The following is a 121,896-nucleotide window of genomic DNA, read 5'->3' as shown; positions in this document are numbered from 1 at the left end:
AAATGGTGCAGAAGTTGAAAAGGGCTCTCTGAAATGACAGACTGAATAGGAGAGGCAGAGGAATGCACTTAACCTTGTTTTCTGCTTCTCCTCCTCACTTGGGTACTAATGAAGTCCTAAGCTTATGAACACTGTCTCTCCCCACCCCAGTTTATGTATGGCACCTTGTTCTTGTGCCCAATTCTCTACTAAAAAGTTTTTCTCAGGAAGATGAGTATGTGTATGAGTGTGACCATCTGAACTGAGGTGCTTTGTGCGGTGAAAAATGGTGAAGAGGATCCAAGCCCCACAAAAACATTGAACCCTGAATCCAAGCCCTCAGCTCTGCTGAGAGTTTATTTGTACACAGTTTCTTTGTACTGGGGATTGGTGGCAGAAGCCATAAATCCTAAAGTCTAGTGGAAAACTGTGAAATGCTCAAGGTTAAAGCTAGACATTTGTTAACGTAGTGATACTAGATAAGGAAATTGTTTTAAACATTCTGTACTAACAAAGCCTGTAATACAAAGCCACACTAGGAAAAGGTGGGTTTGCTAATTTGACTTCTTTTTTTCACTTCCTCTGAGAACTGACCCAGGTTACCCGCCTAACCCTGGCAAGGCTCTCAGTGGTGCAGGTCTTTTGCATTACAATGTGAACAGAGCTGGAAAGATGACCAAATTTGCATTTTCTTATAAAAATATATGTAAATTACAACTATCATTATCTAACAGTATCCCAGCTGACAACAAAAGGGGATTGTGATGAAAACTTCTAAAAAATGAATGAAATTTGGTCCGTTTTCTCTTCACAGTTGGTTCAGCTTAGAGGATGAAAAAGAGAAAGAAGCCAGCCCCAGAGGGTTGAAAGCTAGCCATGCCCAGGCACTACTACTTCAGTAGTTTTCCAGCACTCTTTGCAAAGCTCAGGTCAGTGGTTTTCTCTCTCTGTGGTGGTGAAACAGGTTTTTTTGTGTATGGTTTTGATTTTAACCCCCCAAAATTATAAACACAGCACGATGAAGCAGAAATCTCTACCCCGGCACACCCTCTCATTGGGGAGGGTAAACAAACAGCTTTTCTCATTCAGTATTTTCATCTGTCATTCCTCACATTCAAACTCCACCCATTGTGCCAATCACCCCCAAAAGCATCAGCAAGTCTTCCAGCACACGTATAAAACCAGGACAGGTCCGGGCACCCCTCACATGGTGTGCTACACATTGCCAAGCACTTAATTTTATTGAAGCAGAAAAGTGTTAACAGGTGTCAGAAACCACAATGTCAAGTAAAAACTTCCATGGACTGAAGGACCAGGCTGAAGGTGCAGCAAAAGATGCTGGTAAGAAAGACTAAATGACCTTGTGTATTGCTGTTGGGGATATAGCAACTGCCTTTGCTTACAGAAACCAGAATCTGAAGTTACACTGCTAACTTCATCAGTGCTTCATCACCAGGAAAAGGCTTCCCCTTTTCTTTCTGTTCCTTGAGACCAAGTTTGGGCCATCCTCTGAAGAAGACCCCAAGCTGCCCACAGCTCCCAGCATGGGCAATCACCTCCACCCACCTAAAGCTGCCTCAGGACTGCTGAGCATTGGCCAACCTCTATTGTTCCCCAAACAGATCTTTAAACCTAGTGTTTTTAGAAGAGTGAAGCTTGGTTGGGTACTAATAATCTTTTTTATCTGCTTACTTACATTGCTCAGGGTGGTCTTTTCTCATGTTCTGCAGAGGTTTTCAAGTCTCTCTTTTTAAGACGTTGACTGTCAAAGCCTTCTAGTAATGTGTGTTGATTGCATTGGGCTATTTGTAGTAAGTATGTTTCTGTTGTATTCTTCTCCAGCAGTAACCACCAGACTGTACAGGGCTTAAAAAAATAAATCTGTGCACACATTTCTATCACAGCTCTTGGCACCTTGCACTGGAAACCAATTTTTCAATGTAAGGTATAAAATACTTAAATGGAAAATATCAGTATGTGTACAATATGTTAGCATTTTATAGTACCAGTGTTTGTGAGGACCTCATTCCTAGCAGGCTATAATTTATATCAGTCCTGGTTTCTGGTCCCCCAAACACTTTGTTATATAGCTGAAATATGTGAGCAACCTCATGTATTTCTTCAGAGTTACAGTAAGTCTCCATATACCCAGGAACAGATGTGTCATAGATCCAGAGACATGGTAGTGTACCTTTTGAAAAACAAAATTGTCCTTTTGCTGCATCTTGAATATGTTTATGCCACTGAGGGGTCACTTATTCTAGGAAAAGGACTGGAGGACTATCACTGTTTCATAAACTGTTGGTCTCTCACAATGGCATGGCATCTCACTTTTTCAGTGCTTTGTATTCTTCCATTTACATGTCTGTAAAATCTCCCTGTTCCTGTCCTGCTGTGTTTAATGCATTTGCTTCCATTTTGGAAAAGGCACTACTTCCAAATGGCCTGTTTGCTAGGTGGCCAAACTTCTCCAGTCAGAACAAGATAGAAAAAAAATCAATAAAAGCAGGAGTTGTGTAAAATAAGCAACTTTCAGGTGAATGTCATCCAAATTCACTGCTTCTTTATCTCATTTTTGTTTTATCTTATCTGTCATCGATTTGCTCAGGTGACTGTAGGTGCTAGGTGCACTCTAATCTCATAGCAAGCTGCTCTGCCAACACGCTTCGTTCCCAGGGTGCCTGTGAGAAAAGCACACAGCCTCAGTGTGCTCTCTACCATCTCCTGCCAGGGGCATACCCTTCTGTGGATGTGCAGAAAAGCCTGTCGACTTTGGGAATTCCTATAAGCATAAATAAGAACATCTCAAATGAAATTTTTTGTCCTTAATTACAGCAAACACACTGGGAAAGGCTACTCAGGATGCAGTCAACCAGATTACAGAAGCAAGCCAGAAAGGTAGGAGCAATGTCATTCAAATAATGGTGTGATGAAGCAGCTCAACACAAGTGAGCTGCTGACAGTGCTCATTCTCTACACTTAGATCTGTTCCATCTTTGTCCCATCATTCAGCTCAGTACCCAAAATTCCCAACATCTTGTGGGAAGAGGGTTGTTTTCAGAGAGCTTTAGAAGACTATAGGGAAGGTTTGCCTTTGCTCGAGTTAGAGAAAGCTATGTTTTGTCTTTGACTCTGAGAGTAATGTAAATACCTTGGAACTAAAGGAGAGAAGCTTGGCAGAATCTGGTTGGAGGTGTTAAAATATTGTTTTGTTACTTTGACCTATTGTATGCCTTAATTACACGCGTGCCAGTGGAAAATGACCAATTGAGATGTGACACGTGCAGACAAATTGCAGACTATCCTACATATATCATGCCAAACCTAACTGTAATTACCTGTGGAGAACTCTTTTTTCTTTTTAAGATTTATTTCTATATTTTCATAATGAGTAACTTTCACACTTTCCATCATAAACATTTAGCCACGTTGCAGTTTTCAAGCTTTTTGTTTATCTTTTCCCTCTCTTGCAGCTATTGACAAGGCTTCCAAGGCAGCACAAGATGGGGTAGAAAAAGCAACCGGACAAGCTGCTGAAGCAATGTCTGGCTTTGGAAAAAAGTGTGGATTTAAGAAATGATGTTAATTTAAACACACGGTATTGCATGTAGAAATCTCTCTTTGGTCTGCAAGCCCGCACTTCTCTGTAAAGTTGTCTGAGATCTGGGCAATTTCTCTTTCCTTCCAAATACAAAGTTTTAAGGCAAAGGTCATCTTTCATAGTGGACAAAAATAAAACTTATAGCTCATCTTGTAACATCTGTGAACAATCTTCAAAATGGCTCTTAAGGCTTCAGCAATGCTATTGCCCTACTCTTACAACAGCACAATGATTATTGCCTTGTTTTCTAAGTGTATTTACAAAACCAGATAAAGTGTTCATACTCCAAGACACTAGAACATTCATGTGATGAAACTGAGTTTCCTTCCTGTAATCAAAAGTTAAGGTGAGCTTATATTTCTTGTCAGTTGTTCATTTGTTCCCACTTGCTGTATTTTTGGATTAATATAAATAAAAGGTATTGTAAGATTTCCACCACCCAGGAATATATCATCTTGTTATATGCTCTCATTATTTTATTACACTTTCAGGGAAGGTTCACATCATGTCTTGCAAATCTCTGTTGCTCTTTGATTCAAAGCCCAGTGAGGTCAGTGATCCAGGTAAGGGAGCTGAGGAGTGAATGATTTTGCAGGTTGGTAGAGAGTCATTTAAGAACCAACAGCCTGGCAATGCAGAAGGGCCCTGTGGTCTCTGCAAGTGAATATAGGAGTTCATATCTCTGTTACCAGTCTAGATATCTTGTTATTCACAACACCCCACCCCACCCCTAAATCTCCTGGGGACGCAAATTGGGTACTGTCCTATAGCATGCATGCAGCACTACCACTAAAACTGACTGGTAGCCCTGAAGTGAGAGACAGCAGTGTGGGGTGCTCAGCTCAACTCTTTAATCAGGCCTGAGCTGTGATTTCTGCACGGGACTTGGAGGAAGCCCTGGACATGTTGCACAGTGGTCACCTGCTCACAATGGTGGTGAGTGGCTCTCCACAATGGAGCCAGCACAAGAGAGGCAAGTGGGCAATCTCCCTGCCCAGGAGATGGAAATGTTTACTTTAGATTGCTGCTCACTGGGCAATGGGAGGCTGCTGCAGTCAGACAGAGTGACCACTTAGTGCTGCCTCTGTCAACAGAAGGCACTAATACCCACTTATTCACTGTAAGTGCTCTTACTTGGCCTCTGGGTGCTGCTTCTTTTATTTTTTCCTTTTCTTTTCCCCTCCTGGTTTGGAGTCTTACTAGCCTTGTTTCAGTAAAATCTGGGCCTCACAAAAGAAAGCCGAGGCATGACGAAAAGTGTCTGGCTGTAATGAAACAGGGCAATTCAGGCCAGTTTGAGATACCACTGTCTCACACCTGTTGAGCAAGAGCTGTGACTGACCGGGGTTTCTTGGAAGCCAATCTTTGCAAATGCAGTCCAAGGTGAGACTGACTCAATGCCGAACTCAAGGACCACCCTTGTCTGCAGTTTGCATGAGGACTACCTGGACCGAAAAGCCTTTAGAATGCCCTATTAGTAATAGACCATCTGTGAGTAAACATAGTCCAGGGCTTTGCACAGTGTCCCTATGTAATGTCCACTGTTATTTGAACCTTTAAAAGCCTAAATGTTTACCCAGATACAAGCTCACAGAAAAAGCATTAGACTATTGCACTCTGAGTTACTGGGCAACTGTCAATAGTACTTAATTATTTAGTGCTTTCCATGGTTACCTCCCTGATGGTGAAATCTTCAAAGAATGAGCTTTTTAGGCTGGCATTTCAGACACCAGTGCTTTTTTTGTGGGTGACAGTGGACTATATGCCACTCTCCAGCATGCCTTTTTTTTTTCCCTGAAAAGCACTTCTTAGTTCACAGCTCATACTGCAGATTGAAAAAAAAGAAAAGAGAGAGAGAGAGAACAATTGTGGGGGTTTGCCAGTAAGACCTTTTATCTTTCTACATGTCTGATGCTATTTCTGCTCCTTTGTGCGTGGAGAATGCAACCTTGAATCCTGGTGTGTGGTCCTTATTCCAATCACAGGTGAAATCTTCAGTGTAACAACACTGATTGTCACTGCCTGCTGCTCTGCCTCAGTGTTGGCAGCACTGACAAGGTAGGGATTGGGTTACCTTGCAGGAGGGACAGCTGGAGCTCATCCACTGAGTCAAGAGAAGTGCCTTTCTCCAGCCCAGGATCAGCCAGAGGCAGCTCTTGAGTCCTGGTCCGTAGCGCAGGGACACCTTACTGCCTTAGAACTGATCCCAGGAGCCTGCTCAGAGTATTTCACATCCCTTTTGTCCCAAGGGTTGGTGCTGTGCCATAGGCATCCACGAGTCTGAGTCATTTTACTGGCAAGCATTTCTAGGTCTAAACTTCAGTGCTTTCCTCCACACAAAAGGTCACTGCCTTAGTCACAGTACTCTTTGGCCTTCAAGTATTTGGGACTCTCTCTTCCTTGTGCATCACACAAGGAGTCATGTCCCAACCCAGGGCTGTGCCTGCCCATCCCACCTTGAGGCTCCAGATGTTGTGTAAAAGTGAAACAGGCATCCTTAAAGCTCTTACCAGCTCATGTGCCATCAGGCCTAGACATGTGAAAGTTATCCAACATCTGAGTCCTCAAATTTCCTAAAATTTGCTCTGGGTGTGCCTGCAGCTGCCTGAGACAAGAAATGCTGAAAAGGGATTCAGGTGCTAGTCTGGACAGGATGGGCTGCCCAGCAAAATCACCACCTGCCCTGTGCCCCACTGCAACACTGCAGAGACCATCTTGGTGGGGGGCAAGGAGCTGCCTTATCTTCCCTTCACAACTCAGCAAGACAGGGGCACAGGGGCACAGATTTTACTAGGCTACTTGAAACCCACCTTCAGCCCCTCCCTTTGCCCAAGAAAACATGACTCTTCATCTCAGGTGAATGCTTGGATTAATGGTCTAATTGTTATTGGGGACCCAAGCTTTCTGAAACCTATCTTTGCAGCTGCAGTCTCCTGTCATGTGGCAAAATGCAAAGGTGATTTTCTAGTAAAACCTCACTGCCTCTCCCAGACCCTGATGCCCTTTACCAGGTTCCTATGCAGCTTCAAGCCCCAGCAGGGTGGTGGCCCAGCTGCAGGCTGGGTTCCTCATACCTTGTCCCACATGGGCCAACAGCCCCAAAGGAAATTTGTCTGAGCCTTTTTCCCTTTCCTCACAAGCCTTGCCTTAATAGATGCTGCTCCTTCTTTGTGGCAGCCCCTCAGCCACTGCCAGCACTAAGGCACTGAACACACACACACACACACGAGATGCTTGTTCAGTTTCTCTTTTATTTTCAGATAGGAAATTGTCAGGAATTTCAAGCAAAGAAACTCTTCTTATGCATAGCTCCTTCTTTCCATTTAATAGCATCTCTGATGTTTTTCACTTCCTTTACAGCTCCCAGACCTAGCCAAGACATCTGCAAGCACCCTTTGAGAATTTCTAGCTCTCACAGTTAATTTTAAAAGCCAGGAGATTCTGTAAAAGTTGCACAGCAGAGAGCACAACTGTTGAGCACAGCAGGCTGACTGCTGCTTGTGCAGAGGCATGCTGTGGTAAACATTAACTGAGCCCTGGTAAAGAAATCCCTTCTTACTGCTTCCTTGCTGCAAGCAGCCCCCACAGGGCCCACAGCCCTCTGCTCCCTCTGCCACAGCTTCCTCCTATCCTGCTCTCACACCTCACTGTTTCAGTTCCTGGGTCTAATTTAGGCAGCATTTATGACATATTCTCTCCTTTGTCCTTTAGGACTAACCCTCTGGCTTTTTACTTCTTTTCCCAAATGCCCTTCTTGCAGTCATTTAGGTTGTCCTGTCCTGCTGTGGCACAGCTTATGACCCTGACCCAAATCCTGCCAGCCCAATTTGGTACTCCAGGCCCAGCCCTGTAGGGCTGACAGAGGTGGGGACTGCTGCAGCAGGCTGTCCTAGAGCAGGCACATCACCCTGCAGAGGCAAGATATGGATGGGACATAGACGGGACACAAACAGGACATAGATGGCTGGTAGGTGCCAGGAAGGAGCCACAGACAAGGTGGTGCTGGGGCTCATGGAGTCTGAGCATAGGAATTTTTCACTATTTCATGAGGAGACCCTGAATAAACTGCTCACAGTGAGATGGGGAAACAGGTCTGTGAAAAGAAACTCGCCTTACAAAATGTAAGGTCATAAAACCTAGAGATGATTAAGTTGTTGCTGGGCTTAATGCTGTTCTCTGTGTAACACAGGTACATGCTGAGGGTGATGCTGCTGTGAAGGCTACGTGCTTTGCCTACGTTATGCAATTTTACCATGATCCAAAACCCCTCCTCAGCCTCTCTTCTTCCTGAAGAGCAGCACCACCAGCAACAACAAGACAGGTGTCTTGTGGAGCCTCAGCAAGCCATGCCACACTCTGCATGATTTCCCTCATACTTTGAAGCAACCACAACTTCTGGGTTAACAGTGTTGGAGGGTGTATACTGCCCGCTCCTTGGAGTCTCCAATTATGAACAGATCTATTGTCCCTGAAGTTGTCTAGCTCCTTTTTTGGAGCTGCCAGCACCATCTGCTCCCAGAGCCCATGACAGCAGTGGGTTAGCCAGAACTTGCTGCCCACAAGACAGCATAGATTGACCCTTTACTTGAAACACTGCAAGATTTGGCAAATAAGGGCCCTAGCTGCAGGAAGGGCTGGGGCAGAGTAGCATTTCCTCATAATTAGCTGAACCTGGGCTAGGGCTGCCCATTTGTGGCCAGGAAGGAGCTGGGGAGGCTGTAAATGGGCTGCATGAGGGGCCCTGAGGGAGTCTTCTGGCTGCTGACATGGTGGACAGGTAGGAATGGGGCATACAAGGTGGCTGTGTGTTTTGAGGAAGGAGGTGTGTTAGAGGCACACCATGTTGGTAATCTGATTACTGTTGATGTGGTTGCTGTGGCTTTCCTTCCAGTGCTGTGGTTTTTAGTCTCCCAGCTGGTACTGCAGCTGGTAGGGGGATGCAGCCCTGTGTCAGGGACTGAGGTAGCTCCTAGTGCTGGCAGGTGGTAGTGTTTGGCCAGACTTGGGTGTGAGTGTGGTGCACAGCCTGAGCCCATGGCAAAGGATGCTGGGTTGTGTCTTTGCTCTCAAGCTCACTGTGTTTGCCTGTGCTGGTCGATGGCTGAGCTTAGGGAGTCTATGTGTTTGTACCTTGGCATCTTTAAGCCATGGTCTTGGCAAGCTGTCCTGGCATTACTTGCCCTGGGCAGCTGTCCTGGCCTTTGGGCTGTAAGATGAGTCCTATGGAGGAGGCAGGATCTGAGAGTCTGCTCTTGTCAGCCCCTAAATTGCACTAACAAGCAAAGCTCCTTAGAATGTGTTGGTGTACTGGCGTAGCCAAAGGTGTCAAAGAGAGGACAAGTAGTGGCAGTGGCACAGAGGGGCAGCTGGTATTTTGGAACAAGGCAGTTCTAGGCACCTGCACTGCCTGTGCTTAGGTGAATTTAGGAAATGCAGCTACTGAGATAGCTGCTGCTGCTGCAACAGCAGCATGCATGTAATGCAATGATGGATGTCAGCAGCTATGAGTGCACTGCAACGTCAGTTTTTATGTACGTGATAGAAATGCCTGCAGAGAACTACACCTCAACACTGGACTTTTGTGGGTTTAGTCTATATATAGCAATAAAAGGGTTCTTTTAATAATGGAAAACTGTGGTGTGTTTTGATGCTCTGTGTTTTTATTCTTGTGAGGCAAACATCACCTTCACCTGTTTGTAGAGAGCATTGCAACGGCACGTACTCTCTTCGGTGTCACAACTTGATGTATACTTGCAGTGCGTCAGTGTAATATAATTAGAACTGCTTCTGTAATTTTATTTCTTAACTCATGTTCATTGGGAAGTCGAGACATCCCTGCTGGTGCTGTACCAATCTGCTCTTGTGGAAGCTGCTCATGAACTAGTGATGATGTGGGCTTTTTTTAAAAAGGGGTTTGTCTGCAGTACTGGAGTGCAGGAAAGAAGGAACCACTCTCTATTTTGTGACTAAGACAGGGTGAGGAGAGGCATTACTAGTCTGTTGTGACAGTGTAAACAGTCACCTCTCCTAGTTCTAAGCCTATTGCTGACTCTTGAGTCTTGCTGTATTCACATATCTGTCCCTGTCAGTAACTGGAGCAGCAGCAGAGCAGGACTAGGAAGTTGCTGTTTCCTGTGAGCAAGGCCAGCTATGGGTAATTGCGGATGTCACAGGGAACAATGGGTACATTTTACCACTTGGTTGCCATGCAATGAATGTCCATGTGCTGCTCTGAGTTATCTGAAATATTTTGGTTTGGTTCTGAACTTCGTCAACGCCCCTTGGCTTGGTGTCAAGGAAGACTTCAGTATATAATCAAAATTGTTACTTTTCTTCCTGTGGTGGTTATTTATTTTTTTGTTTTGGTTTGGGTTGTTTGTGTTTTTTTAGGGGGGGGCTTGTTTGGGGGTTTTTTCCTTGTTTTGTTTTGTTCTTGTGTGTTTATTTGTTTTTTTCTGTGTGAGCAAGTTCTGGCACAATATTATTTCCTGTATGGTGAGCAATCCTTCCCTGTTGTCAACATAAAATGAAGTGAAGCCCCTCCCTGCTTCCACAAAACCCTCCATATCATATTTAATTGACATAAAGTAGGACTTTGTGGTCAGTAAGAAACTTCAGTGGTTGAAAAGAAAATAGAACTTTTGCTATAATATGCTGGAAGGGACATTGTAGAGGAACTGCTGTTCGTGAAGCAGCATGCCTGGGATCGACAGGCATTTCTAGGGCCTGCTGTGGTGGCAGCTGTAGGTAGATCAGTCTGAATGAACTCTTTGTTCTGACATAGGTTACACACACGTGTGTACACACACACCCCCCTTCTCAGGAACAATTATTTGACCGAGCTCTTCTCCACTGTGTGAAGGAATGCAAAAGTGTTTCTGCTAGAAAGCAAGTAATCCCAGGAGAAAAATAAGCCTTGTTCTTTGGGGTGAGAGCTGCTCCTGGATGGCATATAGGTGTCCAGTGAGAAACCTGTATAATGTGGGAATAGAACTTTTGCTATAATATGCTGGAAGGGACATTGTAGAGGAACTGCTAGTCTCCAAACTGGTGACACATGGGTTTGATGGGTGGACCACTAGATGGATAAGGAACTGGCTTGATGGCTGCACCCAAAGAGTGGCTGTCAATGGCTCCATGTCCCAGTGGAGGCCAGTGACAAGCGGAGTCCCTCAGGGATCAGTCCTGGGACCTGTCTTATTCAACATCTTTGTGGGTGACATGGACAGTGGCATTGAGTGCACCCTCAGCAAGTTTGCTGATGACACCAAGCTGTGTGGTGCAGCAGACAGGCTGGAGGGAAGGGAGGCCATCCAGAGGGACCTTGACAGGCTGGAGAGGTGGGCACAAGCCAACCTCATGAAGTTCAATAAGAGCAAGTGCAGGGTCCTGCATCTGGGTCGAGGCAATCCCAGGCACAAATACAGGCTGGGCAGTGACTGGCTGGAAAGTAGCCCTGAGGAGAGAGACTTGGGGGTGCTGGTGGACAAAAAGCTCAACATGAGCTCTCAATGTGCACTTGCAGCCCGCAAAGCCAATCAGATCCTGGGCTGCATCAGGAGAAGTGTGGCTAGCAGGTCGAGGGAGGTGATCCTCCCCCTCTACTCAGCCCTGGTGAGACCCCATCTGGAGTACTGTGTCCAGTTCTGGAGCCCCTATTACAAGAGGGATGTGGAGGTGCTGGAACATGTCCAGAGAAGGGCCACAAGGATGATCAGAGGGCTGGAGCACCTCTCCTATGAGGACAGACTGAAGGAGTTGGGGCTGTTCAGTCTGCAGAAGAGAAGGCTCCGAGGTGACCTCATTGTGGCCTTCCAGTATCTGAAGGGGGCCTACAGGAAGGCTGGGGAAGGACTTCTCAGGATCTCGGGTAGTGACAGGACTAGGGGGAATGGAATGAAGCTGGAGGTGGGGAGATTCAGGCTAGATGTGAGGAGGAGGTTCTTCACCATGAGAGTGGTGAAACCCTGGAATGGGTTGTCCAGGGAGGTGGTCGAGGCCCCGTCCCTGGAGGTGTTTAAGAGCAGGCTGGATGAGGCTCTGTCCAGCCTGCTCTAGTGTGGGGTGTCCCTGCCCATGGCAGGGGGGTTGGAACTAGATGATCCTTGTGGTCCCTTCCAACCCTGAATGAAACTATGAAACTATGAATAGCATGCTTGGCAGCCTGCCTCCCACCATGGCACATGTGGTCCCACCCTACCAGCCCAGGAACTAAGGTGGGAGCTCAGCTTTTTGTTGTTTGAGGTGGTATGAGCCTGGTGCTGCAGCTTAGTACTGCCTGGCTCCTAGTACAGGCAGGCAGAGGCTGCTGGGCTATACCCCACCAGCTCTTGCCTGATACCCGAGGCCCTGGAAGCCGTGCTGGGTCGTGCAACTGTTTGCTGTGGGGACTCTCCCGAAACAGACATTGGAAACAAGTGGTTAAAATATTAATTATGACACATGATGAAGTTACTAGCTGTGTCTAACATAATAAAGATTTCATCAGATACTTCAAAAGGCAGGGATAGCTCCTCCCATTTCTTTTTATAACCATGAATTTTAAGTCCCACTGGGGAGAAAAAAAAAATGTGGGTGAGCATGGTCTGAAAGTGGATACTTTTCTATGTAAGGTTTGGAAATGCTGAAGTTGATTTAAGCAATTCTCCAGCTGGATGTTTTGTGACGCAATGTTTTTCTGCCCAGTTCACAACGGGCTGTGCATGCCTCTATCTCCCCCGTGGCACTGGCTCGGGAGCCTTTGGTCCGGACAGCTGTGGCATGTGTGCTGTTTACCAACTCCTCGATACGGAAAAACAAAGCTTTCATTCCTGGACTACGGAAAACTTCTGCTGATTAATCCACACCCTCTCTCTGGGGAGGAAAGCATAATAAACACTAATGTCTCTTCACCCTTTTATGCCATATGTATTAATCACCTGACAAGGGCTCATGGCTTCTCCCTGCATTTGCCCTCTAACTACTGGGAGGAGTCCTGCTTTGTCTATAAAAAGCTGCACTTTGCTGAACATTGTAACAGAACCAAATTTAGGGATTCACTCACCCATTCTCTGTGGCAAGAGAGGACTGAACACAGCCATGCTTGGGATTGGGAAGAAGCTTGTCGAGGAAGCCACACAACAAGCTGAAAGTGCTGCACAAGTGGCAGGTAAATACACATTGCTGCTTTCTCTCTTCTTGCTGTGCCTTGGCTGTTGAAGTATGTGCACCATTCCCAGCTGGGAGCAAATCTGTCTCTTAGGCATGAACTCTATAGATGCTGTCCTCAACAGTGTGGTCAGTATGTGCCATAATCTCCAAACTCTCTAACTATAGTAAAGGAAGGACCAATATTAGCTACTTGTTTCCCACAGCTTCTCCTACTCTCACTTTTACTGTGTGGGTGTACAGATGATGCACTGAAGAAAGGTGAGGGGCAGAAGGAGGCTGCTTACTTAGGACTTTGTTTCCTAACATGAACAGCCATGGTATATATCAGTTTTGTAGCAGTGCAGTGGATTAGGTCCCTGAAGCTCTGAGGTCTTTGATCTGCTCAGTGCTGCACAAATACATGTGGTTAAGTCAGCTCTGCTCTGCTGCCAGTGTTACATTCCTGACAGTATCACAGCTGCTCATCCCAAGTGCAGGGTCTCTGGGAACCTGAACCAAGCTTAGCCCTGCAGAGAGGCTTGCTGAATTGATCCCAAATTTAAATGAAGTGCTGCTTAAATGAGCCATTATTAGTGAAGCTTTAACATACAGATCTATGCTGGTCTGATTCCTGAGATGTTTGTGCTTAATATAACACATGAGCAGTGGAGGCTGTTTCATACTCCTTAACATGACATCAATGTAAACTCTCGAGACTAGATCTTTTGTCTGAGACTTCAACTGCACTACAACTTGCTGGTTATGTGCTAAATAAAGCACTTACTTGCTGTCTGTTGTTGGTTCAGTTTGCTAGGGAGTTGAAAGATGTGCAATACCACACTCACTGCCCCTTTTTCCAAAGAGTTTGGGTTTATGCTTAAATCTGCTATTTTTAAACTGAAGCATGAAATAAAAACATCAGGAAGTGGGCAGCTGGTCAGTAACCAATTTTTGCTCTCAAATTGATGTTTCTTTTGCTGTACAGCATCCCTCAAAATGCAGGTTTTGTGGAGGTATTTTTATTTTCTTAACTCTTACTAACACTGGGAAAATACCTGTTTACTGTGCTGGAAGACTGATATGGATGCTTTAGAAGTCACCTTGAAGGAGTTGAGTGGTAATCTCAACGTTCAGCTGAGTGTTTAAGTTCTCCTAAGTGTTTAGGAGTCAAGAAACTCTAACAGCACAGGTTTTTAAATAGTAGTAGCAGTACTTTCCCTTCTGCCTCAAGCACTTGAAGCTAAAAGAGTTCTTCAGATACCAGTAGTTTAAAGCCCTGTGCCTGAAACCTGCACACATCTTCCCAGTGTTGTGTGCTGCAGCAAGGCTCTTCCAGCTGGAGTTAGATCCTGAAACTACAATGGAAGATTCCAGGCACAGTCTGACTTTGGCCACTTCTGTGCCATCAGCGCAGCGCTTAATGACAGGCAGTAAATACACAGCATGTGATGCTGAGGTCATATCACTGTCAGTACTACACCAGTTTCTGGGAATATTATAGAATTAGCCTCTAAATTGCTATTTAAATCAAAATAAAGGGGTATTTTACATCTTAAAGGGGAAAAAACAAACAAACACAACCCACAACACCAAAAAATCAGAACCTAATGTTTGTCCAACTGGTGGTTCTACAACTCTTAATTACCTGTTTCTGAACTACTACTGTTGTGCCTCCACATGCTTAGAAGGTGTAGCCCCTTGAGCCATTGATAAGTGCAGAGGGGTACAGCTGAGCTTTGCAAGTATGTAAAATTAGCATCTACCCTCTGGTTCCTGAAAGGACCCATTAGTTCAGCTGTGACCTAAGATACTATGAGAAGCACTTTCCTTAGCTGCACCTTGTGAACAGGGAGTATCTTGTGTAAAATTAGGATGTCTCTTACACAATAGAAAGTGTCCTGCAAATGCAAGGTGAAAGAGATCACAGGTTCATCTGAAGGCTGTTTGCACCAAACTTCTTTGACTGCTGTGAGCAAGACTTCTGTGACCATATCTACTGAAGGCTGATCATCAATATTTATCACTAATTTCTAGGCTGCAGTTCCTCTGCTTTAAGACAGTGTCATCTTTCTCTTTGTATCAGTCTCCTCTGTTGAATACTTCAGTGCCTTTAAAACTAGTCTAGCCTCTTAGAGAATAAATTATTATCTTGCTACAATTACTAAACTAATCACTAGATTTTGCTGTGCTGTTCTTGTAGCTTGTTGCTTCAGACAGCAAGCGTTGAGCTTTATGCAGGCGGTGAGAGAATTTTCAACTAAACTACCCAGGCCTGCTCTCAGCAGAACTGAGCCATGCTCAGTAAAAGGAAGATTTCATTGCACTTAATTCTCTGCTAGGGTTTGTTTCCTTGCACTGTAGGTGATGCATGTGGCAACATGCATAAATTTCATCAGTACAGAGATAATGCAGGGAATTAAAACCAGAGTCCCAATTGCATCTGTTCTACTAGATCAATGTGCCCATCCTTATGCAATAGTTTTTCATCTTCTAGCTCTGAAATATTTAAGGAACCCTTCTAAATTGCAATTACTGAACTTAGCAAAGGGTGAAAACTGCTTCATTGATGCCTCTTTTTCTTCTAATTCCAGCAAACACAGTGGGACAGACTGTGCAGCAAGCAGTGGAACAGGCTAAGGATGCTGGTCAGAAAGGTACAGTAACATTTCTACTTATTTCCACTGTTTCACTAGTGAAATCTCATGCAGGTCCCTCAACCCTGCCGTTCTCCTTGTCCCACTACTGGTGGGAAAGGGGGAGGTATTGCAGTGATGCTACAGTTACCTCTGTTTTGTGTTTTAAAAGCTTTGGATGAAGTCTACAAAGTTGCTGAAACCAGTGAGAAAGCTGTAAAAAATGTAGCAAATCAAGCAACTTCGTGGGGCAAAAGCTTTGGACAATGAAGATAAAAATGTACCACCACTGAAAGTTTTGTTAACAAGTTTATACTATGTGTACCTTTCAATAAAGAGAATACTTACACACTACTTGGCTTGTATGTATTCATTAAGAATCCTTCAGTTGCACATATGAAAAAACCCCACCATGCTTGCTGTGTGATTTATCCACTGTAGAAAGGCTGGAATACTCCAGAGAGGACAGCTAAAGCTGTGAGGTGTTAATACTAATACTTTCTCTGCAAGGTAAGGAATGCCTCAGAGGGGATGCAGAGTAAAGTCTCCCACATTTGGTCACTGAGCAAAAGTCCTGATTGTGTGTGTGTGTGTCACAAGCTGAGCACCTGCCAGCCATTTCAAGACAAGGTAAGCACCTATGGGTACTCATACTTCTCGTCTCATCTGTGAAATTGCAACTAGCTAGTGTGTTGGTGGAGGCTGTAGTTACCATGTACGCAACCACTGTATAACAGCACTGTGACACTCGACCTAATGCTAGAAGCAGAACAATCCATCACTGCCAGCAGAGCGCTTAGCTGGCCACAAACTGATTAACACCACCTGAGCTGGATCACTGGTACAACTTCAACAGCTCTGCACAGCAAAGCATAGATAAAAGCAGCACATATTATGGCAGTGGAGTCATCTATGACATTTGCAAGGCTCCTGTGAAATGCACAGGTGGACAGTTATCAAGCAGGCACTGAATGAATGAGAACTGACCAAGTCTAGGCTGTTTAAAAACAAAGCTAACAAATCTACACCCAAAATAATAAACACCCCATGTGCATATGGGTTTGACATCTGATACTATACTTACCAGTTACTCACTGTCATTCAGAGGGCTCTTATGCAGAAGCTTGACACCACAGCAAGAGTTGTCATTGTTCCAACACTTCCTCTTGATGATGAGAGTTGCTGATGATGAAACGGGTGTAGTTCTGAGTTCTTTGCTGGGATAAAAATTGTGGTGTTCTGCTTACCCCTCTGCATGAGAGGTATTTTGCATTTAGTTGTTTGCAGGTGGTGTGTAACCCTGAATGCTTTGTTATCCTTATGAAATTCACATGCAGCTTCAGAGTACTCACTGAGATGCTAGTCAACACAAGTTATCTACATCATCAGCACATATACTGCATGAGAGATTCCAAACATCTGCTAGGGTAAAGATGTGTTTTACTCTAGGTAGTAGATCTGGTTCAGAGCAATTTCAAATCTCTGTTCCAGTCTAACTTGGCTGCCTGCCAAACACCCTAGCAAGTTCCTTTCTGAATGTCTAGTAGTGTGTATGTGAATACAAGCAGTGACAGTGTTAGCTGGAAGATAAAATTTGTAACTGTAGTATGTATATGTAAGGAGGGGTGCATTCCATCAAGAAGTTCTGTCAAACACCTAGTTGAAGCTGCAGTTAAACCCCAATGCCTCCTTCAACTGTGGCTAGGAAAAGGCTACTTTGCACCCCAGCCTCAAAACCCTGATTAACTCATGGCAACTTTGTAAAACTTTACCATTGTTTTTCCCTCTGTTGGTGCAAAGATTTGAGAGGTGTGTGCTACAAAATGTGCTAGGGAATAATCAGTTTTAGGATTTTTGTTGACAGCCTGCTCACATCAGGACTGAGCTCAGCAATGCTCACCACCAGCATAGCCTTAATGTACAAGACCAGCTCAGGGAAGGCTATCATGAGAAGTCTGGATTCACTGATATTGTTTGGTGGTTGTGTTTAGCTATAAGCAAACAACAAATCACCTGATGTGCTATAATCTTAAGTCAGGCTCCAAGCATCAATCTTTTCAGGAATCTCAACTCTTTGATTGAAAGCACTCCAAGTTCTTCATATACCAGCTTTTGAATATGCTCAGATTCATGTGTCCTGGACCTCTAACACTGCTAACAAAAGGCCAGTGACCCTTGCAATCAAGTTGGCTGAGGAGAAGTTCAACTTCTAGAGCTCATCAGTGGGTTTGGTAAAATTATGCCAGGTGCTAGGTCTACTTTCTTTCAGAATATCCTGAGGAGTGTTAATGTGTGGGTGTGTAAGAATATAACGATAATGAACTGTGTATTGTGCAGCTTTTGGCTTTTTCTTCAAAGTGGGTAGGAGATAGTGTAGACAGTTCACTTGGTATCTTCTAACTCTAAATGTTCCAACACTGGAAAGGTCCCATTTTCAAATTTTGCACAGCTAAACTATAGATACTTTAGTAGCTGGAGACAAGAAAGTGAAGGGAGGAAAAGAACAGCTACTACATTTTGAAGAACTTTGTTGCTAGGTAAAGCAACTCCACTTTAAAGATTATTCTTCTTTTCAACAATGCATCTATTTGAGTTTTTTTTACTCTCTGAGTATTGGTGGAAGTAATTTGTCAGAATTGGGTTGTTAGTCTTAATTTAATTTTACTGTCTAATAAATGTTTGTATAAAAACAGTATACATGATCCAAGATGCAGCTCTTGGTTTAGAGATCCACATCTTGTTCACAGTAATTCTTTCATGCTCAAAGGGTTCTCTTTGCCAGTATACACTACACTTAGGTAACCCTTGATATTAGCATATATGATGGAGCAAGCCACTAATTAAATGCATCACACAGACTTATTGCTCCATGCTAACTACTGCAGTAAGTCTTTCTATGAATTTGAGAGGACACAGTGAAGACCTGGAATGCTTTACCACGTGTATCCAACTTCAAAGTCTTGCTGACAGTAAAGTTCAAGAGATAGTGATCTGTATTAGTGAGCCCCTTAGGATAGCTGAGAGACAGTATCTTATCGGTAGGCGTGTAATGAATAAACAAGTGTGCTGTGAAGATCCACAGATCGACTGTAATTATAGAAAGCTATTGCATGAAATAGAAAACAGTAATACACCAGGGTAGCAGATCTGGGAAGGTCAACTTTTTTAATAACTGCTCTTTCCTCCAGGTTATGTCATGCAGTTACAAAGTCATTAGAAAAAAAAGCATGAGTTTCTGGGAGGAACTAGTTGTCTTTTAAAAAAACCCAACATTTGTATTCATTACATAAATAACATCTGGCACTTAGAGGGCACTTCATGGGACAAAAGCCTTACACTTCAAAAACTGTGCTTGATCCGTTATTATGTTGAGGTCCATTTTGTTATACTCTACTATCTTCAATTCTTTCAAGACTTCCTGATGGCCAAAAAAAACAAATCAAAACAAACAACAAAGGCTCTGTGTGTGTGTGTGTAAGACAGTGGGTTAAGTTTACAGCAGCATTCTAGCTCCTCTGTAGTTTGGCCAATGATTTCTGGGTTTAGTTTGACTTTAGTTGTTCATGGAGGCAGTATCTAATTTTAACTGAAAAGGAATTCCAAAAATTTAAGTATGAATGCTTACCAAATTCAGAACTTTTTTTTAAGAAAAAAAAAAAAAATAGAATAGTTATGTAGATGCTTGATTAAAAACATAACTGGAGTTGCTCAAAAGTTTCAGCTTATAAAAATATTAGTCTGTCACCTCTACATACTTCATGGTGATAGGCTAGCTTGAACAAGCAATAAAAGGCAGTCCTGTAACAGCAGCACAGTTAAAGAAAAATAATAACAAAAACAACAAAGGTTGCCTGAAGAGAAGCAGGCATGAAGCTCTGCTACAAATAAAAATTAGACTCCTATCAAAGTTAAACCCTGCTGGAGGCCCATTCTTCCTTTGACAATGCCACAGCATTGATCATATAAGGCCTTACTGAAAGTGCCAAAGCCAAAATTACATCATTAAAGAAAAGTGCATGAAGTAATAATGAGCAAAGTGCTCATCTAGTACAGTATCTGATCTGAAGTCTGAGAGGTGGCTCAGGTGGCAAGACCACTCTCTCATACATAAAATGTACCATTTTGTTTTGTAGGCAAAATACCCAGAATGCCCCCCACAAGTGCAGATGAACTGTTACCTTCAGATGCATACTTTGTGTACAATTTCCTAATCCATGGATTTTTATTGTAAAAAAGACTAGCTTGGATTGAAACTAATTGAGAATAGAATCCACTATAATGTCAGAAGAAAAGAAAATTTTTGTGGTTACATGTAAACTTGTGATAAGCTTTCTCAAGAAGAGGGTACATTAACAGCGAGGGGTGGGATACAGTAAGGAGCGGTAATGGCCTCTTTATGTAAAAGTCAGGCCAGCCTCATTGTACACTTTGAAGACTTTCTCAATTGCATTGACGTAGGCAGCCGTTCTCAGATCCAGACCCAGGTTGTACTTCATGGCAGTACGCATGATTTGCTGAAACAGAAAAGGTTACATGTGATTTCTGAACGTTCTTCCACAGTAACCAAACTAGAGTTTGCTTGGAGGATGCACATTAGCAGCATAAAGAACCCAAAGATTGGTCTCAGACCTATGATCCTTTGTGGACCAATTGTAAAATGTCTTGGCTGTCCTTACAACAGAGACCTGAAAGGGAAATCTTTCCTAGATTACTCCTTTGCCCCTCTTCAGGTCTTGGATCTGTATGTACCTCAGACACAGGGAGAAACAAAGTGTTTCATGTAGTCTTTACCCACTAATTAAATATACTGCACAGAGGGATTAGTCTAAAACTGATGGTGATGAAGTAAAGCACTCTTAGGTATGTGTCTCAGATTAGCCAGGTACAAGAGGACAGCTAAAAAGTTTTTAATTATTACAGATTCTACTAGAAAATATTTCCTGATTTCATGTGTTAGCCTCTCCTATTTACCACACCCAGTTAAAGTTGGCCATCCCAGCAAAAGAAGAAATACCTCATGCTCTCAGTGACTTCCACTATCAGGAACTGTTTATCTACTGTACAACCCAACAGAAAATGTTGCAAGCCATGTAAGTTCCTGTTCCCAGAGGTGCTATTTACTAATGCAATATTTACCCGGGCAGAACGTTCCATCGTATAAGCCAGCCCAGAGTGGACAATGTCTTTCTCAGAAGCACCCTGAAACAACAGAGAACAAAATCATGGTTTAAGCCAAAAAAACAAAAAAGTACTAATCATGTATTAGGGACAATGACATGTTGGATTCTTGTAATTAGTGAAGCTTGCTTACTCATTTTCTTCTAATGACTGGTGCATGAATCTAAGCTGCCTTTACTGTGTTACTTGAAGAGCTAATACTGGTCAGTTCTGAGACCTCAGATGTAAGCACTGAAGTCTTTTATACACCTAGCTTCCAAATGCCTGAATATTTGTATTGATGTTATATAAGGCTGTTGTTTTCAGCCTTCAGAACACAAAGTAAATGTTAAACCTAAACACTCCCAAGGGTCAGTAACCTATAGAAGCTATTTCCAAGTGTTTTGAAGATAGATTTTAGGAAAGGTATGAATCCAAAATTCATGTACTCAATGTTTTATCAGCCCTGAGCAACTCCAGAAAACACTGTTCTGATAAATAATAGAAGATAGCCTGGATCAAGATGACTGAGTATCAGCTTCAGTGTTCCATTATCCTGATTACTATCATTTACTAATGATTTGAGACCTGGCTTCACAAAATATGTTCTTTCCCTCAAATACTAGTTTGGACTGGATGTGGAAATTACTAGGCCAGGGTCTACAGCTTGTGTTTAAGCCATGATAGCGATCGCTTTAAGCCACAGAACTATCACTTAGCCTAACTTTTAGGAAAACTGGATCATGCTGAAGTCTTGTTCTATTATCTGATGGTGGTCCAAGTTTGCCTACACTTCTGATTTCTTTCTGAGGAAGCACGGTTTAATGTTTCCATACATCCTGTGGCACAGTATTACACAATCATCTGCTGCACTAGGAACCATCTCCTGTTCTTCATTCTGTGCCTCACTGCTGGTTTTGTCTGAACACATTCTCATTCTTTCACCACTACTCCAGTGAACAGTCTATTCTTATCCATCACTCATTTTCACATCGCTCCTTCTATAGATATCGGCACCACAAAACTAGTTCAGGCCAATAGCACCTTGGTTAGTTCACTGTTCCATTTATGAGAAGCTTCTATAGCTGTAATTGCTCTTGTAATCTGTCTCTGGATTTTTTCCACATCTACAATGTTTGGAGATACAGAGACCTAATCTGCATGAAGTATTCAGAAGGCAGACACACTCTGGTTTGATATTGTGGTATCATTAGTCTTATTCTTCTCCTTTCAGAACAATTTCTGTCAGTGAATTTGCTTTTTGATTGCTGTAGATTTCTAAGCTTATATTTTGTCATTGTCTCCAGATTTTCCTTTTGAAAGCAAATGGATGAGCTCACAACCCATCATTTTATATAAAAATTTCTCCACACATTGGATCATTGATGTTACCTGACATTTCTTTGCCTGCTAATTCACTCTTAGATGAACATTTTACAGTTTTTCACCCAGCTCTTGCCTGATTTATCCTGGAGTTAGGAAAACAACTATCAAACTGTCTGTAGTAGCTTTTTAACAATACTGCAGATATTTTGTGTAGGCTCAAGTAAAAGGAAAACAAAATAGCTCTGGGCCCCTCAGTTTAGGAAAGATGTTGGCTTGCTGGACCATGTCTAGAGAAGGGCAACAAAGCTGGGGGTGGTTTTGGAACACAAGCCTTTTGAGGAGAGGCTGAGGGAGCTGGGGTTGATTAGCCTGCAGAAGAGGAGGCTCAGGGGAGACCTTATTGCTGTCTACAACTACTTGAAGGAGGATTGTACACAGGCAGGGGCTGGTCTCTTCTCCCAGGCAACAAGCACCAGAACAAGGGGACACAGTCTCAAGCTGTGCCAGGGGAGGTTCAGGCTGGATGTTAGAAAGAAATTCTTCATAGAGAGAGTGATTGCCCATTGGCCACCCCTCCCAATGGGCTGGGAGATGGTGGAGTCACCATCATTGGAGGTGTTTAGGAGGAGACTTCATGGGGTGCTTGGTTGCATGGTTTAGTTGACTAGATGGTGTTGGATGATGGGTTGGACGCAATGATCTTGAAGATCTCTTCCAACCTGGTCTATTCTATTCTCTTCTGGTATTCCTAAGCAGTTCAGATAATGCCTTACTTGGCCAAAACCGCCATGACAGCCAAAATGGTAAAATTTAGCTAGTAGTTGTAATGCAAGGATACAGCTACAGTAACAGCAGCAACTACTTACCGATATCCTATCTTGAAATTCTGCTGTAGGCACAACTGGAATAGTTCCACCGTGTTTCCCAAATTTTCTCTCCAAGCTTTCTTGGACAGACACTAGAAAGAAAGAAATGTAGAGGCAAGGTAACTGACAAGGAAAGGAAGAGTCTCCCTAACAAAGGAGCTGACTCCTGGACTTTCAGGAGTCAATGGCATGAAATACAAGCTACAAGGACTGGGGGCAAACAGAGTCATACTATTGTTTTCTAAGAAAAGGAAAACGTGGGGTTTTCTATTTTTATAAGTGAACACCTCTAATATTAGTAGTAATAATGTTGTAATACAGTCATATAGTAAGCAGATGTAGATTTACTGATCCCACTTTTTTGTAGCAGCAATCTGGATTAACTTTTCTAATTTGATAGATTGCTTAAACTTAAGGAAATACTTTTTCTAATGCTATCGTTTACCTCCTATTGCACTTTGGTTGTATAATACTGGCTAAGAAAAAAACTCGTGGAATTTCAGGGTTTTCCCTAGGACATGTCCCTAGGACATGTGAATTGATATTTATTCCATCTTTATTCCTGAACTTAAATTAGTATGGTTTCCTAAACAACATTAGAGTGTTGAAAATTACAATCTTGAAGCTAAGAAAGAGAATCAAATTAGTCACCCACTCGAATTTTGAATAGTTCTCATGTACCAAATGCATAGCTTGGTAGTGATAAATATTTTACATAAGTAGTTTCACAAAACTGAGCAAAGCCTTTGACACTGTCCCACACAACATCCTACTCTCCAGGCTGGTGCAGTATGAGTTTGATGGATGCCATTCAGTGGGTAAAGAACTGTCTTCATGGCCACACCCAAAGGGTGGCTGTGAATGGGTCCATGTTCAAGTGGAGGCCAGTGACAAGTGAAGTCCCTCAGGGATTAGCAAGGGGACCAATCTTGTTTAACATCTTTGTTGGCAACATGGACAGTGGCATTGACTGCACCCTCAGCAGGTTTGCTGACGACACCAAGCTGTATGCTGTGCAGACATGCTGGAGGGAAGGGAGGCCATCCAGAGGGACCTTGGCAGGCTGGAGAGGTGGGCCCATGACAACCTCATGAGGTTCAACAAGACCAAGTGCAAAGGTCGGGGCAATCCCAAGCACCAGTATAGGCTGAGAAAGGACTGGCTTGAGAGCAGCCCTGAAGAAAAGAACCTGGGGGTGGTGGTGGGTGAGAAGCTCAACAAGAGCCACCAGTGTGCACTTGCAGCACAGAAAGCCAACCAGAGCCTGGGCTGCATCAAGAGAAGCATAGCCAGCAGGTCGAGGGATCTGATTCTCTCTCTGTACTCTGTGCTGGTGAGACCCCACCCAGAGTACTGCATCCAGTTCTGGAGCCCCTGTTACAAGAAGGGTCTGGAGGTGCTGGAACTTGTGCAGAGGAGGGCCACAAGGATGATTAGAGGGCTGGAGCACCTCTCCTATGAGGACAGACTGAGGGAGTTGGGGCTATTCGGTCTGGAGAAGCAAAGGCTCTCAGGACACCTAACTGTGGCCTTTCACTATCTTTAGGGGGCCTACAAGAAAGCTGGTGAGGGACTTTTTAGGGTGTCAGGTAATGATAGGACTAGGGGGAATGGAAAAAAATAGAAATGGGTAGGTTCAGATTGCATGTTAGGAAGAAGTTCTTCACATGAGGGTGGTGAGGCACTGGAATAGGTTGCCAAGGGAGATGGTAGAAGCCCCATCCCTGGAGGTTTTTAAGGCCAGGCTGGATATGGCTCTGGGAAACCTGATCTAGTGTGAGGTGTCCCTGCCCATGGCAGGTGGATTGGGACTAGATGATCCTTGAGGTCCCTTCCAACTATAACAATTCTATGATTCTAAAAGAACTGAAAAAAGTGTGCATTCAACTTAATTCATTAGAGTTTGAAGTCAGTTAATTGATCCAATCTTTCCTGCTCTTCAGTATGCAGCAATAATAAATTTGTGGGAAACTGTGGTAAAATTAAAATAGTTCTGTATTAATTTATCCCATATTTGGTGTTTGCTAGTCCAATCTATTAATTAAACAGTGAGTGAACGCAGAATTTAGCACTTACTGAGCAAGTGGTAGTTTGAATCCCTTTCATATTTGAAAGTCAGGCGGCCATAACTGACATGGTTCAAGTTTTTCAGCCATTCAAAATAGGATACTGTTACACCACCAGCATTCAGGTACAGATCCTGCACAGAAATAAGAAATGTCTTGATTTGTGACCATGTGAAAAAGACAGCTCTACTGTATTAAGAAAAGTAGGCAGTATTATTATGTGCAAAGTACTTGTTTAAACTGCAGTGCAGAAAACAATCCAGTTGTCACTCTTACATTACAACACTTATCCTCTTCTTCAGTCCAGAGACTACTTTTATTGATTTAAAATGTTTAACTTCAGAACACAAATTTTCAGTCAAGGTAATTGGGTGTTCTTAGTAAGTAGAGACTCAACGTTAGCCACTCTTTCTGCTAGTATCACTTGGTCAAGACTCTCTTTCTCTGGGAAAAGATTATCATTATACCTGGATATCTCTTATTCTTTCAAATGACCACTATAGGCAATATCTACTGTATACAACTGATAATACACAGTTCTGTCAGTGCATCACCCAGACACACAATGTTACAAACAAACTGGCCAGTGTTTTTACTCTGCCTTTTTTGCTTAGCGGACTGTTCAGTTGATCAAATGTCAGCTAATACTCCAAAATGCAAACCAATAGATTTAAGAACAAATTGTGGATTGTTCTCTCTTCTGAATATGTAGCCTTCACATAATAGTTATCTGTGGTCATTTACAGTTGCAGTGAGGTCTTTAATTACTACCAATCTTAAGCAACATTGACACCCAGTTCCTAGACATCAGTTGTTTAAAACCACACTAAGAGAATGAATGGCTATTAATAAAAATCTTCAATAAATAAAGTCTTGCTATAATTCACAGAAATATTACCCTTGAAATGAAAACCAAAGGTCATAATAGAACCTTACAGGGATAACCATGATGTTCCGCTCCAAGAAGATTTTGTCAGCTTCAGGAGTTGTGGGCCCGTTGGCACCTTCAGCAATAATCTGAAAAGAACCACAGCAGAGTAACTCAAAGGCATGTGTTCAGGTTTGTGTATGCCAATTACTGAATACCAGCATTTAAACAGCACTTCTCTACTTTTCATTTACATTCAAACTCTCTACTGTACCTTTGCTTTTACTTTGTGAGCATTTGCCTTTGTCAACTGCTTCTCACTGGCAGCAGGGATGAGAATGTCACAGTCTGTTTCCAGAATACTGCCCTCAAGTGTCTGCGCTTTAGGGAAGCCCATGATTGTCCCGTGTTGCTGTTGTGAGAAAATAAACCAGGGTGGTTTTAGTGTGTGTACTCAAATGATTTCTTCTTTCAACTTATGAAAAAGAAAGAGAGAAGCAACAGTTCTAGAAAGACAGTAAATAAGGTAATCCTTATCCTTACCTAAACCAGGCATATAAAATCTTGAATAACAGTTTAAGTTTCCATGACTGAGGCATAATTGCTCTTTAGCCAAAGACACTAATAACCATGCAGATTCTGGAGCATTTAAAAAATTTAAACAAAACCAACCCTTCTCAACTCTTAAAATATCCAGCAAATGCAATAGTTTTCAAACTTAAATGACCCATTTAAGTTTTCAAACTTAAATGCATGCTACACACAGGATAAGTTGCATCACATCAGATTCAGAATTACTATTTTAAAATTCAATATGACAATTATAGTTTGTGACAGAATTTTTTTCTCTCTTTTGAGAGGGTGCTAAAGACATTCAAACACTCCCTGTGTAGAGGATGACATCAAATATGCCTCTTAGAAACTCCTATTTTGTGCCTGCGAACTGTCCCCTCAAGTCTGCTTCACTTGCAAACTGAAAAAAAAGACTACATCCACTTGCCATTATAAACTACATATTTGAGTCTCACTGCCAGACAAGCATTAATTTTTTTCCAGAAACATCCAACAGGTAAGAGGTAGCAAAAATGCACTTTGAAGTCTTAGATGCTTGTGGTTCTCAGGAACCCTTCAGGAACCTCCTTGCCCTTGCTCCTTGAGGCATCCCTTCTAGTTTAATCATAAGAAAGGCAAAACAATAATGAACTTAAATTCTGACTCCGAAGTAATTAGCCTGTACACATGTAATCCCTTGCCATTTTTCTGAGAGTCAGGTCAAAGAGTCAAAAAAACAGTACCACCCACACTCATACTGGGGATAAGATGAAAACCAGAGGGGTCAACATTCCTAAGCTGTTTTGTAAATACTAATTGCAGTATGATTTAAATATCACCTATTAACACCAGTCTACAGCCATCCTATATATGACAAAAGTTAAAGTCTTTCTGCTTAGCTGAGTTTCATACCAATTTGTAGTCTTCTAGTTCCTTTGGGTCAATCCCATCAGGATTCCAGATAGAACCATTAAACTCTCCAACAGCAACACATTTTGCTCCAAAACGATGCAAGTATCTCATAGAATGCAAGCCCACATTACCAAAGCCCTGTAAGTGGAAAAAGAAAAGTAAAAGTAGTTAACTTTTTCAGCTAAAAAGATGATTGCTACTAAGACTTGTATCACTTGGAATAGTTTTAAATAATTCTTTGTCTATTGGAATATTTAGGCATTAGATGATTTGTATAGGAAATAAGGAGGAAACCTACATGTGTTCTATTCTGGCCATGTTTTCAGTCTAAGTCATGCTTTAGTGCCTGCTGGTTAGCCCTCTGCCAGGCATGAAAATGCCAAAGTAGAGGGAGATGAGCGTGCTGCTGGATCCATGCAGGGTAAAGAGGTTTGTTTCAGCCTACTGGTTAACTAGAGTGGAATAAGAACATAATGTCCAATTCCTCTCTCTTTAAATTTCTTTATTGAGAAACAATGCAACAAATTTTGTGTAGGCAGAAAATGTCACAGCTCATTGAGAAGTGGGCAATGCCTTAGTTTAAAGAGTTCCTGTAACAGTATTTAATTTCGTTCTTTGCAATCTACCTTTCTAAAGACTGGAGACTTGGCTTTGTGCCTGTAGAGTGCAATCAAAAGTTCAGTTTTTAAAAAACAGTCCAAAATAAAGGGCACCTTGAGCAGCGTTTCTAATGTTTGAGAGTAAAGGTTAACTTGAAAGTCGTAAAACCCTAACAGGATTTATTGCTACAGCCTTTTTTCAAAGCAGCTCTGCTAGAACTTATTTTACTACCTTTTTCTTGCAGTAGAAGGAAAAATGTTACCTGAACAGCAAACGTTTTATCCCCAAATCCAGGTGTCATTCCTAATATACTCATATATGATGCTTCATTGATGAAATTTTCAATTCCATGGAACACACCACGACCAGTTGCAGATATACGTCCATGGATGCCACCCTGGCTGATGGGCTTACCAGTTACACATGCATGTGCATTAATATCCTGTAAAACAAAGAGTTATGAGTTATGGAATTAGTCAAAGAACAGTTGGAAAAACAGTTCTGTACACTTCAGTGATAAGGGAAAACAAAGCCCCATCCCTGGAGGTTTTAAGGCTGCATGCAGCTCTGAGCAACCTGATCTAGTGTGAGTTGTCCCTGCCCATGGCAGGGGGTTTGGAACTAGATGATCCTTGAGGCCCCTTCCAACCCTAACAATTCTGTGATTCTATAAGGGTCAGAACATGATACAATTTATAGATATTTAGTTTGTGAAGACTGATTCCTTCCTCACTTTGTGTGCACACACAGAAGCGCTCTAATAGATGCATAATGCAATACTGGATATGATCTGTGACTTTTTCTTGCATTTAAGTGTACATGTTAACTTCAGCTTGTGGTTAGTTAATTATGGTGACATCTGTGTTGCACTGTTGGCAATGAGCAGAACTTTGACAAATGAAAAATTAATTCCTATTACATGGGTAATTTCTTTCTATTTTAATCTTTTAAAGGGCTCAGACATATCCTTGGACTAGTTTGTAACCATCTTTAAACAATGTTTAGAGTTCCTTTATACCAAATGCAGTAGTTTTGAAATACTAGTAGAAGCTCAACACCTTCCTGTATTCAGAATACAGTACAAAGGTCTTAAGGGAAAAAGTACTTACTACTTTTATTCAGAAAAGCAACATACACAATCAAGCCTCTATCCTTAATTTGGGGGCACCAAAATTAAGTTTTCCATATGATAGACAGCTAGCCCAGTTATGGACTATTTAAAAACAGAATTTATTCTTTTTATTGAAAATAATAACTTGAGAGAACTTCTTTCAAACTAGACAGTGTGGGCCTCTCTCTTCTGTCACCACTAGTTCACATGCTCCCACACCCTGGGAGTACAGTCACACAGTGGCTTGGCCTGCAGCACAAGCGAAAGAGTAGGGATGAAAGGAAAGCCGTTGGAATGAATCTGCCAGCAGCCGGATGGGTTTCCATTCCTCTAGCCACATAATCGCTGGAAGGCTCCCTCCTCCCTATCACTTGTGCCAAATGCATTTGCATGCCTGTGGCATGAATGCAAGATGCTTGGTGAGAGGAAGGAAAGGGAGCAGACAAGATTAAGTGGAGGCAGAATGGTAGATGACTAGAGCCATTACAGGCATTGATAGTGAGTTAACATATAAAGCCAAAGAGAACTCCTCTTTGTAAACAATAAAAGCAATGCTGGACTTGCCACAGAATTCTTAATTCAGCTTCCCAAGGTACAGCTGCACTGTTGTCATTAAGGCGTACACTCCCTCTGCTGGCGTAAGAGATCTGTGGTGGCTTTTCACTAGGAACAACCTGGCCTGGTGTTTTGATATGTTGTTAGGTTTTCATTCTGTTTCAGACTGTATGTTTGTCTTCATACATTTGCAAAGGAGGAAGTATGCTTTGTAAATACAGCCTCCCATCATGCACAAGAAGGCATTTATTAAACCTTTCAAATGTTTCAAAAGTCAGCCAGATGTGTCAGGAAGTGCAGAAGAATTGAAAGGATTAATTTAATCAAAAACTTTAGCCATATATAATTCAGTGATCCAACAAACTTAAGATGGATTTTCTGGAACAGTTAACATGGTAGTTATTAAAGTCTTGCATGGTTTGTCAGAAAACAGAACATGAGGTGAAAGCAAGTCCAGGTGTTCTTAAAGTCACATATATAAACTGCAGTCAATGTCAAAGTCCTAAAAACTCTGGGTTTAAGTCAGTTGAACAAATGTTTAACACATCTCTTGGTCCGAAAAGAAAGGCCATGGTTTTTTCCCCAAAATGCTTGTAAAATGGCTCATGGCTAGCATTAAAGACACCTATGAACTATTAACTGGCAAGGTTCATACTATAGTTTTGCTAATTTCTTAACCCTTTCCCATGCTGCAATAATATTCTCCTTGCCTCTCCAGCTTCCTGGCTCTGTGTGGTAGGTTATAGGCAACTTCACTATCTATCTTGTTATTTGACTTTTCATTTCCACTTCAAGATCCCTGAGGACATCTGTGCTCCACAGACTGACTCATCAGATCTGTATATTTCTCTCGCTGAAGAGCTACCTTTCCACTCAAGTGCATAGCTTCCATCTGTTTTCTGGATTATGGTTAGTTTCATTTTTATTCAGTGGTCATTCTCTGCTCTCAGTTCCCTTCCCTCCTTCCCCCATGGTGACTTTAATACATTTAGTATTCCTTAATCACCCTTTTTTTCTTTTGATCCTGGTGTCTCAACCAGACAGTCATCTGAAACATCTTCCTCTACAAGCTCTTCCTCTACAAGTTTTGATAGATTATTCCACTTTCACAGCCTTGTCAGAGCTCTCATCTTCCTTTTCTGTACCTAGTGAATCTCCATAATAGCTCCTCAGTTCTACTGTGGTTACTGTTCTCTCTTATGTGAACAAACAACCCAACAAAACTAAGGAAACAATCTGATTTAATTTTATTTCAGACAGCACAAGACAAGTATTCTGCCTAGTGACTGTCTCAGGAAAGCTAAGCACATCTTGAGCAGACATGCCAGGGAGAAATACGTGTTGGATGGCTCTAATGTCTCATTACTGGGGGTGTACTGCTGTATTCCTGAGGAACTCTTGGAAAGGACTGCTGAAAGTGAAAAGAAAGAGTCTTTTCAATTCAAAAGGAGCTGGGATAGGCAAACATGCAATAGCTTAGCATATTAATACACTAATAGGAAGCTATGGCAAGAGTTCTTAGCAAAGTATGACTTGCTGGAGTAGCTGAAGCATGTTAAAGAGAAGCTAGTAAGTTTTGGTGAGCCTTAAGAAATAAGTTGATTACAATACGTTTTTTCTTTCATACAACCTGTCAAAAGTACACAACAGAAATGTTTGGTCATCAGGCATGCTTCTGGCACAGTCAAAACAGATAAATAACCCCAGTGACATAAGGACAAAGGTCAAATTAAGGGCTATAAACTAACATTTTAACTTTTTTTTTAATTCTTGCATTCTGGGCAATAAATTCTATCAGTGTCCTTTTGCTTTACATTCTGGAGAATCATCTGAAGTCTACAATGATTACTTGTTACTTTTAGGGGACCACTGAAAACTTTAATACTTTTACAGGTGATACCAATAGTGCAAACTTAATTTACATGGTCTCTTAAATGTACAAATCCATGAGTATTTATTTAATAACACTTAGAAACTGTAAATTCAGTAGTCCGAAACAGAAAGATTTCAGTACTGTCAACTGTTATGAACTTACTGTTTAACAACTTAAAATTAGTAACTACAGTACTAATGAAAAACAGAGAGAAATGGTAGAAATAGAAACCAATTTTAGACTAAGTAACAGTTATAGTTAGCATCGTGTCAGACAAACTTAACTAAGCCTTGCATAAAAACATTAGCCTTAAAGCTATTTTTAACTTAACTGTATCCTAAAAGCTTCAAAACAGTTAAGTTGTCACAGTCTGAAAGAATATGTTTAAAGCCACATAATTAAATAGAATTGAAAGACTGAGCAGAATGGTAATAAATTTCCAGATAAAAGGGTTTCTGGAAAGACTAAAAAAGCTTCAACTGCAAGGTCTCCCCTCCAAACTTACGTAGTGTCCTATGGTACTGGCATAGGTGTCAGCAATCCAGGACATCTCCCTCTCCCCTGTGCTCATATCAGGAGCAGGCACATCAACACCAGGTCCTGTTGGCGATAGTGAAAACAGATTTTAACATAGTTACATTCAACCATTATTCCCCTGGGAACTGTGCAGGCCTTGGCAAAGAAGAACTGCTTTCCTGTTTAATTCTCAGTTTATTATGCAAGTAAAAGATTCTTCTGGATTCAGATCATTTTTATATGTTGTATCAGGCATTTGTACAATACTGTCAAAGCCTCCAACCTTTCACACAAGACATTCAGTAAATGGAAAGGTCAAGTTGTCAGTAAAAAGATTAGGATGATGCATCAAAAGTTAGTTTGGGTGGCTTAAAATGTTTTTATTTATATTTACCATCATTGCTGTAACAACAGGAAAGGTACTAGCTAGTATAGTATATTTCAATATACCCTGAAATTAATTGTGGCCTTTTGCATTAGAATTGCCTTTTTGTTCCTATGTGAATCTAAAAATTGAAGATAGGCTGCTTCTAGTCATGGTAGCACAAGCATTTAATTTTACCACTCACTTTAAGAATGAGACATTACATCTTTCACCTACCTGTTGTAATTAAAACAAATTCTGCCTTTTTTTTCTAGCTAAATAAAAATAGCATTTTCCCAATCTATTTAAGATCAGAGGGACTTGCTCAACAAGACTTTTAGGCACAACCCTGCCTCCACCAATTTTTTTTTCCTAAGTACTTCTAAAATATTTGTGAAAGCTGCATAGCACCAACCATAGAACCAAAATGGAAGACAAATTGAATCAAACCATTTAAATTGTTGCTGAAGTAATAATCGCTATAGCTGCCATGGTGTATAGTACTACCCTAGTCACATGTAACACCAGTTAAGTGTGTTTACACAGAAGCTAAATTTAGATGAGAAACATTCTGGCTGGAAGAGCAAATGACCAAACACTCTAGCTGAAGAGCAAGAAAATGCAAATAAATGGATATACATTCCCAGGGTAGTTAGACAGGAATACACCACAGACCTTTAACTAGTTAACATGTCGTATTATTCACTTTAAGAATTTCCTCCAGGGAAAGATCCTCTATTTAGTCACAAGCCAGCTTTCTCCAGGAGACATCCAGATAGCAACTCTAGACAGCAAGCTTTCAGAACAACTTGAGGCTGAGAGTCTGAATGAAACACCCACTGACATGACAGAAGTTCAGGCTCTGTTACAACAGGCACCTATGCTTCTTGCCTATGCTTCTCTTGCAGCCTGTGGTTGCCATGAGTAAAACCATAAACTTTTTTTCATTGGGGTGGATCTTCTATTTCCTTCCTCTGTTTCCTCAGTTATCTGCCAAAAGCCTCAACTGAGACTACAGGAAAAAGTAACAGTGAAGAGTTTGATATTAGATACTAAAATTGCAAAAATTTGGTCACAGTTTTACAATCACTAAGAGAAATCTGATTAATTTTGGATCCTGTAAGCTCAGCCTTTGTGCCTTTTCATGTCAGAGCAGCCACCAGAAAAATGTTTAGAGGCTGTTCCCTTTGAAATGCACTAAGAGGCAATGACTCAGTTCTTTGTACCTCTTTGCAGGAAGTTCTATACACAAATCATTTACAGCTCTCAAAAATACAGTTATTTAAGGATACTATCTAGTGGATGATGCTAATGGACAATAAATAAGATTCCTATATTTTAATTCTAAAATTGCACAACGTACCAATAAAGCCCTTTTTTGCCAGCTCCATGGTAAACCTTCTTGTGATTTTTTCCAATTCATTGTCCTATAAAGAAAATGCAATAAATATCACAAGAAATCATTAGTGTTTATAACTATTTGCTCCAACTTAAACCCAAGCATAAAGAAACATTCTTTTCCTCTAGAAGAAAGGATGATTCATATATTTATATAATTCATATGCCACTCCCTAACAGACCCTTGGTATTCAGGCAGCACAAGGAAACATTAGGCTTTCTTTCTGTACATTCTGACCCATCATGAGTTGAATGTAGCACAGGAAGAACCACCTGTGCTTGTAGCAGGGATTTCCAGAAAACAAATCTGATATCTTATGCAAAAGATTTATAACCAGTAACAGCAATAGCTGCTGGCCTGCTGGTTGTGTAATCAACACAGTTGAATGACTTCACACCAATCCTTACAGGAGTTTCAAGCTTCGAATATCTGTTTTGTATCCTAGTATTCCTTTCTGCACAAGTTACTTTAATTAGGGCAAGAAGACAAGCCTGCAGTAAACCTTTTATAAGCCAAGTTAGTTGTTATTCACACCACAACACTCCATAGAAAGGTTTAATAGAGCATAAAACTATTTTGTCAAAATAGACAAGAACATTAACTTTTTTGTTAAGAGTAATTTAGATTAAGCCTTTATTAACAGTATCAACTTTTTTAACGTTGAGGTTCCAAATTATTTGTATTTTCTTGACTGTAAGAAGTAATAAATTAAATATCTGAAGTATTCTACCTCTGAAACACATCTTTTAAAAATTCTTTTCCTACCTATTGCATGCAGAAGCTAAATTCAGCCTTCACAGAGGCCAAAGTGGCAGGAAGTTTTAAGTGGTCAATAATGCCCTTAGAAGAGCTTTTTTTTAACTGGCTGGCTTCAGTACTGCAGATAACTGAATTTTTATCTAGGATTAAGCTTACTGTGTAGTTCTTGGGATTGATCTTGACACCAGCCTTTGCCCCACCAAATGGTACATCTATAAGAATGCAAAGGAAAATAATTTTACTTTTTCAACAACAAAGGCAGAACACATCAGTAATATGTGTGAGCAATTGTATCTTTGATTTTAGCAGTGAATTTGGTTTAGCCACACTTAGGGCTTCACAAGCATAAGCTATAATCTTATCTAGGGGGGATATCTTTCAAGGGCAGCTTGAAAATAGTCTTTGAAACTCAGAAGTTTACAATTGAAATTTTTTATTCTTCAAGCTCTTGTATGTGGCACTTGTAGAAACAATACATTTTATACTTTATATTTTACTGGTTTGGCTTGAAAATTTTGCTTTGGAAGACTCAAGTGAAGGATCTCTATATATATTAATAAAGTATTTTGTTTTCTTACACATGTGCAGATTCTCTCCCTTACAATTAAGGAGTCAGGCAGAGGATCCACCTCTTAGGAGTCAGGTATGAATTATACTTCTTTGTAACACAGAAAGGAATTTTATCCTTCACCCTCTACAGCTCCCCTGCCTGAATTCTTTACAGCCTCCACCTGCTCCCTCTAAAATTAATCCCCCCCACCCCTAATCCAAGTTTGTCATTCTCAAATGAAAATGCAACTTTATTCAAGTATCTACAGTAACAACTGAAGGAATATGTATTATTATTTTGGTCACTATATGGTTTCCCCATCTTGTTACATACACTAGTCAGACGTCATTGTCTAAAACAATTTAATCTGAAGGTGTTCAGGAGGAGACTTGACAGGGTGCTTGGTTGCATGGTTTAGTTGATTAGGTGGTGTTGGATGATAGGTTGGACACGATGATCTTGAAGGTCTCTTCCAACCTGGTTTATTCTATTCTATTCTGATCCTTTAGGCACTTTTTTTCCTGTAAATTACATCAGTATTGATTGAAACTAAAGAATGTATCCTTGCTTGGAAAATTATCACTTACCAACAACAGCACATTTGTATGTCATTAGAGATGCTAAGGCTTTTACTTCATCCACACTAACATCCAAACTATAACGAATACCTGCAAAAGACACAAGGAAAAAACAACAGGAATTCACTTAAATTCACAGGTATTTATAAATTGGGAAAGTTAATTCTACACCAGCTATCTACAACATACAAGCATGTGACTTATTTGTTTCAAGATTTAAAGAATGGCTCCCAATTCTCCTACTTAGATATTTATCTTAACAGAAATTCAAGGCTTCAGTAATTCTCCATTGAGCAGTTTACCAGTAGCATTCAAGCCTGTGACAAAAGTGACTATTCCTTGGGAAGCAGAGCCAAGCTGACAGGTATTATAAGTATAGTTTTCAAGAGGCTGATAAAGCTCATCAGCATTCATAGAATGGTAGGCATTGGAAGGGACTTCTGAAGATCAAGTCTAACTCCCCTTCCAAAGCAGGATCACCAAAGACAGGTGACACAGGAATGTACCCAGACAGGTCTTGAAAGTCTCTAGAGAAGGAGACTCCATGACCTCTCTGGGCAGCCTGCTCCACTGCTTCAGCACCTTTATAGCAAGGAAGTTTTTCCTCATGTTGAGATGGTATCCATTGCCACTTGTCCTATCCTAGGACACCACTGGAAAGAGCATAGTACCTCCTTCTTGGAGATTCCCTATAAGATACATATGATTCCACAGAAGATCTTTAGCTTTGGTTTTTCATTCATTGCATATATGAGATGAACATAACTTCTTAATACAGATTATAATAAAAAACCTTTTCCTAGAGCTCCTGTTAAATTATGAGCCTTGCAACATGTTAGCTTTGGTCCAACAAACCCTTATGTGGTTTTAGGGCTCTGACTGCTAGGCATGGCCACATAACAGACAGCAGCAAGCCACTCCACTAATTCAAATTTGTTCAAAACATTTTGATAGAGTAACTCCACCTCAGAAAGCTTCTGTGACCAGGCATCTGCATGGAAGCCAGCCCACACCTGCATTCCCTGTTCTGAGTCAATTCAGCAGAAGTGCAAGCATGTGCTGACACACAGTTCAGATGCAAATTTAAACTATTGTGGTCTGAAAACAGCTGGGGTGTAAAATGAGTGATTCCAGCCTTCAAGGCAGTTCAAAACCAAGTGCAAAATTATTACAATTAGACTAAAAAAGAATAAAAAAAAGTTCAACATATTATCAAAACAGTTGCAAAGTATAAAATATTTAACCAAATTGACAGGGCTGCATCACTAAGCATTCAACAGAGGTGTGAAGAATTTATTACCCCCATCTCTAATCCCCAAATCCTTGGCTGTAGAGACTGTGCTAAATTGCATGGTAGCTTGTAGCGGGCACAGAATGTCCTTTAGATGCTAGGACAAGGCACCACAAATTTCCTATTATGTAAACAGAAGACCGTGTTCAGGTCCTCAGGAGTGAAAAAAGGCCAGCATACATTATCTAAACTAAAACACTGTGCTGCTATGAAAGCCATTCCTGAATGCTCTGGAAACAATCCCAGTTTCAAAGGAACCAAGGGCCGCTCAAATAAAGCCGGGGGCCAAGTGCAGCCTGCTAATGGGAGCTCAATCAGTAAAAGAAAGTGCCATGTCTCTGCAGAGCAGAATTTAAACTGTATGTGTATTGGGGGGAGGCAGTCTGCAAAAGCAAAATAACTGGTTTCTGACTTAGGTTGTTTCCAAAGAACACTCTCAGAGGAAAGTAATATTCACAGTTTAAGTGGCCATCAGAGCCCAAAAGACTAGTCAAAGTTAAAATGTACATGGGTGTTTTAATGTCTTACTCTGATACTCAAGAGGCATGGTTATCCTTCTGTTAAGACCTGAGCAAGAACATCACATCCAGCACTAACTGTCCTGCCTGGGGACATTGTTCCCTCTTGCTTTAGCAGGTACAGGTCTCATTTGAGCATTGCTCAAGCCAGCTAAGTCCCAAGCCACAATCTATCCTGGGCAGAAATGAACTCTGCCCCTCCACCTCCCGCTGAACTACATCACTGTGTATTTATTCAACCCATGCATTTATTCAAACTTCAAGCTGCATACACAAAGCAGTTTTGCTATAACTGTACTCCTTCAGGCACACAAGACTTTGTTTATTGATATGTGGAAAGCAGCAGGGGGACTACATAGTTAGGGATAGTTACTGTGTACAGTTCTAACAAGGGAGCAAAATACAAAAGGAGAAAGCGGCCTCTTCTGCACATCATATGGAAATAGGTGACAGGGTGAACAAGCAGCTGTTTAACTAGAGGACTCAAATGTATGCAGAACAGTTTTACATATTCAGTTTCCTTGTATTCTGTGGTGGTTTAGGCTGGGTGCTGGCCCGGATGCCACTGCACAGACCACACCTGGGAGGTCCCAAGGGGTGGGCCTAGCCCAGGGGGTGGTTACAGGAAACCAGGTATTCCATTTTCCATAACGCCCTGCTCCCCTATAATAGATCAGCGCGGGGTCTTCACTTCCTCTTTCACCCCCCGCTGCTGCCTAGGTAAAATGGCGTGAGCTGCCTCCCTTGGGCTTGCCCAGGCCCAAGGCTGGGTTGGGGGGGGAGGAAAGAGCCCTGGGGGGGAGTTCGGGTGTACCCCCCAGGTGGGGATGGGATGTTTCTGGGTCTGTTTTGGGGTTTTCTCTTACCACTGTGCTTCTGGCTTTTTGTACACACTCACTGTTTTCTATTTAAACTTTCCATCACATTTGTCTGAGTCTTTATTTCTGCCTGTGGTGGGAGGGGGGTTTGCCCCAACCCGTTACATATTCAAATAGAATAAACCAGGTTGGAAGAGACCTTTAAGATCATCATGTCCAACCCATCATCCAACACCATCTAGTCAAATAAACCATGCAACCAATCACCCTATCAGGTCTCCTCCTAAACACCTCCAATGATGGCAATTCCACCACCTCCCTGGGCAGCCCATTCCAATGGGCAATCACTCTCTCTGTGAAAAATTTCTTCCTAACATCCAGTCTAAACCTCCCCTGGTGCAGCTTGAGACTCTGTCCGCTTGTTCTGGTGCTGGTTGCCTGGGAGAAGAGACCAACCCCCACTTGGCTATAACCTCCCTTCAGGTAGTTGTAGACAGCAATAAGGTCTCCCCTGAGCCTCCTCTTCTCCGGGCTAAGCAACCCTAGCTCACTCAGCCTCTCCTCGCAGGGCTTGTGTTCCAAACTCCTCACCAGCTTTGTTGCCCTTTTCTGAACATGTTCCAGCAAGTCAGCATCTTTCTTAAACTGAGGCGCTCAGAACTGGACACAGTACTCAAGGTGTGGCTTAACCAGCGCTGAGTACAGGGGCACAATGACTTCCCTGCTCTTGCTGGCCACACTGCTCCTGATACAGGCCAGGATGCCATTGGCCCTCTTGGCTGCCTGGGCACACTGCAGGCAAATGTTCAGCCTAGGGTTTACAGTCGAGGGTTTCAAGAAAACTTTACAGTAATAACTATTAAACTTTCATACTCAGGGAAACAGGGAGCAAGCCCCAGGACTAACAATCTACTGAAAGGCTTTCAACTGAGATGCCTATTTGTCACCAATGTACATACATTACAATAAGGAAAACTTTTGAGGTTGAAACTGTCTTTTTGTGGACAACTCCATATTTTTATCAAGATTTACCTTCTTTTTATCCTTTTAAACAGCTTTAATTGAAATGGCTTCTGTGATGGATTTATTTTCCTAAGTGGGGGACTAGTCAATTCTGAGTTGTGCTGACTTCGCTAGATACTTTGCTCCAGTTTATCTGCTAATGGCTTTTGTTACCTGTGGATTCCAGGTTCCCTGACCAATGTGACAACTTTTCCCTTCTGTGGCATGGGTGGATAACACCTAAGATGTGATAGTATTTCATTCCTTTTCAAAATTTGGCCAGCTACTGTTTTTCAGGAACTGCAATTACTCCACATGAGGCCCCTCGCTTGACAGGGAAGTTATTTCTGCTAAGCTGTTAGGACTGATGAGAAGCAGGCATCTGAGAATACTGTACATCTGCAAGAGGATGCACAAAGATAAAAGATTTAATTTCTCTTCTATTGGGATATCAGTGAAATTTAGTTTGACAGCTTCCTAATTTGGCAGGAAGAGAGTATTATCATGCATTTTTATGGTTCTTTTGGCAGTGTTACTATGCATTCAATAGCCTGGCTCTAAAAATGGATCATACACACAGAAAAATATACTGAGGGTTTTTTTTTAAAGATTCTTAATACAGAAGCAGATGAAAGTCACTGCTACACAACAAGATTGTAATTTTTATAAACCCTGGCAAATCCCATGCAGTAAGTCTCTGGAAAGTTGTGACTTTTACAGCAATCTAGCTGCAGAAAATAGTTTGAAGAAAGCCTCAAGTTACAGTATGACTCACTGCCATGGAAAATACTTTTCACTGGAAAACATGAATTCCTGTTCCAGTTGAGAATTCTCCTTCCTTGCCACACCCCAAGAAGTTAAACAGCATGCTAAGAGAGACTTTGTTTTATTATGCACAAGACCTTCTAGATGAGGAAATGTTTTCCTTTTAATGTTGTTTTAGAGAAGGCTTTATCATCACCAAATTTAGAGTGTATATGCTTTTAAAACTTCTTTTTTATAATCTGTATTTTGGAGACATTATACTTCACCTAGCTAACTCTTGCACTGAGATAAATAATTGTTTTGGTAAAATTTGATTATTTAATCTTAGCTTTTTAGATAAATGCTGTGGATTAATTTGCACTTTTCCAAAGTGGAGGTACCAAAGCACTGGAAATGTTTAAGTAGTAATTACTAGTAAGACTGTATTTTGGATTCTATAATAATAGCAGTCAGCCACCATTTTCAACAGCAAGTTTGTAGCAAGAAGTATACAGGCATGTAAGAAAGATCTTGACTTCAAAAACTAGCTATATATCCTACTAGTTTTTTGGTTGTACAGGTTTTGGTATGTTCTGTAATGTTCACTGTGTTTAGAACCACCAACTTTTCAAGGATAATTAGTGGTATACCTAAAAATCAACATTTAGGGAAGTTAGTGTAATTAGTTCCTGATCTTCTAGCACAGTGATCTTAAATGGTAGTGTCTACATATGCCCTTCACCACTAATGAACATGAAGTATTCAAAGTCTCAAAACTAACATTGGCATAGTAACACTTCAGACCAAAACTCTTGATAAACTACTTTTCCTGCACTACCTATCTTCCAAATCTTTGCAAGTCTCTCAGGTTCCTCAGAACCTGGAACAGATTTGCATCTCAGCCTAGATTATTAATATCTAACTGAGGCTTTTGTCCTGCTTTGACTTCAGTGTTTTCTTCTAGTTGTGAACATCTTTTGAACTTTGAAACTAATTTGGGTCCTTCAGAGATTACAGTTCTTGTTAAGATGGTGAATTTGCTCACCTCTGCTTTAAAATGCTTGCTCATCAGAACAAGCACTTCAGGGCAGCAGATAGACTACACTAGCCAGACAGGATTCAGCAAAACAGATTTCAAGTTCTCCTTTGAATGTTTTTAGGACTGGCTACAAATACCCCAATTAGCAACACTGGACTCTGCAGTGGCTCTATGGGTTAACAGCTTGCTTGATCCTGTCCAAAGGCTGACATTATAACCAGAGTCTAAAGAAGCTTCAGAAAAGCTGTTCAAACTGTTTAGCAACCCCCCACCCCCAAACAAAGCCCATAAATCAGCTCCAGCAATTATTTAAACCTAGATTATGTATAACCTTTTCATTTAAGCAAAGAATGATAACCAAACCACTGAGGCTGTGCATACAATTATTATCAAAAACTACATAATTATTGACACCTAACACAGTAGGAACAGATCTTCCAAGCAGACTTTTTCAGGGTAAGTACATTTTTCTAAATCCAGGAAAACAATCCAGTGTTCCCTAGAAGGAAATTACTCAGCCTTATTTAACCATTTGAACAGTGTGGTAAACAGCACAATGACAAATTTATACTTAATGAAGATGAAGAAATTCCAGACAAATATAACAAAGCAAGATGAGTAATTCAGTGCTAGAAAACAGGAATATTGTCCACCAACCAGTAAGAAGAACTACTTAGTCCTAAATTCAATTCACTAACTGCCAAGGCAGGCGATAAAAACATTTATTTTTTTCCCCATGTAGCATTAGCCAGCTACAACCTGCAGAAGGAAAGACATTCTCCTGTGGATAAATCCCACCGTTCTGATTTAGCTACAAGTGACCATAAGGTATTCAAAATACTTCAGTATGCCACTTCTTGCATATATTTAATGAGTTGTACTTGTACTTGAAATATACTTATTTCATTCCATTGCAGACATAAGCCAAAAATATTCTCTAACAGAAAAATAACGTGCAGTGCATTAGTAAGACCTTGTGTTTTACATGCACATATCATCTGAATTTATGCACTTCGGATATGGCTATGAGGTAAGAGTCTCACCTACCCAACTACCTCACCTTTACCTAAAGGATTAGGTTTCTCATTGTAAACTGCACTCAACACTGTAGTAGTAAGGGCTGATGCAGAGAGATGTAGTAACAGTGTTTCTATGTAAATAGATATTAATACCACACTCATGGGTGTACAGAGTGTGGAAATAACACAAGAGTTGGCCTTGGCTAGTCCAAGTACCACGGCAGCCACAAAACAATATGCCACTACAGTGATGACATGAAGCAGGGAAATTCCATGCTCTTCTAAGAGATTATTTCCTTAGAAAATGGACTTGTTACAATTCATCAACAAAGATTACCTCCTAGGATGACCCAGAGAACAGGAGGGAAACTATCACACAGGAGATTCCCCTCCTCACCCCCTCCAACACGTTTATCCAGAAAGCCCAATGCTGAGAGAGGTATGATGTCTCTATAAATAGGCAAGGAGCTAACAGTAGCAAGGGAAAATAACTATGATCAAGGACAAAGCCAGTTACTGCACAAATGGTACAAGCTGATTATATTAAAAAGCTGAGACTGAAAAGATTCATAGCCAGGAGAGCAAGCTATAGCCTTCTGTACAAGAGTAGCAGAGGTAAAAAGACAAAACTGATCTGGGTCACTGAGAATTGCAACCAGTTTATTAAAGACAGCAAAAGGACAGGATGTCCATTCCTTAGTTCTTTTCTCCCCAGTTTGCAATTTAAATATAAACCCGCTGTTGTACTAATTGTCAGGTTAGGTAAGCTACAATAAGAGGAGAGAAACCTGTGAAATTAAAGCACTCTTAAAATCTTTAGCTCTAACACTGCACATATTGTTATCACATATTGCTTTTTTTCCCTGTAAAACTCTCATATTCATTTGAAGCCAGCGTAGTTGCCATGGTTTATTTCAGGTTCTATGTTATAGTTTCATTTGTTGCATGGTCTCTTAGGGTTCACTTCCATGTCTTACCCTCCAGGACCCCTGGCCAAAGGTAAAACTTTTATCCACGCATGACTTAAAAGAGCAAACCCAGGATAAACAGAGCTTTGTTGAAGTGAAGATACCTCATATAAGGACTTCTTACTTCCCCATTTACAAAGGGAAATAAACAATACCACAATAGCAAAGACAGTATGTCGGGTTGTGCTGATCCAATTCTTACATGTAAAGCTTTTTTTTCTGAAAGTAACTTTACCATTATGATGTATGTATATATTTTAGACAACATGTATACAACAGAGACTATTTGGTGACTGGGCATGGAGATATGCAGTTGGAAAAGTGTGGCAAGGGTAGCATTAATAAATGTCACCTTCTGCAGCAAGAAACTCAGTGGCGTGAACTTGTGAGACAAGTGACAAGGACAAATCCTGAGATAGGCAGAGCAAAAACAGCCAAACCCAAAAGACAGTAAAGTTCTGTAATGCAAAATAGCCCTTTCTACTATCCAACCAAGGCAGCATCACCCAGGAAATCACAGTAATTCACCTCTAAATCAACTGAGTAAATAAAGTAAGAATCATCTATGTTTATATACAGATACAGAACTTGAAGTAATCTTCATGTAACAGAATTTCTCAAATTTCCTATGTAAGTGAAAATTAGACTAAATCTTGTCTGAACTAAAGATGGTTTCAAAACCCTTCTGAACTAGGGATGCAGCTGAGACTTGGTTGAGGCAGTTTGGGTGAGCATAAGCAGAAGGTAAGGCTGCTTTCCAGCTGATTAATTTGATTTCATTGATAATCGACCTGTTGCACAATCTGTTAAAATGAAAAGGCTTTAAAAAGTTTTAAACCACTTAATAGCTTTATCCTTGCAGTAAATGTTGCCTAACAAAGACGGAATAATTTCCATACTACTAAGCAGGTAGGAAGTCAGGAAACTTGTTCCATTTTCTGAAACTGACCTACTAATCAGCAACCACATGAAATAGCAGCTTAACCAGTGTTTACTAGAACCTGATAAAATAATTTCCAAAGATCCAGTATTTTAAATAGGATCTGCCAGAGTACTTTTCAGTAAAGCCGTCTGTATTCAGCCATCTCACTTCCTGTACCCTCTTTGGTTCATTTTAGTTCTTCAGGCAGCTGTTAGTGCAGTGAACAAAAGCAGCTGTGGCTTCCTGTTAGTGCTGGCCACTAGCGTGCAAATCACTGCATAAGCAAAGGAAAGAAGGAAAGAGTGATCTGACCAACAGTATTACTTCAGCTACCACACAGCATCAGTCCATCAGTATAAATACTAAATTTGGATCATAAGCAATTCCAACTCACAAGAAAATCACCTCTCTACATGTTCTCAGTGGGACGAGGAGGCATTTAACTAAATTTTCCTTTCTGGCTAAGAGCTACACTGCAGAAAAGTCTTTAAAACCTGAACTTGTGTCTTTGGCATACTGTCAGACCTACCACTTAAATAGGTATATTCATGATAATTCTGTAAAGATTCCTAAAGCACAGAAGAAGCACACCACAAGGATCCCTACCTTTTCTGAGCTGCAAAGGATTGCAACCTTCCAAGTAGAGTGATGGATTAATTTCTACACAATTAAATAGTCAAGTGCCACAAGATGCAACAAGAAATGTTATTTCTGGGTTCTCTCAATGAGGTGGAAAAACCACCATAAGTTTTAAACTGAAAAGAAAGCATGTTTCAGTACCTAGTGCTATATTTTCCTGAAAAGCACTTTTCTTGACCCAAAGAAGAATCAGCAGCACTACCCTGTAGTGATAACTGTCCATCACAATCAAGCTGACTTGTGTTTTTACACCTATTTTGGGAGGAGATAGAGAACCCAAGCCATTAAATAACTTCCTGTTCCTATTAATTGTGATTTAGATACTTAGGGTATTAAGAGCATCACACTTCTTGACAGTCAAGTTTGTCACCAAGGCGTAAGTTTGCCTATGCAAACAATGTGTGACTGATCTTAAATTTGTCCTCACTCAGCCCAACCCATGTGGTCTGCCATTGCCAGACTATACCAGGCCAGTCATTCATCCAGTCAGAAGCCTTATTTTCAAAGCAGGCCTCTTCTGGCATTCACTCCACCGAGTTATTTCTAATTGCAGCAATGGAAGAGCCAGTAGAGAAGGCAGCACAGAAGGACTACTGGTCAAGGAACTGCCACATGCCTACCAGCAAGTATCATCTGCATTATGTATCAGATTTAAACCTGCTTCATAAAGATCAACCTCACGTTATGAAATTTGACACTTTCCAGATTTGGGATGGACTACTAAGCAGGGGTCGTAGTTTCATCCCAGAGGAGAACAAGCCAGAAAATAAATTGAAATTGATGTCTGTGTCAGAAGAAATATACTCTACCTGTTATAATGTTAAGCTACAAACATTTAGTAGAAACAGAAGGTGCAGATAGTTCAAATGTTTATTTAGTTCTGAATTACTCTGTTGGGTTATTAGACTGTCTCCAGGTTTAGAACATTTAAATCAAGATTGTAAAAATCGATTTACAGTACAAATTCATTAGTTCATGGTTAAGCATATAAATGACCTTCTAAACAACAGGTTATATAGAGGTAACATACATTCATTAATGAAGTGTTTTGATAGGGATGTACAAAGGAAATGAGGAAATTAAAGGCCTTCAAAAAACCTAAAAACATGTTACCCTGCATTCCATACTTGAATCTTAATGTACATTTCGATCAGTTGTCTAATGTGTGTACAGAACAATACTTAATAGTCCCTAAACAGCACCCCTTATCCTTCAGTTTATGTAAACCTCAGAAATACAAGAGATAAACATCTTAAATGTAATACTTCTTAAAAGAATGACAGAAATGATAAAGCGTGCCTACTTGCTAGCAGTATCTAGTCATCAGCAAACACTTTACCCTTCTTAGTATCAATATACATCTTCATTTTATCAAACTTTACTTTTCAGTAACTGCGAAAGTAAAGTTCACAATTCTGTATCTGAACAGATCTGAAAACAGTGTTCCTCCTACTGCTCTGCAAGCTTCACCCCTTCTTTTAAAATGTGGCTTTATGTCCCTTGCTCTTTCTTGCTAGTGTGAATTACTTGCACCAGACTCAGGGCATTATGTAGGATACTCACCTCAGCAATTTCTTCTATTCCATACAAAAAAAAAAGTGGTGTTTTTTTTCCTGTGGAATCTATGGGGATTCTAGTTTAAAAAACACTTCTAGACAAAAGCTCAAGTTGGTGCATACCAGGTGGATTAAATGTACCATAAATGCATAAATCTTTATCACTCCTTTTCTCTTCAATTTAAGCAAGAATGTTCTACTTCCTCTCACCATTTTTTACACAGCAGGTTTCAAGCACTTGATCTACACTTATCACATGTCCCATTTAAATTTACTGTAAAGCCAGAGATGTCATCTGATAGTGAGCAAGTTCCTAGAGAGCATTAGAAGGTGAAATCCATTTATAAGTACACTAAAAAGAGTAGAAAGGAAATATTATTTGCAATTCCTTCCCTAAACCTACAGAGTGTGGGGAGGGAGGAAGAAAAGGACAAACTACTGAGACTTAGTATTTCCCTTAGCTGTCATTTCCAACTGTCTTGCGGTTGTAACTTTTCCTAAATGCTCTAGTGTTTGCTCTAGTGACAATGCAGATATGCATAATAAATGCTACTGCCAATCAAGTATTGAGGATTTAGAAACGTAAGCATTGGAACAGGAGGTATCCGATCACTTGGTGGTTTTTTGTTCATATACAGAGTATTTTATAATTTTTTGTTGTCAGTACCTTAATTCCCTTTGTTCTGAGCAATACTAATGTCAAATACTAGAAGTTATCTATATATTAAATACTATCTTGTTACTTCATTTGCCACTGAATCGTATTTTGTCATGCAAACAGGGATCTTACAGATAACACAGGCTGTACAGAACAGGATTTTTTATAAGCAGCAGCAAAAAGTAACTTAATCAGAGAAGTTACAGAACAGCAGGTAATCAAGTGTTATAAAAGAAATTATGGTAACAGCAGAGAAACAGTAGCTCCACAAACGGTAAGATTCAGCCACACCCAACTTCAGCTACAACCGAGTCTGATCCCCATGAAGTCTTCTTCCAAGTCATCACCACCTAAACTAGCCTCTTTTGAGTAAGAATTAAGCATGTCACAGGACACTCACTACGTAATTTGATTTTTGAAAGTTAGAAACTACAGTAACAGGAACTGAATACTTGTGCTACAAAGAGAAGAATCCCCATGGCACGCATTCACATTAGCTGAACTGATTATCAAGAAGACCCTTCCCACTATTCTTGAAGACAGAGATCTTCACTGATAAGAAAATACAGAGAAAACTTTGCTTTCTGCAACCATTATTTACCATAAAACTGTTCTACACTGAAGAAAATTAAATGTATCTACAGACCGTAGGAACTCTGGTTTGGGAAACAGTCCCGAGTCTCCAATACTTAACTTTCCACAGAGTTCCTGAATAAATTACACTGAATGACATCTGGTTTTGTTTTTCAAGGAAATGCCATCTATCCCGAACTAAAAGGGAGTCTGATTCCTCTGAGATCTAAGTGGATCCCACGTGAGCTGAGCTTTGCTCAGTTCCAGCAGGATTCACCCTCCCGGGTCCCTTTGCACAGGTATGCCTTTGGTCTCACCTATGCCAATACAGCTTTCCCTCTAAAACTCACTTTCTGGCTCTTGTTGTGTATCCAGCTGCTAACTGAGAAAAGTTGTTTTTCTCTACTGACGTTTTCTGGGGGAACATTTGAGTCTCATGAACACAGCAGGCAGCGTGTTAAAGGACTGCTTCTCCAGCTCTCAGTTCACGAACAGAGACTTCAGGCGTGAAGTTTCCACGTTTTCCAATACACACTACTGAGTATTGACTCACACCGACTAATTGCACGGACTGCCCTCATACCCTCTGCCTTGCCTGACACCAGACCAGTGGTGTCTACGGCGAAGGTCGTGAGACCTCACACCCTGGTCACTCCTGGGGAGCCTGGGTGGCAGATCGCTGAAGGGCTGTGTGGGAACCGCCCTGCCCCTGCCGTCCCTTCGGGTATCAGATACTGCAGGTGACAGAAGGAGGCTGATGCCTGTCCTCACCGCAACGGCCATTACCGGTCCCTGTCCAGTGGGACAGCGGGGAGCCAAGTGTCGCGCCTCCAGTACCTCGGGGCGCGGGAAGCGGCCGCCCCGCGGGAACAGAATGACGGCCGGGCAGGGCGAGGGAAGGGCAGGGCAGGGCAGCGCCACTGCGAGCCCGACAGCCCGGTCCTCCGCAGGCCCAGGCACTGGGAGGGAGGGTGTGTGGGGGGACGGCGGGTCTCACCTCCCTTGCAGGGGGTGCGATGCTGGCTGTGCTGGGCCCGGTAGCCCTCGATCACCTCCCACTCGCCGTTGTCACGCTTGATAGGGAAGGAGACGCTGAGCACATGGTTGCAAGGCTTGATGATGCGGAGGATGCCACGGACGCGGTGGCGCCGCTCGTCCATGCTCTCGCGGGTGCGCAGCCCCTCCACCAGCTTGTCCTCCACAATGCTGGCGCCGCGGTCGAAGAACCCCTCCACCATCTTGAAAAAGTTGGGGTCGTCCTCTTTCTTCGCCGCTTCGCAGTAGTGTCGCCGCGGGCACCGGCCTCTGCCCCATGCCGCCACTACTGCGCCTCCGGCTGCCGCTGCCGGCCCGCCCGGCTCCGCGCCCGCCAACACCGATCCGGCGGCCAGGCGGGACGCCAGTAACTCCCCCAAGTAGCGGTACATGGCGGCGGCCGCCGGCGCTTCCGCTGCACGAGCAGAGGGGTAACGGAACGGGCCCGGGCGCGGCTCTGCTTCCAGAACAGGCGCGGGGCGCCACCGCCGCCTTTAAACGGCCCCGAAGGTGGAGGGACAAGGGGGGGGGGGGGGGGGAGGGGAGGGGGCGCGGAGAGGGCAGGAACACGCCGCGCCTCCCCACTGCGCCTGCGCCCCTTCCTCTCCGGCCCGCCCCCGGTGGGATTCGCGGAGGGGAAGGGGGCGCGGCGGCCGGGAGTCTCGCTATGGGCAGGACTGAGGGGGCGTGTCGAACATGCGCGCTGAGGCACTGAGACTCCCAGCCGGCGCCTCCCTACAAAGTCGGAACTGCTGGAAGGGCTGCCTGTGTGGCTCTGCGCCTGCAGTCTGAGGGCAGAGGCGGGCGCTGGCGGCCGCTCCCTCACGGGCTTCGGTAGGTTGTCAGCGGGTAGGGACGGCCCAGCGCGTAGTGGGCCGATCCGTCCCACTGCTGCTTCCCGCCCCCACCGTTTCCCTTGCGTTTCTTCTGGGCGTGCTGCGGGTCCCTCTGGGCGTGTGGCTCGCGCGTACCGTTGGAGGCCTCCTGTTGTGCTGGGTGGCCGTTAACGGCCGCTGTGGCGGGGCCTGCTGGGGTTTGGCTCCCATGATGAGGCGTTCCTCGTCTTGCGTTCTTCACCGCCGTTGCCGGTGAAGGACCCGGGGCAAGTAGCCTTCGTTAAAGTACAAGTGTGGGCCTCTAGTCGGCTTCTAATGCCTTTGCCGTGCTCCGAGCAGGAACAGGAGTGCTCTAGGCGAGGGAGGCGTGACCTGGCACAGTTGGGTGAAAAGCACGGTCTTCTTTCACGCGTGGACAAATAGAAGGGGACTTCCACACAGTGCAGGGTACAAAAATTCTTCAGGGAAAACACAGTTTGTGTGAAGACCCCTTTTGAAGGAAGCCTGTTGGGGAAGAAAAACATCTTACCCGTACGTGTTTAAGTGACTGCCTTGTCAAGATGGGACTTAGCTTCAAGCTGCTTGTACAGCTGCCATATCTATGTGGGGGTTATGTTACTATCATACTGCCTTTTACTGGGTCTTGGTTCATTAAAGGCAGTTGGGTTTTATGTAACTCAGACTTTTTAGTACTTCTCTAAGGACATTGCTTTAAACTGCACAAGATCTGCTTTCAGAATGTGGAAGGTGGCACGTTCGTCATTTTAGAAGAACTAAAGGATTTCTCCCTTGGATGGGCTGCTAATTGGAAAATAGAGGTGTTTTGAGATTAATGCCCTTAGAACAGGAATAACCAGGCAGTGTCTTTATGGGGTTCTTTAATCATTATAGACATCCAAGGGCTGTGCTGCAAGACTTGGTGGGAAAGTGGTTTAACTGTTGTGCGTATTTGTCAGTAGGCACCTTAGTCACAGACTCTTAATGCATATAAACTTTGCAATCAAATGATAGTCAAATTTTGTCCTGATTTAATGTTTCTCTAATCTGAGATTCCTGAGAAACAGCATAACAGCTACTAATAAAGTTGGTTCTGGTCTGTAATGGGGATGATTTATAATTTTATGGAACAAAGGTGCTCGAAAATAAGTGATATGAAGAAAAGGCAAGAAAAGAGCTTATTCTTTAGGCTAGTTTCTTTGGATGTTCCCACAGGGCTTTAGAAACAAACCTACTGCTAAGGTTTTCTGTCCATATTGTACGTGCCTCCTAGACAAATTCTGTTATGGTTGTCACATTTAATTCACAGAATTCACAATATCTTCTCTCTAGTTGTGTCAGCTTTGAGCTACCATGTGATTTCTGTTACCTGCAAGTTTTCATTGGCTAAAGCTTAGCCTCTGTACAAGTCTTTATTTTTTGCAAATGTGTAGGAAAGAATGTGATGGAAGGTGTTGTGGCACTCAGTCCTTATCAGTGAAGTATGTTCACCTTTGTCTTGTTCATTAGAATACCATTTCACAGACACAAAGGTTAAATAAAAAATGATTAGCTAGTTTGCTCAAGTGTGTGGACTTAGCTCAAAATAAGGTTAACATGCTTAGTTCCTGTCCTGCCTTCAGCTGTGGCATCTCTGATTTATGAGCTTTACTCAATTATCAGATGTATGCAATGGTTATGTTTTCAGTGCACATTTGGGAGTGCAGTTGAGACTGAGTCCAGGACATGACAGTGTGAGAACAGAGTGGATCTCTCCATGGCTGTAGTCATGCAATAGTATTTGGAGTTGACAGCAGCACCATAACTGCCCTCTTTCCTAAATGAGGCTGAATTTCAGCAAAATACTCAATGAGGGGTTTTGGTATGCTAAGTAACTAAATAAGTATGTTAAATGTCTTATTTTTTAATTATTGTAGAAGAAAAGATAACTAGGGACCTTTGTAGACTGTAATAAATGAAATGGTCTGTGCATTTATTTGACAGGAACTTCGATAACCTCAGCAGGTCCCTAACATATTTTTATTCACCAAGCCCTGTCTGCAGGCAAGAGTAACTGCACTGCCTGAGGATATTCAAGAAGAGTAAGTAGTCATCATGCACCCCAGTCTAGTATTCTTGTATGATAAGCCTTTTAAGCAAAACCTGTTTTTTTGGATGAAATTGAAGTTCTTTTGCTTTTGAATGAGTTCTAGCAGGTATGAAAGTGATCCAAGGACTTGAACACCTCTGCTATGAGGATAGGCTGAGAGAGCTGGGGTGCTCAGCCTAGAGACAACTCCAGGGGTACCTTATAGCGGCTGCCTTATACCTAAAGGGATCCTGCAGGAAGGCTGGAGAGGGACTTTTCATGAGGGCATCTAGCAATAGGACAAGGGGGAATGGTTTTAAGCTGAGGGAGAGAAGGCTTAGACTAGATCCTATGAAAGTGTTCTTCAGTGTGGGGTGGTGGGAGTCTGGAATAGGTTGCCCAAGGAGGCTGTGGGTGCTCCACTCTGGGTGGGGGTGTTCAGGGTCAGGTTGGAAGAGACCTTAAGCAGCTGAGTCTTGCTGGGAGGTGTACCTGCTCATGGTGGGAAGGTTGCAGTGGATGATCTCACTTCTGACCTAAGCCATTCTGTGATTCTGTTAAAGTGGTAATTGCAGTAATGAAAAATTAACTACATTGTCTTTGTTCTTGTGTAGCATGCAGAAGATTCACCTTTGAGTAGCATCAATGAAAAACTCCTGGACAGATTCAAAGGTAATTCTTGTCTTAGTTAGTGGACTAGAAGGTGCACTAACTTTGTTAGTTTCATGTTGAATGTTGGTCTTAGGCCTGCATCTGAAGAGAGCTATTCACAGAGGAAACTACCTGTGTGGTAGGAACTGTCTGTATACTTCATGGACTCTGCTACAAGGTTCTGTTTGATGTGCATACATGATGCATTGGTGTAAGTTCTATTTAAAATCTGTCAAGTACAGATGGAGACAAGTTGATTTTTTCTAAGATGCTTCTATTATATGTAATATAATAGAAGCACTGCATCGTGCCTTCCTGAAGCAGTCCATAGTTTTTGGGTGTACATTACTGATTTCATAGCAAAGGGAGTCCAATTTGTTTTGTGTCAAATCTTTTAAGTTCAATTGAAGTGATACTACATAAGAATCCTGTTCTTTCTGCTTTTATCCATTATATTATCCAAAGTATTAGCTATTTGAGAATAAGTAGGTAACTAGGATAATCTTTTGCCTATGTCTAACATCATTAATAGTGGTGTCATAAATGGAAAATACATGTTTATTGAAATTAGAAAATCAGTTAGGTTCAGCTTAGGCACTGGAGTTTCTCAGTAGTTTGCATCCCAGTCTCCCTACGAGCTCGCTAAAGTATGTAAGAGTGATCAGAGAAGCTGGGAGAGATCCTCACAAGGCTTTGAATAACTCTGGCCTTTTTCTGTCTAAGGACTTTTGAATCCATGGTAACCCTGGGGTTGCCTCCAGTTCAGAGGCTCCAGAGTCTCAACATGCATTAGATAAAACGCTTAAGAGAAAAGCTGATCCATACAATGGGTTGAAAAAGAATTACTTTCTGTGGTAAACAAATTCTCTTCTGGGAAAAGAAACAGATTTTGAAGTACCTTGCAATGGAATTGATTGTGTCTGTAACTTTTATTTTAAGCTGTCAAACATATCATAAAGCATTTGTCATTTAACTGCCCTTGCTTAAAGAATTGATTCAAATGCAGTCCTAGCCATTCCAGAAATAATGTGGCAGTGGTAAAACTGAGGTTCTAGGCTAGTAGGGTAATTGAGATTACCATGGAAGTCAAAGCAAGTTCTTACTACCCTTTGAATTGCCCATGTGAGCAATAGCACTTTTTCCTCATTTCACCAGGAGTTGCAAAAAAATGCTTATTTAAGAAAATAAGCTTGTTATACTCTATTCTTTTATTGTTGACCTTGGTAGTGTAACTAAATAGCTGAGAGCTGCAACTGTTGTATTATCCTGAACTGGTGCTGAAGGAAAATTGTGTTAACAGATTTGTGGATGGATGATTGAATAATAGTTACTGTGAGAATGGGAGGGTATGAATCTGTGTTGAATACTAACTCATGTTTTCCTGGGAAATCCTGTGTTTAAGTAAAGAGTATGCAAGTAGGCAGCAAGTATGTAGGACTCCACAGTAATACTTCAGAATAATGGAGGAAATGCTGATAAAGCATGTGGTCCTTTAAAAACATGTATTTTTTGAAATACACTGCAGACTAAAGAATCTGAGGAATTACTAACATAATCTGACCCTAAATTTAATTCCAAACTTGTGAATGCTGTCATGCTCTATTTACCAGTTAGATCTGAATTGAAGTGCCATTTTTGTTAGTTACATTCTTCCCTTCTTATAGCAAGCCAAGATATGATTCAGCAGGGATGAAATGAGAAGTGTGCCACTACTGTCTGGCTTTACAGTGTTCCTAGAGGCTGGCTTTGTAAGGTGCTATTACAGGCAGCACCTGAATTAGGTGAATCCCAGATGACTTTAATTTGTGACCTATCTAAACATTTTTACAAAATCAACACTTGACTAGTGTTGGACATCTCTTTACAAACAACTGGAGACTAAAACTGACAAAAAGGCATTTCAATGGCAGCATAAGGTATTGATACTTTGATGTTGGTTTAGAGACAAAGGGAAAGCCAGCTGAATTTAGAAGTCTGATAAAGACCTTTTAACCCTTAACTGATGTCTGTGAGAATTTTTCTTTCCTTTATAAATAGCTTCAGCTATGTTCAGCCATACCAAAGCTGAAGAGGAGACTGTCAGGTTTTCTTTTTGATCCCTTTTCTTTGATACAAAGGAACCTGCATTTGGTGGGTTTCCAGGTAGGCTGCAGGAGTCAGATTTGCACATGCTGTGAATCTGATGTTCTTTTTGTGTTGTTGCAGAGTTGAAGAGTTAACATAGGTCATATTGTTTTGAGATGAAGACTTCAAAACTTTGAGTACTTTGTGTTATTAGTTGAGATGCTTAGGTACCTGTCATCTGACTATTTAACATGATTTTTACTGACTTTGCTTTACATTTAATGCTTTGCATTAATGTAAGTATTTTCATGATTGCTCAGTTGAAGTATAAGATGATAACATTTTGCTCACATACAAGTAGTAACTTTTTTACTGATCTGTAGCACTTTAGGGAGTGAAACTCTTAAGTCTGCAAGAAAATTAGGAAGTTGGTAGGTTTAGCCTGGTAGGGACTTTATTTAGGAAATGCTTATATAAAGTGAAAGTTGTTTTCTGTACTTCAGGTATTGCTACAAAAAGAATCCACAGCTGAGCAAAATAACGATTACATTTATTATTTAAGCAATCCTAAGGTCTTTCACTTTGCCAGACCTTCTGCCACAAGATACTGGGTTTGTTCTACAATTCTGGCAATAGAATTATTTTTTACAGAATGTAAATCTGACAGGAGTTCCTAATTCTCTGAAATGTACTTAAAGACCCCAGTAAGTGGACTTATCTACCAACATTTCAGTGGATCTGTCAGAGGGTAGTTTCCTGACCTCTTAAAATGTTCATATTTCTGCTGCAGAAGTCAGTGAATAAATTGTGATAACTACCTCATGAGTAAATACAGTTTTGATTGCCATGAAAAGTGGTGCTGCTTATGTTTATCAGCTTTAAAGACCGTCTGTCTCCATCTGTTTATATTGTTGCTGTGCATGATGACTGAGGTTGCCAACTGGTTACTTCAGCTCTGTGACAGCAAAGATATAAAAAGCTTTCATGTATACAGGAGATATGGTACTCATCTCTTTAGGCAGTCTCCAGATTGGCAAAAAAAACCCATTTGTGCAGTGGTTTTGGTACTGTTATTGTTGTATTACTAATAGACATTGCCAGATAGAATAATTGAGAAATATAAAATCTGATTTTTATAGCACTTAGTTCCTGTAATGCCCCTTGTGGTTTTCAGGTGGATAGGACAAAACAGCTTTCTCTTGAGACATGGATCTGATCTGAAGCTTAATGAAGTTGGTAGCAAGTTAATTTAACTTCAGTGAGCTTTCAGTCAACATGGCCCTCCATGAAGTGGTAGAAGCCTTTGCAGGTCAATGTCAAGACTTTTCTGTTCTCAGTTCTTGTATCAGTGCAAACCTACCAAAGCATCTGTTTTGTCTTTGGAGTAGTCTTTACCTTTTGCTTTTTGCTTTGTGTTTTGTTTTGGTGTGGACTTTATTGGCTTGGGTTTTTTTGTGTTTGTGGGTGGTTTTGGTTTGGGGTTTTTTTGTGTTTTTTTTTGTTTGTTTGTTTTAATTTCTAACTTAAAATACAAAAGAGGGAATAATACAGTTACCAGACCAATATTTGAGATTCTCATCAGGTAAATGTTTGGCATCAGCTGATATAAAAACTTAATTATGGTAAGTGACAGGTGTATACAAAGCATAAAAACTGTCACAGATGCACTGAGCATGTGAGCTTTGTTCCCTTAAATAGGGTTAGGAGGGAACTAATTTAGTACTTCAGTTTATTTCCTGCAAATTGTATGTTTGTGTTATTTTGTTGTGGGGTTGGTTTGGTTTTTAAGAGAATTGATCTGTTTTAGTCAACACAGAAAACAGCTACTAGCAGAAAGTGTAGTTTGCTAGATGTGAACCAAGACTTGTTTGAAAATAACATTTACATTTGAAACTCGGGTTTTGCAACTGTTAGTGGCCTTGACTGTCTGGCTTATCCTAAGATCTTAAGAGCCTGGAATTTGCAGCCTCATAGTCTGCCCACCATCATGTCTTGCTTTAATACTCAACTGGCAATCAGAAGTTGTTGACATAAACCAAGTGCATATTGTTTAAATAACAAACATTAAAACCCTTGTGAACTAGAGAATATTAGTCTCCTGCAGTGCTTTTGTTTGTATTTCTGTTAACAAAATCAGATTTATCCTCTTTCCCTTTGTAGCACTGGTTATAGAAGTAAATACTGATAAAACATGTTTGACTGCTTATTCCTTCTTGAAAGATGCTGGTGGATAAAGGCCATATCCAAAGGAATTAAAAATGATTTCTCAAGTTTGGTACAATTAAATCAGCATTGTTTATTGAAAAAGTCCGTGAATACATTGGCTGGTATTTGCCAACACACTATGAATTAAGAAACTTTGAGCACATTTGAACAGTTTTAGGGAATGCTGTATTTAAGAAGTTCAGCATTGTCTAGTCATCTTGGACTGTCTTCTAGTTAAATGACTTGGTTTATTAATAATGTCCTTCTATGGAAATGCTGGAGTTAATTAAAATCACATATGTAGGTGCCCCTATGGCAATTAAGTGTATAGCCATACAGTGCCACACAAAGCTGCACAAACAATCTATAAAATCATAGAATGGCTTGGTTTGGAAGGGATCTCCAAAGGTCATGTAGTCCAATCCCTCTGCAGTCAGCAGGGACATCCACCATTAGATAAGGTTGCCTGGAGCCCTGTCAAGCCTGACCCTGAATATCTCCAAGGATGGGGCCTCAACTACCTACTTGGGCAACCTCTTCCAGTATCCTGGAATATCCTCTGGAGACATTGATGCTGTCATTATTACTTGGTGCTGTGGTTGGGAGCACTGGACACTTAAAGGAGCAAGGTTGGAGAGGGTCCAGTGGTGTTGAGAGGTGTGAGGAGCAACCAAGGGATACTGGCTGCTGATAATAGCTTGCAATTGCTGCCATAAACCTTCAGCACTGCTATGGAATCTGATTTAGATAAGCCATTTTGTTTTAGTTAACAAGACAAACTTCTTGTGCTGTTTAAGGTTTTCTTGATTATTTATTGTGTATTCTTGTCAATCCTGGCAAGATAATCCTTAGTTTCTGTTCTACTTTATCTTGTTTGGAAGTCAGCAGGTTGAAGGTAATATCATTTTGAAATACCTGTCAAGCCTTTGTATGTGATTGGTAACAATTTTCTCATTTTAGAATGATTGTTATTGCTGTCATCTGACTCAATTATCATAGTGAAATTTGCAAAAGCTTATCTTCATTTCTTTTGTTTCATTTTACCATTTGTTCAGATAAGCTAGTGGTTTTGTCTTCAATTCAGTGAAGGAAAGCTGTCAATCTAATCTATGCTTTCAGATTGTTCAGTTAGCGTTAGAGATCATCTTTCTTGAATGGTATGTATGCTATATGTTCATCTGAAGTCTACATGAGCACTGTCAGTTAAATAAATGTAACATTGGGCTATGTAAGCAGAAATTATCATCTTCCTAATAGGACAAATATAGTTCATCAAGGTAATAGAGGAGAAGGAAGGGAAAGGAAGCCAGTCTCCTTCACTGTTCTGTGTAATTCATGCCTCACCTGCCAGGGAACTCAGAGTGCAAGTCCATTAATGTTATTTAGTTTTAGGTTTAATTTATTCTTGTTTATTACATGGCTAATTCCATGAAGGTTATTTTAAGTCAAAGAAATTAATGGGCCTGTTAACTAAAAGGAAAAAACACCACCTTTGGGTAGGCATTGTACTCCCATCCCCCTTTTTTTCCCAGAGTATGAGTCTTAAAGTCAAATCAGAATATAGTACATTGCCTCAGGACTTAAATTTCAAAGTAATCCATTTTAAAATTACAGTTTATGGTACAAAATCTACCCACACAACTAATTTAAATAAGAGAAGACCTCCTTCAAACAGTATGAGGTTCAAGAATTAAAAAAAAGTAATGCCACTTGCCCTGTGTTCATGCCAATTCTGAATCACTTGAATATTTTATGGTGGTTTAAGTCAGCACCTGGGACCTCAAGTAAAGAATAGAAACATTTGACTGTGGACAACAATACATTTTATATTACAGGAAGAGAAAAATCAGCTACAGAAATGGGATAGCCAGAGATCTATATTATAACAATGAATGTTAATCTCAATAGGTAAATGAGAAGGTGAGATAAAAGGATAGTTTTGTGACTTAGCAAAAAGGCAAAGGATTATGCTTTGGGGAATGGTAGTGGGAAGGATTCACTCTAAGTTCTCTACTTGTTTCCAGCTTACTGTGTGAGCTGAAGTAAGTTTAATCTTTCCTAGCCTCAGTTTCAAGAAAAACAGGTAAATATTTATTCCCTGCTTATTAAAGGTATGGGGAGGGCAAATACATGAAGTATCACTTGGAACTGAGCTGGATATGCAAGCTTAAATGGGCCTCATATCTGAATGAATACAAGTCAGAAATTTCAGAGCATGGACAGTATTTATTCTCAGTGAGAATCTCATGGAATTTGCTTTACTAATAGACTGATAGTTTCCTGTCAAATTTGGGTTTTCACAAGAAATACCAAGAAGTCTTAATTGTCTTGTAAGTGATAAGCAAAATACTTCTTGTCATGTATGTTTATCCTATATCAGAGCATATTGAATTTACTTTCTTGTAAAGAACAGAAAGAGTGAGCTTGAATGGAACTACAATTTGTTTACTTTATATTGAAAGTAATGAAAAAAGCTACACAGGATTTTTTTATTCTGTTGGGTTAAAAGAATCCATAAAATTTAGAGAAATAAACAAGTTCTCTAGGAAAAATAAATATTGCTGCCTCCATAAGGTGCTTTAATGCACTGACTTGTATAAAAGGATACGTGTCAAATGCATTGCATGTGTTATTTCTATACCATGTGCTTAACATCTGAAAAAATAAGTCTTAAGCAAGTCTTCATTCAGTCACCTGGATGATGATGGGTGAAGAGAAGGTAAAATAACTTGACCTGTGGTTATAGTTGGTTACAAAACTCTCTGAAATGCTAAGTAAGGTGAAATTGCTCAGTGAAGGAAATTGATAGTGGAATTAGTTCTTTGGGTATGTGCCAGCATTGATAAGATTGTGCCTTTTTGCTGAAAATGTCAAATCAGCTTCTCTCAAGCAATGGAATTCTTTGAGCTTTGTCTACACTGGGTGGGGTTTTTTCCTCTTTTTCTTCTCCCATCTTAGGTCATAAAAGAATATAAAATCTGGAGATGAGATGGGCTAAGAAGACTTCATCAGATCTTTAACTGTATGGACTGCTGATTTTAACAGTTCGGAGCAGAGAAATTGCAGTTTAGTTACTTCCCAGTCTTCCAGTGTACAGCAGTGTAACCCCAGGTATCAGAGCTCTGACTTATCAGGCACGAGACTTGTGTTCTTACAGCAGAGTAATCAAGGAAGATCAAACTCCTTATTGATTCAATGCCTGGAAAGCACTACTCATTCTAAAGATTAACTTCTAATAGTACTGCTCTTGATGTTTGGTTCTTGACCTGCGAAGTCATTGATTTCCTTCACTGTATAATGAGATTAGACTACTCTTGAATGGTCATGAGTACTGCTAGTAGTATGAAGCATGGTGGCAAATTTCTGTTGTGGAGTCTGGAACTAGACTGCATTCTAACATACTGTGGTAAACCCTAGATAAGTTAAATGAGGACAGCTTTGGTCCTTGATTAACTGTACACGAGAGGCTGAATACTTCAAAACCTGTTCTTTGAAAGTAATATTTAATTACCTCTTTCTAAAATACAAATGCTGTCTGCAAGAGTGAGATGGGCTTTTTAATAAGTTTAAGTCAAGGCATGTTTTATGGTCTTATTTTATGATGCTGCTTTCTTAAGAGGGTGGGCTCTGAGAAAAAATTATGCATAACACCAGCATTCTGTACAGCAGTACAGAACAGATGATGTGACATTGCTTAGTGGAGGAGAATGGTGTTGATAGAGAGCCCCTTTCCATTTTTACATGCACAGTGAAAATCTGAGATGCCCACTAAACAATGTCATTTCCATAGTATTTGGAAATGGTATCTGCATAGAATAGCTTTCAGGATCAGGGCTTCAGTCTTAAATTACCAAGATCTAAGATATAAGTACTTGTATCCTAAACACAGGATTTCCCAAGTTTAAGACGTAGGCATAGGTGAAGGGACGTGACAGCTGTTTGCCATTTAGGATTAGAACTTCTGTGAGAGCTGGTAGAGTAAAATACCTTTGTTTACCAAACAGAGAGGAACATTAAGTAGTTTCATTGTTTATCAAACAGTTAACTGTGTGATCATATCTTGAGGTTCTTAATTTTTTTTATACATTATGATGTTACCTTTTCTGAACTGCTTTTTTTTAATGAGGAGTACCTTTTACGTGGACCCTGCTTCGGCTGTTTTTCTTCCCAGATTAATCAAATCAAATATTTTACTTGGGTTTTTTTTGAGATTAAAGCCTTGCACTCATACAGCACTGCTTCCCCCCCCCCAATGTGGTCTGCCTGTTCAGTTTTCTGCACAGCTTTTCTGTTGGCAGCTGCATTTTATAATATATTGTGCAATATATTGTGTTGAGAAGTCTTCAGTGTTAATATTTTGGCTATCACTTGTCACAGGTGTATTTAATGAAAGAATACTGTCTTTATTTTGGGGAAGACCCCTTCAATTATTTTCTTAACCTGATTTCTGTACCATAAACTGCATCCTCATTTGTTGCTTTTTAGATTTGTGCTGACACATGCGGCAGCTTGGCAGTTTGTTTTTATGTATTTTTATCTGATTTTTTTTCTTCTGCTCCAGTGTTTTCCAATAGTCAACATGAAATGTTGCAATATTCCATTCTAATATTTGTCATGAACTCTTGGCTCCTCAACTGCCATTAATTTGTATTATGTTAGTTTTAGTTGCAAGATAAAGTGTAAATATCAGTATAACTCTTTATTAAAGTCAGGTAACTCAACATTACCTAAGATAAAACAAACTGTACTGCTTTTTAAATTCCTTTCTCTCTGGTCAGTTGTAAAGGTTACTAATATCTGGAGAATGGTAACAGGTCATATGTTCAATAGGTTTTGTTTCTGCTTTATTTGCTCATTTTCAAGTCAAAGTAAGCTCATATAAAGGGGTCTTAGTGTGACACTTATGGGAAGGACAGAACCAGTGCATACTAACTCATTACTTGTTACATGCTCAATTATTTCTATTTCATGTACATCCTGAGCAAGTAAAATCTGGAGTTGCTCAAATCATTAGCTGAATACATAGAATAACTTGATATGGTATCGATAACAACTTCCTTGGGGAACTGAGGATATACAGAGTAATGATATTTTTAACCTCTAATTTCCCTCTTTTAGGGCTTTATAAAAGGTAGAATTAACCTGTGTGCACATGAAGCTGAAGAACCACACAAGTTATGTAGCTGTAACTGTCTTTCTGTAAAAGCATTTCAGCTGACAAAGAATAAGGGCAAATTACCTAAAATTAGTCAGAGCTACTTTAGCCCCACACTCATTTATTCATTTGGGCATTAAACAGAACTCTTCTTTACTAAGACATTTCTAGCATTGACTCTGCTGTTTCTGTTCCATGTTATAACTTCCAACCAATGTTTTAAAACATTTTCTGCAGTCTACTGTAACTTCAGCGTTGTATAGCAGCTCACATGGTTGTGTGGATTAAAAATGACACTAGTAGCCATATTGGCTTTGTGTTCACTATAAGTTGTGTTGTTTCTGTCCTAGTAAACATTGAGCACAGAACTTCCAACACTTTTCAGACAAAAAAGTATTTGCAAATAGAATCACAGTCCCAGCACACAGTGTTAAGTACATAAGTGAATATTTGTTAAATCCAGTAGTCCCTCTATCTACTGAATTACACTCAGAGGCAATTTTTACTTCAGCTTTGAGCAGCTTCTGTATTGAAGCCAAATGGGGAAGTAGATTAACTTCTTTAGTTTCCATCCTTAACACTTTATACTTCAGGAAGTTTAGAAGTTACATGACTCAATTTAATTGATTTCCTCATATTTTTTTTGGTAGTGTTTTTTTGTCAACAGTGTTTGGTGGTAAGATTGATCATGCAGAGTAGCAGCTTCTCTCTGAAGAAAGGTACTTTCTGCCAAGTGGGTTGCTAGTGTGTGTGTGAGCATGTTAAGTCTCTGTATACTTCCCTGGACAGCACTTGATAGAAGAGTTAAGGTGGGCAGAATATTCCCATGTATTAAAATGGTGAGGGGAAAATAATTGGTGTTGAGAACTATTCGGATCAGCAATGAGTTAGGCAGATAGGGCTGTTCACAACCCCTTAGCATTATATACCTTAGAAGTGAGGACTATGTAGTACTGCAGGTAATAAACTCTTTGTAAAAGCCATTAATTAAAGGAAATTGAGTGAAAGTACACAGCAATAGTCATGTTACTGTGGTACAGAAAATCAAAGTGTTTCCTTTAACCTAAGTGGTGAAAAAGATTATGTATCTTTATTGAGAACATAAGTGCAGTAAGGTTTTTATCAGTGGTTATGCTGCTGTATGCTAGTGCTCTGCACTGTGACTTAAAAATCATCTTGGATCTCCCTCTGCTGTTTAACACCATACCTTGGGTGTTTTTTTATTTTGCTCGAGGTGTTTTCAGACAGCTGAATTACCATGGGAAAGGATTGATGTATATACAGGCCATACAAATTTAATTTAATTATGAGGATTGTAGGATAGTAATTGATCTACTGGTTGTATTGAATAACTTGTCTAAGTGCACTGCTGCTGTCCCTTTGAAATAAGGGCATCTGCATCTAGAAGGCACCTTTGGCTCAATCAGCTGTGTTGATAGTTATTCAGTGTCACCTGTTCTCTGTTAAAGCTTAACCAGTTTGCTAAACTAATGTCTATCTAAACCATTGAAATGTAAAGGTAAAGCTTATTTCCTTTGTGTCCTATCTTATTTTTTTGTTAGGTAAATGCTAAAGGACACTTAAACTTGCTTTGTTTCCAAAAGTTTTGTTGTAATTTTCACTAACATAAAATGCTCTGAAATATTTAAGTTGACTTTTCTTCAGTGCTCTAGTGAAGTAACAGCTTTTTTTTAGCCGTGATGGATGTGAAAGAGCGTTTTCTTGACTGATGTTCATACAGTTCATTAAAGCTGGTAGGTCTGTTTCCTCTGTAGCCACAACAAGTGAGTGTGCAGAGATCATCTGTGATCTTCCTAGTACATTGTTGTACAAAGCCAACTTAGACCAAGCCTGAAAAACTCTTAAACCTCTCAACTTCCATACAGAAGAGCATATGTTTTTCAGTTGTTAAGGCTGAAGCAAGTTCTTGGGAGTGTGTATTGGGTGCAGTAGGAAGATCCTGAAATATCTTTGTTTTCAAGAACAGCACTGTTACGTAGTTAATCTGTCAAGGGGTTTAGTGAAAATGCAATACTCATTATGAACTTTCCTTTTGAGATGTCAGACTTGCATAGGTTTTGTGTGAAGCCAGCTTTGACTTTTCTAAGGCATTAGTATCAAGATCAGCTATTTAATATATTGGTTCGCCAATTACTTCAAACGTCACAAAGATGCACTAATACCACGTAGAGAGTGTAGCTGCATACTACAGAAACATAATATGCAGAATGTGGCACAGGGTGGGGAAAAAATAGATGAGGGCTCATGCCATAGGTTCAAGCTTTTAAAAAGATACTTATTGTTGTTTCTGTTTACAGGAAAGTTAAGTATTTGCTCTTCCGGCGAGGTTTTACATGAACAGCGAGCAAGTAAATGAAGTCCTGCTTCAGCCTAAAAGATCTAAAGAGATCTTGTGGCCTTGTATGCCATCTGGCTTCTGGAGCGGATTCTGTGGTTTCTAGTTTTGCACTGCTTTGGAACACATCCTGTTCTAGCAATGCCTTCTATGCTCGTCTTTGGGTGCATGGGTGGCTGGTATGGTGGGGTTTGTTTGGGTTTTTATGCTAACATTTAACTTCATTTTCTTGTAGTGAGGCTGACAAATGTCAGAGGAAGTATGGATATGTCTACTGCAGACGTATCCACTTGTAGTTGAGGGTGAAAGGCATTTTAATAACACTAATAGATGATTGATTTATCCCACCTTAGTAGATGTATGAATGATACCTTTTCAAAACCATCTCCCACAGTATGAAAGCACAGGCAGTCTTATCTACAGCTGTTGTCCAGAACACTGATATCTTATTTTTGCCTCTGAATGTACAGTCAGTATATATTTTTTTTTAATTGGTTTTCAATTACCTTTTTGTAAAGGTTAGAAAAATAGTGATTTTATTTTAAATATTTCTTCCTGCAATCTGTGGAAGCCACAAAATTTGGGGAGTAAATTCTTTTCTAACTGCAATTGAGAATCAGCCTTTGATTAAGGCTGTCTGTATGCTATAACCACTTTCTCAGTGATGTGTGTAACTTTTCTGGAAGATGGATTCCAATAACTTTCATGTGAAATATCAGCTCCCATGATTTGACCCTAAATAAGAATATTTTTTGAGACATCCACTGAATTCATGGAGGAAGATGGACTTGATTAATAGTATAATGCTGGTTGCACAATAGCAGAGTGTTGTTCTGGTATCTGTTACTAAGTCAAGCTGAAAGTTGTTTGCTCCTGTGGAAAAAGATTTTAGAAGTCCATTAGATGAAAGCTCAGTGAATTGTTGCTCAGTTTAGAACAAAGTTCTATTTTCCTGATTGGTCAAAAAAAGTCAGTTTAAGAAGAAAACAAAAGCTGATGCTAGGCTGTTTGGAGGACTTTTTAAAATCTTCTGGTCCTGATAAATCAGATTTACAAGCAGTTATTCTGATGGAGATAGGGCTATTGTGATCATGGTTCGTTGACCAGTTGCTGTATTGTTTGATCAGCCTCAGTTTATCAGAAAATTTAGGTCATAAAACATGTTTTCATAGATGATACCTGTAGATAATTGTCTGCTGACCTATCTAAGTTTCTGAAAAAAAGAGCCATGGCTATGTCACTCTAATATTACAAAGTTCTGAATATGATATCTGGAGGAACATTTTTTGACAGAAGGTGTACTAGTGTAGTTGTTTAAATAGTTCTCAAAAGTAAGAGTTTGGGGAATGAGTGCTCTTGGACAAAACGAACAGTATTTTTGTGTATCTTTGACCTTTTACCTTTATCTTCCTTTCCTACACAAAGGGTCACTGTTCTTCAGAACTTTTAACTCCTTTTGTTTGTAACAGCCACTGTATGTTCATATCTCCTTAATTGTGTTTTACGTATTTCAAAACAAAAATCAATAAATAGCGTTTACTTAAAGGGAGATCTTGCAAGGCACGGAGAGTGAAAGATTTGTGAAATTAAACACAAAGCCCTTCATTCCAGTTTTCAAAGACAATGAAGACCATCTCAGTGACAACTGAAAACATTTTATCAGCATTCAGGTTTTCACATCATTTGGTCCCAAACATATGATCCTTTCAAAGGAAAATGTTGGATACAGTTGCTGAGTAGATTCTTCAGTATGATCCAAGACTTGTATTTATGGAATAAATATCCTTATTTCAGATCCAAGCAAGTATTTTGCTTTTAAAAAGCAGCTTTAGAAAGTTGCAGGCAAGTAAGGTACACATTTCATGTTAGCAATGCCATTTGATTACTTGCCTTTGTAAAATAGTTCAGTAATCCTTATGAACAACTTACCATCTGTAGCCTTTTATTTAGTATTTTGATTTAACTTAAGTGTCAGATGGTTTGGAACGTCTCAAAACATTGATTCTGGTTTACATGATCAATCTTCCTGCTAGACTGTAGGAGTAGAACGGTTTCTGTTGCAATACCTGGATAATAAGTGTTTAATATTAAAAAAAAAGTGGTTTGTAACTGTGTGTGCTGGGTAATCTTTGAGGTCTCTTCCTACTGGATGTATTCTGTGGTTCTGTGAAAGACAGGGTAAAAAGCTTGGATACATGTTTTATGGCTTTATATTGCTGAATACAACTTTTATGTATTTGTAAACCAGCTGTATCTGTCTTGAGCCCAAGTGGTATTTTTTTAGCCCTCTGGTAACAGCTTGTGACAAGAACTAAATACTGAAGGGATTTGTTTGGCTGCTATTCAATATAAATTTTAAGTACTAAAAGTATTTCATCTGTGGTCAGTAATAATTATATTCAGATAGCAGTAGAGGTTACATACTGGTTATTGTGTAACCTGCTATCCAAAAAATAGTTTGTTTTTCATAAATTTACATATTGACAGCAGGATTCTTGCAATGCACTGGTTGACATCTGCTGCTGTGTGTGGTGTTTCAGAAACATCCTTTTGTGTGAGCCAGGTAACAATCTGAAGTAAAATGATATTTGGGTAAACAGGGTGGTTATAGATAGGACTACAGCTTTTTCCTGAACCTTGTATTAAAATTTAGATAAAAGATATTTACTGATTGTTAGCATCACTAAGCAAAGGGATAATTAAGGTAAGACCTGCAATTTCCTACCCTATTTCTCTGGCTGCCCATATGTACATGTGTTCTCCCATGTGTATTCTCTTGACTTTTTGTTAGGTCCCACAAGCCTCGTCTAAAGCATTCAGGTTAAATCTCCTTGAACTGCCATTCATTTACAGGTATAGTATTGTAGTATCAGTCAGGGTTGGGAGGGACCACAAGGATCATCTAGTTCCAACCACCCTGCCATGGGCAGGGACACCCCACACTAGATCAGGCTGGACAGAGCCTCATCCAGCCTGATCTTAAACACCTCCAGGGACGGGGCCTCGACCACCTCCCTGGACAACCCATTCCAGGGCTTCACGACTCTCATGGTGAAGAACTTCCTCCTCACATCTAGCCTGAATCTCCCCACCTCCAGCTTCATTCCATTCCCCCTAGTCCTATCACTACCTGAGATCCTGAGAAGTCCTTCCCCAGCCTTCCTGTAGGCCCCCTTCAGATACTGGAAGGCCACAATTAGGTCACCTGGGAGCCTTCTCTTCTGCAGACTGAACAGCCCCAACTCCTTCAGTCTGTCCTCATAGGAGAGGTGCTCCAGCCCTCTGATCATCCTTGTGGCCCTTCTCTGGGCACATTCCAGCACCTCCACATCCCTCTTGTAATAGGGGCTCCAGAACTGGATGCAGTACTCCAGGTGGGGTCTCGCCAGAGCTGAGCAGAGGGGGAGGATCGCCTCCCTTGTCCTGCTGGCCCCCTGTAAGCCCATGTGATACATCCATCACTCTGTAGCATATAAAGTCACCTCAGCTCCTAGTTGTTTATCTTGATTTCTTCTGCCTGTTTTTATTGTTAATTGATTTCCTCTTAAGGAGCTTGGTTCAAAAAAATATATATTTCTTACTGATTTGGTGGATAGGTGCTGTTAGTATATTGATTCACCCGCAATGCCAGCATGAGTTGTTGGCATAAAGATCATCTTTATTTTCTTGCACAAGTTGCAAGCAAACATGTAATGTGTTCATCACTTCATCCCAGAGTTGTTTCAGATTGGAAGTCTGTGAAACTTAATACACTGCTTGCAGTTTCTTCAGTTTTTCACGGTGGTTGTACAGCTACAGTATCTGGCTTTTAAAACAACAAAGATGATTTGAGCACTCTAAGTACCAAAAGAGTTTTCTGTGGTACAATCAGAATTCTACATTCAGAGGCTGATTTTCATTTTTTTGGCAAGTGTCTTAGCAGATCTTTCTCATTTGCCATATTATGGAATGAAGTAATGTAAAAAAACATGAAAGTAAATACTCTGAAAATAGCTATTAATAACTCAGTTTCTTTTGTTGTAATGTCAGTAAGCTAGTCCTTTAAAATTTTTTTTTATACTGTAAGTGTTCAAATCAAGCCTGCAAATGAGGGAAGGGAAAGCTCAGTGTAAGTGAAAATTTAGAATATAAAGAGTATGCTGTTCCATATGTTTACAGGACCAGTTTTTCAGCAAGTAAACAACAATGGAATTGACTTTCTATATTGTTGGAATTGTTACTTACTACTTACAGGTTAAGATGTCCGTCATCAGTCTGTACTGAACCAAGTTATGTGTAAGAATGTACTGACTAAAAAACATACTACCCAAAGTGAACTTTGAAGTGTTGGGTGTATAAGAATTCTGGAGGGGATAAGGAGTTAGGCTTTTGCATTATATACCATTAATCCTTTCTTCTCATACATTACTGTTTGATATTTCTGTAATTTTATTTATGGATTTAAGCTGTAGTGAGTAATAGATAAAAAGAAACTGTTACCCACAGGTGCAGTTACTTTGCTTTACTTTCAGCATATAAGGCTTAAGTAAAGACTTGATGAAACAATATCTAGATGTAGGAATGTAGGCATCTGGGTACCATTCATATTCAGGAGTCATAGGAAACTGAAGCTGTTGTCACCTGTTTTAAATTACCTTGGCCTAATGATGAAGTGATTATCATGGTGAATAATTATTATTAATAGTGAAATACAGAGCAGAAGTAACTAATACCTCCAAGGTATTTTAAGGACATGTTGTGTGATGCTACATACATTCCTAGAATATTTAACTAATTAAAAATCCCTAAATCAGTTACTTGAGTTAACTTTAAAGTTATTTTTAATTGTCATACATGGAGCTAATCACTAGAGATTAACAAACTGTTAGTCACACAATTGTTTATTTGAAAAAAAAAATCTTTAAAAATGCAATTTCTTACTCTCTAGGTCAGGGAAAGGAAGTGTATGTGTTGTGTATTTCTCGTAATAGGAACATTAAACTTCAGTTGCAGCATCTTGCAAATTTTCAACTTGCTGATGTAGCTAGTGGTTTATAACAGATCATTGACCCATCAATCAGACTCTGACCATTTCAGAGATAAAAAGCTAGGCTTTCATTGGCTGTTATGAATAGAGCAGCTTTCCACAAATGAATAAATGGTGTAATAATTAACTAGTATAAGGGGTCTGTGCATTCAGGTTTTAGTTACATCTTTGAGCTTTATCTCCTGTTGTCTTTGGTGTAGTTAACCCCCTGTCTATCCACAGATGATTTAACTGCAGTATAAAAATAGATCTGTTCAGTGGCTGTGCTATTTTGCTAGTGTGATTCATGAGGGGGAAAAGTTTTTTAAGATGTGCAGTTAGAGTTGTTCTTTCAGAACAAAACAGGGCACAGATCTTCACTAATAGAACTTACAAAGTAATAATACTGTTCTAAAATAGCATAGCAAAGGTTGTTTAAACAATTATTTTATACAGAGGAGTTACTGAAACCTGTTTTAAAATTATTTGCAGACTTAGGTACTAATGAATCCTAGTACTGGAGTTTTTGGTCTTTGGCCTGAAATGTGACTCGAAAATTGCTGAAGCAGGTCATTCAACATTGGAGTCATTAGGTGCACCAGGAAGTAGGCAGAGGTCACTTACTATTCATAAGCTGTAAGTATGTTAAAAATAAATTTCCGATTTTGAAAATAAATTATATTTTCATTTAGAAAATTGATTAAATGCACTAACAATTGATTCTTGATGTTACTAGACTTGCACTGCAAAATATGAATAAGGAAAAAAGCACCTGAGTTTAGTGGAGTCACATAACTTGAAGATTAAAAAAAGTTTTCTGAATTTATGCATAAACTCTTATTAATTTTTAAGCATGTCAGAAACAAAGATAAATGAGAGGTTGGTAAAATATTACACGACTAGAAGTTATACACAAATTAAAACACTCAAAGAAAAAGTGAAAGGGGCACAGTAGTTGCTTTTCTTTGCTATTTATAATATTTTAATACTTGTCCAGGTTGGTAGCTTAGTTCCTCATAGTTGAACTAGCGGGTTGCATTTCTGATCTGAGAATGCCTTACACAGAAATCCTGATATGCAGCCTTTCCTTTCTCTAAGCTCATTCATGGTCCTTCCAGTTATTTGCTCCTTTTTTTCTTAGTCTGTTCCTTAATTTGTCCTCATTCTCATTGTTAATTGACAATATCTATACAAAGTGAACTACTTTTTTGCCATACTCTAATCCTTACACACTTAAAGCAAGCCACAGAACTTGTTAATCCATAGCAAATGAAAATCATTAAACATCACTCAACTGTACTATTTATCTTCCTGTTTCTTCTATGTTACTCTTACTTAAACCTGAAACTCTTATGCTGCCACAAGGATCTTAAGAACTCATCCAACTGAATCTCAAGGATAAAATTAGTAAATAGGTTCTGAGTACCGTAAGTATGGTCAATGTAACAGCTTTGATTAACTCAGACTGCATAAAGAGCTTAGATGTACACAGAGAAGAACGTTCAGGGATACTGGGATGCATTTAAATTAACATGTTCTCATAGATGGGTAGAACTTTTTGTTGAAAGTACTCTAGTAGTACTCAACAATTACTAACAAAGCTAGCTTCCATTGTTTCAATAGGGGGAGAAGACAACTAGAGACACAACCCCCATCCTTGAGTGTTCAGTGATATTTTTCCTTTGAGTTAACTGATTAATTGTTCAATACTGATTATAGGAAGAACACATTTGAAATAAGACAGTGTCTCTATGGAAGTACGGAGAAATGCATCTGCATTTTTGGGTGTAAAACTTGATTGTATACTGAACATCAAGGATTGAGAAGGTATGTTTAGCCTGTGAAATACAGCTGTCTAAAATCTTTCCTTTGTTACTGTTTTCTGGTATTAAGGTGTGAAGTGCAATAATAGTACAGCATATGAAGCCTTGCATGATCTTTATGTGTAGTAATCTGGGATATGTGGCATATGTAAATTTTCAGTGCTTTGCACTGTGGCATCTTCAACACAAACTTCTCTATGAATAAGGAATCTCTGAAAGGTGTTGCAACTCCAGGTTTTAAGCTGCTCCCTAAACATCCTGTTCTAATGATCTGTTTAGCAATGAAACTCATTCCAATGTCCTTTAAACTCAAGAAATTAACCATTCCATGAGCTCATTTACAGTTGAATCTGGTTTTTCTTGTAAGCAATCTTGGAAGAACTGTGTTCTAAGCTTACTCTAGTAATATGAAAAGCAGGTAAACAAGTAATTTTGTTCTGTGTGTGTTTATCTAAGTTCTCTCTTTCCCTGAAACTTGTTGCACAAATGCTTGAATTTTTGCAACCTAACAGTAAGACTGGAATAAGGTTATATGCAGCCTTTACAGAATGCTGCTCACTTTACCAAAGGCCAATTTGGAAATGAGTATTTCATTAATCTGTGTGGTATTCACAGACCTGTGTCAGAACTGGTTCAGCTTCTTCTGTACTGTAGGACATATGTTGAAGAAATCTTTTGTAATTCACTTGAACCTTGTTATTAAATGACATTTACATTATTATACCATAGAGAACCTAATCAAGAAAGCTACCCATCTGTAATGGCTATAACCAAGATAAAAAAATTATGATAGCAGCAGACTTATGTTGCTTTTATATCAGGTATTTGGCAGCCTGTCATCTGCATAACTTAGTAATATCACTTTTTTTAGGGGTTCAACCATACTGTCACTTATTTGTCTTTTCCTTCTTACCTGATCCATTATTTTAGTATTGAATTGTAGATTGTGGTTTAGGTTATTTGTATATTACTGTTCTTCAGTTGTGTAATTTCAAAAGCTGTAGAGTTGTTCCTCAAAAGTTACATTCTTAGCTTAAATGTACTACTCCAGAAGTTTGGATACTCACATCTTTTTAATATTTGTTACTACAAGAAAAACCCAACAACATAGAGCTGAGCAATACCTATTTACTGTTTTGTAGCTGCTTTGATGCCATGACATGTCTTAATTTTAATGATTGTACATTTTTTTTCTAGTTACACCTAAAATATCCCAGTAATAAGTGTTGCAGGATGTTGAGTCTTTGTTACTGAGCTTTATGAATGTGCCGATTTATCGACCCCTAGTGGATTGTTAAGAAAATGACTTGATTTAATAAGTGATAAATGAAAATATCAAATGCTTTTTCAATGCTGTTTGTTTCAATAGTCCTCTTCTTCTGTTTGCAGATGGATTCTCTCCTGAAATCCATTTTCCGGTGTTATTTCCTACCTCTGCATAACTGCTTATTGCAGCAACTTTTATTAACACTCCCAAAACACGTAGCTAGATGTCTGCATTTTAATGAAGACTTGTAGCTCTGGCTGAGAATTCAAAAATTATAGGAGAGCAGAATTTTTTAAACTGATTTTTATGCTGGGTATGGTATGCTTATTTTTTTAACTGGCCAGAAAAGCTACTAAATTCTTTGCTGGTGTGATACTAGATAAATGAATTACAGGAGCTTGTAAAACAAGTTTCACAGACCTATAGTGCTTATTAAATAATTTACCAGTAGTATCCCAAAATATTCCATTTCATAAAATAATAATTTAATTCACTATTTTCATGCTAAGCCAGCATATAAAATATTACATTTCTAGCAAACTTTTAATTTTAAATGGTTCTAGTATTTTTAATCATTTAGTTGAAATTGTAACTTTCTGGCAGCTGGAATTAACCATGTTGTGAAATTCCTTAAAGGTACTGATTTTACATGAATTAAAATTAAGCAGTGAATACTGAATTCACATTTAACTGTTCAGTTGCCAATAATCAATGAAGATAGATCTGCCTAATAATTAAACAGAACTTCACTGGAACTGAGCATGTACTATGTGTTTCCAAGTATCAGAATCAGAAGCTAAACCCTACTGTAAATTTTTCTATGCAAGTTTGACACAAATAGCTTTCACTTTGTCTTTTATATTTAATAGGCTTTAAGTAGTAGTGGTTTTTTACCAATTGAACTCTTAAATTTTAGGGTTTTAAATATTTTTAATAAAAGGCCAAATATTTTTTGCATTTACTAATATTTAGTGTACTTATTGCATAAGCCACACTGAAGTCAAACCACATAGCAATCAAAAATGTCAAAAAGACCTCAAATTCATATTTTTCTGGGAGCACCCAGTATTCCAGGCCCACTTGAACCATCAGAGGAAAGAAGCTCAGCAGCTACTGCTGAAAAATGGAGAGAACTCCACTGCTTGTGTGATACACGTAGACTGTTTTCTGAAACGGTCAAAGGTGCTGACCACTTAGTGTTTCAGGCAGAAAGGTCTGTTGTCCCAGTAGCTCCTACAAATGATAACAGATATCAGCAGTCTGAACAGGAGAGATTAATGGTAGCAAAATGTTTGACGTCTCTTGTACCTGTGGCAGTAACTTGTACCAGCACATGTAAAAAGACTGAAAATTTCATTGATAGTCAAATATCTAAGGATGGGTGCACACAAGCAAATGTAAATCAGGGTATGGACCAACACCTGCAAAAATTTGCAGACTTAGCTAGACAAGATAAACAACCACATGGCTGTTTTTCAGATCTCATGGAAAGAAAAGCCAGTTGTTTTGAAGCTAACAGCTCTGACATTTCTGATTTGGTTGCCAGTACTAAGCAGATTAGCATACATCTGAGATCTGTGGGACAAGGTGCTCAATCAGATCATACAAGTGATCGTCCTGATCTAAGTCAACATTTGGATATGTTTTTTCTCCAAAATGAAGAGTCAAAACCAAAAAGAGAAGCTAGTGATTGTTCAGGCTTTGCAGTGTCCACAGAGACTGAATTTCGTAGTATAATGACTTCGAGTCAGATGGCTGTTTTGACACAGGGTCAGAATGATATGCGGGAGAGAATCCTAAAGCTAGGAGAAACAAAAGCAGGGGAAAAGCCTGAACAAAGGCACCACGATTGCTTCCAATTTGATTCTGATGGTAGAACATGCTATAATGTGGCTGAAAATGAATGTAAGGAAGTGTATGCAAGCTCCCTTGAACTTTTTAGCTCTCAGTGTGATAGGAAAAATATTTGTGTTGAAGCTGCAAAACAAGGAAGTGCTGAAGAAAATACAGAGAAGGCTCAAGAAGTTAATGTTCCTGTTGCACAATTTGTAAATGAAATCCATATTGAACCACTGAACTCAGGAATATTGTGCTCTCAAGTGGACAGTTGTCATAAGAGCTCCTCTAAAAGAGGCCCCAATTGGGAAGATTCCTTTCCTGTTTTTCACTCAACGCTTAAAAGAAACCCGCAATCAAAGCGGGCTAAACTGAGTTCTTCTCCAGATGGCCCTGGGATGAAAGTGGCTCAAGAGAAGATGACAGAGTTCAAGAAACTTCAAAAGAAACTATCACCACTTAAGGACTGCTGCTGCAAAAATCAAAAGTACAATGTTTTGGTCACAATAGTACATCCTTGTCATATAAAAGAAGTACAGGTGAAGACTAGACCAAAATCTTCATGTAAAGTTCCTGTAGCAACAATTGTAGTTATTGACCAGTCAGAAGTTGAAAGAAAGGTGGTGTTGTGGCATGGTGCTGCATTTTGGTCACTCACTGTGTTCCCTGGGGATATTGTACTGCTTACAGGTGAGAATTCCCTTTTTTGCCTATTTAATATACTTACCTAAACTAGAACACTATAACTAGTAAGTTGGAACTATAGCTATGCATTTGTAGGTATCTTTTTTTCCATCACTTGCATTACTCAACATTAGCTTGAATTCTTTCATTCTGTTGTGCATCTCTTGTGTACAGCCTTTGGTCTGAAACACAGTAGTGCTCACTGCAGCAATGCCATTGGTAGCCACATGTATTCTGAAGCTGTGTTTTAAAACAGCTGTTCTGGAAAGATACAAGTGCTACTGCAAACCAGATGCACTAGTTACTTGGTTTATAGGTAATTCTCTGCTGTTGAACCAGCAGATAAACCAGGAATTTGTGATGTGTTCAGTCTCAGAATGAGAAACTTCTTCTGTGAAGGACCTTATAGCTTTCCAGTAGTTTCTTAAGATGGATCATGATGTTAATTAGTAACTGACATAGGTTGCAGAAAGATAAAATGCTGTTTGCGGTTTACCTTTTTACAACATGTCAGCTAATAATGAAGATTCCTCCTGATAAAATCCTTCATGCTCTTTGATACCCAGCAGGACCAAACACCTCTTTATGAGAACACATTTCAAGTAAGAGAATGCAGTGCTGTAAAAACAGTATTGCTCCTAACTTAAGGCTGGAGTTGACAAGACCTTAATAGCAATCTGGCCATTTAAGTTTTGCAACATGCAAAAAAGTACACCATATAGAATTGTGTAGCTACTTCTGTGGTTCAAGATGAGTATTTTGAAGTGCTTATAAGGAGGTGCAAATGTAGATATTTAAAGAAGATTGAAGACAAGTTGGGCTTTACCTTTTCTGCGTAGACATTGTTATTTCACAATACCATGTTCTGGGTAAGTCTAGTGCTTTATTACTAATTTTGATACATTACACAATAATTTACCCAATATAGTTACTCACTTCATTTATGGAGTCTATTAAATATTTTCCTTGAAGAGAATAGCATCAAACTGCTTAGAACTCATTGTAAATGGTGTTGGTAGGTTAAAAACAAATCACTTGGATTCTGAGTCATCTCTTCCAAACTTTCACATCTCTATGGTGGTTCTATAGTGGAAAAAAGTATGATACACTTCAATGTTGTTAATACAGGAGTTGATCAACTTGCATTTTGTTTTTTTCCTTGCAGATGTAATAATGTATGAGAATATTTGGTGTGGAGAAATCATGCTACAGTCTACATTCACCAGTCAGCTACTGAATCTTGGCAACTACTCAGCTGTCAATCCAGAAGAATGTAAGATATGCGTAACTTAATATATAATTTAGAGCTCTTAAAACTTTAACTATTACACTAAATTAGCTACTTACAGTACTGTTTTGCCAGCCATGTCTCATACACTGGGTAAAATGGAAATGTGAACAACTGAAAGGTACAAAACAGTATAGGAAATTGACAGGAACAACTGTGAGCAAGATGTGGCTGTGATGATTTCTGATAGGCACATGGAGTTTATGGTAAAGATGGCTGGTTATCTTTCAAACCTCTGAATTCCTTGAACTTAGAGTAATTTTTGTGAAAGTTTTGGGTTTGTCAGTGTATATATGTACCAGCCAATAAACTATTACGGTTGTTAAGATTAAAAAAAGTCTTTTCATATCAGTTTATCCTGTAGTGGATGGTGGTGTTCTTCGTGCCTTGTTGGCATACATATTATCAGAATTTCCACATTTTGGAGACATTCCTCAAAGACAAGTTCAGAGACTGGATGATGTTCAGTATGTGCAGCTAGACCAGCTCCAGCCTAATATATTGATTCACTCAATCTTGAAAATTATCAGCATTAACATTTTAACAGGTAAGTTCATGCACTGTACTTCAACTTCTAAAACTTCAACACTAGGGAAAACTTAACCAGAATTGCCTTGCAGAATTACTATTTATTTCACAGTCCCTACACTAGTGTTTCACATAGGAGTCACAATTAGAACCTTTGTAATGATCCACTTACAAGGGTTGTAGCAGTTGGGGAAAGGGAGTTATGAGACAGGAAGGAAATAATGCCTGGATTCACCACCTGGAAGGAGATCACTGCACACTACAGTTGATATATTGAAACATGTCTGTGTAAGAAGTGTACAGGTGCTGGACGCTGAAAATCAGTATTTCTACTCACTGAGTGATTGGTGTTTTCACTAAGGAGTGAACACTCAGCACAAACTGCAGCTACTAATGGATTGACTTGTCAGTGAAATGACTTGGGCATTTCCATAGCTCCAGATAGTGTGGTACTCTTATCTTCAGTTAGGTGGAGGACTGGAGAAATGCATGTATGAAGTATAGCATTGGGAGGAGGAATGCAGGCTCAATCATTTTCAGGAAAGGATAGCAGTGTGTGTATAGTGGGAGTGCTGAAACTGCAGTCATGGTGGAGGAACAGAAAAATATTTTGGGTTTTTTAATAGCCTTTATATATTCTTGCTGTAGACTACCTCTAGAGAAAGAGGGCATGAGGAATAGTCAAGTGTTACTAATTCAAAGCTACGCTACCAAGTGCCTTTCATGTAAGCACCCTGTCATGAAAGGAAAATTTGCACTTTAAATCATGTATTTTTCAGACAGAAATCAGTTGCTGATTGTAATGTGCTAGCTTTTGTTTGCCTCGCTTAATTTAGAGAATGGCAACACTGCTCTGTTACGTTTTATTCAGTACATTTCTTGTTTCTTTCTTCCTATTTATTCCTGCTTAGAATAGATACTTTTTTAAGCAAAGCATTCCTAGATTCTTAAATATGTGCAATATTTTTTCACAGTAATCATTATTCATGTGCTGCCTTGTACAAGATCTTGATTTTTTCAACACTGGAAAATACACAGTGGAAAACTTCTAAGATTTCTTACTGTGGTACTCCTGCTTCTTCTGCACAGGCACAACAGAACATTTTACCTCATTGCTGTAATTTGTTTTATAAATCTGAGTTTCCTGCATATTTTTATTGTAAAGTCTCTTCTCCCCCAGAGAATCACAGTCAACAGTCTATGTACTGATTTTATTTATTTTTAGTTTCTCTGACACACATTAATGTTGTTCTAATAGTGAATGCACTTATTTCAGAATTGCTTTTGCTGAAGCTATTTTCTGTATTAGGATTCAGAATTTATTTGCATTTTCCCATAATGCAGCCTTAAAACTGCTTCCTAGCATTATCTTCACCTTCTGAGAAGAACAAAACCAATCAGTTGTGGGATGTTCTCAGTATTTCATGCAGTGTCTTGCCATTCCTTTTTAACACACTTTGGGCAGTTAAATACCACTATTCCTACCTGGATAAGAGTAGAATAGAATTAACCAGGCTGGAAGAGACCTCTGAGATCAAGTCCAACCTATCATCCAACACTATCTAATCAACTAAACCATGGCATGAAGCACTCCAAGTCTCTTCCTAAACACCTCCAGTGATGGTGACTCTACCACCTCCCTGGGAGCCCATTCCAATGGCCAATAACTCTTTCTGTGAAGAACTTCTTCCTAACATCCAGCCTAAACCTCCTCTGATGCAGCTTGAGACTGTGTTCTCTTGTGCTGGTGCTGGTTGCCTAGGAAAAGAGACCAGCCCCCACCTGGCTACAATCTCCCTTCAGGTAGTTGTAGACAGCAATAAGGTCTCCCCTGAGCCTCCTCTTCCCCAGGCTAAGCAACCCCAGCTCCCTCAGCCTCTCCTCACAGGGCTTGTGCTCCAAACCCCTCAGCACCTTTGTTGCCCTGCTCCGGACATGTTCCAGCAAGTCAACATCTTTCCTAAACTGAGGGGCCCCGAACTGAACACAGTACTCAAGGTGTGGCCTCACCAGTGCTGAGTACAGGGGCCCAATCACTTCCCTGCTCCTGCTGGCCACACTGTTCCTGATACAGGCCAGGATGCCATTGGCCTTCTTGGCCACCTGGGCACATTGCTGGCTCATGTTCATCTTACCATCAACCAGTACCCCCATGTCCCTTTCTGCTTGGCTGCTCTCCAGCCACTCTGACCCCCAGCCTGTAGCACTGCATGGGGTTATTGTGGCCACTGTGTAGAACCTGGCACTTAGATGTGTGCAGTCTCTTGCTGTTGGACTCTGCCCATCCATCCAGCTTGTCAAGGTCCCTCTGCAGAGCTCTCCTAACCTCTAACAGATGGACACCTGCCCCCAGCTTGGTGTCATCTGCAAACTTACTGATGGTGGACTCAATACCCTCATCCAGATCATTGATAAAGAGCATGGGGCCCCGTACTGATCCCTGGGGGACACTGCTAGTGACCGGCTGCCAGCTGGATGTGGCACCATTCACCACCACTCTCTGGGCTCGGCCCTCCAGCCAGTTCCTAACCCAGCGCAGAGTGCTCCTGTCCAAGCCATGGGCTGACAGCTTGGCCAGGAGTTTGCTATGGGGGACAGTGTCAAAGGCCTTGCTGATGTCCAGGTAGACTACATCCACAGCCCTCCCCACATCCACCAGGTGGGTCACCTGATCATAGGAGATACAGTTGGTCAGGCAGGACCTGCCTTTCCTGAATCCATGCTGGCTGGGCCTGATCCCTTGGCCATCCTTTAAGTGGAGTCTTCCTTTCTTTTTTCCTTCATAACTGTTTTGATTTATCTTTTCTTTACAATATCACTAGTTCTCAGTGTTTGTCTTCAGGCTTTGCACAAATGCAGTCATACTGAGCTATTAACTTAAGTTTAAAGTTTTACCCACAGTGCCAACATCATGTTTATTCATTACAAATGAACAAATTTTAAGGTAGAGGTCTTCATAATTTATTGCTGTATGTAAATCTCTGGGCTGTTAAATAGTTAAGTGATTCTTGTTCAAAAATTACTAATGAAAAACACGGTAGTTTTACTGTGTTACCGACAGTGTTCTTAGAGTGTTGTAGAGTGTCTGTACATAACTCTCATTGCAGCGTGCTTATATGTGACTAGTTTTCTTTTATGTGAAAACCTCTGGAGAGACATTTCTTTAAGTGTATTCCACAGGAGTTACAGAAACTTTAACTTCCACTTGTGACAGTATGTTGCTGGGAGATTGAATATAATTTCTTTATACTTCCACCAGTCAGGATGAGTGGGAGTTTATAGATGCTCAAAAGGAGATGATCAGTTGCTGAGTACTTAGGCAGATAAAGGTAAATCAGTATACTTCATGCATTTCCTCAAACTGGAATTTTATTGCTCAAGAAGTCAGATTGTTTTCATTCTGTTCTGAAGAAATTTCAGATGCATTCTTGTTTGCTTCTATTTGTACCATAGAATACACTTTATCTTAAGGTATGTGGGGTTGGTGTGTTTATATGCTTTAAATCAAATAATTTCAAACTCTTTCAGAATCTGTGTATAGCTACAGAGGTGGCAACCAAAGGAAAATTATTCTAACAGTAGAACAGAAGGTTGATCAGCGCTATAGGATGGTGCTGTGGGGAGCAGGGGCTGCCTGGTGCCCTCAGATTCAAAGGAAAAAAGGTAAAAACTTCATACCCATAGGTAGCTAGCTGTTCAAGAACTTCTGTGTTACTGTTCATGTCTGTGAAATGTTCAGCAGGTAACATTTTTCATTCAGCCTTTAAAAGGCAACATATATGATAACTGATTTTAACGTGTGCTCTGTGTAGAAGCCGTGCCATCAGCAACAGAATTTGAATGCTAAAGAGCGTTTAGAAACGTGAATCTAGACACAAGAAGCACTGGTGACTAGTTATGTAACTGTAAAAAGCCAAACCTGAGTGTTAACGATGCTATCAGCTTTGAGTCTTCCTTGTCATGATTTGGTTTTGAATGAGTTGCTGGGTGTATTTTCTACTTCTGATTTTCATTTGGTTTTCTACCTTACTGCAGCATCAGGTTTTATATCCTAATGGTCTTGCTGTTGAGTTGGGCTATCACTGACTAAAATAATTTCTAGCAAGACATGCACAGCCTATGTTGTAGCAGTGACTGCTGCTGAACTTTGTTTTTATTCCTGATTTTGTTCGTTCAAAGTAAGTGAAACAAGGTGTTTTTGTTAAATTGGTAAGTTAAGAGCTTGTATTTCTAATCCATGGATGTGCTGAAGAAGTAAATGCTGTATTGCTCGAAGTGCTGAATATGTATGCCTAAAAAGCCAGTTTTCCTATTGTGTGAAATAAAACCCAGAGAAGCTAAACAACTTCATAGTGAATCTTGACCTGTTTAATGTAGACACTTTGAAGGTGATTACTAACATGAACACTTTCTTCTTCTAGATATTACCAACTTTCCCGTATTAGAGCTGTCAAGAAATTCCAAAACCTATTTTCTTTTTTGAAAAGTTGAGTTGCTTTAAAAGCTGAATTCAATACAAGTGAAATGAAGCATAACCCTGTTATGGGAGGACTCATTGCAAATCTGTAGGTGTCATCAGGCTTGAAATAAAGTTGCCAGAGCTGACCGTATGACAACATCTTGCTGGTTTTTTTAGTGTTCCCCCCTCCCTTTAGTCTTGTAAGTGACCTTGGCTTTTTCTAAATGAAGCAAGGTATTGAAAGAAAACTCATTTGCTTTTTGTTCTATAGATCACATATGGGACTTCAAATACCTTCTCGTCCGGTGTAGTTCTGTGTCAGGTGACTTTGAACTGCACACAACTCCATGGTCATCCTGTGAGTGCTTATTTGATGATGACAAAAGAGCAATTGAATTTGAAGAAAAGTTTCAGAAAAGCGAAACATCCTGCATGCAGGTGATCAAGCTCTCAGCACATTTGGAGGAAAAATGTTCAGGTGAAGTTATCTATAGCTGTGTGATGTCTGTAGTGCAGTGCATAACTAACCCAAAGAGGTGCTCTGATCAAGTGAAAATGCCTTTTTTTTGGAAGTTAGCACAGTTCTGTGATTCTAAATTTATTCTGGAGGTTGCTGTTCAGTACCCAAACTGAATACAGCCTTCATTCAGTGTGCCTAGAGGCGAGGCAGGTGTGATACAAAGATAGCTTTAGAACATAGAAAGAAATGTCACCCTTTGTCCTCACCAACCAATAATGTCATTCATCACTGAAAGATGGCTAAATAGCATTTTTGTAAAAGTGGAATTCTCTAAAGCAAGAGTAAGATTGCTAGTACTTCTGAAAACTTCTTACAAAAGAACATTCTACACAGTCACTCCCTCCCAGATCTGCCTGGAAGATTACTAAGGCTAATGTTATGCATTACATTAGTAAATAAGGTTGGTGTTGCAGCATTCTGTTCTAGCTTATGTATAAATAGTGGAAAGCAAAGTTGTTCAAGGTATGCTTTTCAGTGGCTCTGAATTAGTGTGGGAGTCTGCATAATTCTAATCTCTCAATCTATTATTTGGGCTCTTCTGTAGTGGCATTTCCTACACTAGTACTTGAAAATGTAGTACTTGTATACTTTTTAAAACAACATTTAGCCACAGACTTTTCACTGCATCAGTCATCTCTAAAAATATGATCATTTGCTACTAAAGGGAGGGGGGAAAATGGGAAGTTTCATAGGTAATGGTTTTGAATCGACTATAATCCTTGCTTTTGCTTCCAGTTACAAATAAAAGTGAATGCAGACTTGATTGAAATTGTTTCTGCAGGGGTGTTTCAAGTGAAAGCCCATATTGTGGAACTGAAGTTTACTGTTTCAACTAGACAGTACAAGCAACTTTCCTTCAGTGCTGATACCTCACTGGAGTCCGTTTTGGCTTCTCTGCCTATGATTACATACTCAGGTTGTGCTAAATGTGGTTTAGAACTACAAATAGATGAGAACATGATCTACAAGCAGTGTATGAGATGTTTGCCATACAACAAAGTAAAAACGCTCTACAGGTAAACAAAACTGAAATAATGTGTACTATTAGGGAAGTAAGCTATAACTGTCTCTATTTTATTTGGCCCTGATTCCTACTTTTCCAATGTATTTTCAAGGAGCTGTTCTTGAATTGCTGTGTTATAGTGCCATTATTTAGAGGTGATATTCTCCCTTCAAACATTTCAGTTTTTGACTACTACATAATACTGTAACAAGGCTTACCTAGTACTTTGTAGGCGAAGATGGAGTAAGTTTGGTCTAAGTTTGAAATTGTGCAGACATACAACAATATTTTTCAACTGAGTTATCAACTTCAGTCTGTTTTCAATAGACAGAGCAGAGATACAAAGTTACCAGCAGATGGCACTGTGAGACAAGATGTGTATGCACATGTACTTGGAGGAAAAACAGATCCAGCTGATGTAAGAATAGCATTATTAACTAATTGTTCAATTCTTAGATTTATCTTGGGCTTTTGAAATGCAAGTATCATAGCAACTTTAAAGACATGTAAGTAGAGACAGCCATAGAAGTACCTGAAGCAAAATGTATATGTTTTCCACCAAAACTATTTATGAAATTAGTCCTAAACTATTTCATTGAGTTTAATGAATCAATACCTAGGTATATTTTCTTCACGTGATACAAAGAAATATAGTAGTGAACTTTAAGTATTCTTTTGTTTTCTTATCTAGACCTGCCCTGATGACAGTAGAAGATGGAGGATATGAAATTTCTGTTCATGTGGCATCTGAGTTGATGGAAAAAGTCTTTCTCAATATTCCTGCAGATTGGCTCAACAGACCAGTAGGTAATGTATCACTAATTACTTGGCACAGAAACAAGTTCCCAGTTCAGAACTGGGATCAGATTGTTCTGGAAAGGTGATGATTGTTCATGGTATTAAACTTTTAAAAAAAAATCTATCTCAGAACACCTCAGTGCTCTCACAAGAGGTGAGATGTTATGAGTGTCCATGTTATAAGTAAGTATTCAGTAACTAGATGGATTCCTTATATGCAAAATCAAATCTCTTGGCAGGTTGTAGAAATAGCTGATGCTTCACTGAGGTAGGTAACTGAGTAGTCTTTCAGACAGGCTTCCCTTGATACATCCTGCTTCACTTCTTGAGAGGTGTTTTATGTGATTCACAGATGTTATAGTTTAAAGACAGTCTTAGCACATAGTTTTAAACATCAAAAACAAAAGGTAACTGTGTACTTAGATATTGAGCTACATGTGTAATTAGTGTAGCTTTCATGGAGGTGGAATTTAAATATTAGGTGCCCTTGTGAAACTAAAGACTAAATGGGTTTCTTCTGGCTTTTGCAGTGCCCTCTTCAGATATAACCTACAGCACAATTGTAGCAGATCTGTGTCATTTGCTGCTAGCAGATACTGAAGCATCGTATTTGTTGGAAATAAGGAGCCATTTTGTGCTAGATGAAAACAGCTATCCTTTGCAAAAAGATTTCCATCTGCTGAGTTTTCATCCTGATCTTTGGAACGCTGACTGCTGCAATAACAGTTACAAAGACCATAGGAACACACAGATGGCAAACAAGAAAAAATAAGCAGTTCAAGGAAGCAAGTACCTTGAAAAATACCAGAAAGGATTTTTGGCTTCAATTCAAACAAAATATCTGGTATGGAGTATCTGCTGACACTATGTACTGCTGCTGTAATATTGATGAATTGTCATAAAGTATATTTTATAGATATATTTTATCTTAATAAACTCTACCTTTGTCTTTTTTCCCCCCTGGAAAAGTTTGCTAGTATTGAGAGTGAATTTTTTTGGATACTGTAGATTAGAAGACAACAGCCACAGTTCAGTAATGTAATCCAAGAAGAGATGGTTGCTGACCTGCTGCACCACCTCAGTGGTGGGATCTGTTCTTCATCAATTACCTGGATGAAGGGATTGAGTGCACCCTCAGTAAGTTTGCATATGATGCTAAATTGGGTGGAAGTGTTGATCTGCTTGAAGGCTCTTCAAAGGCATCTGGACAGACTGGATCAATGGACTGAGGTCAGATGTATGCAATTCAACAACGAAGTGCCTAGTCCTGCACTTCTGTTGCACAACCTCAAGCAATGCTACAGGCTTGGGGGAGAGTGGCTGGAAAGCTGCCTGGCAGAAAAGGCCTTGGGGATCCTGGTTGGCAGTTGGATGAATGTGAGCCAGCAGTGTGCTTGGGTCACCAAGAAGGCCAACAGCATCCTGGCCTGTCAGGAAGTGTGACCAGCAGGAGTAGGGAAGTGATTGGGCCCCTGTACTCAGCGCTGGTGAGGCCACACCTTGAGTACTGTGTTCAGTTTGGGGCCCCTCAGTACAAGAGGAGATAGAGTTGCTGGAGTGTGTCTGGAGAAGGGCAAGGAACCTGTTGAAGGGTCTAGAGGAAAATTCTTATGAGGAGCATCTGAGGGATCTGGTATATTTTAGTCTGGAGAAAATGAGACTGAGGGGAGACCTCATTGCTCCCTATAACTGTGTGAAAGGAGGTTGTAGCAAGGTGGGTGTTGGTCTCTCTTCTCTAGTTTCAAGTGGCGGAACAAGAGGAAATGATCTCAAATTGTGCCAGGAGAGGTTTAGATTCTAAGAATTTCTTTACTAGGAAGAGGGGCCAGGTATTGGAATAGGTTGGCCAGGGAGGTGGTTGAGTCACTGTCCCTGTAGGTGGTGAAAAAAACACATAGATCTTGCACTCTGGGAAATGATTTAATGGCCATGGTGATATTAGGTCATGGACTTGATCTTGGAGGTCTTTTCCAACCAAAATAACTCTTTTGACTTTTGTTTCTCTTAATCTCTTTTATTTGTGACTTGGTTATGTCTTTGCTTGCATTGCTGTTATGGTTGCTTTCCTCCTTTCACCAGCAGAATTCCTGTTGTTTACTATCTGCAGTTTTACTGCCATTTTTTTCTCTTGCAAAATAGAGCATCTCACTGAATCTAAGTTTGTGTATCTAGAAGTTATTTCACCAGTTCAATTAAGAGACTTTAAACAGTTTAAACTGATACATTTTCATGGACTTTAAATGCCTTCATTGTAGTATTTATCCAGTTAAATCCAGCAGATTTTATTTTCAAAAATAAATTGTAGTGCTTAAAGAGGCTGTTAGAAGTTGTAAGGTATGAATTATTTGCTGTCTGACTAGGTATTTGGAGATCCTCACCTGCATTGTTCTCATTTAGGAAATCAGTTTCCACATACACTGTTTCAGCTGTCCTCAGGCTTCAAACACAGAACTGTTTTCAAAACTGAGTTGGATAAATTGTCAGATGTGTTACAATGCAAGTAATAGGTCTATTGAACAGCTTTCACCTTCTCTTTCTTGGAAGTGGCTACTTATAATTGAATAACCAGGTTTCTTTTTGCTAGCTTGGATTCTTTTATGTGGGGCTGTTGGGTTTTTAGTATGTTCAAGCTCTGTGTAAGCTATATATTTTCTTGTCTAGTAAGGTGGTAGTGTTTCTGGCAGCAAGGGAATCCGAAGGATTAGTGGATGATTTAAAAGAAATGAATTCTCAGATGAAGTTTTGCAAGATTGCTTATTTTTGTGTTTAACTGCTCATGTACTGATCAGTCTGGTTCAGATTCTGTCGATCAAACAAATTTGTGCAGCTCTTAGTCATCTGGTTTAAGCCTTAGCGATCCTCAGATAAAATTGTTCTCCAGTATTTTTGCCTTTCTCTGAAACAGCTGATAGTTTTATCAGCAGGCACAGAAACTGATTGTATGCCAACAACATAAATATCCTGATGTGCCAAGATACTTGGCCTGGTATAAAAAAGTGCAGAGACCACAAAAACTGCTCAACACTAGTGCTGCTGGTGTGCAGATGGCAGACGAAAATCTCCAGAAGCAGACAGGTAGCCCTTTATACAAAGGAAATGCTGCAAAGTCTCTTTAGAGGAGTGGCAGTGGCTACAATATTGAGTCTAGGGCAAGGGAGAAACCAGTCACAGAAGTGTCTTAATTGTATTGTCCTCATCTGATGCTCAAGAATGAAAATTTAGTTTTGCTACTTTTAGTTGTGCTAAAGAATATATGGAGAATCACAGCATTGCAAGTCTCTTGAATTCTCCTACAGTGATTGAATTTCACTCCACTGTGAAAACACTACTTATCTTTGGTTTCATGTGACCTGGCAAAAAAAGATGATGATGTACTAACCCATCACCTTGGGGAAAGTCCACAGCATCTGTGCTTTTTATAGTGTATTCTACCTATGCTTTACTCAGTGGTGTCTAGTTCTAAAATGTGGATTTCATAATGCCAGGGAAAACTATGCTGAAGGGAAGATCAGGTTGTGTTTGATTTTTAAATCAGGTAATAGCACGAATAGAATAGAATAGACCAGGCCATGTTGGAAGAGACCTTCAAGATCGTCGTGTCCAACCTATCATCCAACACCACCTAATCAACTAACCCATGCAACCAAGCACTCTATCAAGTCTCCTCCTGAACACCTCCAGTGATGGTGACTCTACCTCCCCAGGCAGCCCATTCCAATGGGCAAATCACTCTCTCTGTGTGGAACTTCCTCCTAACCTCCAGCCTGAACCTCCCCTGGTGCAGCCTGAGACTGTGTCCTCTTGTTCTGGTACTGGTTGCCTGGGAGAAGACACCAACCTCTGCCTGTCTACAACCTCCCTTAAGGTAGTTGTAGAGAACAAGAAGGTCACCCCTGAGTCTCCTCTTCTCCAAAGCTGATCCAGCATGAGAATTTGAGTCTTGTGAAACTTGAGAACCAGACATCAATTAAAGAAATCCCAGAGACTGTTTAACATCCTGTCCATACGTGGTCTCATTAGAATGATTCCATAACCTTGGGTGGAAGCCATGCCATCTGATTGGCGTGACTGGTGAGCTGTGTGGCTAACCAAGTTCCATGCCCTGTGATTAGATCTCATAAGCTGACTTGCACTTGATCTGCATCATGCTCTTACTGTTGAGATCACCACTCTTGACTTGTTTACAGTATTCCTTCTTGAAATCTATAGTTCACTGTTAATTTTAATGAATTTACTATCATTCTATAGTTTCTCTGGTTCTTACCTTCACCATACCAATGCTGTGTAAAATTTCTAGGTCCTTCTGACAGTGAGTAAAAATCCTTGTTTAATTGTTTCTCACTTCACTGAAATAGCTATTTTGTTCAGGAAACATCAGAGGACTTCTTATTTACTTCATGTAGATATCCTTAAGCAGTCAAGTGTATTTGTAAGTGCATTTAAACTATCTTTTTAGTGATTAATCTGTAATTATTAAACATAGACTGGAAGTAGTGGTACTTTGATAAGTGCAAATAAGAGACCACATTAGTACAATGTGTTTTACTACTTGAAAGGTACTGGACATCAAGTCAGACAGGTGACTTCTGACTTCAGATATTTGTCAACAAACACTGTGCCCTACATGCATCTTCCTGCACAAGCTAGTAATCCTCTCTGATACATTCTTAACAGTTTACTTGTAAGATCTTCAATGTTTATAGGCATGACTTAATTCATAAAGAGGAACATAATACATTTCATTAAACAGCTTTATTGTTGTAATCACAAAGTTTATACAGTTTTCCTTCCTACATTCAACATGTAGATTGGTTTTCAGTGGTTTTGCAGGAGTAAAATTTGAAAACAGCTCATTGGGTGTGGGGGTACTGGCATTAGTCATTTAACAGAGATGAGGGTTGAACATTTTGTGAAACTCCATTAAATGTTAAGTGTATGGGAGCCATACAATCATAAAATGGCTTAGGTTGGAAGGGACCTTTAGATATCATCTACTCCAACCTCCTCGCCATGGGCAGGGACACCTCTCAAGTAGACTCAGCTGCTCAGGGCCTCATCCAGCCCAGGAAGGAGGCATCCATAGCCTCCCTGGGCAGCATATTCCAGAGTCTCACCACCCTCATACTGAAGAGCCTCTTCCTAAGATCCAGTCTAAACCTAGTCTCCTTCAGCTTCAAACCATTGTCCTGTGTCTAGACACCCTTATGGAAAGTCCCTCTTCAGCCTTCCTGTAGGTTCCTCCCTCTAGAGTCAAGTCTTCTCTTTTCTAGGCTGCACAGTCTCAGTTCTCAGTCTATCCTCATACCAGAGGTGTTCCACCCCTTGGAGTCACCTTTGTGGCCCTCCTCTGGACTCACTCAAGTGAGATCAAGTCTTTTACCTTACAATTCCTGTCAGATATTCTCATGTATAATAATTCCTTTAAGTCATAATATCAAAACAGGAAGTGTGCTCATTGCCCCAGAGAACTCTCTCTTTTTTCATGTATTGAATTAATTAATATTGTATCCTGTTTGAAAGGAGGTTGGCTTTGTTTCAGTAGAGATTATGGTCTTCTTGGAACAGAACTCTGCAGAATGTTTTTCTGCAATAGTCTGTTTCTGGTTTATGACTGTACAGTGTGAAAGGTAGGACATTCTTCCCTTGTTAATTGTTCACTGGGGACCAGAACTATTTATTGTGACTAAAAATTTCTCTGAATCGTTTTACAGAACAGAAATTGACTTAAAAGCCTACTACTAAAACAGACCATATGTCCTGGGGGCTTAAGCTAATTGGATTTTTCATGTAAGAATGGTCATACTAGGTCAAACCCAAGGTTCTTTTAATCAATGCTCTGTCTCCAGCAGAGATGCACTTAGGTAGAAATATGTAAGGACAGGACTGGTCCTTTTTATTACTTTCTCAGAGTGTTCCAGCACTCCTGCAAACCTCCAATTATTTGTGACTTCAGGGCTTCTTTTATGCTTCTCCATTAGGTGGTGTATGTTGGGGTCAGCTGAAAACATCTGAGTTATGGCAAAACGTACCCTGAGTCAAGGGAGGTGACCAGATGCTTCTGGGGTTTATCAATAAGTACTCAGTGCTTTCCACCACTCATATTCAAAAGAGGTTTTCAATATGATGCTGCTAAGTAAATTGTCAGTTCACTAGAGTAAATGTCTGTTGAGCTTTGTTTTGGCATGCTTACTGGGTTTCCATCCCTGTCTCTGCTGATACAATGCAGTGAACAGTTAAGCCTGGTATTATCACTGACAATTTCTAGGTTGTTTTGGGCTGTTTCCATATGATGATGATTTGTGCCTACAACTCTTGACCAAGCATTGGCATTTAGTAGTCAAAATAACTACTACTGGGAGGTTGTTTGTATTCCTGTTTTGTTTACTCTGCTGTGTACTAATTAAACTGGAAATATATTTTGAAGAGAGGAAAGATCAAGTTCTAGCCTACCAGGGGCCAAGTCTTCTATTTGCATTTGGGCAAGGAAAGAATTTGTATTTTACTCTTGTCTACTTAGGTGTGTAAAGTGGTCAAAGATTTTGTACCCTTTGTCATTACATTATGAATGATAGTGAGAGCTTTTGCATTTTAAGGTATTTGGGTTTATCTGTGTTGTTTACTTGCTGTGGCAGAGAGCATGCCATCGTTTAATCAGCTCCTTGGACTTACTGATCATTTCATTCCAGTGTTCTAGTTCTTTGCCACGGGTGTACATGAAAGGCCCAACCACTACACGTCCTAGCAGAAGTGTTTCTAGGTAAAAAAAAAAGCAATTAGTGATTAACACCTGTGAATGCTTTGAAATCCTTCCTTAAATTAGGTAAGGATTACAGCACCATGTACTAACAGTATCCAGTTTAGTTACTTTACTTGTATTTTCTATTAAATTGATCTTTAGCCTCTGAAAGAGAGATGTACACTTACTGAAAAGAAGCTGTTATGCTTTTTAAGGAAGCAGGCTGTGCAATACCTCAGGCTTTTTGTATGTTTAATGATTGTTGCAGAGAAGGAATTTGTTCCTCCCAAGTTTAAGTATCTTCAATATATGACAGAGTTATAACATCTTAATAGTAATAACTTATATAGCTTACTTTTTCCCTTGGCGCTCTGGAGCACAGATAGACTCAGGCTTGCTGTATCCAGCTCTGTCTGATCCACCTTAAAACTGAAGGTCTCATTATATACTGGATTGGGAGATCCTAGAACAGCTTCTGTCATCTTTATTTTGATGAATTTATTACGGTTCATCAGTGAGACTTCAACATACACACCTTGGAGAAAAAGTTCAAGAAAATAGCTTAGAGGTTGGTGGGAGAAGGCTTATTGAATTTCTTGCTTTCAGGATATAAGTGTAAAACTAGATCATGAACAAGTAATGAAGTGCACATGACAGCATGGCGATGTTTAACATTATGCAGTGGCTACCCAAAGTGCTTGGGATGCAGTTTTGCCGTGCACTTTCTAATTTAAGAGCTGTTAAAAGTAGCAGCCTTTCTGTTCCATTTCTTACCCTGCATCAATGTTCTTTTTCTTGTACCTTCTCTTCATGGGATATGGACTTTTCTGACAGCTGAGCTTGAGTCAGTGGTTTGATATATTTGATCTCAGTTGCTCAATCCAACATGAGGGAGGAGCTGTGTTGTAGAGCCTGTGCTTGGACTGGTTACATTACAGGGAAACAGATTCTCCTAATCAAAGAAGAATCCTTAAAAGAGTTTTACTAATGACTTCTAGCCCAGTGGTAAGGAATTCTTAAAAATTGTAAAAAAAAATCCCTGATCTTTGCTTTTCTGGAAAATTAGCAATATTGTGTGTGATTGTAGGAAGAGCAACAAAAAATATTGTACTATGCTTCCTGAAAGAGATCTCATGGGTTTATTCAGTAGATCAGTCAGTGAGATCCAAAGCAGCCTGACATTTTCCATTCTTCCCTACCCTTCTAAAAAGTGTAGTGACAAGCATATGGAAACTTCAGCTTAACCAATGGCTAAAGGTTTCTTTTCTACTGGTGAAGCAGTGTTGGATTCCATGCTGCTACTATGTTTATTACTCCCTGCTATTCAGTTCATTAAAGCTTGTCTACATAGAAAAACAATAAATACTGAGTAACAGCCCTGACAGACTCCTCATATGCCCTTGTTATTTCCACAGATCCAGTAGACTCTCATTACTGTTTCAGAGGATGCAGGATTACTAGAACAAACTCTTCTAATGGCAGAACTACTTGCACAAAGTCTGACTTTTCATTACTTTCTTATTACTTCTTAATACATCTAATTCAGTGATTTGAGTTTAAAATTAAATGTCACCTTGCTGTCCTATACTGCATATTAGTGTTTCACTATTTAGTCACTGTTCATACATAAAGTTTTATTCTGATTTCTTCAGGATTTACCAGAGAATCTGTGGACTCTAAATCATACTTGAAGGGTATTGTGGAAGGAAATAACACCTAATTTATTTAACTTCCCTTTTTTCTTAGTGATATATTCTGAAGAATTGCCTTCTGCCAGCACATCCATCCAGACTGTGCCCAACTTATGATGGTAATCTGAGCTACACCAGCACATGGCAGATTAATGTTACATTTGTAGAAAGAATCAGAGTTCTGTCTCTGTGCTACAGAACTTCACAACAACCTGCAGGCAAGGACACAATTTATTGAGAAATGTGTTCTCCATGTCTTTTGTCTGAGATGATGCAATATTAGAACATTTGCTCTTAGTTCATAATGCTACTTTGTTCATCTGTCATGAACCAGTGAGATATTTTTTTTCTGGCCATCCTTATCCTAGTTATTCATTGTCTAAACTGATACATTCTAACAAATTAAACAAAATGAAATGTCTGTATTCTTATCATGTAACTGTATGTTTCTTCATTTATGAATTTTACCCTGACAGAGTAAACTATATCTAACATTACTTAGATATCCTCATTTTAGAAGATGTAATTTGTAGATAACATCCTACTAACAGCATAAAAATCTCCAAAAACTTTCACAGTTGGTATCTTCATATAGAGAACTAAATCTCTTTTTCTTTGTAACTACTGGGTATAGTTTTCATTTGTTTTTTAGTTTCAGAGCCTTTCACCAAAAAACACAAGTTTGGTTCTTCCATCTATCTTTGCTTTGAATGTTTAAATTTCAAACAGCATTTTGAGGCAACCTCTATACTGTCTGAAGACAAGGACACATAAGCATGACATACCATAAAACCTCCACTTAGATTAAGGGAGAAAAATTGACTCCATACCATGGTCCTTGGAACAACAGCCAGGCTGTCCTAAAATGGGAGGGGTTTCTTCCCAGTTCAGTTCTCCTCAGGACAGCTTTACAGTATAAGCAATTATCCTGCATCTGTTACCTCTGGGGTCTGTTAATGTAAATATGTTAATGTCTGAAATTCTGCCTTCTCTGGATGTTATTTACTGTATTAAAGCAGGAGAAAAAATTGCTGCTGATGACATGAGACAAACCATTGATTATGAAACAAAATCAAAACATAGTAGAACTGAGCTATCAAAACTGAATTACCCCACTAGCAAAGTATGGCTTGTTTTCACTCAAATCACATGAATGTTTATTTGCTCTTTTAGCACTCCTCAGCACAAGCATGGGTGGACAGATGAGGGAAGAGCAAATGGAAACAAGAGTTATGGAGCTGATAGCAGAGAGGAATCACAAAATCACACTTACTGACAGCATGGCTCTCCTCCTGGAGTTTTAATCCCCTTGCCCTCAGAACCACTACAGTGAGTCGGCCCAGGTAGTCATTGTAGCTGAGGGAGAACTGGATATCACCATATTCTGAAGGAGGCTTTGAGAACAGAGAATACGTGTCAAATATATCTGAAAAAGTCTTTCTTTACCCAGACAAATGAGGGGGAGGGGAAGGGTCTTCTTCATACTAGTGGTTTCTACAATACTAAAGCGTGTGAGTGAATTGTAATGGTTTCGTTTGTGCTGGTGTGACATTTTATAGAGCAAATTCATTGACCTTCTTGAACCTTTAAGTTACTATCTCAGCCAGGTGATGCCTATTTCCTTGCCTCTTGTGCTTTTTTCTGCTTACTAATTCAAAACAGAAGCAAATAAAAGATTCTTTCTGGTGTAAGTCATGCAACTGTTTCTGAGCCAGTGTATAATCCCTATATAACAGCTGTGGGTTGGTAAGATGAGTTGATAATTTCATATGTTTATCAAATGCTAAAGTGCTTGATCTACTTGGTATGACATACTTCTGCTCCAGCTCTTCCCCTCCAATACTTGTAAGGTGACAGAAATTCCACAATGCCATGCAGCCTGGTATCCACATACCTCTAAGTTTTCTTTCTCCAGATCTCTCCATATGACCAGCTTGTTGTCATCAGTTAATGTTTCATTTTTCAGTGGGAAGATAACTTGGCCTAGGAGATGGTGTTTTTTCTGTTTGTCAACATGATAAACCAAAAACTTCAGAGTCCTTTGAAACAACATTTTGCTGGAAACCTGTACAGGAAAAGGAAGAATATATTAATATTATAAAACATCTCACGGTTTTCTACTCTAGTGTGACTTCAAAGGAAGAATTTTTGAAAGTGTATTAAAGGTAGGTGGAGATTTCCTTTGATTGTTTGAAGTCCACTTTCTTAATTTTGTTTCAGTTTAGCTTAGCTTTTTAAACTTTGGGTCCATTTGAAAAATGTGAAGGTAGATGGCCATTTTTCACCTTACACAGTTGTACTTACAAGGTATATTCACACAAAAATGCTTAGAAATTTGTAAACATCCATTTCTCAGGTTTGTGAAACACAAGCTCTGTTGGAAAGCTTTTGTCTTGTGATTCCTCTTCACATAGGGAGCTGAGCTCCTAGTTTTACAGCACTACACAAATAGTGCACCAGACTTCTCATGAGTTCTGGTTTCTAGCTTGCTTCCACAGAAAAGAAATGAAAAGCTGTGAAAGCATTCCTTCAGTATTGGTTACTTTGGACTTCTAGAGCTGTTAGACAGAGCTGCTTAGCTGTAGTTCAACTGGACTTTTCATCATTCCCAGGGCAAGTTATGGAATCTTTGATTTTGGTGCAGACCACAAATAAGATGAGTTCTGGAGGCATAAATTTCAGTAGCTCAATCTCCAGTAGTATCAGTGATAAATATTTCTCCAGTAGAAGTGGCTAGTAAGTAGTAGAAATTTTTAGAAAGTTAATTTTCACAAAGCACATGCTGGCACTTGAGAAGTCAATACTCAGACAGAGATCTGTTTCATCAAAAGGAAAAGTACCTGAAAAACAAAGTTTTCATCAAACTGTGGGTTAAGGGTTTTGCATTTTGTTGTAGACTGCAAGTAGCTTCTTTCATCAGGCAGCAAGTAGATTTTCACAAAGGGACAACAGGAATCAGCAGGAGGCTGCAGTTTTCTGACTTTGATCAAGGAGACAAGGAGCCTTTCTGACTCGTGCTCATATTCTATGGAGAACCAGAGGCGACCAATGTTGCCTTCAGGAAAATCCGTCTCACTTTTGTCTTCAGGAAACTTGTACAACTCTGGGTTAACAGTCCCCACAATGTAAGATCCAGCTTCATGAAATTAAAAGGAAGCACCATCAGATTAATTTCAAGGTTGTGGCAGGCATTTTTATAACCACTCCTGATAGAAGAAATCACATTAATTTCTTTAACAATCCTTTTTTGCATAGACTTGATATTTTAATTCCTTTTCCTTCAAATTTGGAGAAGTAGTTATAAGCTGCACCACTCTGCTTTTCTTTCTCTTATTACTGTGACTGTACCTTGATAGTTGAGGTATTTGCTGTTGCAATCTGCAGGTGGTCACTCTGCTCTTTCTGGGGGCAACAATCACTCTTCCTGAGTTACACTCGTGTTGTGGCTTTACAAAACCCAGGAGGAGAGATTGCTATTTGCTCTGTGCTCTGTATGGTTATGTTCTGACCCAATTTCTGTATGTGTAAATATATACATGCATGCAGTGTTTAAGGCTCAGACTGTGTAATGCCATATCTGGTATGCCCCAAATAAACATGCTTCATACTATCCGTTAGCCCTTAAAATAGTGCCCTTAGAGTCCCATTTTTGCAATGCCATACCCAAAGAATGAAATGATGACCGTGGCCCAGGCTGAGGAATCATGTAGGGGTCACTTTTTTCCTGGACCTGTTCTTCATTTGTCAGGTTAATCCAGTCTTGCCTATGCAGTGTTGGTGGAATAATAAATGGAACACTTCTGGATCTGTGTGAAACAACCACAGCTACTGACTCTTCTGGTACAAATATGGAAACCAGACACTTACTGTTCTTAGCTCCTAGTTTTGTACTATAGAGCTGCATAGGTAAAAAAAATCATTGGTTTGCAATTTATTTCATTTCTGTAATACCAAAAGGTCCAGCAAGGGACACAAGATTTTAATTCTTCAGAAAGATCCCTCACTTTTTCCTTTCTCCTTTAGAAATGATCTTGCAAAAATAACAAATAATTAACTGCTGCTGCTTGGTTTAGAGCCTCAAAGCTAATAATTAAAGCTATCCATTAACCAGTTACACTTGAATGTATTATCTCTGAGCTGGGGTTGTTCAGCCTAGAGAAGAGAAGCTTCCAGTGTGACTTTAAAGCTGCCTTCCAGTACCCAAAGGGATCCTATGGGAAGGACAGAGAGGGAATTTTCGTAAGGGTATATAGCAATAGGACAGGGAGAACTGTTTTAAAATGAGGGAGAGTAGGTTTAAACTGGATCTTAGAAGTTCTTTGGAACGGGGGTGGTGAGACTCTGGAATAGGCTGCACAGGGAGGCTGTGGATGTCGTCTCCTTGGGGATGTTCACGGCCAGGTTGGATGGGCTCTTAACCAGCCAAGTCTAGGTGAGAGATGTCCCTGCCCATGGCATGGGAGGTTTGAGATGATCTCTAAGGTCCCTTCCAGCCATTGTATGATTTTACAGAAATCAGAGAATATTTTTGGAAGAGACCCTCAAGATCATCTACTCCAACCTTCAACCCAGTACTGCAAGGTCAGTGCATATAATTCAGTAATCATTGCATTTATAGCTAGAGTATTTTTTTCCTTAGGGAACAAAACAGAACATGTCTGACACTTCCATATAATTTTGTGGTCTCACTTATTTTTGTACATGCATACACTTGGATCACCCCCTCACCTGAGATTTTGCAAGTTGAAGTTACCAATAGCGTATGCTTTAAATACAACAAAAATACGTACCTTGTGCTTTTGGGTTGGATTTCAGAAGTTAACTGAGCCTGGAAAATTCCACTTCCATTTCTTGGTTTGACAGGACTGATTAGCTTTTGGTAAGAAAGGAGGTAGTGAAGTTTTTTCCAGAGCAGGTATGTAGTTACTCCAATGAGAACAAGTAAGAGAATGCCTCCTATTGCACCTCCAGCAACAGCAACTGCTAGTTTTGTTCAAACAGAAGCACATAAAGCATTAGGACAATCAAAGTTATGTACATTTTTGGAGTAGACACAAATACTAAAGCTGACAAATTTATCCAATGTGCATTCCAAAATTATTTCTAAATGTAAGGTTCTGCTCATATTTTTGTTTTGGGTTATAGCGTGATACAGCTCCTGAAGATTTGACATCAGCAGTGAGAGACTAGAAAGTATTCCAATATCTCTTACATTGCAATCATTGCCAGTATGATAGATAGCTTTAAAAAACCCAAACCCAAGGAGTTTTTAGGCTCTTATATATTAGCATAAGTATTTACCTTATTGCAGCAGAAGTGCTAGAGCTTTCATAACAGAACATAGGAGCACCTACTACAAAAGGTACTATTATTTTAGTTGGGTTTATTTTTCCAACGTCTATGTTGAATTGAGACTAGATTCTGGCATAAGGAACAAAGCAAAACTCTGGGTTGTTTTTGGTTTAGGGATACATGTGTTTCCTGATCTGTGAAATCAAACTTAAGTGTCCATTAAACACTCTTTCCTGAATCTTGATTACTTTAGATAAAACTAAATCTTGTATAACTTGGGGATTGTTTTTTAATAAAACTCAGTGTCTGTAATAAGAATATGAGGAATTCTGACAATTTATCAGTAGACTGAGGGTAGTCCATTGATAATGGGCTCAGTTCATTGTTTTCGTATGTTTGCAAAGTATGCTGACGTAAAAGGCTGCAAGGACCACTACTACACTGTCCTTTGTACACAACTTGTACTGTACTACACAGCTTGTCTTGGCCTGCCATTAAATTAGTGCTGGCACATGGAGATGTGACTAGGTCTGAACTGAGAATGGATCCTGCCAGAATGTCCACTGTCTGAAAATGAGCCTCAGCTGCAGAATTGTCTCCCACTTGGCAGGTCTGGATCAGCTGAGTACTTGTATATTGCCAGTTCTCAGTCTCCCCTGAAACAGGAGCAGCAAAGTGACCTGGTGTCCTCTCACCAGCTTGTATGGAATTTTTGCCTCTTCTCTGCTTTTAGTTAGAGATAGCCCTGATTGTGCTTTATACTTCTCTCCTCTTTATCTTTCAGTGCTTGCTTAAATACCCTGCCATTAGCCACCTCTATGTGATGGTATTGGTAACAATATAGACAATGCAAGCACAAAATAATTGTTCAACACTAGTAATAATGATAGTTTCATTTATGGATTAGAGCTATAAGGAGCATAAGTGAATTGTAAATACACATACTACTGATCTTTCTCATTGTAGCCTTGCTGCAATAAGTGATAGGAATGTCCTTCAGCTACCGAATGCTTATGTAAATACCTTGTGCTGCAACCACCCTGCTCGTGACTATACTACAGCAACAAACACATTATTGTCCTGTCCACTGGTAGGTGGGCAGGCTAGATTTCAGCATTTAGCTAGTCTATTAGTACATGACTTACTTGACTCCCATTCCTTAAAGTATCTGTTTGATATGGGTTGATGTTGATAATGTTGACACAGGGACAAGTCTGAATGTACTAAACTGATAACTTTTTCTATGATAGGAATGCAGAGTATGAGGAAATGTATAACAAATGCAGTCCTGAGCATAGAAATTCAATCTGTTCCTCTTAGTTTTATAGGGCATACTCAAGTGTATCTTCACTTATATTGACATTTTACTACGGTTTAGCAGGCTAGATGCAGAAAAACTACTGTAGTTCAATGCTTATGAACACAATAGAAACTGTTTACTTCATACAGGTGTACTATCAATACTGCAAATGTTTATATTGCTGAGGGGTTTGTCTGAGATGGGTATCTTAAAGGTTAACATTTCAAGCAAGCTCAATAGGCCTATGTCTGTTTAACCTGTTCTTTCCATTTCCAAATCTTTAATGCTCTCAGCACCCCTCCTGTTCCCCATAACCAGTTTATCCCCTGTAAAGCAGTAGCTCAGAAGCTGAGCATTGGGTTTTAGAGTTAGGAAGTTTCCAGTCTCTTTGCTTATGAATTTAATGTACTGAATTTGTTCACTCCAAATGATACTATTTATGACCAACCCATTGCCAGTAGCTCGTATTCTCCTTTTTGATTTTTGCACAGGGGTAGATGTGAAGTTTTACCCATTTCAGTAAAGCTACCTATGATTTCATGAGGGTAAGAAGAATTTGACTCCTTAGTCCATCTTATCTAATTATTAGATCAGCAACAGAGCCAGTAACGTGGGGCACAGAGTAGCATTAGTCACAACATCAACCACTGATTGTGTGCACGGAGAAAATATGTATCTTCTTTAATAACTACCTGTCATCGTGGTTAACTGATGGTTTGTGTTCTGCTGTGGTACAGAGTGATGGCATCTGGAGACAGAAGAGAGCTGTTGCACCACTTCATCTCTGAAGGGCTTGTGCTGGGGGACTGTCCATCATTCACAGGTACCAGGTTTATCCTAGCATGGAGAAATGTTGATGGTCATCACCTGTCTCCCCTGAGATCGGATCCTTTGTTGCTTAGTGCCTGATAACATACTCCTATTAAGCTTTTCATCGACTTTGCAGTAAGCCTGTGGGAGTTACAACCAGCCAACTCTCTATCAAAAGCTTTAATTCTTCTATAAATACTTGGAATTACTAACATTTACAGTATAAGCATATGTTCCGTATAAACTCAGGTCTTTGGGGTGGGAGATAGACTGTGCATCCACTCTGCCTCTTTCTCAGTGCCCGGTTGTCCTCTGATCGCGGACAGTCGGGCCCCAGAAGGAGGTCACTGGTGCCTGAAGGATCTGCAGCTTTCCACAGCTGGCTGCTGTGCCCCTGGGCCGGCGCCGGTAGAGGGTGGGTTTGCATTCGTTTTGAGTTCGGAGCACTGGTCTGAGGTGATATCTCGCCCACTCCTTCCCCAAGCGCTAGTCACAGGCGGGGAGGGGTCGTGGTGCCCAGCTGGCTTCGTGGCCGGCAGGGCAGAGCCACCAAGCCGGCTGCCTGTGCTCTGCAGACTGAGCCGAGCCCTCCCCAGCCGCCCTCCCTGTCCTGGCCGAGCCGTCGCAGACACACACACACCCCACCCCCCCCCACCCCCCGCCTCCACTACGGCACTTACTGGGCACGGGTCTTCGGGCTCCGGCAGTCACGGCCGCGCTTTTATTTCTGCTCGCCCCGCTGGCTGGCTCGCTCGCAGTCTGCGGCTGCCTGCTGCCCACTCCAGCTCCGAAGCTGCAGGCACTGTGCCAGCCGCCAATACCATGGGGCCGGCAGTCCCTCCCCCGCCCGCCTCCGGCTTCCCGGGTAGCGCACGGGGGAGACCGAAAGACGAGTTAAAGCAGAGAAGTCTGTTTCCGATCGAAAGGAGGGAAGGGATATGCTCGGAAGTTCCACCCTTACCTGGCCTCTTCGTGCGAAGCCAGGAGTGTGGGTGGGGAGAGACCACCATCGGTGGGTTTTCAGGAACAGTTCTCCTGGTAGGGTGTGGAAATAGGCGCAGAAGCAGCTGTTCTGATAAATAAATCCCTCTGCCAGCCTTAAAACCAAACAAAACCCCAGGAGATACCAGCACCACAAACCAATTTTGAAAACTATGATTCAGATGAGATGATAGTAAGGGCTTCCAACCTTTTGCATTGAAGCATGCCCTGAACACTGCAGAGCTAAATCAAGAGCCTCTTAGGTAATAGGAAACAGGAGGGTAGCTGCCACAATGTGCCTTAGGGGATCATCGGAGTGCCCCTCCAAGAATGTGACATGGCCTGCAGACTGGCTGCAGTGTCTCTACACCAATGCATGTAGCGTAGGCAACAAACAGCAGTTGGAAGCTATACTGCTGCGACAGGAAAGCTACAACATAGTGACAATTATGGAAATATGGTGGGATGAATCCTGACTGGAATGTGGCCATTGATAGCTACAAGCTGTTAAGAAGGGACAGGAGAGGAAGAAGGGGTGGAGGTGTTGCCCTCTGTGTAAAAAAAGGGGTAGTGCAAGAAGTTATCACTAAAGAATAGACGCGAGCAGGTTGAAACCTTATAGGTAGATATTAGGGATTAGGACAACAAGGGGAGCCTTGTGGTAAGAACTCTACTACAGGCCACCTGACCAAGTGGAGCCCATTGAAACCTTCTTACTCCAGTTTGAGAAGGCATCACGATTACAGGTTCTCATCCTGCTGGGGGAATTTAATGACCCTGACATCTGTTGGAAAAGCAGCATGGTTAGCTGTGGGCACTCCAGGAGCTTCCTGGAGTGCCTAGATGACAACTTCTTGAGACAAGAAATTAACAGCCCTACTCAAGGAGATGCCTTGTTGGACCTGTTGGTCACAAATGCTAGTGAAGTCATCAGGGATGTCAAAGTTGAAGGTAGCCTGGGCTTCAGTGATCATGTGCTAGTGCAGTTCACTGTCCTAAGGAGTATGAAGCCTATGAGAAAGGCAGTTAGGACTCCAAATTTGAAGAAAGCAAACTTCCAGCTCTTCAAGGAGTTCCTATGGGAAATGGCTCTCACAGACAAGGAAGCTGAACAAAGCTGGTGGATATTTGAGGATCCTCTCTGTAGAGCACAAGATCTCAGTCTCCACCTGTAAGAAACTGGGAAAGGAGGGCAAGAGACCACCATGGTTGAGCCATGACCTGCTGGTCAAAATGAAGAGCAAGAGGGGGCTACACAGGAAATGCAAGGAGGGGCAGGCATCCTGAGAAGAGTGTAGGGACATTGCATGGCTATGTAGGAAGGAGGTCAGGAAGGCCAAGGTACAGCTGAAACTGAACTTGGCAAGGCATGTAAAGAAAAATAAGGAAGGTTTCTACGAGTATATTAACCAGAAAAGGAAGGTTAAAGAAAATGTACCTCCATCTCCTTCCCCTGTGATGAGCAAGAGTGAGGAAATTATATCAACAGATGAGGGAGAAGGCTGAGATTCTTGTCTCATTCTTCACTGGCAAAGTCCTTCCTCCTAGCTCTCATGTTGATGGCCCAAGAGTTGGAGACCAAGGTCTGTCCCACTGTAAGTGAAGGCAGGGTGCATGATTAGCTGAGTAGTCTAAAGATATGCAAGTCCATGGGACCTGATGAAATACATCCCAGGGTCCTGAAGGAACTGCTGGAGTTGACAAGCCACTCTCCATGATACTTGAAAAGTCCTGGCAGTCAGGTGAGGCCCCGGGGATTGGAAGAAAGGAAACCTCACAGCTGTTTTTAAACAAGGTAGAAAGGAGGACCATGAGAACTACTGACCTGTCAGCCTCATCTCTGTGGCTGGGAAGATCATGTTACAGATCCTCCTAGTTGTCATGCTGAGGCAGATAGAAGACAGGGAGGTGAGTCAAGACTGCCAGCATGGCTTTACTAGGGGCAGATCCTGCCTGACTAACCTAGTGGTCTCCTATGATGGAGTGAATATGTCCATAGATAAGGGACGACCTGTGGATGTGATTTAGGCCTTTGACACAGTCCCCCACTACATCCTGCTCATCAAGCTGGAGAGAGAGGGATTTGATGGGTGGACTGTTCAGTGGATAAGGAATTGGCTGGATGGTCAACATCCAGAGGGAGTTGCTCAATGGCTTGAAGTCCAGATGGAGAGCAGTGACAAGTGGTGTCCCTCAGGGGTCCCTACTGTATCTGGACTGTTTAATATTTTTATCAGTGACACAGTGCACCAACAACAAGTTTACAGATGGCAGTAAGCTGAGTGGTGCTGTTGATACTCCAGAGGGATGGGATGTCATCCAGAGGCACATGGACAAGCTGGAGAGGTGGGCCCAGGTGAATCTCATGAGGTTCAGTAAGAGCAAGTGCAAAGTTCTACACCTGGGCCAGAACAATTCTCACTATCAATACAGACTGGGGGATGAGGTGTTAGGAAGCAGCTCTGAGGAAAAGGACTTGGGGTTGCTGATGGATGGGAAGCTGGACATGAGCAGGCAGTGTGCACTTGCAGCCCAGAAGGCCAATCACATCCTGGGCCACACCAAAAGATGTATTGCTAGCAGATCCAGAGAGGTGATTCTGCCACTTTGTTCTGTTCTGGTGATACCTCATTTGGAGTACTGTGGCAGGTCTGGAGCCCTTGATATAGGAAGGACATGGACCTGATAGAGATTGTCCAGAGGAGAGCCACGAAAATGATCAAGGGGTTGGAGCAATTCTGCTATGAGGACAAGCTCAGGGAGCTGGGGTTGTTCAGCCTGCAGAAGAGGAGCCTCTGGGGAAACCTGATAGCAGCCTTCCAGTACCTGAAGGAGGCCTATAGGAAGGATGGGGACAGACTGTTTACAAGGGCCTGCAGTGTCAGGACAAGGGGCAGTGGCTTTAAGCTGGAGATGAGCAGATTTAGATTGAATGTTAGGAACAAGTTCTTCACTATGAGGGTGGTGGAACACTGGAAGAGGTTGCCCAGGGAGGTGGTTGAGGCTCTCTCCCTGGAGATACTCAAGGTCAGGCTCAACAAGGCCCTGGGCAGCCTGGTCTAGTTGGGGATGTCCCTGTTCACTGCGGGGAGGTTGAACTAGATGGCCTTTGGAGGTGCCTTCCGGCCTGGACCATTCTGCTGAGAAAATACTGTGGTACTAGTAACTTCAGTCTGAAAAAATTCCTGTGGATATTCCTGTCCATCTTTCAAACTTTTAACAAAATGCATAAACACAAAGGAACAGAAAGAAATCTCCTTAGGCAATTACAATTACAGATTTTCCTCTTTGTTGTTATAAATGTAATCACCTTTAATGTGTTGCATGCATAATAAAAGTATCTGAACAGATCTTAATTAATAAAATCACTCATGCATAGTTCAGAAACAAAATTAATTCACCTTCACTTTTTGCCTGTTAATGCTTACTTCTTTCTCAGCTGGTATACTTTAACAGCTTTTTGCATTATTCATGCTTATTTTGTTCACAGCTGTTGCATGCATTTGCATAGTACTATTTACTCTAAAAGAAATGCATAGGAATTAAACCAATAGGATTCTAATTAAATACTATCTGTTTCTGTGTAATGTTAGAGTTTAAAAGTTCTGCTATAGATGTGGTTTAGCTTTTTCCTGTTAATTTCTGAGTCTTGCATAAGTAGGAAGTTATTTAGATCATTAGTACTCAAAAAAGCTCCATATATTTTATTGTTGCACTTTCAGTTTAGCTATTAAATACAGCATGGTCAATTCTCTTGTTTTAATTTCTACATTGAATTAGTAGTAGTGCTGAAGTATGGAATTGTTTTTGCTCAAAAGTTTTGTGTTTCTCAGGATGATATCTATAAGCAAGTTTGAGATAACTGAATGCTTGTAGTTGACTAATAACTGTTTGCTATCTATTAGCGTGTTCTTGCTTGAGCTCCCTTTTCTGTGAGGAGCAGTAGAACTGCATTAAGCATCTGACTGCTTTACAGAATGCTACCAAATGGTTAAAATGATCTTTGTCAGCTGTGCTGTTCCTGTAGAGGGACGTGAAGTGCGTAGGTCTGGGTAGTAGCAACTATTTGCTGTTTCATCTCATTTTAATGGATGGGATGGGGTGAACTTGGAGGAGCAGACCTCACCGCCTCTCTCCACCATTTCCAAGTGTGGAAGGCATTAATGGTTAAGCTGCTAAGCAGGGAGGTTTAATTTTGATACTGTGCAAACTTCCTGTTTTCTAGTCTTCCTGTGCTGAGTTCTTGCACCAGTTGGAAATCAAAATAAATGGAGCATGGGAGGAACACAGTTTTACCCTCCTTGATCTCTGATTGTTAATCATCTTAGCCCTAATTCTTTACAGGTTCCCTGTTTCATCCTCTACATTAGCATACTTGAAGGAACTAAAATTTGTGTAAACCAAACTTAACTCCTGGTTGCCGCATGTCTGAATGTGCCTCTTTCCAGCATGTGGTATAGGAGAGCCTGAGAGCAACAGACAAAGGATGTTTCTCTGCATCAGCTGTGTGCCAGATTATGGTTCTGGCTGCAGCCAGCCAGCAGCTGGTGTGATTGTTTAAAAACCCAGCTCTAAGTTAAAATACAAGATAATTTGAGCTGCCCAGTATATAGTGTTGCCTTACCAAATATGTGTTCTGCACATTCCAGCCTTGACCAGCATTCATTTGCAGCCTTGGTTTCTCAGTTGATGCTGTGAATTCAGTTGCTTTTCACACCTGCTGAATTTGAAAAATCATTTTGTGTTCTCAGAGGAAGTTTATCTCTGGAACAGTTGAGAGTGAGGCAAGAGACTAATGCTTTGTATGCCTAGATATTGCACTATAAATACTCTAAATTTTTAGAATAGAGTATTAGAATAGAATAAACCAGGTTGGAAGAGACCTTCAAGATCATCGTGTCCAACCCACCTAAGCAACTAAACCATGGCACCAAGCACCCCATCAAGTCTCCTCCTGAACACCTCCAATGACACACTGTTCTGTGACATAGCTTGTACATTTTTCACTGTGCATACGCAGGTCTTGCTTCTTACAGCAAAACCTTGGCCTTTAAAAGCCCACATATAATTTTGTCATTGCAAGATTTTGTTTGCTGTAATAGCAACAAATTAAGGAGTCAGGGCCCCAAGTACTAGTACATGTTTCTTATGTGTGTTTTCCTTTGTCTTCTGTTTTTCTAATTTCTTGTGCCACATGCCTGCCATGTTTCTGTAAATACATACTCTCTTGAAGTTGCATAGCCCATCATCTGTGGATGTATCAAATATTATAGGCTTTGCTGTGTATGTCTGACAGCACTTTGCTTATAGGCTATTTCCCTTTGTTGGTAGTTAATCATGTTTTGAATGCTGAAATGATGATACTATTTTTATGACTGCTCCGGTGGAGGCTTTCTTCTTCCTTTTGCAAAGCCAAAACTGATGCTGGAAAGGCAGATGTGGTCACTGGAAGATATATATATATATAGAAAAATAGGAAGAAAAGTTGGAAATGGCTTATTGTCTCTGGAGCAACTGATTTTGAGTCAGAACACTCAAGCCAAAGAATATTCTGTAAGAAAAGCTTTCTAAAAATCATTACTTTGAAAGTGTGATTACATTGTGTGTGAAATGATACCAAGAGATCACATAACATGTTTTTATCATTTATATGATATTCTTATAATTTCCATTGGAGTGGGTGCAATTTAAATGTGTTTTTAAAATAGGATATCTTTGTGAAATATTTACTCTTTTAGACCATTCTGCTTGCAATCAAGCTATATGTAATTACTTAATGCTGTTTTTGGGATTACCTCATGATAGAGAACTACTTAAAGATGATATAGGGGTAGCATCAGTAGCTCCTTCAAATGATAAGCAATTCTAGCATAATTCAGTTAACAGCTTCCTTCTAAATCCCTACAGTAATTTATTTGCAACCCTAAAGTTGTAACAGATCCTTTTCACAGATTTCTTTGGAGACCTGATGGGGTGCTTGGTGCCATGGTTTAGCTGATTAGATGGTGTTGGATGATGGGCTGGATACAATGATCTTGATGGTCTCTTCCAACCTGGTCTATTCTATTCTTTCACAGGTTCATAGAATGCTTTGGGTTAGAAGGGACCTTACAGATCATCTAGTTCCAACCTTCCTGCTGTGTGTGGGGACACCTTCCACTAGACCAGATTGCTCAAGGCCTCATCCAACCTGGTCTTGAACACCTCCAGGGAGGGGGCATCCACAACTTTCCTGGTCAACCTGTTCCAGTGTCTCACCACACCTATTCTAAAGAAATTTTTTCTAGCATCCAGGCTAAGTCTTCCATCCTCCAGCTTCAATCCATTCCCTCTTGTCGTATTATTACAAGCCCTTGTAAAATGTCCCTTTCCAGATTTCTTGTAGGCCCCTTTCAATGAAAGGATTTGCTAAAAAAATTACCTTTAAAAAAATAACAATTTGGTCCCATTTGGCAGCACTAGAATGATCTTTAAATCCAGGCATTTAAAGTGAAATGTCTTCAAGCTCTTCTGCCTTTGCATCCACTTCCTCATGTTTGTGAATTTTGACTTTCATATTCACCTAGAATGGCATCTAGAAAGGTGGGCTTGGTTTTTTTACAGTTACATTGTGGCTAATTTTATTGAGGGTGGGTGACTCAGCCAGGGACGTAGTAGATTAAGATCTGCAGAGGGCATTGATGGCACCCTAACTGCAACAAATAGATTACATTGAGAAGTATAATTGTGAATGGCAGAAATGAATACTTAACATTTCTGTAGTGCTGTTCATTCCCAGGCTCCCAACTTCCACATCAGCATTACTTACTGGTAGTTAATCATCACAAGAGCTTTTTGAAATAATAGCTAGTTTTAATCTCTATTTTATAGATTGTATAATAACTGGAGTCCCTCCAGATTCACACTTGTGTAACTGAGATAAGAATTTCTCCCACAAACTACTTTTGGCCTTGGACTAACATCTAGTTCTTAGCCAATTATACACAACCTACTGAAGTTGTTTCAGAAAATAAACCATGAAGGAAAGATCTGCCACGTCGTAAAACATCATTTGATTAAATCCTGGAGTGATTTGTTAGTTTCCCTTCAAAGGAAATATGGAAATGGGAGATCAAGTGCATCCAGAAGGGAATGAGTCTGATAGAATTCTTTTCTTATAGCTTTGCTGTTGACTTCATAGGCTGAAAGAGAGGTAGAGCATCTAATCTAGAACAGCTCTTCCAGTAAAATTGTGGGTATGAAATGGGGATAGAGACAGGGCCAACATGGGTAACAGGAAAATCTTTAAAAGCTGACTTTTTGGTGCCTCTATAAGGGCCTAGGGAGAAAGACACCAAAAGAGAAGTTTGGGCAAGAAAATAGCATTAACCTAGTTAAGGGGTTTGGATTTCTACTTTGGTTTTCATCTCAGCCCAGTAAAACCACTGACACTGCATCTTCAGGGAGGGGCAGGCAGAATGCTTTCTGGACCTGCCCAAGCCTTCCACCTGAGTGCTTCTGTCCCACCAGCTTCCTGGCACAAAATTAGTCAGTGGAGTCTTGGGCACATGAGAAATGGCTACAGGATGCAGTACATGACAGACTTTTTTTTCCATTATTTGATACTTATCTTTTGCTAGGTATTTGAAGTCCCTGACACACATGAGCACACAATTCATTTGCTTGCATTTTAGAGACTCCTTACGAGTCTTCTCATCACTGTTATATCTACTGATATGAAAGTATAGATGTGTACGGTCCGTATAGCAGTACTGCTACAGAACTCAGACTATTTATTTTATCTCACTTTTTCCTTCTAGTATGCTTTAACTGTTGGTGTTGCCTAATAAGAACATTTACACAAGCTGTAGAAACACTTCCCACCCAAAGTTCAGCTTTGGTGTGAATCAACAGAGCAAACCAAAAAAGTTCTCTTGGAATTGAGGGGGTTGGTTGGTTGGTTTGTTTTCTGGTGATGGTGGTGTTTGGTGTGTGGTTTATTGTTTGGTTTTTTTCTTTTCTATATGAAACAGCATATAGAAAATGTGGACTCTTATTCCTTTCCACTGAGTTCTCCTTTGTGTTTTACAATGAGAATTTCAGAAATACCAAGTTTACTTTTACATGTTCTGGTAGTTGTGGGTTTGGTGGGTTTGTGGGGGGTTTTTGTTTGTTTTGGTTTTTGGTTTTGCTAGTGTCTATTTCATTAAGAAAGTTATCAGCTGTTAATGTTTCAAGGAAAAACAGTACAAAATGTTCCTTTAAAATTACTACTTTTAGTAAGTTCCAAATTCACAGAGCGCCCAAGGACTGTGGACATTTTTGCAGAGAAAATTACTTGTGAGCTCTGGCTTGCATGCATTTAAAGGTCTTTTGGGACAATGTCTTCTTTTTTCTTCTGGTTTTGTATGCTACTTAGCCTTGAGAATAGTGATCTAAACTGTAACTTTGACATGGCCTTGCACGATTACTTACGTACACATGCAAAATGAACTGTTCACACAGCTGTAGTGATGAACAACAAATATTGCCTTCAGGCAAGTCTAGTTTTCATTTTGTGTCACTTTTCCTAACTCTCACTCCCTCTGGAACAGATAATGGATTTAGGCCAGACATAATGTAAATGAGGTATGAGTAGTGTAAGACAAATGGGGAGGGATTGAGTACATAGATGAATCTATAGATAGGAGTGTGTCTTAACATTTGGGTGAGGTGCAGGAAAGCACAAAATCATGTATGTGGCATATAAATTAGACCATATGTACTATCACCCTGACTGGTACAGCATTAAGGAATGAAAACTTTTAACTGAGAGCAAAATTTGATGGTGTGTGGGTTTTTTTTTGTTGTGGGTTTTTGTTTGGTTGGTTGGTTTTTGTTGGGTTTTTTTGTTTGTTGGGTTTTTTTGTGGCTTTTTTTTTTTTTAGCGTATACAACTGGAATGAGATACTGAAAACTGAAGATCTTTTCTTTAACTTATGGTTGTTTCTGTGGGCACCTGCACCTAAAACCTGTGTACAGCAACAACAGATTTGCAGATGTCATCAGTTACATTTTTGTTTGAAAAACAAAAGGTGCCTGAAAGCCTGAGTGAGACCATAGTGAGATCTTGAGGGACAAGGATGTAAAGAGGGGGGAATATTCGTCATTGGAATGGGCTGCCCAGGGAGGTGCTGGAGTCACCATCCCTGGAGGTGTTCAAGAGGAGATTGGATGTGGCACTTGGTGCCATGGTCTAGTCAAGAGGTCTGTGGTGACAGGTTGGACTCGATGATCCTCGAGGTCTCTTCCAACCTTAGTGATACTGTGAATATATATATAATTACGCCCTTTTTTCATCTGTGTATGATCCCCTTCTCTTGGCCGAGGGCTCCCTCTTCTGGCAGCCTCCTGCCCACCTCCACAGAGGACAGAGTGGGGCCAGGATGGGCAATGCCTGAGCACAGCTTTGGGCTCTTCTGGAACGAACACCAACGAACATTCACCAAATGCAAGGAGATTTGTCTCCAAACACATTTAATTCCAAGTGACATCGATAGGCTTTGGCCTGTGCATGAAACCTCAACACAGAGTTAAAAGTTAAATCAGGTATAGTGTAGATAACACGTGTGACATGGGCAACAACACAGCAGCTACATAAACTATTAGATTTGCAGAAAGTAAACTAATAGAACCCCCCACAAGTAAGCAGACAACAACCAAAAGCGAACAAACAGCAACAAGAACAAAAAAAGAGCGCAAACCCAAACACCATCAAAAATCACCAAACCCACAACCCCCCAAAACCAAAGGGTTCATCTTAACTCAAATCCTTTTATGAGTCTAGGTGGGAGCCTAGCCAGCAAGGGCCAAAATCAGCTGATGTGGGCACCCTTCATGTAGTAATGAATAGAACTGTGACTGCTGTAGCAAGATTGCTGCACAGTTATCAGCTCCTCACTTAAAACATACCTGATAAATGTTTTTGAAATGCAGGAAATAAGAGAAGGACAATAGTTCATCTTTCAAGCTAAGCAGAATCAGTGTCATTCCCACAGATATTGTTGCATTGCTTTACTCAGGCTTTGTCTGAATGCTAGAAAACAGTATTTATTCCCAGTAGGAGCTAAATAAACAATTTCCATCCCTTTCCCAGCCTGGGGCTCAAATGGTACATTTTTGTGGTTGGAAATACTCACCTGAAGGACATTTGCCTACCATTGGCCATATTACTTAATTTTGGTTACATGTATGAGGTGCACTCTTTGCTAGGACTTTAATGGATACCTTTTCCTCTATTAATGTAATTTTTCCTTAAGGAGAATGAAAAAGATCTCTGAGAATCTATTTGTTATTTGGCAAACATAAGCTGAAGGATGGGAGAGAGCTAAAAGAGATTTTCATTAGGTTCCTAAGACCTATTAGTGAATATGTCCATGAGCAAAGGTTACATAAACTAATAGATTAGAACAAGATTTAGTTGCATAAACACTGCTACTGCATTTCAATCTGTCATAGAGTCAACCCTGCAGATTATTGCAGAGATAGCCTACAGCTTGTAGTGCATCTCACTGGACAGCCTCTGGCACTGAATACACTTGAAATAGCATTATTCCTTTGCTGTGGGGCTGCTCTGAAATCCCTGTGTGCTACTTTATAGGTCTTATTCATGCAAGCCTTATTGAAGATACAGTGTGGTTGCTCTTGGTTTCTGTATAATTGGCAATGCCACCCCGATGCCATGGTTTCATAATAATTTTGATTCTGTTTTGTTTAACTGCGGGTCATGCCTCTTATGAGGGCAGCCACAGGGACTAGACCCAAGTCCTCTTCAAATTCCCCCATCTTTCCTGAAGCCTCTGTCCTCCATTTATCCCCTTTCCATCATCTCTCCCAAGGAAAGGGACATTAGGAGTGCAGAGTGGTCTGGAGTCAATCCACAGACCATGGGGCCATCAGACAACTACATTTTGATGACTCTGGTCTAAATTATTTGGGAATATTCCAGGTCATAGGGGAAAAACCTTTCTTGGAGCTATATTCATACAAAATTCAGCAGAGTCAGAAACAATGTTCCCAGGCTGAATTACTTGACAGGCTGGACAGATGGGCAGAGTCCAAGGACATGAGATGTAACACATCCAAGTGCCAGGTTCTACACATTGGCCACAATAACCCCATGCAGTGCTACAGGCTGGGGTCAGAGTGGCTGGAGAGTGGTCAGGCAGAAAGGGACCTGGGAGTACTGGTTGGTAGTAGGCTGAACATGAGCCAGAAGTGTGCCCAGGTGGCCAAGAAGGCCAGTGGCATCCTGGCCTGTATCAGGAGTAGTGGGGCCAGCAGGAGCAGGGAGGGTATTCTGCCCCTGTACTCAGCACTGGTTAGGCCACACCTTGAGGACAGTGTCCAGTTCTGGGCCACTCAATTTAGGAAAGACACTGAGACCCTTGAACGTGTCCAGAGAAGGGCAACAAAGGTGCTGAGGGGTTTGGAGCACAAGCCCTGTGAGGAGAGGCTGAGGGAGCTGGGGTTGCTTAGCTTGGAGAAGAGGAGGCTTGGGGCAGACCTCATTGCTCTCTACAACTACCTAAAGGGAAGTTGTAGCCAGATGGGGGTTGGTCTCTTCTCCCAGGCAACCAGCACAGAACAAGAGGACACAGTCTCAAGCTGTGCCAGGGGAGGGTTAGGCTGGATGTTAGGAAGCAGTTCTTCACAGAAAGAGTGATTGGCCATTGGAATGGGCTGCCTAGGGGCTTGGTGGAGTCACCATCACTGGAGGTGTTTAGGAAGAGACCTGATGGGGTGCTTGGTGCCATGGTTTAGTTGATTAGATGGTGTTGGATGATGGGTTGGACTCGATGATCTTGAAGGTCTCTTCCAACCTGGTCTGATCTATTCTATTGTCCTCTTGTACAGTGTTTTCCTTAGTGTTTTCCTCAGCTTGTTACTGATACCATTTCCTTGATTTACATCTGGCAATTGAGGCATCAAAGTTCAAGTTTTTAGTTAGATTTTTGACTTTCATTAAGTGGAGTTAACTGTCTCTGCAGCAGGCTTTGTTTGCAGCACTCTGCCCTGGGCACCAGTTAAGATCTAGGAAAGACTCTGATACGTTTGTTTCTATTTGTCAGCCAAAGAACATGTTTTGAATTGCACCATTTTTTAAAAGTAGACTGAAGAGGTTTGGTGTGCAACAGGAATGTGTTTCTGAAAAGAGTTCAGATCCAGATCTGCAAGTGTTTTAGTGAGCAAGTAATGCTGGACAGAATTATTGGTGAGTTCTCAAAGTGTAATGTTTTATAATATTTTATGCTGTGGGGTGTCTGTTTGTTTCTGGAGCCCTTCAGACTCATGTGGTGCTGGCTTGCCTCTTTTCCACTTGAGAGTAATGGAACAGATGGAAGTCTAGCAGTAAAATGCAGAGCAAAGCTAAGTATGTGATTAAATTCTCCAAAAAGGTCAAAGCCCATATTGCATGAAAGGCAGCTTAAAAGGAACCCCAAATCTGACTTACAGGGTTATTTTTTTGTGAAATCATTTGCTGCTTTTTGCTACTTGATGTTAAGCAACTGTAGAGAACAGGGGAGACATTCTGGTGGTTGTGCATAGGAGGAAATTAGGTCTGGGAAAAGGAGAAGCAAGAGCAGGCTGCCCATGTGATAGTCCCTTGATTTAAGATGAGATTTAAGGTTTCACGTCATGAAAGCCTTGGTTTATGACAAAGCATGCTTAAAAGAGGGATTTTTTTTTTTTTCATTCTCTGTAATCAGCTGTTGTGTGTTTATTTGATAAGTGAAACAAAAAAAAATAGAGTAGTGCTGTGTAGAGATTCACTAAGTCTTTGAAATACGAGGTTGCTTACATCAGCAGGCAGCCTTGCAAACTGCCAAGGCAAAATAAATGGAAAAGAACTGGTCTGCTGCTTTGAGGAAGCTGCTCCTAAATCCAAGTTGAAAAAGGAAGGAGATGACACAGCTCAAAACCTCCAGTTTTCACAGCATTAAAAAGCCTGACAGATTTCAGAAAGAAGTAGTAATCTTTGTAGGATGCATCTATGTTGCTCCTTGAAAAAACAAGTTCTGTCAGTAGTGTTACAGGTTTATTCCCAAGAAAAGTGAATTTAGATGGCAGATTTCATAATGAATTTTTGAAACCACAAGAAAATAAAATTGTAGAATGGAGGCTTATTCATAGACCACACTTGCTACAGTTGGCAGTTACTTTCTCCCAAGCAGAAGAAGCAGAAGTCATTGTGCTGCTCATTAGATAGAATAGAATAGTATTAACCAGGTTGGAAAAGACCTTCGAGATTATCAAGTCCAACTTATCACCCAACACCATCTGATAAACCATGGCACTAAGTGCCTCATCCAGTCTCAAACATCTCCAGTAATGGTGACTCCACCACCTCCCTAGGCAGCCCATTCCAATGGCCAATCACTCTTTCTGTGGAGAATTTCTTCCTAACATCCATTCAGTGTCTGACAGCAGTTCTAATCTAAAAATAGAAACACAGCTTCTCCAACCTGGCATATCCCTAATGAGATGCATAAAAATGGCTTCTTTTTTTTTTCTTCTTATTGATGTATCTTTGATATATAATAGAAGAGTCCATAAATAGTAAGGTTAGTGCTTTTAAACAGTGGCTTTCATGTGTGTTGTGGTACAATCTAGCAATAAGGATCTCTAGCACAAAAGTTCAGTCTCAGTTTTTGGAACACAGAATGCTCATTTGCTGAGGTGAATAAATCACCCTGAGAACAGAGACTGGACCCCAGGCTCTCGTCCCAATATTGACTAATCACTGGAAAATATTGCCATGTTCATTCTCACTTTTTTCCCTAATTAGATACCTGAACACTACTTTCTGGGTCTAGTTCTTAGTGAGCACCGAGAAGTCTGAGAATTTGAGAGGAAATAATTTTCTGAAGTAACTTGCTGGACATGAAGATGGGCTAGACTTGCAGATACTTTGAATAGGTTAAGCATTTATATAGAAATAGCATTGCTTTCTGAAGTAGAACATTGAAATGATCAGATGGATTCTATCTGCAAATAATTCTTTTTTAATTTACAGCTGTTGCATGCTTCTGTATAATTTTAACTTGAAGTTTTTGTGGGTTTGCTAATCTGACAGAGTTGCTCTCCGTGTTACATTCTGTTAGAAATAGTTGTGCTTAGTTGTGCTTCTTGTGTTACAGGCAATAGTAAAAGTTAAGTTTGGCCATGGTGCATTAGTTATCATCTCGAAGGCTCTCAGACTGTGCTAAAGTGCTGTTATTCTTCAAAAACACTTGAAAATGCTTTATAGTGGAAATATCCAAGACCTGATCCAAATTGACTGTGGCAGATGACATTCAGGCAAATGAGCAGTGTTACCCAGGGCATGTTGTTCCTGGAGGGCCACATTATTGTTGTAGACTAGACCATATTCTAGAAGTGCATTAAGCTAAAATCACCCTGGTTGCAGGTGCAGTTTCACTGGCTTAAGTGGTTTTGAATCAACAGACAGCAAGTATCACTCCTCCAGGGTTTGCTTACAGGGCCCCCAGTCAGAGATTTATGAATAGACTGCAAGCAGTGGTTTTGTGAGTCGGCTCAGAAAGGTGCTTCCAGCAAGGCGTCCTCCCACCAGGAGCACTTGAACCCGCTTCCTCAAAGACCAACTCTGTCAGCAGCAGAGCCCAAGAAGCTCAAAGCTGAGGGAGGAGTTCAACTGCAGTCTGGGAAGGTCACATCTCCCCACCTGGCATGGAAAAGTCACTACAAATGACAGCAGGCCAGGTGGTGTAAGGTTGTAAATGGGAAGGAGCAAGAAGAGGGCTCCAGTACAAGTTGTTAGATCTCCCGTGGGCTTTCCCACCCCATATCCTCTTCTGAAGATGGGTAGCTGGTCAAAGTTAGTGAATTTTAGGTTAGACAGAGGGCTACTGGGCCAGAACTGGGCTTCTCCTTTGAATGTGAAAGCCCTGATGGAGGCTGGGGTAATAAAATCTGCCCTGGGGGTCTGAGAGCTCTGCCTGGTGGTGCACTTCTTCAGCAGGCAAGCAGAACTAACTGCCTTTTCTTACATGAGGTGACTCAAAGTCATGGGGCTGATGGCTCTCTTTATTCTGATCTTCATCTAAATCAGTAAAAAGTAATCCTGACAGCTCATTTTCATGGCTGGGCATAGGGTTTCCATTTCAGGAATTCAAATTTGAATGAAACTCCCTGGGTGGAATTCTTACGGAAACATGAATGAATGCTGCTCAGGATGAGGAACATTGGCAGAACTGTGTCTGCAAAAATCCTCTTGAAAACCAGTATTTCCCTCTTCCCAAAAAATATTCATTCACATTCTCTGGATTTAGCTTAGTGTACCTGTAGGCTACTGCCTTCTTCATTTCTTTTAACAGTCAAACTTGTTAAGGAAAGAGACAAATTATCCAAATTTGAATCTAAGACATCCTTGCACCTTTTGTCATTCAATGTAAAATTAGAAATAATAAAAGCTGTATGCCAGTCACACCATTATGGGTGCCCAGGTATGTAACCTGCTGAGGTAAAAGTTGGTCACCAGTGTCATTCGATAAGCATATTTTGATGCTTTTAATAAACACTGTCAAACTTCCAAATCCAGGACAAGAGAGAGAAACAACTGTAGAGGGCTTAAAGAAAAAGAGAAATCCTTATGTTGTATACTTTGTGTGTTCTTGGGATGTCATTTGGGAAAGCTGGGGCAAGTTTGGAAGATGCATTTGAACAGAAGGGTTGTACACCAAGATGTTGTACAACTAGCCACTAGCACCCATGGAACAATGTGGGAACAGCTACAAGTGCCAGGGGTGTTCCTCATCATATCAGTCAAAGATATTTTTGCTGAAATAAGAAAGGAAGCAAAATGCTGTAGAACTGCTCTCTCTCTACACCAGTATTGCAGTCCTATACTATTACATGGAGTCACCCAGGCATCATCCTGGGCTGCCAAGAATGCTGACAAAATGCTCTGCAGGGGAGGGATTCAAGAAACTTCTCTTACTGGCTTTGCAGGAAGGATGCACAAGGTCAGCACAAAGTGCTGACTTCAAGTGCCTACTCTGTTTCGTTACCTTAATCAATAGGGCAAGTATAATAGAACAGACAGAAAGCTGCTGCTGCCCCCTGCATGGCCGTTACCCCCTGAAATGTTTCCTGACCTGTAGCCCAAGGGAGTAATTGCTCAGTGAGGGTGAGGGAGTGTATGTCTTAGGAACAAAGCCTAGAAACACACAGAAAATTACAGCTTTTGCAGCCCATTTCGAAGACTTGGGAAGCCATCTCGTGTTCCTATAAACACTGGGAGGGGGGTTTTGGTGCCCATCTCTCACGTGATAGGAGGGCACTGGGTGAAGGTTTAGAAGCAAAGTGAGTGTTTTACAGGAAAGGTATTAACACCTTCCTGAACAGAAAGAAACAGGACTTGAAAAGATTATGATGTTTTGGTATTCTTCTCCTTCAGAGATCCAACCAGCCTGCCTCATGTGAAGGTTTAAATGAAATGGAGGTGAATAGGCCAGAAAGAGGTAGATTATAGTGACTCTCAATGCGTAGATAAGGAGTGGTGTTTGAGAAAGGACCAATTGTTGCAGCTGGTGAAGGTGAGTGGAAGAGGAGATGCTTTATAGAAATGAGCCACTGTGAATAAGGACAAGATTCTGCTGTCTATGTCTGTCCTTGACACTCCCCAGTGCACTGTGAGTCATATCTGGCAGCTTTGAGGGACCTTAGATGCCTGTGTCCTCAAGGCAGTTTCCCTGCCATGGGAGGATGGGACGAGGGATGCCCAACAGCAGCACTCTCAACCACCCTTTCAGTGCCCTCACGTAAGCTCCTACGTCAGGCCAAGTGCAAGGGCATCATGCTGCCTTGTGTGCAGTGAGGGACTGACCACAGCCCTCTGTAACTTTTGGATCCCCTATGGGGCACAATAATACAGGGGGTGCAGATGTTTCTTGCATAGATGGGCAGCTGTGAGCCCAGAATTGCTTGCACCAGGCACATGAGAGAGGGCATGACTGGGAGTGTAGCTGCCAGGATGTGGGACTTGTAGGAGGACAATCAGGACCACAGCTGCATGTACCGTGATGTGTGTTGATACATAGTTTTTCAAAGACTCTTTAGTTCAACTAAATCTGTTTTAGTAAGTGGAAGCAGGTCCTCCAAAATTACAAATACTAGAAAATTCGTTCAAAATTGTTTCCTGTCTCTGGCAAACTAGGTAACTCTCCCTAGCATACAGCTTTTGCCACTTCTCCCTGCTCAACACACATACACCCCAAAAAATAACCTCTTTTTTCAGTCTGTTGGGATGTCTTTGCTCTAATTCCATGCCTATACCACTAATTCATTCTAAGTTTGGGTGGTGGTGGTTTCTGATTGTTCTGCATTACCAGAAGCAGTATTTCTTGTTGGTGATTTTACATTTATATGAGGATAGAAATTGAACACATCCAGGGTGGCTTGGTCCAGGTGCTGATTCCTTTATATACCTTTTATAGTTTTCCTTTTTTCCCTCACCATTTCTATTCCTCTCTCCCTGCTCTTCCTCTTCCTGCCCCTTTTCCTCCCTGCTCTGTGCTTCTCTGGCAGCATTGCTGGCTCTGCACAGGCCCAGTTTGTCTAATCAGATGAAGCTGCAGGATTATCTCTCTCCCTCTCTCCTGGCCTCCATTTTATTTCCTCTCTAGACAAGGGGGCAGGCAGGAAGGGACGTCACATCTAGGCAGAGGAAACCCCATCTCTCTGTCTCTTGCCTTTGATGCTCTCTAGCAATCGCTCCTCCTTCCCCTTATCATATGCTCACCTTAGTGTCAACAGCATCAGGCTGATCAAGCAGCCCAGCTTCTAAAGGAAATCTGAACTCTGTTGGCTTTCATTCTCCTCAGATTTTAAATATCCTCCAAGTAACTTGGACAGGGAACCTGGATGTGCAACCTCTGAGTAGGGGCAAGGTAAGGACCACGGAAGTCATGTATTACCCATTCTCTAGTCTCCTGTAAGAACACCGAGCCCTGTTTTGCCAGCAGGTCTTTGAGAGTAACAAAGCAGATGAGGAGAACAGAGAGGAGCTGCACAGAGACAGACCCAGGCTTCTGTAAGTGCTGTGCTGGCAGCAGGGGGCTGATAGCTGGACTGAAAAGCCCGGGAATTTGTAATTTTCTCTTTTACTGAATTGATGAAAACTATGGCTCTGAGCTTTAACTGGAATTAATGTGGTTCTGTCGATGGTGTATTATTTTGTGCTGGTGCCTTTCACTTAGATATGTATGCATTTGTCTTTTCGTATTTCTAGAACATCATTGTCACTTCATTTGTGGAAGGAAAAGCCCCAGAATCCCATTCATCTTATTTATCTGCACATCTGCAATTTACAACAATGCTCTTTGATTATATTTTCTGTGTATGTTGGGGGTTTGATGCTAACAAAAAATAGGTCGGAGTAAACTGTGTTGCTTTAAATTGTTACCTTTTTAATACTAATCTCCAGAGAATGTTTTCTTTTTTTTCCCACCATGTGTACCACATGGTTCTTAAATTCTTAAGATGTTAATATCCAACACAAGAGAAAAAAAAAATTAGGAATATTTCAGTACTTCCTGCATATCAGCTTTCTTTTACACTCTTATTTTCTAGATAAATGATCATTCACTATTTAGAATGACTAGCAAAAATTCCTCTAAAACCAAAGCATGTGTTTTACAAAGACAGAGATTTGATTTAGTTTGGCTATGTTTTAAATCAGAAGAGTGTTTTGTGCATATGTTGCAGTTTATAATCTCCTATGTATAACAGTGAGAATTTGTGTTGATGCACCTCTAGATTCTAGGAATAGAGGTTTAAAAGGGAGGGAGAGAGAGCCAACAGTTTTTTCTGTTTAGAGAATTCTAAGCATGAAAGTTTTATCTAACCATTGGACAAATACATTCTGTAAGATGTTGATCTTGTGCATAAATAAGATGGACAATATAAGGATCAAACTCTGCATAATTTCCAGTGACTCATGCTTCAAAGTAGTAATCTGATACTAAAATGTAGGTGATTTCCTTCCACCAAGACACCAATTAAAGCTTGCAAATAATTTTTTTCCTGTCTGCAGGACTAGATTGCAGTAAGAGCTGAGTTCAAAGACTTCTGCATGGAGTTTTTGTGTAAAATAATTAGGTTTGGGGGAGATTTCATTTATGAGGCTGCATTAGATGAGGACTTCATGTTTTTATGCTGCGGCTCAGTTCCTCTGTTATAGACTCTTCTCTGATTATAGAGTTTTGCTGAATTTTACCATCCAGGCACTTTATCTTAACTGTACTCTGGAGAGAGATGCAGTTGCAGTTTAGATAATCTGACAATTATGACAGGCTGCATGAACAAGAGCAGTAAGCTGCCTGTAGCCTTTTGAAGCCTGATCTGGTTTATAATAGCAAATGTGATAAATACCTATTAGATAACCCTACCAAATCCACATTTTTTCCTTCCATAGCAAAGTATATGTATTCAAAATACACTTAAAAAATAAGAGTGGATGAGGGAGGGTGAAACAGCTGAAAATGGTTATTGATGATCATTATACTTCAGAATTTTAATTTTCCTTCTGTTAAGGGTAAATGGGAAGCAGCTTTAGAACACTAGATGAGTGGAGGTATTTGCTGTACCAGTGAGATGTTGTTATACCTGTCTGAAGGCTGGTTAGTTCTATGCAAAAGAGCAGCAAAATCCTCTTCCTTCTTCAGCAATTCTTCTGGAGATGAAAGAGGCTGAATTTTCCATTTCTTTCCCCTGTAGTTCATGTTGTAAAATGAGGATGAAGTGTATTTGGATAGTCTATATTTGCATGTTGCAAGCTGTTATTCAGTTTGTAGGAGAATGCAGCCTAGGGAAAGTGCCTTTGAGTGGTATGTTAATGATGTTGCTTTACTGTATTCTATAAATGTTTTTTTTTTCAATTAATTGGGGAAAAAAATCAAACTTATTTTTGTTATCATATACCATAGTTTTATTGTTGCAAGTGCCCCTCAAGTCATTGGGCAATTCTCTTACTTATTAAGGGAAACAAATTCTGAGTCTCTGGTAGATGTCACATTTCATTGCTGGCCCAGGAACAGCAGTATAGCACAAATCAGAGATTGCAAACGGTTTTACACTTTACTTTCCTTGTCAACCTTGCACTCTTTTGTTTGTTCATTTGGGTTTTGGGTTTTTTTTGGGGGGTTGGGGTTTTTTTATCATTTCCTGTGACCATGAGCAGCACCATAGAGCTTATGATTGTGGCCTTTTGGTTAGTTTCTGCAGTTTCACTGCACAGTAATAAGAGTTTTTACCTGGTGTAAACTGTAAATATGTATGCATTAACTGTCATATGGGAAAACACTTCCTTGGACTAATCAAATTCTGCAAGATCTGAATCATTCAACCTCCTAATAGTCTTTTTATTCCTTGAGGGAATAGTGGGGGGTATTTCAGTGCTGAGAGGCATGTTTTCTAAGAGTTAAAAGAGGAGAATGAGTACAGTGGTCAGGAGTATCTGTGCAAGGGATACAATGAAAAGGCAGTGAACTGAGAGATACTAAATGAGACATTCTCTGGTTAAGATAATTTGGTGTGATAATTTCTTATGAATAATTTGTAACTATTGAATTAATCTAAACCTATGCATATGTGCAGTTCATATGTATGTTAAGAACTGTTATGTAAGGGTATCCTCTGAAACCTCAGTGGATGCTGTGAAAGAAGGTGGTCTGTTTGCTTTACAAAAGCCAGTAAACTTCTTCAGAATAAAGTTCACCTCAGAAAAATTAGCAATAGGAACCACAGAATACCACTTGAGGGCTGCTTAGGTATATATACCCAGAGCATGGGTGTAGGCACAGGCTAAGTTGCCACTGGCTCAGTCTTCACTAGTGTGCTATTAAGTGTGAGCAATAAGCACAATGAGTTATATTCAAGTGTCATTTTGTGCTAAAAAAATTGTAAGAAATATCATCTTTCTACTAGCCTCTCCCTGTGCTGTGTGCTATAAAGGCTTTAAAGCCTTCCAAAATTAGTAATTCTTGCACAGTATGCATGTAATAAAAAACAGAGAAAGGAGCAGGAGTAACTTGTCATTTGCAGAATATTCACTAATTAAGCTTCAGCAAGGGCATATCTGAGCGTGCAAATGAAGGTTAATGGGATTGAGCAGTTTTAAGACCTTCGTTTGACTTGCAGAGCTTTACTCTAGTCAGTGGTGCATAAGACTGACAGCACAGTTTCTCTGAGCTGAACTGAAACAGCTGACTTCATTTTCAGCTCAGCCTAAGCAAAAGTGACATGGAAACTGGAGAAACAATGAACTGCACAATACCATTCTAACTCTCCTAAACTGGATATTATTGAGTTGTAGACATTAAAAATTATTGTATTGCTTTCTGCAAACAATCTCCTGCTGTCCAGTGTTCATGACTGAACAGGGTGGATAGGTACCTCTTGAAACATTGTCAAAGAAAAAGATAGTTTGTCTTGGCCGTGTTGCCATTATTCCTGCTTGGTGCCACTGCAGAAATAGCATCCTTCTATTAAGGAGCACCTCTCCTATGATGATGGTCTGAGACAGTTGGGGTTGTTTAGCCTGGAGAAGAGAAGACCTCATAGCAGTCTTCCAGCACTTGAAGAGAGTCTACAGGAAAGCTGCAGAGGGACTTTTTGTAACAGCATGTGGTGACAGGACAAGGGGCAATGATTTTAAGCAAGAACAAAGTAGATTTAGATTGGACATTATGAAGAAGCTCTTAACTATGAGAGTGGTGAGACACTGGAATGAGTTGCCTAGAGAAGCTGTGGACACCTCATCCCTGGAAGTGTTTGAGCAACCTGGTCTAGTGGGAGGTGAACCTGCCCTTGGCAGTAGGGTTGGAACTAGATAATCTTTAAGGTCCCTTACAACTCAAGCCTTTCTATGATTCTGTGATATATGAACTTGGAAAGCCTCTATACTTAAGGCTGCATCTAGTCAGTATTTTTAAGTTAGATTTGAGCTGGCTTTGCCTATTGCCCTAACTAGTTACAAACCTTTGATCTCTGTTGGCATAACACTGAGCCCAGGTGAGTGATGCTTTTGCTGGAAGGATGAGAATGTTGGAGATTCAGTTCTACACTTTTGGCCACCTCCTTCCAGTCAGCACACACAAACTGTTCATCACACAGATTGTATGACAGAGCTTTAGGTGTGAGATGCACATTTACTTGTCAGGGTGAAGTATCTTGTTGCCCTTGCATTCAAACGTAATTAACTGCAATTCTAAATCCTGATGTTAAAGCTCAAATACCTGTAGGGCAAGGATGCTAAGCCAAGCTGAATTCATATCTTCACTCCAACTGTTGCTATTAAGCTTTGTAGCAAGCAGCAAAAATGATGA

At 40.4% G+C, this 121,896-nt stretch overlaps 6 protein-coding genes across 10 annotated transcripts in view; 4 read left to right on the top strand and 2 right to left on the bottom strand.

The window, feature by feature from the left end:
- Positions 1-1,157: 1,157 nt before the first annotated feature.
- LOC137441619 (adipogenesis regulatory factor-like) lies at positions 1,158-4,030 on the top strand. The gene is made up of 3 exons (XM_068139249.1): positions 1,158-1,320; positions 2,815-2,877; positions 3,453-4,030. The coding sequence occupies exons 1-3, from the start codon at positions 1,260-1,262 to the stop codon at positions 3,557-3,559; spliced, it is 231 nt and encodes a 76-aa protein (XP_067995350.1). The 5' UTR covers positions 1,158-1,259; the 3' UTR covers positions 3,560-4,030.
- An 8,359-nt stretch (positions 4,031-12,389) lies between these two features.
- On the top strand, positions 12,390-15,696 carry LOC137441965 (adipogenesis regulatory factor-like). Its single transcript, XM_068140012.1, has 3 exons — positions 12,390-12,728; positions 15,301-15,363; positions 15,515-15,696. The coding sequence occupies exons 1-3, from the start codon at positions 12,512-12,514 to the stop codon at positions 15,610-15,612; spliced, it is 378 nt and encodes a 125-aa protein (XP_067996113.1). The 5' UTR covers positions 12,390-12,511; the 3' UTR covers positions 15,613-15,696.
- Positions 15,697-18,991: 3,295 nt separating this feature from the next.
- Positions 18,992-48,684, bottom strand: GLUD1 (glutamate dehydrogenase 1). Its single transcript, XM_068140009.1, has 13 exons — positions 48,139-48,684; positions 35,404-35,484; positions 34,423-34,478; positions 33,472-33,535; positions 31,734-31,828; positions 27,952-28,131; positions 27,090-27,227; positions 25,900-26,037; positions 25,694-25,774; positions 24,768-24,891; positions 22,692-22,783; positions 20,479-20,541; positions 18,992-19,856 (listed from the first exon to the last, which is right to left on the bottom strand). The coding sequence occupies exons 1-13, from the start codon at positions 48,566-48,568 to the stop codon at positions 19,737-19,739; spliced, it is 1,662 nt and encodes a 553-aa protein (XP_067996110.1). The 5' UTR covers positions 48,569-48,684; the 3' UTR covers positions 18,992-19,736.
- A 170-nt stretch (positions 48,685-48,854) lies between these two features.
- Positions 48,855-87,352, top strand: SHLD2 (shieldin complex subunit 2). Of its 4 annotated transcripts, XM_068140007.1 has the most exons (14): positions 49,146-49,543; positions 50,993-51,090; positions 51,692-51,749; positions 54,967-55,101; positions 69,006-69,149; positions 70,233-70,340; positions 71,726-74,129; positions 75,289-75,396; positions 75,764-75,958; positions 79,468-79,602; positions 80,670-80,876; positions 81,700-81,934; positions 82,613-82,728; positions 83,250-87,352. In XM_068140007.1, the coding sequence occupies exons 7-14, from the start codon at positions 72,626-72,628 to the stop codon at positions 83,489-83,491; spliced, it is 2,742 nt and encodes a 913-aa protein (XP_067996108.1). In that variant the 5' UTR covers positions 49,146-49,543; positions 50,993-51,090; positions 51,692-51,749; positions 54,967-55,101; positions 69,006-69,149; positions 70,233-70,340; positions 71,726-72,625; the 3' UTR covers positions 83,492-87,352. The 4 variants fall into 4 exon arrangements, with proteins under 4 accessions (XP_067996107.1, XP_067996108.1, XP_067996106.1 ...); XM_068140006.1 differs by lacking the exons at positions 49,146-49,543; positions 54,967-55,101 and adding an exon at positions 48,855-49,010; XM_068140005.1 differs by lacking the exon at positions 54,967-55,101.
- Positions 87,353-89,335: 1,983 nt separating this feature from the next.
- Positions 89,336-99,329, bottom strand: SYT15 (synaptotagmin 15). Of its 2 annotated transcripts, none has more exons than XM_068140010.1 (9): positions 99,229-99,329; positions 98,431-98,575; positions 95,937-96,129; positions 94,810-94,952; positions 93,987-94,282; positions 93,041-93,211; positions 92,420-92,540; positions 89,811-89,990; positions 89,336-89,472 (listed from the first exon to the last, which is right to left on the bottom strand). In XM_068140010.1, exons 2-9 carry the CDS (start codon positions 98,435-98,437, stop codon positions 89,336-89,338), a joined length of 1,248 nt encoding a protein of 415 aa, XP_067996111.1. In that variant the 5' UTR covers positions 98,438-98,575; positions 99,229-99,329. The 2 variants fall into 2 exon arrangements, with proteins under 2 accessions (XP_067996111.1, XP_067996112.1); XM_068140011.1 differs by having other exon boundaries at positions 95,937-96,126.
- Positions 99,330-117,218: 17,889 nt separating this feature from the next.
- Positions 117,219-121,896, top strand: part of GPRIN2 (G protein regulated inducer of neurite outgrowth 2) — a 17,484-nt gene continuing 12,806 nt past the window's right edge. The window contains exon 1 of the mRNA XM_068140004.1: positions 117,219-117,459. The gene's annotated coding sequence lies outside the window, so the exon portion shown is untranslated. The remainder of the gene's footprint in view (positions 117,460-121,896) is intronic.

Source organism: Melanerpes formicivorus, unplaced genomic scaffold (genome assembly GCF_026170545.1).
Source record: "Melanerpes formicivorus ecotype bairdi unplaced genomic scaffold, bMelFor1.0.p_v2 SCAF_6, whole genome shotgun sequence".
NCBI classification, from domain to species: Eukaryota; Metazoa; Chordata; class Aves; order Piciformes; family Picidae; genus Melanerpes; species Melanerpes formicivorus.
This window is presented reverse-complemented; position numbering and strand designations above follow the sequence as displayed.

What these genes read in the sequence shown, in the direction of transcription:
- SYT15 (XM_068140010.1), bottom strand. An exon ending in ATCCAACCCAAAAGCACAAG is followed by an intron (nt 94,953 to 95,936) that starts GTACGTATTTTT and finishes TGTTTCACACAG; the next exon opens with ATCCAGAAGTGTTCCATTTA. An exon ending in CCAGAGCGCCAAGGGAAAAA is followed by an intron (nt 89,473 to 89,810) that starts GTAAGCTATATA and finishes TTTTTTACCTAG; the next exon opens with AAACACTTCTGCTAGGACGT.
- LOC137441965 (XM_068140012.1), top strand. Translation starts at nt 12,512, where the DNA reads ATGGCTTCTCCCTGCATTTGCCCTCTAACTACTGGGAGGAGTCCTGCT. An exon ending in AAGTGCTGCACAAGTGGCAG is followed by an intron (nt 12,729 to 15,300) that starts GTAAATACACAT and finishes TTCTAATTCCAG; the next exon opens with CAAACACAGTGGGACAGACT. An exon ending in TAAGGATGCTGGTCAGAAAG is followed by an intron (nt 15,364 to 15,514) that starts GTACAGTAACAT and finishes GTGTTTTAAAAG; the next exon opens with CTTTGGATGAAGTCTACAAA.
- LOC137441619 (XM_068139249.1), top strand. Translation starts at nt 1,260, where the DNA reads ATGTCAAGTAAAAACTTCCATGGACTGAAGGACCAGGCTGAAGGTGCA. An exon ending in AGGTGCAGCAAAAGATGCTG is followed by an intron (nt 1,321 to 2,814) that starts GTAAGAAAGACT and finishes CCTTAATTACAG; the next exon opens with CAAACACACTGGGAAAGGCT. An exon ending in TACAGAAGCAAGCCAGAAAG is followed by an intron (nt 2,878 to 3,452) that starts GTAGGAGCAATG and finishes CCTCTCTTGCAG; the next exon opens with CTATTGACAAGGCTTCCAAG.
- SHLD2 (XM_068140006.1), top strand. Translation starts at nt 72,626, where the DNA reads ATGTCAAAAAGACCTCAAATTCATATTTTTCTGGGAGCACCCAGTATT. An exon ending in GGATATTGTACTGCTTACAG is followed by an intron (nt 74,130 to 75,288) that starts GTGAGAATTCCC and finishes TTTTCCTTGCAG; the next exon opens with ATGTAATAATGTATGAGAAT. An exon ending in TCAGATTCAAAGGAAAAAAG is followed by an intron (nt 79,603 to 80,669) that starts GTAAAAACTTCA and finishes TTTGTTCTATAG; the next exon opens with ATCACATATGGGACTTCAAA.
- GLUD1 (XM_068140009.1), bottom strand. Translation starts at nt 48,568, where the DNA reads ATGTACCGCTACTTGGGGGAGTTACTGGCGTCCCGCCTGGCCGCCGGA. An exon ending in CTCACAAAGTAAAAGCAAAG is followed by an intron (nt 25,775 to 25,899) that starts GTACAGTAGAGA and finishes GGTTCTTTTCAG; the next exon opens with ATTATTGCTGAAGGTGCCAA. An exon ending in CGATGGAACGTTCTGCCCGG is followed by an intron (nt 19,857 to 20,478) that starts GTAAATATTGCA and finishes TTTCTGTTTCAG; the next exon opens with CAAATCATGCGTACTGCCAT.